The 144,179-nt window shown below is 39.1% G+C and overlaps 5 protein-coding genes and 2 long non-coding RNA genes across 8 annotated transcripts in view; 6 read left to right on the top strand and 1 right to left on the bottom strand.

The window, feature by feature from the left end:
* LOC131240657 (dihydroxy-acid dehydratase, chloroplastic) overlaps positions 1 to 3,203 on the top strand; it is a 9,224-nt gene extending 6,021 nt beyond the window's left edge. The window contains exons 11-14 of the mRNA XM_058239038.1: positions 95 to 196; positions 1,545 to 1,625; positions 2,574 to 2,732; positions 2,828 to 3,203. Of these exons, the coding sequence (XP_058095021.1) occupies positions 95 to 196; positions 1,545 to 1,625; positions 2,574 to 2,732; positions 2,828 to 2,878 (393 nt within the window). The 3' untranslated portion in view covers positions 2,879 to 3,203. The remainder of the gene's footprint in view (positions 1 to 94; positions 197 to 1,544; positions 1,626 to 2,573; positions 2,733 to 2,827) is intronic.
* Positions 3,204 to 28,290: 25,087 nt separating this feature from the next.
* LOC131240656 (chalcone synthase 1) lies at positions 28,291 to 31,337 on the top strand. Its single transcript, XM_058239036.1, has 2 exons — positions 28,291 to 28,557; positions 30,111 to 31,337. Exons 1-2 carry the CDS (start codon positions 28,380 to 28,382, stop codon positions 31,103 to 31,105), a joined length of 1,173 nt encoding a protein of 390 aa, XP_058095019.1. The 5' UTR covers positions 28,291 to 28,379; the 3' UTR covers positions 31,106 to 31,337.
* Positions 31,338 to 39,774: 8,437 nt separating this feature from the next.
* LOC131240655 (histone-lysine N-methyltransferase family member SUVH9-like) lies at positions 39,775 to 42,137 on the bottom strand. The gene has a single exon (XM_058239035.1). The coding sequence runs from the start codon at positions 42,003 to 42,005 to the stop codon at positions 40,125 to 40,127; it is 1,881 nt and encodes a 626-aa protein (XP_058095018.1). The 5' UTR covers positions 42,006 to 42,137; the 3' UTR covers positions 39,775 to 40,124.
* An 18,919-nt stretch (positions 42,138 to 61,056) lies between these two features.
* Positions 61,057 to 66,462, top strand: LOC131239067 (SEC12-like protein 2). Its single transcript, XM_058236627.1, has 10 exons — positions 61,057 to 61,173; positions 61,999 to 62,072; positions 62,606 to 62,722; positions 64,339 to 64,410; positions 65,055 to 65,290; positions 65,385 to 65,409; positions 65,589 to 65,679; positions 65,918 to 66,017; positions 66,257 to 66,332; positions 66,413 to 66,462. The coding sequence occupies exons 5-10, from the start codon at positions 65,261 to 65,263 to the stop codon at positions 66,460 to 66,462; spliced, it is 372 nt and encodes a 123-aa protein (XP_058092610.1). The 5' UTR covers positions 61,057 to 61,173; positions 61,999 to 62,072; positions 62,606 to 62,722; positions 64,339 to 64,410; positions 65,055 to 65,260.
* Positions 66,463 to 66,546: 84 nt separating this feature from the next.
* On the top strand, positions 66,547 to 106,392 carry LOC131240654 (uncharacterized). The gene is made up of 2 exons (XR_009168835.1): positions 66,547 to 66,832; positions 106,045 to 106,392. It is a non-coding gene; the product is annotated as an uncharacterized LOC131240654 (long non-coding RNA).
* On the top strand, positions 67,458 to 104,658 carry LOC131240652 (uncharacterized). The gene is made up of 6 exons (XR_009168834.1): positions 67,458 to 67,729; positions 67,810 to 67,848; positions 67,979 to 68,032; positions 68,379 to 68,468; positions 104,187 to 104,341; positions 104,437 to 104,658. It is a non-coding gene; the product is annotated as an uncharacterized LOC131240652 (long non-coding RNA).
* Positions 106,393 to 108,564: 2,172 nt separating the features above from the next.
* On the top strand, positions 108,565 to 121,143 carry LOC131240651 (protein PAM71-homolog, chloroplastic). Of its 2 annotated transcripts, XM_058239033.1 has the most exons (10): positions 108,565 to 108,912; positions 111,245 to 111,404; positions 114,167 to 114,350; positions 117,697 to 117,744; positions 118,695 to 118,791; positions 119,242 to 119,402; positions 119,899 to 119,964; positions 120,345 to 120,395; positions 120,493 to 120,597; positions 120,739 to 121,143. In XM_058239033.1, the coding sequence occupies exons 1-10, from the start codon at positions 108,594 to 108,596 to the stop codon at positions 120,802 to 120,804; spliced, it is 1,257 nt and encodes a 418-aa protein (XP_058095016.1). In that variant the 5' UTR covers positions 108,565 to 108,593; the 3' UTR covers positions 120,805 to 121,143. The 2 variants fall into 2 exon arrangements, with proteins under 2 accessions (XP_058095016.1, XP_058095017.1); XM_058239034.1 differs by lacking the exon at positions 117,697 to 117,744.
* The last annotated feature ends 23,036 nt before the right edge of the window (positions 121,144 to 144,179 follow it).

The following is a 144,179-nucleotide window of genomic DNA, read 5'->3' as shown; positions in this document are numbered from 1 at the left end:
GTGGTTGGCGTTTGTGTTATTGAAGGAGCTGGATCTTGGATATTGGAATATTTTCTGATCTTACTTGTTTACATTGTTTATGGCCGCATTCCAGGGAAGAGTTGTTGTTATTAGAGGAGAGGGACCAAAGGGGGGACCTGGGATGCCTGAAATGCTGACTCCCACAAGTGCTATAATGGGGGCAGGTCTTGGGAAGGTATCTTCATATTCAATTTGTAGTTAGGAACTTTTTCCTTTTTCTTTTTTAATGTATTTCCAATCACTAGTATATCTAATGACAATTGAATACAGTTACATCGCTTTTGATTTACCTAGATCTGATGTTTACAGCTTACGACTTGTTATAATGCCAAAATTTGGTATTACAATATAGACAGATTAAATGATACTTGACCAAAATAAACAGCACTTTTTGTCTTTCTCACTTTTCAGTGATCCAGACTAACATCTGGTGGGACGCCCAACAAGAATTTTATTTTTATTTATTATTATTATTTTTAAATAGATATAAAAAAAATAATCCATTGCCCGATGAAAGGTTTTCCAATTGGAGTAAATTTTTGGGCATGACCCATCTCCTGGATCCCACCAAATGAACAGTCTGGGTTACAGAAGGCTGGTGACACCTTTGCAACTGATGGCTGAATGAGAAGTGCCACTGCTATCTTCATTTTGTTGAAGAATAGTACACATTCCCAAGAATTTCTAATGCGAGGGCATTTTCACACCAGGCTTGAGCGGGGTGGCTTGTGGAATGCGGGGGCACACTCGGGGTGGGCGGCCCGCGGAACCCATGTGATTTGGGGCCCGTATGAGGCAGGTGACTTGTGTGATGCGGAAACCATAGATTTGGGGTCCACGAGGGGGCAGGACTCATGAATTTGGGGGCCCACGATGAGGGTTCGGCCAAGGACCTAACCCATAGATGTGGGGCCTAGGCTATGAGATAAAAAAGATTAATTCGTCATGCTTAATCAATTCAAGCTTTTAGAGCAAGTGGTTAATTGTCCTGCATCAAATTGGTATCAAAATGGGAGATCTCGTGTCTCCTCACCCTGGGTGATTAATGCATAGGTATTTTCACACAGGGATCGAGTGGGGTAGCCCGTAAGATGCAGGGCACACTCGGGGTGGGTGGCCCACAGAACCCATGTGATTTGGGGCCTGTGTGAGGCGGAACCCATGGATTTGGGGCCCACGAGGAGGGTTCGGCTGAAGACCTAACTTATGGATGTGGGGCCTGGGCTATGAGATAAAGGGATTAATTCGCCATGCTCTATCAGTTCGAGCTTTTAGAGCAAGTGGTTAATTGTCCTGCATCAATTTCTTTTGCATGAACAGTCTGATGGTACTCATGTCTACCATCTCCAAACTCAGTAGTTCTTAATGTTCGTATTGCATGTGAAATACTGATGTGAAACCAGTGTGGCTGCTTGACAACACAGAGCACTGGATTGTGTTTTGTTGTCTGAGTTAATTAATTCAGATTTTTGTTTACACAAAGCAGAAATCTTGTTATTGATGATTTCATTTAAATACTGCAGGAGGTTGCATTGTTGACTGATGGTAGATTCTCAGGTGGCTCTCATGGGTTTGTCGTGGGTCATGTATGCCCTGAAGCGCAGGTAATTTAACATTTTGATTTCTGGTTGTGATTAGTTTTTGTTTGGTTCTGGATGTGTTTGGTTTCTTGGGTGCTCAAGCCAATTGAATTGCGAACAACAGGAAATGATTAATGAGGTTTCCCATCTTCATAATAAGTACTAGAATTGCAGTTGCATTCCTCTCCATGACCTTCTTGAAAATGACCCAATTGCAACTTGGAACCCCGGACCGTAAAAATGCAAATGCTCAAGCAGGAAAATGCAATTTCGTTGTTTCAACTTTGTTTGACTGATAACTGCAGTTCAATCCAACAGTGAATGGAACCAACTGATAATTTCCATCCTTTCATATGTGTGCGATATCCAACAGGTGGAGAAAGTTGAACCCACCACGAGGATCATCATATGCAAAATCATCCTGAACCATTCATTGAGTGGGCCATGCTTCTTCTTTTTGCTGCATCGGTGGCCACCCATTATTTTCCATGGTGTGGCCCACCTCATGAGTGGAGTGACTAATTTTTTCACAAGGTGATCCTCATAATGGGGCCGACCAATCATCTAAGGATGGATGCTGCAAACACGACAGGTTGTAACTTGTGCATTAGTTTGATGATAACTCATTGTCCAATTGGATGAGCATGATCACATTTCTCAGTAGAAAGATATTGCATTTGTAGAAAGCATGGCAGATGTAAGGAATTGATATTTACATCCACTCTGATTGATTTGCATCCACCCATTTCCCATTTCTGGAATTGAATCAATACAAAAGAGCACTGTCAGTTAGTTCCCAAAATGGAGAAGGGGTGTATTTCAAATCAATCAGGCTGCTGTAAATAGTGGCTTACCGCACAGGACAGTGCATGCACAAATACTGCAGAAGATCCCATCTAAGAAAGCCGTGATCCGTGAGCTCACAATTTCACATGAATGTAAATAATCTGAATGGAAAAACCAATTATGTAGGTTGGTGGGCCAATTGGTTTGATTCAGAATGGGGATGTAATCACGATCGATGTTCAGAAGAGAAGAATGGACGTTCATTTGACGGATGCAGAGTTGGCAGAGAGAAGAAAGAAATGGACCCCACCCGCGTACAAGGCCACCAAAGGGGTCCTATACAAGGTCTGTTGAAATTCATAGAAATCACTTTGTTGGCCACAAGTTCAAGTTGAGTTTTTCTCTAACTAACAAGAATCTTCACATTTGGTTGTCTCCAGTACATCAAGAATGTGCAATCTGCTTCAAGAGGATGCGTGACTGATGAGTGAGAAGCGGTTGCATCCTTAATCATCTGCTCATGCATTTTTTTAAAAATAATCCATCATGCAAACCTCTCATTGCCCCGCATCTCGGGCTATTTCTGAAATGATGATGAGCAGCAGAAACCTTCTGCGGGAGGATATTATGCTTTAGTGAGGTAATTGGGTTTTGATTTTATTTTTATTTCTCATTGTTTTGTTTTGAGTTAGTTTTAACTTGTACGTTAATCACGGAATGATTTGTTTGTTTTTTAGTTTTAACTTGTGCGTTAGGGCTGTAAGAGTTTGCTATGGCTGGTTTCACTGTCCAATCAAGAATTAAGGGTTATGAGAAGTTGGGCCCCACTCAATTCCACTAACACTTGAATCGAAGTAGGACCCACTCACGTCTCCTTTTGTCCAATATTCATCAGGTGGTGATGATGTTCACCAATGTGAATTTTGGCATTGTGTTATATGTGCTGCCGAGAGATGTGAATGGTAGTTCAACATCTGGAGACACCATTGGGCTCACCCATGCACATTTATCTGGCTCATGCTCGTGGGATCCAAGTCATCTGTTGGGCTGGACCCACCATCTGCTCTGGCTCAAAAGTTGGGTTGGCTCGCTCATCAGGTGAGCTAGGCAGCTCACATGTATGTTGTCTGCGCAACATTCCCTTTTTTTTTTTTTTTTTTCTAAGTTCATTTTATCATCCATTCCACCCTCCAATGCTGGGGTGCCTGATGCTGGATGGTCCACTGAAAATTAAGGCAGTGACTGTCAGCCATTGATGGATTGTCAGTTCTCAACTCACTGGATGGAAAGCCAATATCTATTGCAGTAAGATTTGACCCTGAAGGAGGCGATTTATGGTGAAATCAGTCTCCGTCCTGTCTAGGAGCCAAATCCCAAACAACCCTTCCTATTATTGTCAAAAGCAATTTTCCCTTATGCATTGTGGAATATTTGGATAGCAAGGAATGCACATGTATTTTAAGCTTTCAAATATCCCCTAGCTCATATTATTCAGGGCCTGTTTGGAATGTTGGGTTAGGCGGGATGGGATTGCATTTGGGTCCAATGTAAATTCTGTTTGGAATTGATGAGAATATTATATCATCCAGTCACAGCAGGAGATACGGCATGATTTCTGATGGAATTTGAAATTCAGTACATCTGTGGGCCCACATGTTGATGCATGTGTTTTGTCCCAGCTATATATGCGCCCTTTCCACGTTGGCACTCCAGCTGCATATGCATATAGGTGACCGGCATTAGTTGAGAAATCTGGTCTGATGATTACAATTCCATGGTCTGCCAAACCTTGGTAGAGATGAACTAGCAGATGGCAAGAATCATACAGAAATGCAAGATCTGATCTGGAGATATGTGTTTCAGGTAGTCATGAACTGGCAGAAACACCCTGGGTATGTGTTTCAGGAAGTGAATACTGCTGCAGATATTTTTTCTAAATCAGCGGTTATTAGTTACCAGGAATGGTGGGACCCCAAACGATCTTTTGTTAGGCTCTTCTGCTTATGTTTCTGCTCGTTTCTGTTCTTAAGACAACTGGAAAAGAAGAAAGAAAGAAAAGAAGCAGGCCTTTACTTTTGGGGCCATGGAAAATACGCCGTGGGATGTGCCATTGACATGGATCGCATACGCGAGTAACGGTGGGTATCCGTTACAGTTCTTGTGTGGAAGGTTATACACGTGTTACAGCACGTACCATGTAATGAAGTGGGCCAGAGACCATAAAATATATTGGAACCGAGGAAATTGCACGCGTGCATTTCCTTGGAGAAATGGTTAAGAGCAACTCCAGCGAGCGCGCAGCTTTCGTACTCGTACAAGATCCAAGCCGTAGATTACCTGGGTCAGATAGTTCAGTTATCACATCTGGTGGACCACACGTCGGTTGAGTTCAAGCTACTCAGTGGGTTTTTTTTTTTTTTTTTCGGCTGTTGAGTTGCTTGAATCTCATAGGTGTGAGATTCGCTTAACATATCAGATTGTGATCACGCATGCAGTTGAATTTGGGTCGTGAAGTCGATTCTCCTAAATTATCCTAACCGCCGTTTCTTTATTATTATTATTATTATTATTACTACTGCTACTAAGTACTACCACTACCATTACTGCTACCATGACCACTACCACCACCGCTACTGCTACTAGGACTACCATTACCACTACCACCACGACTACTACTACTATGACCACTACTACCACCACGACTATCACCATGACCACTACCACCACCACTACCACTACTACTACCACTACCACCACCATTACCACTACTACCACCACCACTAATACTACTACGACTACTGCTACCACCACCACCACCACTACTACTACTAAGGTATCTACTGGATGAGAGGCTTGGATTGCTCGTCTATTTCCATGTTGCCACGTCTAGGACGTGAGGCCCTGAGGGAGCATTTGGATGCTAAGTTAGATAAGCTAGCTACTTGTGCCTCAAGTAGCTTATCTTGGTTTCTACTTATTAAGTAGATGAATATACTTCAACATCACATAAGCACTAATCCTTCAAGTTTGTCTGGTCCACCTTAATATCCACCATCCATTATGTGGGCCCAACCTTTGATGTGGTTCATCCATTGCGTGGGGCCCACATTCAATGTGAGCCATCCATCGTGCGAGGCCCATTTTAGATGTGGGTCATTCGTCATCAGGAGCCTATCTTTGATATGGACAACTCATTAGTAGGCTCACCTTAATGTGGGTCATCAATAATATATGGCCCACCTTGATGTAGACGGTCTAACATGTGGGCCCATCTTTGATGTGCACTGCCCGTCATGTGGGGCCAACTTTGATACGGACAATCCATCACATGGAGAGAGAAGTAGAAAAGTTATAAGTTGAAAAGCAAAATACAAGACGAGACAAGTAACTTTCGTTACATAACTGGTACAGTGTTTCTTACCAAACTTAATTTAAGTTGAAGAAGTAACTTATTAACTTATATAAATTACAAAGTTTATTTATTATCAAAACGGGCCCCACATATCGCACTTGGGCGAATGGGAAACGCTACAATGGCTAACCTAAGCTGGACCCGATTAGTTGCTATGTGCAAGGCAAGTTCTGCATAGACTGACGTGGCGAAGATACCATATCATATGGTACAGCCAACTCTCCACAGAACACGTGGCAGGGTGAGGTATCAATCAGGACCGTCCATCTATTTGCAGTACAGGGGATGACAAGATATTAAAAGATACACATCTATCAGATGATCTTAGCCGTCTGATCAGTGGCCTCCGAATGGATGGTGGTAAATAAAAATAGTTTGCGGCCAACGTTCAGAGTGGAAAAATGAGGTAAGTGATGGATAAGACTGTTTCCTTATTGTGAATTTTCAAACATAGTTCGTCCATGGCTGGTATCCCAATATTCACCGAGGAAAAGTGTGGATAGGATTGTTTTTTGTGTATGGTTTTTCAAAGGTAGGTATACCCAGATGCACGGTTCTGATTGATGCATCACTCTTCCACACCTCTTCTTCTACTGGCTGTACTGAAGTGTCCTCTCCACCACAAACCGTCCATATCAAGGTCCACATTGAACAGAAAAAGAGCAAAGATTCAATGGCTCGATGTTCCTACCTGCTATTTAAGAAGATGGTCCATCCATGGTGGAGCCCACGATATGAACGGTCTCAATCAACGACCGTGAGCATTGATTTATACAATAAATTATGTTTCCTTGAACTGTAGCCATTGACGATTTAGATTTCAAAGAACCCAAATCATGGGTCTCAATGTTGATGGACAATGGCCCAAAATCACACGGTTGGACAATCCTAACCATCCAATTAGTTACACCAAATGGACGTTTAATAGGAAATGGACAGAGGGAAAAGGACGAATAAGATCATCCAAATGGTGCGATCGTGAGGTTGTGGTCCACCCACGTTGAGGACCATAGTGCAGTATGGTGGTTCCCGGGACCTTCTTTTATAGGTAGAAACGAACTGCAATTGAAAGTTTGTACTGTACTGTTTGGGATGCCAGTTTGTACGTGTGGTGGGTCCATGGTTTAGAGAACCGAACTATTGATCTTATGGGCCCACTAAATCTCCCAGATGCATAATCCTAGCCCTGCCAACAAATAAACGACTCTCAGGTCTTGGCTAGGAATGTAAGCTTCCCTTGTTTTTAGTCTCGCTTTTTTGTTTCTATACTGACTGAGATGTGGGTGCTCGTTCTTTTTTTTCTTTTATCTTAGTTGGGTTAAGCACACGAGAAAAAGATAGTTGTCCTTTACAAATAAGAAAAATTATAATATTAAAAAAGAAATTTAAAATTATATCATTCAATAATTTTTTGGAATGCTTGTTCATTTTATTTATATGAAAGACATCTAAATTAAGCTTATTGAAAGATTGCTAATATGATTAGTAATAATTTCTTTAAAAATTATTAAAAATAATAAAATTTTCTTTAAATTATAATTTTGAACTAGAGGATGCGTTTTCTCATGAAATGGATGGATGTAACTCGCTACTGGTCAGTTGACCCTAAATGGCCCACTACGTGAAGATCGATAAGTGAAAATACTCGGATGAAAAGTTACGTTGAATAACAATTTCTTTATATTTAAAAATAATTTCTTTCGTTTATAGGATTAATTTTCACCTTACACGAGGCATGCATATAGCGTAGAACCCATCTTTTGGATAGGCTGCAGGTTATCAATCGCAGCCGTTGGATGTACCCTAACCGTCAGTCGGGAGACGGGTCGTGCTCCCAAGTCAAAAGGCGGACAGACTGGCAACCGCCACAGGGATATTCCAGTGGCAGGACGTGGCCCAAGCTGTAATAACTCGAATTTTTGTGTGCCAGTTTACCCTTTTACACTCATTCAATTTTACACTTGTAGTTCCATTAATTTTCTCTTTTACACTCATTCAATTTTACACTTGTAGTTCCATTAATTTTAACAATTTATCTGTAGCTTAACTTGAATCTAAACCATAAGAAGTAAATTTCATGGGCAACTAACTATTAATAGGACAAACTCCTGAATATCTTAGTATTCTCACCCGTTCATCAAACCGACCGTTAAATCAACTATTTACCGCTAGATGAGGGATATCTAACCGACTGCTTTAAATTTAGACCACTTGATCAAAGTAAAGTAACTACTAGATCTTCATATCCACTCATACACATGTCAAATTAATATTCTGATTGGTTCATCTTATTTGTCAATTATGAATATGCTTAATTTACCATCAAAATTATGATCTACACATTTTACACTTGTGAACCAATAACTTGAATCTAACATTATACATTTCTAACATATATCGCATTCAAAAACTACTTTATACGTATCCATTTACAAAAATAACCGTACAATAACTCATAAATATGATTAACATTTTAATCATCTACTTATTTAAAATTTAGACTATCAATTGATCATCATCACAGTCTGATCTACCAACTGGGCGATCCAAATGTCTAAATGAACCATTCATTAGGGAGATCATAGGGTATACATCAAAACTATTGGTTAAATTTTACATAGGATGTCGTTAAACATTATTTTGAGTTACAAATAGGCTTGATCCATTAAATAACCATCTTGGTCATCCTTAAGAGATCAAGTCCCAAACTTAGTCTGTTTATAGAGCACTCAAAATGGTGATCTTTAGTAAAGTTTCGCACTAAATAGACGGTTTGAATAAAAAATATTCATATTTGAAGATTTTTATTAAAAATGTGAGACGAGAATAAAAGCAAGGAAAGAAAACTGCTTACTAACGTCCACAACCCACGTCTCTCAAAGACTCCACGAATCCAGCAACTACACTCTCTATTACTATGTTCCATCTATTAAAACGTAAACCTAACCGTCACTTTCCACCTTCTGTGAAGCCAACACATCTGTGATCTAGGTCATTCACCTGCTAGTCAAGAAACTGTCAACCATCCATATTTAATCTTCTCAATTTCCTATCCTATCAAGTAAATCATGCAGATAATTGATCTGCTCCATTTCTTAAACTCTATCCTAACAAGACTCAACAAATAATATGAACATATATGATTTCACCAAAAACCAACACGCTAGACCCCATATGATCAAACAACTCTAGGCAACTGGCCGCACCAATTGCGTTCTATATAAAGTTCCATATTCCCTTACCAAAATGGAAATATTCATTCCTACTACTCCATCGGGATTCTTCCTTGAATCATAGAGAAGATTTTTTTTATGATCCCAACCATTCACGCTGATCTCAGCTAGGGATCAAGATTCACGTGGGGAGAATGACCGCACGTAACATTATCTCCTTCCGCTTTTCATGTACAAACTAAAATTTGAAACTAAAGATCATGAATCACCATTCCATATTCTTCCTGTAACCTTCAGATAATTCGCAAATCCAAACCACACTATATCAGAAAAACAGATCTTTTGCGAACCCACCAAGCCAACCATCACTGACCTTTGATTTATGGACCCACAAGCACGATGGGACCTATCCTAAACATCCACAAGAAACAACTCAAAGAAATATGTCCCTGAACAAAATCTGCCATTAAAACCAACTCATCTTCCTCACAAACACTACCAGCCACTGATTCTTAAAAACATTCTATCTTGCCATTCAAACCGTCCATGAAACGGGCCACTCGAGTACTAGTTTTACTTCATTTTTGGACCCATATGCTAACATGACAAGGCAAAGTAAATGGGTGGAGTGGATTTCTCATAGTATGCTAGTTTATGTCATCAATTGAAAGACACAAGTATGCATGAAAGAATTCCTTGAAACAATTCTCTAAAAATTAGTTTTATCCAGCACAAGCAAAGTTTGAAACCGAAACTACCTATTTTCCTTCCCTATTCAAGATCAACTCTTCTTTATCTTTGGAAAATACTCCTGTTGTTTAATCTGAGTCATTCATTAGTTAATCATAACTTTCTATTGGGTTAAACTCATCCATCAAATCTCAACTATTCATATGGGATGTTCTCCATCACATCCTTAGGCAGTCTTTACGTATGTTTTCTAGTTGATGGGTTGTTTCGAGCGAGAACTTGGAATCGTACTTGGAAGAGTTGAATCCTAACCACTCGATATCATCAAATCCATGCCATATCTTTGGTTGTTAGTGAAACTTCCAAAATTGGATCCTAAGCTTTTAAAAACCTCCCCTTTTCAAAATGCTTATTAGCAGAAAGACAAGAGAGAAATGAAGAAACTTTAAGTCGTCTTTGATACAGGTTAGTGATAGATATTTTAATTTTATTTTCTCATAATTTAGAATTATTCTTTAAGATCTATGCAATGAACGAGTTGGATTGACCACACATTCATCGCATCGGCCTATTGATACATATGATGAAAATAGTAAATCTTAGGCGAAATCTCTTGCTATAGAGATTGGTGTGGGATCGCATAGTTTAATTAGATTAGATCTACATTGACCATATGATTTCTAAGGCTAAGATATATCAAAGCCTCAAATTTTAGAGTGATCAAACCATTGAACGGGCAACATCGATCTGAATAAATGATAAATAATAAATCATATATTTTATTCATTATGTGTAATCGTAAGATTAAAGAAAAATCTTATTTATGTGATTTTAGAAAGTCCTAATTCAATTCAAATTGTTAATTCAAGGAATCATCTCCGCCACATCAAGGTGAGTGATCCCGATGTATTTCCCATCCATCAAGTTAAAATAGATGGATTCTTTGATGTGTTGTATTATTACCATGATTTAATTATCATGATTTAATTGTCATGTACTCTTAGTTGATTTAAAGGACTGTGATTTCTATATTAATAATGATATGATTTGATTAATGTGTTAGACTATATTGATTTAAATATGATAATCGAAATAACCTATACAATACATGATTCATGATTACATGGTGCATCTATCAATTGCATGCACAACATGTGTTGGATTCCTTAGGGACCTCCCTGGATGGTATATTCTGGTAGAATCGTTACCAGAAGCCCACTATACTGGTGGAAGCCTACTTAAGGAGTAGATGCGGGCCTTGCCTATACCTACCAGATGGTAGAAGCCTGCCAAGGGGCAGATGCGGGTTGACGGGTTTCCAAATCAAGCAAGTGGACGGATTCCCACTTGATGCATTAATGCATTGCATTTGCATTTCTTTTTAAATTTATATTGTGTATGATTATTAGCATTCTATTATAATTTGATGTAAAGAACCATGTTCGGAATTCTCACTAGGCCTGGCCAGCTTATCCTTTTTATTGATGGAAAAACCATACAGATGTGAATGAGGATGAATTGGTGGCTCAAGTATAGGAATACGTGGTCGAGCCGGAAAGGACTTAAGGGACACGTGGCTCTACTTGATAGAGGAAGAAGTTGCTGCCTTAAACTAATCATAATATTTTTACTTTAATTATATTTGGTTTCTTAGATTGTTAATCAATTCTTTAAATTGTTGGACATACTTATTTCACTCATAAGACCCCGAATAGGAGGGTCCTTAGTTATCTTTATGATTGATTATTGGAATAAATGATCGTTTCTTAATTTTTTGAGATGTTGTTGAGTATGAATGGAATGTAGATTTATGGTAGAGCTACTAGGTAGATGAATAATTGTATAATTGAATGAAATTAGTACACTCAGTGTACGTGTCATAGGCCGAAACTCGGGTCTGAGGTTGCACACTCTGTACTCGAATTTCGGAGCGTGTTAGAATGGAATCAGAGAGAGGCTTTCTTAAAACCTAAAGTGACCTATAGGTTATGCACCCCACTACAGTTTATAAATTGTAGACCATTAGAATTAGAAACCTGACATTAGAATTTCTTTCTTGATTGATGTATGAAATAATGATCATAAATGTCACGCCCCAAAATTCGGGTACCCGAATAGGGTGTCCAGGACCTGAATTCTAGACCCGTGACCTATATTAAAAAAATAAAAATAAAAAGATAAAGTATGACAATTTCATATGCATTTCATTTTTTCCCACCATAACCCAAAACTTTAAAATCCAAACACAAACTAAGATAACTAATTACATAATTTGTTATTATATCGATGCATAATTATTTAACTTAACTTCAAATAAGAAAATTAATGATCATCAAATGAAGAGGCTTAACCTATTTTGCGATTATTGAGGTGGTTTCAGATAAGCTTGAGGCTGTAAAATGATCGTAGTGGTCCTTGATTCCCTGGATATTTATGACGAGGTGGTAGAAGACAATGGCAGGCAGGATGGCCCACGTTTCCGCAGTTATGGCAAGTCCCAGTGAATTGCGTTGAAAGTTACATAGTGGCATGCCTAGGTACTGATGTTGGCATCATCTTCTGCCGCTTAGTTATTTCATGTTGTGTGAGAGATGAATGGGGTGTGGTCCTGGCTCCACTCCTCATGTCCTTCCTCATCTCGCGGTTCTTCCAATGCTCATCAAAGTCCTTTTCTATTGCGCTAGCGCGTTCCAGTGCTTCTGCATACGTTTTAATAAGAAATGGTGTCAGTCGAGTATGGATAGAAGGTTTCAGTCCCTCAACAAACTTCTGCCCTTTACGAAGCTCATCCGGTATGAGAAATGTCACAAATCGTGCCAACTTTATAAACTTTGCATCGTATTGATGCACTGTCATATCTCATTGTTCTAATTTCATGAATTCTATAACCTTTTGAGCACGCACATAAGCTGGAAAGTATTTATTTTCAAATTTTGTGCAGAATTGGTCTCATGTCCACCTTTCTATTCTCGGGTTCTTCCTGGTCGTAGATTCTCATCAATGATCGGCTTCTCCTTCCAACATATATATTGCTAATTCAGCCTTTCGTTACTTGTTACATCTCATAGCTGAGAAAATTTTCTCTATCTGCCTTTTCCAACCCTTAGCTTCACTTGGGTTAGGCCTACCTTTAAACGTTGACGGTCTCTGCCTCTTAAACTTTTCCAACAAGGACCCCGTCCCTTCAAGGACTACATGTGTCGCTTGAGTCTTCTCCTGAGATTGAGTTATAAGCACTTGTGTTTCCATAAATGAAGCAAATCCTTCCATCGCCTAGAGGATCTTGTCAATAATTGCTCCTTGCCTGGCTGCATCGGGTACTTGAGTCTCTAATGCGGCCCCGAGGTTCATACTTTGATCCGTCATAGCTTAGGATAAAAAAGGGAATTATGAATTTTACTGAATAATTTTAAGATTATAAGAAATTAGATGGTTCAATATAGGCATACATAAAGATATAGAGAAGTTGAACTAAGATGTAATTTAGAACTATGTGTAGAAATTTCTGGTCATGAGGGTGTTATTCTAATTGATATTTTGATATTTTTAGATATTATTCTAACTTGAAAATTTATATATATATATATATATATATATATATATATATATATATATATATAAGTCTACTATACCGTTATAAAATTTTATAATATTTTGAAGCCTATAAAATTTTTAAAAATTCAGAAAGTACACGTTGTCCAGATTTGGACGATTTCTGTATAGGTTTTTCTTAACCTCAAATACATACATGAAGCGTCAGTATTTTTAATTTTTAACTATTTTTTTATAAAATTATACTTATCAAGCTTCAATTAAGTTTTTTAATCACCTCAATCAGAGTTATACTTAAATAGTTATGATTTTTCAAAGTCAGACATTTTATATTGATTATTGCTGCCCAACCTAAGAAATAGTTAGAAAATTCTCAGAAAATTCCTAATGTCCAGATTTGATTTTGTATGTTAATATATAGCCTAAATGGGATCTAAGTATTATATCACAATAGATTAAAATATCCTACGTATATATTCTAAATTTCTCATCTCCTATTTAAGGCCATTTAGGAAGACTTAGAGTTAAATCTCTATTTTAGGTCTAATGTTTAAGATCAACTTGGCTCTGATACCAACTTTGTCATGCCCCAAAATTTGGGTACCCGAATAGGGTGTCCAGGACCTGAATTCTAGACCCGTGACCTATATAAAAAAATTTTTAAAAAGAAGATAAAGTATGACAATTTCATATGCATTTCATTTTTTTCCCACCATAGCCCAAAACTTTAAAATCCAAACATAAACTAACATAACTAATTACATAATCTGTTATTACATCGATGCATAATTATTTAACTTAACTTGAAATAAGAAAATCAAGTTAAACATTACTACATTCAGAGTTCTAAAATAAAATAAATTTTATCCTATATAGAATGACATGTCACGTGCATCCAACCACATTCCATGCTCCACTACTAATAGTAGTACCCTACATCTTCAAAATATTCATAACCTGAAACGGTTAAAACATAATGAGTTGATAACTCAATAGGATCACATCAATCCCGAGTTAAAAGTCTCACAAATATTACCAAATTTAACCTCAACATATTAATCAAAATAAGGCGAACATTGGATGCAAAATCATAGTTAATAATTTGACATTCATGAATATGAAATGAATAAATTATTTATCATGGCTTTTCTAAAAATACTAAGATTTGGAGTGGGCAAAACACTCATGTGTGTTGATCCTTTTAGGAGATGACCCACGGCAGAGCACTGGTGTTGATCCTTTCAGGGTATGACCCTCGGCAGAGCACCGGTATAACCTTTTAAGGACAAAAGTCCAGGGCAGTACACCCATGTGTACTGATCCTTTTAGGGAATCACCCAGGGTAGAGCACCTGTGCTGATCCTTTTGGGAATGACCCTGAGCAGAGCACCCGTGTCGTACTGATCATTTCAGGAATGACCCTGGGCAGAGCACCCGTAAGAATCATTGCATTAAAAAAATAGTTCACATAAAATGCATCTAACTTATAAGGAAATATGATAGATATAGTGTCTATGTTCACATAATGAATATTCATTATCACCGCTAGATAATATAAAATGGAAAAAAAAAATATTTACATTGGTTCAGTCAAATAAAGAATATCTCAATGTCTATATTATATAAGGCAATTACTTATGAATTTTTCAATAAGAAATGATCACTTACCTGATATGAAAATATATATTTTATGTAGGTCCGATTTCTACATAAAATAGTTTTGGGCTCTTGCTAGATTCCAACTCAAGAGTCGTTTGATATAGTTAGCCACTAGGTTGATATCTGACACACGGTATTTGATTCCCTCCAATGGCAGACTATTGTCTAGCAAGGATTTGAGGGCTTCAATTCTTCCAACTGATGGAGATCAATACTAGGGAGCTTGGTGCAATGAAAGATCGAAGTTCTCAATGTGTTTTGCTAGTGGGTTTCAAAAAATTTGGGTCTTGACTTTTGGCGGCTAGTAAAGACAAGAAAACGGAGGAGAAAGCGAGGAGATTGGAGCTTTTTTATTAGCTCTCTGAGGTGGGGAGGTGTTGGAGAGTTGTGGAGCGTTAAATAAGGGAAGAATAACGGCCACAATTCAAGGGGAGAGCATTACACGAATTTCCTAGTGCCGAGACGTGTGCGGCAATGAGGTGGGGTCCACGGATGCATTAGATGTAAAAATCTACAATGTCTATTGGTTTTATAGCAATAAGATAAGACATGAAGTTTAAAATCAGTTTGACTGAAAGAGTTTTTCATTTTAGTAATTACCTTTAGTTTTTAAAAAATAAAATTTCCCTTACTAAATTTTAAAATTTCTTCCAAAGAGGAATATGGGCTTCATAATTCGTGAAAAAAAAAATTAAATACCTTAGTGACCAATCTAGTGTTTAGATCTATCAGTTACATCGGCATGACCAACGCCATTAAAAGAAGAAAAATTTTAAGATACTAGTTTTCAAATCTTGAGGACGAGATTTTATTTAATGGGGGAAGAATGTAACAACCTGGATTTTTGTGTGCGAGTTTACCCTTACGTAAGAATGAACGGTTACACTCATTCAACTCTACACTTGTAGTTCCATTAATTTTAACAATCTATCTGTAGTTTAACTTGAATCTAAACCATAGGAAGTAAATTTCACCCCTAGATTAGGGCAACTGACTATTAATTAATAGGACAAACCCCTGAATACCTTAGTATTCTCACCCGTTCATCAAACCGACCGTTAAATCAACTATTTACCGCTAGATGAGGATATCTAACCGACTGCTTTAAATTTGGACCACTTGATTAAAGTAAAGTAAATACTAGATCTTCATATCCACTCGTACACATGTCAAATTAACATTCCGATCCGTTCATCTTATTTTCCAATTATGAATATACTTAATTTTCCGTTAAAATCATGATCTACACATTTTACACCTGTGAGCCAATAACTTGAATCTAACATTATACATTTCTAACATAGATCGCATCCAAAAACTACTTTATACACATCCATTTACAAAAATGACCGTACAATAACCCATAAATATGATTAACATTTTAACCATCTACTTATTTAAAATTTAGACTATCAATTGATCATCCATCACAGTCCGATCTACCAACTGCGCCATCCAAATGTCTAAATGATCTATTCATTAGGGAGATCATAGGGTATACATCAAAACTATCAATTAATTTTTACATAGAATGTCGTTAAACATTGTTTTGAGTTACAAATAGGTCTAAACCATTAAATAGGCATCTTGGTCATCCTTAAGAGATCAAGTCCCAAACTTAGTCTGTTTATAGAGCACGCAAAATAGTGATCTTTGGTAAAGTTTCGCTCTAAATAGACAGTCTAAATAAAAAAATATTCACATTTGAAGATTTTTATTAAAAATGTGAGATGAGAGTCATCCCTCTCCATGAGATAATGTGAGGTAATTTATATATTAAAAAAAAAAACCAAAGAAAGAAAACTACTTGCAAACGTCCAGCAACCCACATCTCTCAAAGACTCCAGCAACTGCACTCTATTGCCATGTTCCATCTAGTAAAACGAAAACCTATCCATCACTGTCCACCGTCTGTGAAGCCAACACATACATCATCTGGGCCATTCACCTGCTAGCCAAGAAACCACCAATAATCCATATTTAATCTTCTCGATTTCCTATCCTATCAAGTAGATCATGCAGATAATTGATCTGCTCCATTTCTTAAACTCTATCCTAACAAGACTCAACAAATCACATGGACATATATGATTTCACCAAAAACCACCACGCTGGACCCCGCATGATCAAACAACTCGAGGCAACGGGCCGCACCAATTGCGTTCTAAACAAAGTTCCATATTCCCTCACCAAAATGGAAATATTCATTCCTAGTACTCCATTGGGATTCTTCCTTGAATCATAGAGAAGATTTTTTCTATGATCCCAACCATTCACGCTGATCTCAGCAAGGGATTAAGATTCACGTGGGGAGAACGACCGCACGTAACATTATCTCCTTATGCTTTTCATGTACAAACTGAAATTTGAAACTAAAGATCATGAATCACCATTTCATATTCTTCCTGCAACCTCCAGATAATTCGCAAATCCAAACCGCACTATATCAGGAAAACAGATCTTTTGCAAACCCACCAAGCCAACCATCACTGACCTTTGATTTATGGACCCACAAGCACGATGGGACCTATCCTAAACATCCACAAGAAACAACTCAAAGAAATATGTCCCTGAACAAAATTTGTCATTAAAACCAACTCATCTTCCTAACTAACACTACTAGCCACTGATTCTTAAAAACATTCTATCTTACCATCCAAACCGTTCATGAAACGGGTCACTCAAGTATTAGTTTTACTTCATTTTTGGACCCATATGCTAACATGACAAGGCAAAGTAAATGGGCGGAGTGGATTTCTCATAACATGCTAGTTTATGTCATCAATTGAAAGGCACATGTATGCATGAAAGAATTCCTTGAAATAATTCCCTAAAAAAATAGTTTTATCCAGCACAAGCAAAGTTTGAAACGGAAACTACCTATTTTCCCTCTCTATTCAAGACCGACTCTCTTTTATCTTTAGGAAATAGTTCCGTTATTTAATCTGAGTCATTCATTAGTTAATCATAACTTTCTATTGGGTTAAACTCATCCATCAAATCTCAACCATCCATATGGGATGTTCTCCATCGTCTTTTGACCATAATTAAATCAAAATACATCCTTAAGCAGTCTTTACGTATGTTTTCTAGTTGATGGGTTGTTTCGAGCGAGAACTTGGAATCGTACTTGGAAGAGTTGAATCCTAACCACTCGATATCATCAAATCAATGTCATATTTTTAGTTGTTAATGAAACTTGCATAATTGGATTCGAAGCTTTTTAAAAACTTTCCCTTTTCAAAATGCTTCTTAGCGGAAAGATAAGAGAAAAATGAAGAAACTTTAAGTCACATTTGATACAGGTTAGTGATGAATATTTTAATTTTATTTTCTCATAATTTAGAATTATTCTTTAAGATCTATTAAATGAACGAGTTGGATTGACCACACGTTCATCGCATCGACGTATTGATACATATGATGAAAATAGTAAATTTTAAGCGAAATCTCTTGCTATAGAGATTGGTGTGGGATCGCCTAGTTTAATTAGATTAGATCCACGTTGACCATATGATTTCTAGGACTAAGATATATCAATATCTCAAAATTTGGAGTGATCATACCATTGGATGGGGAACATCGATCTGAATAAATGATAAATAATAAATCATACGTTTTATTCATTATGTGTAATCGTAAGATTAAAGAAAATTCTTATTTATGTGATTTTAGAAAGTTCTAATTCAATTCAAACTGTTAGTTCATGGAATCATCTCCACCACATCAAGGTGAGTGATCCCGATGTGTTTCACATCCATCAAGTTAAAATAGATGGATTCTTTGATATGTTGTATTATTATCCTGATTTAATTGCCATGATTTAATTATCATGATTTAATTGTCATGTACTCTTAATTGATTTAAAGGACTGTGATTTCTGTATTAATAATGATATGATTTGATTAATGTATTAGATTATGTTAATTTAAATATGATAATCGAAATACCCTATGCAATACATGATTCATGATTACATGGTGTACTATCAATTGCATGCACAACACATGTTGGATTCCTGGGGGACCTCCCTGGATGGTATATCCTAGTAGAATCATTACCAGAAGCCCACTATACTAGTGGAAGCCTACTTAAGGAGTAGATACGAGTCTTGCCTATGCTTACCAGATGGTAGAATCCTGCCAAGGGACAGATGCGAGTTGACGGGTTTCCAACTCAAGCAAGTGGACGGATTCCCACTTGATGCATTGCATTTGCATTTCTTTTTAAATTTATATTGTGTATGATTATTGACATTCTATTATAATTTGATGTAAAGAACCATGTCAGGAATTCTCACTAGGCCTGGCCAGCTTATCTTTTTTATTAATGGAAAAACCGTACAGATGAGAATGAGAAGGTGAGCCGGTGGCTCAAGAATAAGAATACGTGGTTGAGCTGGAAAGAACTTAAGGGACACGTGACTCTACTTGATAGAGGAAAAAGTTACTGCCTTAGACTAATCATGGTATTTTTACATTAATTATATTTGGTTTCTTAGATTGTTAATCAATTCTTTAAGTTGTTGGACATACTTATTTCACTCATAAGACTTTGAATAGGAGTGCACTCCTTAGTTATGTTTACGATTGATTATTTGAATAAATGATTTTATTTTTTTTTTTAAGATGTTGTTGAGCATGAATGGAATGAAATTTGCTTATCACGATTCACATACTCGACAAGCACACGTAGTAATCTCTGACTGTTGATTTGGTGGACCATCACCTTGATGAGTCATATTCTATAAATAAATAAATAAATAAGTGATTAAAATATTACATCATGTCAATCATTGGCTTACAAGAGGAACGGTCGACATTCAACCAGCAGTACTCACAATGACAGGATGGTGAGAATTGTGTACCAACTGCGATGTCTCGCCTACATCCCAACACGCAATGGCCCACCGTATCAAGAGCCCCGATCACCATACCTTTTTACCACGTGTACTGCGTAGAGGGAGCGGCGTAGAAGTACTACAGCGGGAGCTGCCAATCCTCCTCGTTCCTCCTGCCCGCAAGTCGCAGCCAATCAACCATTCGATGGTAGGTACGGAAGCGGATTGGCTAGTGTACCACACACCACCGAACTGGCTGTGTGTTTACGTAACCAAGTTACGTGGGTCTCACAATGACTCAGGGGGTGTTTGGAGCATTTAAGTGGGATGAATTACAAAAATGTAATGATTAGTCTACGTCAGGAATTGTCATCTAAGAAAAATTAGGGACTGTGGACCCCACCTTTTATCCAGCAGGTTTTATGAAGTAATACAAACTTCGTTTAGGAACTTAGACCTGCTCGTACGGACAGCGAATTTGAGGATGAAAATACCCCTCCTTTCACGGAAACGGACTGGGTGCTCCCCTGCCACCCCCCAATGGTGGATGGTTGGTGGTCTGTGGGCCCCACCATGATGTATGCTTTTCATCCATGCGGTCCATATATTTTTACACATCATTTTATGGTATGAGACCAAAAATGAGGTATATCCAAATCTCAAGTGTACCACATTACAGGAAACAGTGTTGCATGAGCGTCGACCATTAAAAATTTTTTGGGGGCCCACTATGATGTTTGTGAGAAATCCTCCCTTCTAAGTTCATTCATAGGGTCACAAAGACCTCGATGAAGAGGAAAAATAAATTTCATATTGATCCAAAACTTCTATAATCCCTAGAAGGGTTTCAACGATAGACGTTCAATTACCCATTGCCTTTTACAGTGTGGTCTACTTGGTAGTTAGATCTATCCTATTTTTCGTCTGAAGCCTTAATATGAGCTCTCCAAATAGATGGGTGGTTTGGATATAACACAAACCTCATGATGGGACCCACAAAAGCAACGAAAATTCCACAAAAAAAAAAAAAAAAACACCAGACCGCTGCAGCTGGGATACAGCTATAGCTACGGTTATAATCCGTAACCATAGCCCTTTTGTTTGAATCGGCAATGAATCGCAGATTCCACAATTCCACCGCAGCTCGCCGTAGGATTTGGGGATGGATCGCGGAATCTGCGATTCATCGCCGATTTTAAAAAAAGGCTTATGGCTACGGATTATAACTATAGCTATAGTCGTATCCTGTGCACTTCTTCTTCTTTTTCTTTCTTTAAAATTTTTTAATTTTTATTATTATTATTTTTTTTACTTGGAGAATTTTATTCTACCTACATTTTTCTCTAACACATATAAATATGTATACATAAGCATATAAAAAAAATTTCTCTCCTTTTTTCATTTCTTTCTTTATTCGTATAACAAGAGTATCTTCTAAACCAAAATTAGTTACGTGACGTACCATATTTGATTTTAGGGCTGAAAGTTGGGTAGGTTCAACCCGGCCAACCTGTGACCCACCCAACATTGGGTTGGACTTGGGCATGATGTATCGGGTTTGGTCTTGGGGTTGGGCCATACAAACACCAACTCGATAAAACTTGGGTTGGGCTCGGGTTGAGGTCTTAGGAATCGCCGGGAAATGTATGGATATGATCGTGAAATGCATGGAAATGACTGTGAAATGAAGGGAAATGACCGTGAAATGCATGGAAATGGCCGTGAAATGAAACGAAATCGTCGGGATTGACCGTGAAATGCATGGAAATGACCATGAAGTGAAGCGAATTGACTGTGAAATGCATGGAAATGACCATGAAATGAAACGAAATTATCGGAATTGACCGTGAAATGCATGGAAATGACCATGAAGTGAAGCGAATTGACCGTGAAATGCATGAAAATGACCGTGAAATGAAACGGAATCGCCGGAATTGTGAAATGCATGAAAATGACCGTGAAGTGAAGTGAATTGAACATGAAATGCGTGGAAATGACTGTGAAGTGAAGGGAATTGACCGTGAAGTGCATCAAAATGACCATGAATCTAAACCGAATCGCTGGAAATGACCGTGAAATGCGTGGAAATGATCGTGAAGTTAAGTGAATTGACTGCGAAATGCATGGAAATGACCGTGAAGTGAAGGGAATTGACCGTTTAGTTTCACAGTCATCTCCATTTTGATTCACGGTCATTTCGATGCAATTCATGGTCAATTCCCTTCACTTCACGGTCATTTCCACGCATTTCACGGTCAATTCCGACAATTCCGTTTAGATTCACGATCATTTCGATGCACTTCACGGTCAAATCCCTTCACTTCACGGTCATTTCCATGCATTTCACGGTCAATTCACTTATCTAAATTTTTCTCTAATGTATATTTATATAAATATGTATATATAAGCATATAAAAAAAATTCCTCTCTCTTTTTTCATTTCTTTATTTATTCATGTAACAAGAATATCTTTTAAACCAAAATTAGTTACTTGACGTACCCATATGATTTTGGGGTAGGAGAAGCTACTTTAGCCAACCAACCTGGCTATTTTCAAAGATTTCATCAGGTCGATGGTCGAAAATCAGCGAGGCAAAGTAGAAATTGAGCGGGGCAAACATGAAATTGAGTGGGGCCAACGAGAAACTGAGCAGGGCAAACTAAAAATTGAGCGGGGCAAACTAGAAATTCAGTGGGGCAAACATAAAATTAAGCGGGGCAAACTAGAAATTCAGTGGAGCAAACATGAAATTGAGAGGGGGCAAACATGAAATTCAACGGAGCAAACATGAAATTGAGCAGGGCAAATATGAAATTGAGCGGGGCCAACGAGAAATTCAGCGGGGCAAACATGGAATTCAGCGGGACAAACATGTAATTGAGCGGGGCAAACTAGAAATTCAGCGGGGCAAACATGAAATTCAGCGGAGCAAACATGAAATTCAGCGGGGCAAACATGAATTTCAATGGGGCAAACATGAAATTAAGGGGGGCAAACACGAAATTGAAGGGGGCAAACTTGAAATTAAGTGGGGCAAATTATAAATTCAACGGGGCAAACATGAAATTGAACGGGGCAAACATGAAATTGAGCGGGGCCAACGAGAAATTCAGCGGGACAAACATGAAATTCAGCGGGGCAAACTAGAAATTTAGTGGGGCAAACATAAATTTTAATGGGGCAAACATGAAATTAAGTAGGGCAAACACGAAATTCAGCGGGGCAAACTAGAAATTCAGTAGGGTAAACATGAAATTGAGCGGGACAAACTAGAAATTCAGCGGGGCAAACATGAGGTCTGTCTTAGGGACCGAATACATTTTATATAGGGGAGTGGCTATGGGAGAGAATTCTGTGGGTCTTATCATAGGGTATGTGTTATATCCAGATCGTACATCCATTTGGGGAGCTTGTCTTAAGGCTTGAGATGAAAAATAAGACAGATCTACTATCAAGTGGACCACACTGCAAAAACCAGTAGAGGATTGAACGTCTACCATTGAAACCCTTTTTGGGGTCACAGAAGTTTTGGATCAATATGAAATTTGTTTTTACTCTTTATTCAGGTGTTTATGACCTTATGAAAAGTTTGGATGTAAAATAAACATTACGGTGGACCCTACAAATTGTTTAACGGTGAAAATCATTATTGCTGCTACTATTTATGGTGTGGTTCAGATGATCTTTGGATATGATTCAATTTTTGGATAATGCTCTAAAATAATCTAAATATAATAAATACATCACTGTGTGGCTATGTAACTTTGATCTCCTTTGAACCGTTCGTACAACTTGGAGATCGAGGAGCATCAGTGCTCCTCTTCCAACGACACGTACTTACAACAACTATACACCAGCCAATCAGCTTCCCTCTCCAGCACAACACGCGATCATTTGAGGCGCTAACATGTTAAGAAAGCCTAACGGTGGATTAGGTACTGCCCTGCCAGTTCTGAGCTCCAGACAGACTAGTGCTCCTAGGCCTAACATGTTTATTTGTCATCTAACTGGTTCATAAGGTCTCTTAAATATTAATGAAGGGAAAACACAAATATATTTTGTTTCCCACCGTTTGCCCCGCTCAATTTCATGTTTGCACCGCTCAATTTCATGTTTGCCCCACTCAATTTCTAGTTTGCACAGCTCAATTTCATGTTTGTCTTGCTGAATTTCGTGTTTGCCCCGCTCAATTTCATTTTTGCCCCACTGAAATTCATGTTTGCCCCGCTCAATTTCATGTTTGCTTGGCTGAATTTCTACTTTGCCCCGCTCAATTTCTAGTTTGCCCCGCTCAATTTCGTGTTTACTTCGCTTAATTTCATGTTTGCCCTCACTGAAATTCATGTTTGCCCCGCTCAATTTCTAGTTTGCCCCGTTCAATTTCATGTTTGCCCCGCTCAATTTCTCGTTGGCCTCGCTCAATTTCATGTTTGCCCCGTTGAATTTGTAGTTTGCTCCGCTCAATTTAATGTTTGCTCCGCTCAGTTTCTAGTTTGCCCCACTCAATTTTATGTTTGCCCTGCTCAGTTTCTAGTTTGCCCCACTCAATTTCATGTTTGCCCCGCTCAATATCATTTTTGCCCCATTGAATTTTCAGTTTGACTGCGAAGTGATTGAAATTGACCACGAAGTGAATAAAATGGATTTTTGACCATCGACCCGATGGAATCTTGGAAAATAACTAGGTTTGTTGGCTAAATTAGCTTCTCCTACCCCAAAATCATATATGGTACATTAAGTAAAACATTCTAGTTTAGGAGATATGCTTGTTAAATAAATAGACAAAGAAATGAATTAAAAGAGAGTAAAAAAGTTTTATATGCTTATATATACATATTTATATAAATATGTATTAGAGAAAAATGTAGCTAGAGTAAAGTTCTCCATGTAAAAAAAAATTTAAAATAAATGCATGTATAGGAACGGAGTACAGTTATGGCTACGGTTATAATCCGTAGCTATAGAAAACAGTAGCCATCAACTCTTAGTTTTATTTTATTTTATTTTTTTATTATTTTATTTTTTTTGCTGTTGTAATCCTCACCACCTTTTGTGGGTCCCACATGATGTCTATGTTATATCCAAATTGTCCATCTATTTGACGAGCTTATATTAAGCTTGAAACGACAGATCTAACTATCAAGTGGACCACACCGTAAAAGGCAGTAGGGAATTGAACGTCTACCATTGAAACCCTTTTAGGGGTTACAGAAGTTTTGGATCATTATGATTTTTTTTTTGGTGGGCCTACAAAATTTTTAACGGTGAAAATCAGTTTTCCCGCTGCTGTTTGTGGTGTGGTCCAGTTGATCTTTGGATATAAATTATTTTTTTTTTGGATAATGCTACAAAATGATCTCGAAATATGGATGAACGTTATGGATATAATAAATACATAGCTGTGGGGCCATGTAACTCTGATCTCTTTTGAGCCGTTCGTACAACTCTCGGGTGGAGGAGCGTCAGCGCTCGTCTTCGAAAGGAAGGAGGGGTATTTTCGTCCTCAAACTCGCTGTCCGTACGATAAGGCCTAAGATCCATAACCAAGTTTGTATCGTCTCATAAAAACAGCTGGATAAAAGGTGGGGTCCACAGTCCCAAATTTCTCGTCATCTAATCCCATTGCGGCTTTAGAGGATATTCCGCTTATGTCTACCGGTCGGTGCTCTGTGGGCCCCATTACCATTCTTACATGTCATTTTATACTATGAGCTCAAAAATGAGTTTGATCCAAATCTCAAGTGAACCGCACAGTTGGCCGTAGGAGCTTTTTAATAGTGTAATTCAATCACTTCTGTTTTCCATGGTGTGGTCTACTTGAGATTTATATCTACTCATTTTTTGGATCAAGCCTTAAAATTATATTTCAAAATAGATGGACAGAGTGGATAAAACACATATATCATGGAGGGATCTACATATCACTGACCACTAACCCCACAAAACCTAAAATAGGATTGGATGGAAAATAAACGTGATGGTAGGCCCTGCGAATGCTTTAATGATGAGAATCATTCTCCCCACTGCTATTTTTGGTGTAGTCCACTTGAGATTCCCATATGACTCATTTTTGGGATCATGCTCTAAAATGATCCTGCAAAATGGATGAACGGTGTGGATATAATGAATACATTGCATTCAGGCCCATCATATAACTTTGTTCTCCTTTGAACCGTTCGTACAGCTCGGAGCTCGTTACACCAGCCAATCCGCTTCCGGTAAGTACAGAAGGGGCTGCATGTACGGGAGCGGCTAGGTTCGGCCGCTGCCGCACCAGAAACAGTGCAGCACTTACTGTGTGGCTCACCTTGATGTATGTATTCAATATCTACACTGTCCACCGTTTTTCTAGATCATTTTACTCTATCAGACAAAACAAGAAGTAGATCCAAATTTCAGGTGAACCATACTACAGAAAAAAGTGGTGATTGTACACCACACAATTAAAAACTTCCCAGGGGCTACAGTAATGTTTCCTTAACATTTATTTTCCATTCAACCTGTTGATAATGTCACGTAACCCGGGATAAAAGTGAAAAAAGCAAATATTAGATTGATGTAGTAGTTTTTAATGGCCAATCACCACTGTTTCCTATGGAATGGTCCACCTGAGATTTGGATCTGTTTTTATTTTTGTGCTCATGCCATAAAATGATCCTGCAAAAGCATATGGACGGCATGGATAAAGAATACAGTGGGCACAAAGGTAAGGGAGCCGTCTTGTGTGATTCCGGGCTGCACCTAATCCGCTCCCTGCATCTACATGTTGGCTACTTTTTTTTTCTTTTTTCTTCTGGGTTAGCTTGTTTTCACACACCCATGTCAGTACACTGTACACACACTCCATGTTAGCCACCACCGCTGGGGATCTATACCAAGACCTTCAGTGTTGAAACGAGGTATCTCAACTCAGTCTGCCAGCTGAGCTATGGATCTGGGTGTATTTTCTGGCAGAGCTATGGATCTGGGTGTATGTTGGGTACTTGCACCTACTAACATTGTCTGATTGTTGGACATGCCACGTGTACGGCGGAGATCCAATTAGATGTACAAGTATACAATAATTGGATTTGTCCTAACCACTTCGTTTTAACCATCCACCATCCACCACTGATTTGATTGCTTCGCTAGATCTAAATGTACCGCACAATTTAGACGGTCCAGATTTGACGCATACGTACACATGTAGCACAAGCGCGGAGTTAGGGAAGCGGATTGGCTGGTGTATATATAGCTGCTGTATTGACGTCAGCAAATTCTGTGAATCTGATTACGATGTATGTCTCATATCCAAACTGTCCATCCATTTTTCGAGCTCTTCTTAAGGCTTGAGACCAAAATTAAGACAGATCTAATTATCGAATGGACCACACTGCAAAAAGCAGTGGGGGAGTGAACGTCTACCATTAAAATCCTTTTAAGTTTTGGATCAATATGAAATTTGTTTTTCCTCTTCATTCATTTAGGTCTTCGTGACCTTACAAAAAGATCGGATGGAAAATAAACATTATGGTGGGCCCTATAAATTTTTTAACGGTGAAAATCATTATCTCCGCTGCTATTTATGGTGTGGTCCAGATGATCTTTGGATATGATTCGTTTTTTGGAAAATGCTATAAAATTATCTCTAAAAATAGATGAACGGTGTAGATATAATAAATACATCACTGTGAGGCCCATAAAACTTTGATCTCCTTTGAACCGTTCGTACAACTCGGAGTTGGAGGACCGTCTACGCACGACACGTACCTACAGCAGCTATATAGCTGGTATGTGGTACACCAGCCAATCCGCTTCCGGAGTTCAGTACGAAAGGTCAGAAATGCCCAGCATACTGTCGGGAACGGATTGGCTACTCTCCCCGACACCAGCCAATGGCTGGTGGTCGGTGCTATGTGGGCCCAAGCATGATGTATGTGTTTCATCCATGCCATCCATCTGTTTTTACAGATCATTTTACAGTATGATTCCAAAATTGAGTTATATTCAAATCTCAAATGGACCACATTACAGGAAAAAGTGCTGAATGTGGGTCAACCATTAAAACATTTTAGGGGCCATAAAAGTTTTGGATCAAGCTGATATTTGTTTTTTCTCTTCATCTGGGCCTGTATGACCTAATCAACAGATTAGATGTCAAATAAACAGTATAGTGGGCCTTAGGAGAATTTTAATGGTTGATATCCAATCACTATTGTTTTCATGTGGTGTGGTCCACCTGAGATTTATATCCCTATAATTTTTGGTAACGAGAAATAAAATGATCTGTACAAATGGATGAATGGAATGGATGAAACCCGTACATCATGGTGGGCCCCACAGAGCACCGACCATCAGCCACGGAGCTGGTGTCAGGGGGAGTAGCCAATCCGTTTCCCATACTGTCTGGTAAGGCACCTTTTGACCATTCGATGCGTAGGTGTAGATACATGCACTGCACGCAAGTTATATGGCAGCGAACTCATTTGTCACGTGCGACTGATCACACGAAGTAGTTGCGCTTGATGTGAGGTTGGTTGTGCACGTGATACTCAGCTACCCATTCCCCTCTATAAGAAACGTCCCGTATCCATGCGTCATACACCATTCATTACCACTCCCCACCACACAAACACAGGCACGTGCATCCAACACTACCACGTGTAAGATCCAGCAATCGGCCGAGATGGTGAGTTTGGACGTCATCCGTAAGGCGCAGAGAGCCGAAGGCCCGGCCACCGTGATGGCGATCGGCACGGCGACTCCACCCAACGCGGTGGACCAAAACACGTATCCGGACTACTACTTTCGCATCACCAACAGCGAGCACAAAACAGAGCTGAAGGAGAAGTTCAAGCGCATGTGTAAGTCCTCTATTCCGTGCCGGAGAGCATGGTGTACTTACACCCCCCCTCACCCCCTTTGGTGCATGTTAGCATTCACGTGGGGAGTGTGACCCCCTCCTAATCAAGCTAGGCTTGTGGGATTGTGGGTGCGTGTTCTTCGGGTTTACAGTGGTTCGTTGCGATGAATCAGCTGTTGGTTAATCCGCTTTGTGGCGGGTGAATCCAGGCTGTCAATTCGAGAGGTCCAATGGTGGTTGGTAGATGGCAGAGAAACCACACTGATCTGACCGTTCTATCTGTGGCCGGCAATTGGATTGACAAAATCACAAGCTGTAACTTACCACATTCAATTGATTGGAAGGCAACAGTTGTTCAACCAGTGTGGTTGATGAACTGTGGATGCACTCTACAGAATGGGTCACCAAATGGATGGTGTGGATTTACTGGCCGTACAACCACTGATTAGTTGTAACGAACCGAGACTGGTTCATTCAAATGGACCAGACCGAAATCTGGGCCCGAGACCGGTGTTTACAAGCCCAAAAACCCAGTCACAGCGCTAGAAACAATTTTAAACGCCGGCAGCTTTTACAAGGTCGTGGCAACTTATCAGACCGTAGAAATCGTGTAATCATTCATAAATCCCAGAACCGAAATCCAAGTTCTGCAGAGTTATATGAGAGAGAGAGAGAGAGAGAGAGAGAGAGAGAGAGAGAGAGAGAGCTCCTACTTGCATCAGCACACTTGAACAGTCCAGTCAATCGATCTGGACTGTCCATTAGGTACAGCACAGACTTTATGGAATACATTGGGAAAATCCAGCCAGCTAGCTGGTGTCAATTCTCGGTGGGCCCCGCTATGATGTATATGTTTTATCCACGCCGTCCATCCATTTTGTCAGCTCATTTTACGGCATGAGCCAAAAATAAGGCAGATCCAAATCTTAGGTGGACCACACTCTAGTAAACAGTGGGGATTGAATGCTTACCGTTGAAAACTTTCTGGGGGCTCTCAAAAGTTTTGGATCAAGCCATATTTTGGTTTCCCTTCATCCAGGTCTATTGACCTCATCAACAGATTGGATGGCAAATAAACATTACTGCGGGTGCTAGGAAGTTTTCAATGGTGGATATTTCTCTGTGGTGTGGTCCAACTGAGATTTTCATTAACTTCATTTTTGGGCTCACGCACTAAAATGAGCTGGAAAAATGGATGGACGGCGTGGATAAAACACATACACCATGGTGAAGCCCATGGAGCTTTTACACTCGCTAGCTGGTTGACGTTGGGGTCACTAGCCAAACCGCGCCCGGGAAAATAACTCTGATTAAATGATCTGATCCATCTGTAAGTTGGACTTTCTGTTTCAACCATCCATTTCTCAAGCCATGAATGGGATGGTTTGATTTTTATATAGCAGCCCATGAAATGCATTCTTCAGCTGACGGACAGTTCAGATCGATCGATTGGACTGTCCAAAAGTGCCCCACTACAACTAGAATCACTTATAACAACATGGGCAGCAAAAAATATACTCCTTTATACGAAGATGATGACAGACACGTGTGCAGGTGAAAAGTCTATGATCAAGAAAAGGTACATGTACTTAACGGAGGAGATCTTGACGGAGAACCCAAACGTGTGTGCTTATATGGCCCCTTCCTTGGACGCTAGACAGGACATGGTTGTGGTTGAAGTACCCAAGCTAGGCAAGGAAGCTGCAGCCAGGGCTATCAAGGAGTGGGGCCAGCCCAAGTCCAAGATCACCCACCTCGTGTTCTGCACCACCAGCGGCGTCGACATGCCAGGCGCTGACTACCAGCTCACCAAGCTCCTCGGCCTCCGTCCATCTGTCAAGCGCTTCATGATGTACCAGCAGGGATGCTTCGCTGGTGGGACCGTCCTCCGCCTCGCCAAAGATCTAGCTGAGAACAACAAGGGTGCACGTGTCCTGGTCGTCTGCTCCGAAATCACTGCCGTCACCTTCCGTGGGCCCAGCGACACCCACCTCGATAGCCTGGTCGGCCAAGCGCTCTTCGGAGACGGCGCAGCTGCTGTGATTGTCGGTGCGGATCCCATACCTGGTGTAGAGTCACCACTCTTTGAGTTGGTCAGTGCAGCCCAGACAATCCTACCGGACAGCGATGGGGCTATCGACGGTCACCTCAGGGAAGTGGGTCTGACCTTCCACCTCCTCAAAGACGTCCCGGGCCTCATATCGAAGAACATAGAGAAAAGCCTGGTTGAGGCCTTCGATCCTTTGGGGATCTCAGACTGGAACTCTCTGTTCTGGATTGCGCACCCTGGCGGACCCGCGATCCTAGACCAGGTGGAACTTAAGCTGGGCCTTAAGGCCGAGAAGCTGCGAGCGACGAGGCACGTCCTGAGCGAGTTCGGCAACATGTCGAGCGCATGCGTGCTCTTCATACTGGATGAGATGCGGCGGAAGTCGGCCGAGGATGGGTTGGTGACCACCGGCGAGGGGCTGGAGTGGGGCGTGCTCTTTGGTTTCGGACCTGGGCTCACTGTCGAGACCGTCGTACTCCACAGTGTGGCTGCTAAGTAAGAGTATTAGATTGCACGTGTGAAAGAAGGGCTGGCTGCATGCATCCATGCATTGGCTCGATTGCTGGCGGTGTTTTGCTGTTTCCATACGTGTGGGTGTTGAAATGTGAAATGGAGACTTGGACGGTGGTTGTGTTGGCTTGTGGTTTTGGTTGACTTGGACCACACATTGGCCTGGAAGCCATATCTACGTTTATCTCTTATTATGATCTAAATAATAGTATTATTATTTTCCAAGTGGGCCTTGATGGTTAATAGACTCAACGATTCAGATCGACTTGTCCGGTCCTGATTTGAGTCTGGACTAAACCGAGTCAACCTGACATGGGGTATTGAACCAATTTGTGTTCTACCGAGTCTGACTCGATCGACTCTAACGAGTCGCATGGGATTCATCCAAATCTGCTGGCCTTGGGCTTCTGGACACTCTATGACATGACCAGAACATCCATTGTACACAGGGCTCTACACGAACCGAGTTAGCTCGGTTAGCTTGCTCGACTCGACTCAAAAAAGCTTGATTCAACTCAGTTGGAAACTGAGTTCGAGCTCGACTCGAATCGAACCCAACTCAAATCAAACTTGGATTGAAATGACTCAACGAAGTGTTGGCTGGTGGCAAGGAAGGTATGTTTCATCAAACAAATACCATTTTTTCTTGATTTTGACATTGCCTGCAGGGTGTTTGATGAAGCACCTGTAAAACCATTATCGATGTTTTACGTATAGTGAGAATTTGAAGATGCAATCTATGTGTTTGTAAAAATGCTGCATAAGAGAACTTGGCTTGAACTCGGCTTGAACTAGCCGAAGCTGCTAACCAAGCCGAGCTGAGCTGGCCAGTCAGGCTCGAGGAGAGAGTCGATCCGAATTTGAGCTGAGGCCAGCTAGTGGCCGATCGGAGTCAAGCTGTGCCAAGCTCAGTTCAACTCATGTATACCTCTGATTGTAGTAACCCAGCTAATGAAGGGGACCCGCTGCATTGGAATTCAGGCCCTTTTTAATTCGTACTATCAAGGTTAATTAGGAAATCGGATTGCGTACTGAGTTACTGAGTATGCTCTTATCTGAGTAAACTCAGTTGGGCCCACCTTGAATGCATATGGAATATCCATGCCATCCATCCGTTTTTCATCTAATTTAGGGGGTTGATCCCAAAATTGAAGCATATCCAAAGATCAAGTGTATCATACCATAAGAAAATAAGAAACAATGGGTATAATGATTTCCACCGTTGTAGTAACCCGGCTAATGATTTCCATCTAATTTAATAGATTGACCCCCACAGTGATGCTTATTTGTCATCCAACCTGTTCATGAGATCATAAAGACATAGATGAAAGGTAAAACAAATATAAGCTTGATCCAGAACTTCTATAGCCCATAAGAAATTTTCAACTGTAGACGTTCAAAACAAATATTTCCTGAGTGTAGTCCATTAGAACATTTTATATGATTCATTTTTGGGCTCAAGCACTAAAATTATCTGGGAAAATGGATGGATGGAGCGGATAAAATAAATAAATCAAGGTGGACCTCACGGACGCCGCCTTTCACAGGAAATTCCTGCATGGAAACTTAAGTGGGGCCACCGTGATGTTTTTGAGAAATCCAACCTGTACATCCGTTTTTTGAAGTCATTTTAGGACATAAGGCGAAAAGTTAGCAGGATCCAAGACTGAAGGCCGCCTCACCACGAATATTTCAACTGTGAGCATTCAATACTCACGTTTTTGACCCACTTGAGCATTGGATCCGGGTCATTTTTGGCGTCATGTCCTGAGAAAACGAATGGACGGGGTGGATTTCTCACTAACATCACGGTGGCCCACTTAACTTTCCAGCGCAGGAACTTCCTGCCAAAGGCTTGGCAGGAAATCCTCGTCCGGAAACGGATTGGCTACTGACCCTGCCACTAGCCAATGGCTGATGGCCGGTGCTCTGTGGGCGCCACCATGATGTATGTGTTTCATCTATGCCGTCCATTCATTCTTCCAGGTCATTTTATGGTATGAACCCGAAAATGAAGTTGATCCAAATCACAAGTGGACCGCACAGTGTTGATTGAACACCCACCATTAAAAACCTTTTGGGGCCACAAAAGTTTTGGATCAAGCTGATATATATTTTTTCCCTTCATCCAAGTTTGTATGACCTAATCAACAAGTTAGATGTCAAATAACCATTAGTGGGTCCTAGGAGGTTTTTAATGGTGGACATTCAATTACTATTGTTTTCCCATGGTGTGGCCCGAATGAGATTTATATCAACCTCATTTTTGGGATAAAGCCCTAAAATTATCTTTCAAAATGGATGGACGGCCTGGATAAAACATATACATCATGGTGGGGTCCGCATAGCACCGACCACTAGCCACTTGGCTGATGGCAGCGTCACTAGCCAAACCGCATCCTAATAACTGGGCCATCGCTTTATCTGTTCAAGCAGTGATGAATTTGCTGATGTTGTTGACGTTTTTTACCTGTAGGGAACCAAACATCAATGGTGTCCCTACATCGCCTCGGTGGACGTCTACCCTCCATAAGTGGCCAATATTGTAAACTCTTCATGCATCATTGAGATAATGATTTATAAATACATGAACCAAAAACTCATTAGGAGATACTTGAAATATGTGGCCTAGAAAGAATTTCAATCCCTTTTGTAATGTTGTTTGGACGCCCTAATAAATTGAATTTCAATTTTTAGTAAATGAAGTAGAAATAATCAATTTGCAATTCCTTATGGCCTGTTTGGTTGCCACTTGAAATAAGTTCATCTCATTTTATTTATTTGTAATTATGATTTAGAGACCTTTTTATTATTATCAGGGATTGAAATATATAAATGACAATTTAAATAGACTATGATCTCAAATACATAATGGACAGTAACTAAGATAAGATGAACTCATTTTTAAGTGGCAAACAAATGGGCCCTTAGCCTTCATTATAAAGTTCTTGTCTCCAAATTACAATTGTGTAGCTTTCAAGTCAGGCTTGGAAGGAAGAAAAAAAAGGCTTGAAAGAGTTTGTGGTTCCGGCTTTCAAAAACACCTAGATAAAAAGAAACTAGCTATAAAATATAGCCTCTCTCGCTCTTCCTTAAGACAGACACACCCAACGCAGGCCGTAGTGGGTTTTCACCACCTATGGGTAAACCGAAGACCTCGTGTTGAAACTCCTCAGAGTCTCCCACTGAGGTGAGGACTTGAACCTGCGTATGGGCCATCTGCAGACACTTTGAATTACTTAACCATGGCCCAATTTGTACAAAATCAAAGCACCAATGACACCTTATAAACTTTGGGTCGAGTATTGAACTGACACTTTTCAATTCAATTCACTTGTGTACTAAATGCATGAATAAATCAAATTAAAATTTCATGTAAGTTACAATTGAGAATTATACATAAATAAATCAAATCAGAATTTCATGTACGATTACAATTGAGGATGTAAAAGAATGGGAAGGTCTTTTATGAAAGCCTGCCTAGAGGAACTAAGTGCCCGCCTGGAATACAGGCATGAGATCAAAGCCGTCCATCAGGTGGGTCCCATTATTTTGGTGCTCTGGCACAAAAATCAGGCCAGTCCGATAAGACGTGGGCGTTGGGCTTGTTTCCCAAGTTGTCCACCTATTTCTGAGCGGACTTGCCTGATTTCCATTCGAAAGGATCTGCATGGTGAGACCCACCTGATGGGAGGCTTGGATATCATGCCTGTATGCCATGCTGGCACATGAAGTGGCACCTACATGAACAATCTTGGGCCTAACTAACAACATCCATACAATCTAAATGGCCAGAAGAAAAACAATAACGAAGAACAAGCAAACTATCCCAAGTATTGGAATAGACCATAAAGCATTTTTAGTCTTCATCTTCTTATCCTCCTCCTTCACCAACTTGCTCTTCAGAAAAAGAGGCCCACGTCTCTTCCTATCTCTATTGTAGGAAGATGGGAAGTATAAACATGCTCCCGGATCTCTCATGCTCACTTGACTACCCAGCAGAATGGAGTTGTTTACGCCTTGGACGTTGTTGTTCACATAAATGTTGATGTGATAACAGCCATTCGAATCATGCGCATTGCTTGGATGAATGATCATGTTTGCCCCCACATTGGTTCCATTCAAGGTGACACAACCGTCCGTTTCGCTGCTTTGAAGGTCCTTGAATTTCTCATTGAGACTGAGAAAGAGATTTGAAATGGCTTCTCTGACATCCTTCCCTGGAGAAGCTTCCATGGCTCTTCTTTCTTCCTTCCTTCCGCTGTCTATCAAATCATCTAGGCCTTCCTGGATATGCAAGGAAAGCACATATTCCTTGGAATCCCTTTGGGCCCAGGCTTCCTAGTTTGGAATCTATGTTGCTTGCTTATGTGAATTTCAAATTTGTAAGGATCTCTTGATTAATGCGGATCTTCCAGATGTGGCACATCCATGGTAGGGCCTACTACATATGGCCATTCACTGGAGGAGAAAGTAAGGACAGTGAATGGCTGTACATAAAACCCCAAGCCACACATCAGTATCAGTCAATGCGGCTGCAGCTGGGCACATCGAAACTGGCAACTGTGTTGAGCATCTGAGCCATACATCAGATGGGCTTGGCATTTCGATGACCCATCCCACAATTAGGCTGATCAACACATTAGTTGGGACAAATGTACTAAAACAATGAAGAAATCTAAAAAAGAAAGAACAATTCCAATTATCCACATCCAACATACAATGCAATCCGTTCGATGAGCAGCCTGGATTGAATTTTTGGGCCATAACATGCACATGATGGAGCCCAAACACTGCGAAGCTAAGATATCTCACATGCATACAAAGTTGCCTCATGCAGAGGTACATGTCAATGTCATGCATTTAGACAAAACCTGGTGAACATGAAGAGCCAAACCGGGTGCAGAATTCCAGTGGTGGAAGCGTTGGGACCCACTTGTATTCTATTGGACCACACAAAACCTGAGGTTTCAATCATTTTTTGGCAAGATGAAACTGTTTCCATCCATTTTAAAGAGAGGACCTGTAAAATATTTAAAAAGCATGAAAAGGCAACTGTTTTTGTCAACCCACCCATTGATAAATGATTGCAAGCATAACATGCTATTTCTGATGCATCTATGTATTTATGGATGTGTACATGCTTCCATGTCATCCATGCATACCAAAACACACAGCTCAAAGCATCCCCGTCTGATGAACAGGGTGTCATGAGCTTTTGTTTGCAAACTCCCAAACCACTCCCACACAATCCCACATTTGTCAGCTGGATTATCTGTTACAGAATTATCAGTCATGTGCGACTTCAAAAGCTCTTCCATCATCGTGCACATGTAAGCTTTGAAAGCATGTATGTAAGAGCAGCAGCAATGAAAGCAATGGATCATGCCTCTCCCTTGCTCCCCCCAAAATCATAGTTGCTCATGGAATTCTACTCATACTGAGCTGAAGATTACAACATCCGCAGTTCCGACTACCCCAAAATATCTTTCCAGACAGTGTTCAAGAAATGCTGAAGGTATTCTTTTTGGATAGTATGGAAATCGCATCCGCAGATTCTGCACAGAATAGTTCAGATACCTGTGGAATGGGTATGGGACAAAAGCATGGGACTATCATCAATATGCAAGACATAAAGCAGAGCTTTAAGAGTTCACTTCCCCTCCATATGAAGGCAGAGAGACAGGCCAAGGCACCAGCAGCTAATGAGTTATTACCCAATGCTACCCTTGCCATTTATAACGCAACACCAGCATTATAAAGAGTAAAAAAAAATATATGGAATAAGACTGCATGTTGAAATATTTTTAATAGTTTTAAGGATGTGTTCCCTCTCATGGAGCCCAGTTATCTACAGATCCCTGGAGGGGCTGGTTGCATCTTTTTGTCCTTGAGACCTTTTTAATAAATTCTCTTATTAGTCTGACAAAATAAATAAATAAATAAAGATCTTGAATCAACATGCAGGAAGGAGAAGTGCAGCATCTAAGCATTATGTCATATACCACGCTTCTCATAAACTCAATGTGCAGCATGTAAACATCGTATAGTTATTCAGCCTAGCAAATCAGTTCGCTTCAAACAATGCCGAGGTAAGGACCCTAGCTAGTTTAAAAGCATTGTTTTAATTGAACATAAGGATATTATCCTGTGGATTCCATCTCATTTGGGGTGAAGTAATGCCACCTGTTACAAAATTAGGTCCCATCAGTTACGTCTTCAAGCATCTTGGGTGTTTACAATTCCAAGTGGAGTTTGAGGGCAATAAATGCAGGTGGAAATTTCTTGACAGGGAGAAGTTTGATATTTCTAAAGAAGGCTAATGGTAATTGTCCAGACTCTTTTAAGTTACAAGAAATGCTTCATTCAGAAAGATTTTTTAGAAAGGAATCAGATGAAAAGTCTTCTAAACTGTAACTTGAAGAGGCTTAAAAGTACTACCACTAAAAGACTTAGAGAAGGATCTCCATAGTTTAAGAAGGTGGCTTGGCTTGTCTTAATATTTCCACATTAAGGTAGAGGAGTTCCTTGTTCTCAAAAGATTCCCTAAAAGAAATTAATGGCGTGAAAATTCCACTCAAGGTTTTTTTTTTTTTTTTTGCCAGTTACTTCGATAGATACTTGGAAAGTAGGGTTATAACAACTTGGGCTCTTTGCACTTCAAGAATGCAGCTCTTTACAACCTCAAATTAAAAGGGAACCAAATATTGAAGCCATTAGATTAATCAAAATTATTTTAGAAACCTGAGCCTATGTGATTGTTGAGACTAAATTAGGCTACATTTGGTGTCTTGAGAATGCAGTCAAATAGAATTGATTTCCACCCAAAACTAATAGGCTGCTCATTTCATTTCCCCATTAGAACAATAGGAACATCAATTTCAGATGCAAAAGAGATAACCCACCTATTTCTTTTTTCTTTTTCTTTTTTGTGCCTTCCCAAGCACCAAACTATTTCAACTGGGGGGCCTCAAAAGGTTTCTGCAGGAAATTTGTATTGTGTGTACTTCAAAATGCATTCTTAACACTTCAACTTGCTCATGACCAGTTTTCCCTCAATGCTGGGGAAGCCTGGCTTCACCATCAAGTGATCAAATTATTGCATAATCTATGAAGTTGTAGTGTAGTTACATTACTTGGATTTATCATAGTTTCTTTGTTAACAGTACACATACCCAACCTCACCTCATAGTCATGATATTTGCAACCAGAATAGCTTCATAGATCAAGACCTGAGAGTCTACCTACAATACAGGCACTTACACTTAAAAGGGGCTACGAATTATGCTTACAATGTCAAACATGAAGAGGCAGAAGAACAAGCTAAAGCATATAAAGTATGCAAACAATTCAAGGCAACAAATTCAGTAGATTGAAAATTTATATGAAACAAATGTTGGACACTCCAATGAGAATATGAACTCTCATTAGCACGATCTGGCTTATTTTATCTCAACCACCAGACAAAAGAACTCAGATGTGTTTATGTAGACATAGTAGAAGCAAGATGACAAAGGTACTGATGCAGGGATGAACGTGATGAGGTCAATCACTGTCTTCCTCAAGGATAACTACTTCGAATCCACGAAGCTTCTCTGGACTCCTCACAGAGACTTCTCGAATCCACGAGAAAAATAGAAACTAAAAATAATTTTAGAAGGTCGAAATAAATTTATTGAAGATTGATAGATGAAATAAACGATTCTACAACCCTTTAAATAGGGATACCAAGCCTTGGAAAAAGTTTAGGTATTAAACTACTACTAAAACTCCCTAAAATTCGTAACTTACTATAAATAGTACTATTTATAGTAAGTGTCTTATGTGGCTTAACCACGTTATTCTCCTAATTTTTCTAAACACATTTCATGTTGGACACAACTCCTAAAGCCCAACGGATGAAGAGTTACAATCAAAACAAAACTTACTAAAAATAGTAAATACGGAAATAAACAGGAAATTCGACCATCAATCTGATGGAATCTCGCAAATTCAGCATGGGCAACCCGGAAGAGCCGGGTTGGTTGGCTAAAGTAGCTCGTCCTATCCCAAAATCATATGGTACGTCGAGTAACTCATTCCGGTTTGCAAGATATGTTTGTTTTAAGGTCCTGACAGTCTTGATGGCTTCCACCTCCAATCGGGCCTTCTCCGATCCATCTTAGTCATGAAACTGTCCGCAACCCACTCTACATCGGGCACCCACTTTACGATGCAACATAAGCTATGAATAAAACATAACAAAAGCACTTTCATTACACAGCGAAGTGTGAAGTTTTTACGGCTAACAATCATTTCAAACAGACAATAAGGAAATTTAAAATTCCATTTCCTCTCGACAGATCTTCAGAAAGTGAACACTAAGACACACGAGTACAAAACATTCCATTGTAGTTTCCTTGTTGTCAGGGTATCAATGTTTATTCTTTGAATTGTTTGGCTCAAGGAGGATTTCTAGATGATAGCATCAGGATATTGCATGCTGATACAGTTCAACTGCACACTTTCCCAGTTTTCCAAAGATCTACTGTCACTCCTTTTAACATCTTCCCAGTGTTCCAATCCACAAAAACATCAATTCCGGTTTTTAACCTATGCACTTTCAGATGTATTTGTTTTTAATGTTTTTCCGCTGCCAGAAGATGTGGAGACTAAGTATTCATACAAGTAGTGAGACATTTCTATTTACTGAATTGAAGCAGATGACAGATGCTTTACTTTAGGTTATATTTCACTTGGATGATGACCCCAGTGGGATGAAAAGGAACTGAAGTAACCTCATGAATAGATAGACGATGAAAGTTTGGCAAGGCTTGCTAATTAACAACAACTGAAGCATCCAAAAAAGATAAGGGGAAAATGAATGCTTAGACATAAATATGAGGGAGGACATACAGAGAGTGAGTACAGCTGGCGCCTCAAACTGCAAAAATGAGTCTGAGTGCAGCACGCTGTCAAAAACAGTGCACCACATCCACATCCAGGTACCACCAGCAGGAAGTATTTGGCTATGGAGATAGCTTTCCTGCCCATTCATCTGCCACCCCATAATCAATGCTCAGCTCTCTCAAAGGTGGGATGTTCTCCATCGCGAAGAGCATAAGATGAGGATATGATAGATCATAGTGATCAAACAATACAAACTGCACCAGCACATTGGGACTACAGCTGTGACTGAAATAGCAAGCAACATTCCTCATACTCGACACGTCCATTGCGAAACCCAGTGGAGGCAACAATGGGGATGCAGGTCGTTCGTATCTAGGGAAAATGTTGGACAAATCCCCCCATTCCACCCACCGTTCAGGAAACCGACTCGGATGAATCAAACTGTCACCATTCATGGCAACCACTTCTGCCTGTTTACTTGTGAGTATAATCCCCGAGTACTCACAGATAAAAGCCCCAGCCCGAATGGAATCCAAGGACCTAACCCCCCAACCTGTTTCTCTCGATCTAAACACTTCCAAACGGTGCTTTACCCCTTTCTGGCTAACTCGATTCCGGCAACTCAGAGGGCAGCGGCATGAGCTACCACATTCATATATCAATGGCTTCCCTTTCAAAAGAATCCCATCTTCATCATATGCCAATTTGCCCCCGTTTCTTTCAACACAGTAACAACCATCCGAACAAGGCGAAATACAATCACACCCAACGCCACCACCCACCTGCTGAAATGCAAATGGAGGGTATATGGGGCGAACAAGGTAATCAAATAGCATCGGTTCGCAATCACTATCAATGTCATTAAACAGATAAACAGGTAAATTCTCTTTCCCTCTTGAAATATCAAGACTCATGTAGCCAGCAGGTAGACCCAATAGGGGATTTTTCCTCAAATTCTCTGTGAATTTTATAACCGCACTGCCCATTTCTGGCTGCCCCACCATCCTCAAAAGCTTATACTTGTAAACGCTGAAACCTGATCTACCGACGTCCAACCAATAATCAACAACCCGATACAGACCATCATAGACATAAACCTTACCAGTGGGGCTACTCTCATACTTCAACCCCCGAATCACACGGATCTCAATTCCGTAATGCCGGCTCCGCTCCAGTGCAAGATTGCCCCCCCGGAGCCTCTGGTGAACATTGTGCCGCATTTGCTGCCGCGCCCTACCACCATGACCTGTGTAGATTATCATGTTACCCTTGTCTTCATCATCTTCATACCCACCAGAGACAATGATGCTGGTTGCAATCGGCTCCCCATTGGAAGACCGGATCCCCGGCACATAATCGATCCCCGCCTGAACCTGGCCGTGCAATCCGATCACGCACATTTCCATCCGGAAAAAGAACAGATCGCCAACGTCAACGCCCGGGATCGAACCGATGATGCGCTTGTCCCTGTTCAACCACAGCTCTCGGTCCATCATCGCCGCCGCAGCCTTTAAATCCGCTCGCGTCCGTCTGCCGGTGACAGGGCTCGGGCATTCCTCCCGTAGCAAGAAAAGCCGGAGCGATTCATAGGTGATTCGAGTCTTGCGGACTGAATCGCGGAAGTGCTGCTGGTCATGGACGGTGAGAGAAGAGACGCGGACCATCTCGGTGGAGCGTTGTCTCTTCCGTTTTGTCACGGGGACAATAGCGGAAGAGATCGACGGTGGAGGATTGGTAGGGACGATGGGGAGGGCGCCAGGGCTGAGGACAGCGAGGTCGCGGCCGAGCTTTCCGGCGAAGGCAGAGTGAAAGAGGCGGGAGATTCGGAGGAATTCCGCATATATGTCAGATTCCGACGAGGAGACTTCTTCTTTGAGAGAGTTAGGGTTTGGGAGAGGGGTATGTTCTTCTTCATCTGGGGGTTCGAGCTTCGGTTCTTGTTTGGGGGAAATGAAAGAATGGGGATTGCCTTCATTAAGTGGTGTGATTGAAGAATCCATGAGAGAGAGAAGAGAAGGGTATTTTAGGAAAGAAGAAGATCGAGTGGGGTTTTAGAGAGGGTTTTGAACTTCGACGGGGCTGAAATGGGCATACGACAGCTGCGCGAGCGATGAAAGCGTGCCATTCGGACGGCAGTGTCCCTGGAACTGCTGAAAGAGAGTTCGTTTTGCCTCTGCCGCGACTTAGAATCCAGCGTATGTCGCCGCCCCTGGGGCCCACGTGTTGAGATGTTCCGATGATTTGAACCGTCCATTTTCTCTCTACTACCACAAATAATCTACTAAAAATTACTAAATTCTCCATGATCAAACTAGCCTTTGATTTTTAGGGTTGAATATGAGACAGTAAAAAATCCCTCATTTTTTTCTAAATTCATCTCACAGATAGTAGTGGTCTCACTTAGCCGTTCCGAGAAGTTTTCTTAATATGTCACGTATACCATGAATTCCAAAACATGGACGGTCCGATCATCGGACTACTCAGCATGTGGGGTTCCAATCGGCAGAGACAGACAATGGATCCTGCATCGCGACAGAGGCAAAAGCGAACTTATTGGTAAATACGATGACGTGCGAGGTGCTTTTGGCGAAAGAGAGTCAGTACATCCGAATGCAGGGGATGGAAATTTCGCGACTCCATATCATAAAATTCTGTTACAATTTGGACCATCCAAACCATGTCCTCCTTTATTAAATGGCTACTAACTAAATTTTGTCTCAAAACGCTATTATACCATTCAATAAATGAACATTATCTCACCGAATTCTATCAGTATATTTCATTTTTCATTCTGTGTCCATTTCATCCCAATGCTATCGTTCGATTTTTTTAAATTTTAGAGAATTTCTAATAGGATCTACTTAACTAACGGTTCTGATCTTGCTCATTTATGCAAAGTTTGTAGAAATTACATAGAGGCTCGACACTTCCCATGCCTCCAAAGTTCGCGGATCAGCTGCCCCTGCCCCTGCCCGTGCCCGACTTGTCACCTGTCTGTGGAGAAAATGGCAGGTGGGCCGAAGGTGTACAAGGAGATTGTAGATCGCGGGACTTTCAGCTGTACGTGGCAGTCTTTGGCGATCGGAACCGTCAAACAGCGGGCCCACCATGGATGGACCGTGATCACATGGTAAAACGTAAACAAAAAGATCTTACCAAGCCGACAATCCTTTGAGCTCGAGCAAATGGGGCAAAGGGACGCGGATTGCATACTGACACCAGGTCGCTGCTGCACGTAGCCCACCACCATGGTATTTACTTTATCCACGCCGTTCATTCATTTTTTTCAATTATTTCAGTACATGATCCCAAAAATAAGGCAGATCAAAATCTTAAGTGAACCACACCATTGGCGTAGATAAAGCACACATATCATGTTGGGCCCCACAGTGCAACCTCAGGTGTCAGTTTGCAATCCGCATCCGGGGATTGCGTAAACTCCGTGGGGTCCTATGATTTACATATTATATCCACTCCGTCCATCCATTTTAACAGGTAATTTTAAGTCTCTAGCCCAAAAACGAAGTATATCCAATCTCTAGCGGACCTCGCCAGGGAAACAGTATGAATTGAAATTCCACCGTAGAAAATATCTTGGGGGCCACAGAAGTTTTGGATCAGTCTGTTATTTGTGTTTTCCCTTCATCCATGTCTATGTGATCTTATGAACAGGTTGGATGAAAATTGAACATCACTGCAGGCCCCACTAAGGTTTCAACGGTGGAAGCCAATTTTCTCACTGTTTCCTGTGGTGTGGTCACTTGAGTATTGGGAATGCTTAAATTTTCGGCTCAACCGCTGAAATTAGGTAAAAAAACGGATGGACGGCGTGGATAACCCACAAACATTCACAATAGTTCCAACTGAGTTTACTCAGTACGTTAGAAGCGTGATGAGTGACTCAGTACGCAATCCGATTTCCCGGGGCAAAGGCACTTTTTCAATATTCTCTCACAGCAAGCGGGCCCCACCAGCAAGTTTTTTAATAAAAACAAAATTAATAAACTTGGATACTTCCAAGGTGGGTGGGAAGGTTTTACAATGCGACAGGGATCGAACTCTGGGCCACTCGCACACTCCACCAGCTCAACTAACGAGCCGGAGATGGCCCCCATCGAGTAGGTTACATGAGTAATGTACGAATGGCAACAACGACCCCATTCAAAGTATATGTATGGTCCACCAAATGAAGAGACCTGCTTCATCTTTACCCATGGCATGTACACAACGGGATCACTTGATGATCTGACAATGGGATCACTTGATGAACGGATTGGATCTCGCCAGATTAGTGGGCCCAATGTACAACGAGGTTCGGTGGACTACGACTAATAGTAATCTCGCGGACCATAAGCAGGTCCTGTGGATTGGGCCTTTTGGGACTGCGTGCTGCACGGGAACTTTGCCCTTAGAAGGGTTTTTTTTCTTTTTTTCTTTTTTTCTTTTTGTCACTCCTCACCTCCTGGCGGCATGAACTCCAAAAGGAGCAATCCCAGGGGGTTTTGCTTGTATACACCCAGCTGTATTGCAAGACGAGACGTCAGATGTTAGCCGTCGGATTTGGATTCGCTTCATTGACATGAACCGTTTATCTGATAGGGGTACCTTTGGACGGGAGATGCCCAATAACTTATATATTGAAATATTTTAATACTTTAATTATACAGATGTTTAGTTGGCCGTCCATATTCAAACCCTAAAATAACAAAGTATTAAATGGTTGAAATGATCCCGTTTTACAAGATTTTAATTTATTGGTATTAACTACAAAATAAGACTCATCTTATTAACGGTTTGGATCATAGGAAGATAACCAGATTCAACGGTTATAATCCTGATGTTATCTATAGAAATAAGTCCAGCGGTGGGATGGTGGATAGCTGGTAGGCTTAATCTGTACACGTGGGCATAGGTAATGGACTGGGAGGTCGGTGGATCCCTGACTGTGGGGCCTACCTTGATGTATATGTCTTATATCCACGCCGTCCATCCGTTTCACTAGATAATTTTAGAATACAATCCCAAAAATACTACATATCCAAATCTCAGGTGAACCACACCACAGGAACAGTGGTGATTGAACACTCAACTTTAAAAACTTCTTAAGGGCCGCCGGAATGTTTATTTTCCATCCAACCTGTTGATAAGGTCACAAAGAGCTGGATGAAAGGACTACACAATTATCAGCTTCATCCACAACTTTTGTGGCCCTCGAGAAGCTTTTAATGGTCATTTGCCACTGTTTCTTGTGGTGTGGCCCACCTGAGATTTGGATTTACCATATTTCTATTAAATACCTAAAATCATCTGTAAAAACGGATGGATGGCGTGGATGTAAGACATATGCATCATGGTGGGCCCCGCATTCAAGGATCCGCCAAAGCCGCGTCTGCCTAATTGTGCGATCTGCGGATACTCGTCAGCTGAAATATATGTGAGTTGACTGCTTTTTACCTCCATTCGTTGAATAAACAGTGGAAAATCGACTGACTTAATCAAATGGGTAGGAATCGTTCAATCATCCCTCTAAAGTGAGAGTAACAACTTGGACGGGTCTGAGCTAAGTTTACTAATGAGAGTGGCACGTGCAAGGCATGTGGACATAGTAATGAAGAGAAAAATCCTGGGGAGGTTTTCAGAAAAAAAAAAAAAAAGGAGAGAAAAGATGCTTTTGGATTTACCTCTTGTTTGGGTCGAACATCGTAGCATGAGGCAGCCGCGTAGATGTACGAATGGATGTTATGCAGTTCTCACTGGCAAATCCATCCGCATATAATCATGTGGATTTTCTAAATTCCATAAATATCCGAGATCTATACTGAAAATCTCATTTTATTATGTCAAAAATCTCAAAAGCGGTTACTTTCCTAAAATTGATTGCACAGCCAAAAAAAATATCTATTTACTTCTCGGTTAAGTTATATATGGTTGAGCCTTATCCATACATTAGACAGTGCAAGGGGACACATGGTAGATCCCTTTATACAATGATCTCTATACCGTGGATGGCTTATTGTGGATGCCCTAGAACATCAATTAATGTAATTTGACTTTGACATGATTAGTTTAATAATACATTCATTCTTTAGTATCATTAATGAGCATGGAATATCGAAATTATATCATGTGAATGGACTAATAGTGGGATTTCTTTGGTAGTCTTTAGGAATCTAAGATTGGATACAACTACTACTATTTAAGGGAGAGTTATGAGGACACCTTGATCCATATCTCAAGTGGTAGACTGAGTGAAAGATACCTTGTTTCAACATTGAGGGCTTGGCATCGATTCCTAGTGGGTGCACTAAAATTTTTTTTTTTTTACGGAAAAATAAAAAGAAAAAAAGGGAGAGCTGCGGGCTATAGATCTCAACATCTTTTTGATTAACTACTTGGCAACCCCACATAAGAGTGTAATATGCCACAGATATAAGCTCTTTGGTATTAGACTTAGGGCATTTATATTAGAGGATTACTTTAAATCTCTTAAACCAAGAGGCCCATCATGCCTCCCTAAATCAACTTGTGAATAATCCCTAAAATTGAGGATGTGCGAGGAGTTCATTGATGAGATGTGCTTTGGCTTGCTTTTAAGTATTATCTTATGACTAAAAAAAGGGGTCTGGCTGGGGGAATGGATTGGCTAATCCCCCGCCACCAGCCTAGTGGCTAGTGGTCGTTGCTCTATGGGCCCCACCATGATGTGTGTGTTTTATCATGCTGTTCATCCATTTTTTCAGATCATTTTATGGCTTGATCCCAAAAATAATAAGGATATAAATCTCAGGTGGACCACACTATAGGAAAATAATAGTGATTGGATGTCCTGCATTAAAATCCTCACAAGGCCCACTGTACTTTTTATTTGACATCCAATTTGTTGATTAGGTCATACAGACCTAGATGAAGGGAAAAAAAACAAAGATCATCTTAATCCAAAACTTTTATGGCCCCCAAAAAGTTTTTAATGGTCGACGCTCATTCAACATTGTTTCCTGTAATGTGGTCCACTTGAGATTGGGATATATCTAATTTTTGGTCTCATAGCTTAAAATTATCTATAAAAATCAATGGACGGCATGGATGAAACATATACATCATGGTGTGGCCTGCAGAGCACCGACCACCAGCCATTAGCTGGTTACAGGGGGAGTAGCCAATATGTTTCCCTTGCTGGGAGCATACATCAAATTCCAATTAATGCTCACATGATTTAACAAATGATCCGCTTGGTTATCCAATGGACCAATCTTATGGTTTGGATTATTCATCAATTATTTAAAAGGTTGGCCAACGCTTCAAAAGTTTTTTATTAGTTAACTGAGGTTTTTCAACCATTAGCTTTTAGTTCTAACCATACATTTGTTTTAAATTGAGTTTGATGAGCATCTAATGATTAAGATCTAATGATCCATGCCTTAGAAATGAGTGGGTTATTGGCTAAGGATAGTAGTCACGATGAGTGGAGAAATTTGATCAATTTGGGTACTACATGGTTAAGGCGAGATCACAAACTTTAAATTTAGTGAGGCATTACTAAAGTTTGTAGGGTGGCAAAGTAACCGGTGTTTACCCTTACAACACTAATTATCTCTTTATAAATAAACTATATCCAAAAGGGAGAGGGTTGAGATAGCCTTGGACGTTTACGAGCCTCCTTGGCATCACCTTATGTGAGAGAGAGAGAGAGAGAACATCTTCTCTTCCTCATTCCTTCACATTGCACATTCCACATGTATGGTCCACCCTGGACAGCTTACGTGAGTCTCCTTAGCCCTACTCTGAGCTAAAATGTGGCTTTCATCATTCTCCTCTATTTAGATTAGATTAGGAAGATACTTTTTAGCTACAAGGATCAACATGGATACACTTCAGAAGGAGTGCACTCCCAAAACTACATCAATCTAGACTGTCCAAATCATGGGCCTATTTCAGAAGGAGTGCACTCCGAAAATTACACTGATCTAATGAACTAAACTACTGAGTTTTTCCTTTCAACAATCCATTTGATGGCCACTAGTTGGATGGTTAGGATTGTACTATGAATGTGCTCCAGGCACTTTAGGAGATCTGGATGGTCTTGACTAACATACATAAATGCTAAATGCATCATTTAAGAAACAATGGATAGCATATGTACAACTATGCTATTTTGAAGGATTGCAAACGTCACATCCTTTTTCTTTTTCTTTTCTTTTTTTTTTTTTTAAATTTGAATGCAATAGTTGTGATTTTTTACATTCACTTGATTGAATCTGAAGTGGATTTTTATGTTTTAATTTTATTATGATTTTTATTTGTTCTTGCATTAATGAATGGAATGTTGCTTTTCAGATTCTTTTCATTGAATCTGGATTGTTTTTTGAAAAAAATAAAAATAAAAAATAAATTGTTGAGTTTATTTATTTTGGGTTAAATGAGAGAATAGCTTGATTGATTGGCTGGGAGTGTTCATTGGGCCAAACAAATGGGTCAAGAAACAATTGCCTTGGATAATATTTACTGAATTTTCCTCCGCTTTAGTATAGTAATTTACACGAGTTTAACTGCCTACAAACTGGAATTTTCTTAAATTTTGAGATGAGACCATTTAATTGAATTCTTAAACTAACTCTAGCTAGAAGCTAAATTTATTCCATTTAAGAATTAGCTGCCCAAACAGCCCTGCTGCCTTTTGGGTACAAATCCAAATTAGTCATTGATGGTATCAGCCTGAATGTGTATGGTCTTGTTCTGCATTTAGGTAGATGAAGAGTGACTGTATATCGCTTGATTGTCACGATCCTTGAAATTTGAAATCTCATCAGGTTTCTTTCCTACAATCTCCGTGGAATTTATCAACCATTATTTTTTTATGCAGTATACCACGTTAAATTCATCTTCTAAACCATACATTTTGGCCTTATTTGGTTGGACTTGGACCATTGATTAACAGGGTGGTGGTTGGAAAGTCGTTGCAACTTTTTAGGGAATTTTTCCAAATAGGATCAAGCAGCTTCCATTAGATAGACATTTCGATATCAATAGTGTCAAACAGGTTATCTGTCCTGTCTGTTTTCTCCTTTCTGATGCTTCTGTGCCTTTTTTTTTTTTTGCAACTTATCCTTCTGTAACTATATATTGCACTCTAGATTGTGTTGGAAGTAAATGGTTACTGACTATATTTTATAGATGCTTAGCTGGATGAACTAGGAGTATAAGCAAAAGTGCAAACAAGGAACATTATTATTATTTTTCTTTTCCTGCTAGGCAACAAGAAAAAATTTCATTTTATAGCAAAACAAAAGAAAGTGCATAGGAGCTCAGTGGCGAGAGTAAATGTATTATGTTTGAAATCCAATGCTTATTTGTGATTACTTAAAAAATGGGATGTGAATCTATCTTCTGTTTCTTTCCTCTTTAATGGAATGTGAATCTATCTTCTGACCTGGGCATTTATATATTTATTTATGGATGTAAAACCCGGCTTGTTGCTGAATTTGCTAATGATTTGAGTGGGATTTAATTTGTTTCTTCTTCTTCTTTTTTTTCCTTGCCAGAATCTTAGATTGTGAGTGATTGATCTTTTTTCCCTGAATGACTGATTCTGGTTATCATTTCTTTTCTTTTCTTTTTCTTAATCCTCTCTCTTATTGTATAATGTTATCTCACCATTGGTTTCTTTGTCGTTTTGGAGCAGAGTGGAGGAATACTTCAAACGCGCCGCTCGAGTCCAACCGCTCGACGTAGAGTCACTGGGTCGGTACACGAGTTTCCTGTGGCTGCCTCGGAAGGACATCACCACTGTGGAGGAAACGTACTTTGAAGCCATCGTAGCTGATCCCACACTACACCAAAATTCCAGATTTGGAACAGCCATATCATAGATGGACAGTAAATCTTGCCTCAGATCTATCCATTTTGGGACAACAAGATTTGCCTTAAAACTGTACATGTTGGACAACTCCAGTGAGACGCAAATCTGTACACTTTTGGACCTTTGATTGAGCACAAAACTGTCCATGTTGGCTCAAAAGGTGTGCTCTCTTGTGCTTTTGAGATTTCGGATTTAAAAAATTAAGCATCTGCTTATTGTTGAATGTGTAATTTGTTTGTTATTGTCCAATTATGTTGGCACTTCAGGTGTTTAAAAGTTTATATCAGAATCCATATAGAAGAACATGAGACTGAGATGGCTGAGAACAAAAAATGGACATCAACGGCATGTTTGGATATCCAAAAACGGTGAAGTATTTCAGCCAATGAGACTGAGATGGCTGAGACCCGACTGAACATTGAGGCTTAGATCCCCACACCACCTGAATTTTAAACTATTTAATTCAATATACATTGATTCCTATATCAAACAAGTTTCTACCCCTTTCCTATTTGCTTTGAATTGTGTTTGAACCATTGGATTCTTTAAATACATCTATTTAACCTTATTTTCATTTGTTGTTGTAGAACGTACAAAGGTACAAGAGGATGCAGAGCAAAAGAAATCGGAAGAAATGCAGAAGATGGGTGCTTTGGAGCCACATGACACTGCATTTTCACTCCAATTGGAAGAAAATGTATTAACCCGAGAAAGTTTGGAGACCTGTATTGATGGAGAGAGCAGAATAGCATGTGGTGCACTGATTCCTCTGCTTGAGAAACAGTGTTTCACGAGCCCTTCAAAGAAAGGTTTGCCTTCTCTACCAATTTTGTGTTAGAAACAAACAAGATGGCAGTCAATTTAACCACATCAATCACCCTGTAACTTGACCCCAATGGATAAGCTCTTGCTGAAAATTACATCAATGTCTAAAAAGGGAAGAGATGACATTAGCACACAGAAATATTAAAACAAGTTCCAGCCATACGGGACTATTAATCATGCATTATGATACATTTCAAGTGATTTCTTCTTCTTCTTTGAATTTTGTATTCTAAAGTTGTAATTTTTTTATTTTATAGATGTTGAATTCCTGTAGAATGGGGATTGTTTCTTGTGTGGATGGCCTGATGAATAGTCTGGAAGATTGGACCTCATCTGTTGGTCAATAGTTATATGGATGGAATATTCCATTCAGTGTTTTAAATAGCGGTAGTGTGATGCCTAGCGCCCATCCCTCTATAGCATACAGCGTAAATACGTAGCTACACGATACTTCTATTTTTTAATTTAAAAATAAGGCAAATATAATAAATAGTGAAAAAATATATATATAAAAGCCTAAAAGATGATTCATTTATCAATTATAAGCATGTTAAAAAAAGTTGTTAGTTATCATTTATCAAAAGCCAACCCACATATATAAGCCAAATCAAGTAATTATCGCATCAACAACTTTTTAAGTAAACCACTTTAATTAATAATGTCTAATTGAAATCACAGGTCACAATTATGAAAAGATATAAAAATCTCATAGGTTAAAAGTATCAAGTATAATACAAGTGTCACATTCCTCAATATTAGAAGCAAAGAAAATGTGAAAAAAATAAAAATAATAAAAATAAAATAGTAAAAAAATACATCATAGCTTATGCTACGGACGCTACGCGCTACGTTAGCTGTAGCATACGCTACGACCCCTATAGTGTACGCTACAGGGATTTATGCTATTTGGGACGCTACGTAGCGCTACAGCCACGCTACGCTACGTAGCATATACTACTGCTACGCTACGGGCGCTATTTGAAACATTGATTCCATTGTAGGGACTGCCTAATGAATAATATGGAAGATTGAATCTCATCCACAAAAAATAGATCCCTAGCTTGATTATGCCAGAGGAATGTGAGCAAGCAAAAGATGATTAAAAGTTTGTATCTATAAGCATATATAGAATTCGTAAAGAGGAATATTTTCGTGTATGATCTGTGATTTGGTCATTTACTGCTGATAAATGAACACTAAAAATTAATGATGAAAAGCATATGCTCCTGGAAAAACTCATAACCATTATCTAAGCCTCATCCCAATTAATTCATTAGTTTGATGGTCATGGTTGATAGTAAGATTATATATTTTTCTATTTTCTTTCCAAGCATGGTTTGCAATTTCTTTGAAATATCTTTGGTGGTTAGTAAATTGTTACTGGGAAAGGTTACAATTGCTCAAAATTTATTGAATCCAATGATGTTGTGAATTACTTGAATGGAAATCTGATTTTGTGAAAATTGTAAAATTATAAGTTGTATAAAAAAAACTTCGTTCAATGGTTGGAATTGGATAATCAAATAATGTTTTCATGTTTTATTTGTGAATCAGATCATCCTCATCTATCCTACCCCTTTTTATCTTTTAATCAAGTATGGAATAGTCAATTGCTCTTATTATTTTTCTATTTTCTACAAATTTTTGGTTCTCTCTCTTGTTTAACTTCTTAACATGTTTCTTCTCTTAAACTTGCATATAGAAACTTCAGCAGTGACCATTATAGATGGGTACTAACATTGCTTGGTTGAAATGATGTGGACAGAGGCTAGAGATAATTGTATCGGCCAAGCTAGAAGTGGACCACATGGATGAATTTTTTAATATATTCAGACAATATTCAACTTATTGTTGTAAATATTATATATATGGTATTGTAAAGTCATACAATATTTTTCAAATATCCATTTTTAATTGTACTACAACATTCGTTGGGTTTCAAATATTAAAAAAAAAAGAAAAAAAAAAAAAGAAAACATGGGTTCCAATTAAAAAAAAAATTTACTGGCTTTTGCCAGTAGTTGCATGCTTTTACTGGCCCTTCCTAAATATCGAAGGGTTCAAAATGATTTATACATAAGAAAAAATATAAAGAAAATTTAGAAAGGTGCTGAAATTGAAATTTTGTGACGGTTTTCAACCGTCCTTAATTTTATGTGACACTATTTTAGGAAAAAAATTTGCAACGGTTTTCAACCGTTCCTAATATTTTGTGACGCTATCTTTCAAAAACGGTATTAAACTATTTATAAATGGGAAATTTGTTATAGTGGCATGTTCAATGTATACCTTGCCTAGTAAATGGCATGGATCTCTTACCCACGTGCCTTCCAAGGGTGGAAACCATGTGTTGGAGTTCTGCCCTATAATGCTAATGTGAATCTTATTCACTGATGATATGGATGGTATCCAATAATAATAATGAACTTGACTATAAACTTGATGACCATGGGTCCCAAATGAACAAGTTACAGTACTATAATTTATACGTGGGAGTATCATAAACGTATGTGATAATAGTTAAATGAGATAAATTCCATTGGTTGTCTTTAGAAACTTGGGGACAGAGATTGCTAAGGGAGAGTTGTGGTCCACGGATCTCAATACTTTGTTATGCCATGACTGCCAAGTAATAAGACAAACTTATGCTTACTAATCATTATTATGTGATAATCCTTCGTGAGGGGACATGAGTTAGGATGGAAGGTCTCCAACATCATGTAATGTCTCGGAAAAATTCGTACAAGACTTGAGTACCACCTCAGACAAAAATCGCTAAGGACCGAATCCTTTAAAAATTAGACGAAGAGTAATTAAGTACTAAACTAAATTAATCGGTAGATTAGCTCGAATCACTTTCTATACGAACTGCAAGACTCAAAACCAATGGAATTACTAACTCTACATTACTTGAAAATCTAAAATCAATCTCCAAACCTAGTTGCTCTCGGGAGCATCTTGAAAATCCATATCGGACCTGGACCGTGCGTCGAAAGTCCAATTACCCGAAACTATACGGTTATGACCGCCTTACTGGGCTTGACAACCATCTCGAAAATCAAGTCCAAATAGTATCCAGAAATGCACAACTTAAGCCCGGAGCAAAGTGCGTGAAAAACGTGAATATCTTTACAAAACAGACTCAAACTTAAGTGAATTGGGCCGTTCACTTGCAGGGCAACGTTAAGGCTTCAGACCGTCAGATTTTGACCCAACTACACCCTCGGATCAGAGAAATTTTCCAACACAAGTTAGTATACTTGTGGCCCTGATCGAGTGGCAATGACCATTGAACTGAAACTGGTCCTCCGCGGTCGATTTACAAATCCGATCGGACCGAAACTTTAACCTGATATAGATCCATTGTCAGGAGACTTCCTCTGGACTGTATGCAGAAAATAAGCCTCCAAATGAGCCCCGTTGGACCAAAACAACTACTTTTTAGCTATAACCTAAGTATACCATGGCCCTGGGGCCATGTACATCAGTTCTGGGCCTATATAAGGGCCTTAATCCACCCCTCTCTTATTCCATACGAATTTCCTAAACCCTAGGAGAGAGAAGAGAGAAAAGAGAAGGAAATAGTGAGGAGAAGTGAGAGAAAGTGAGAAAGAGCTGCTGGGATTCATTCCCACCGCTCTACGTGTTGAATCGCCTATTCCCGTGCCGTTACATCGGCGATTCCGATTCCGTTGTTAGGTAAGAAATCCTAAACCTAACCTGTTTTAGGTATCCAGATAGAGTAAATGGCGAAATAGCTAACCTATTTCGTGATTCAGGTAGCCGTTGTGTCGTAGACGAAAGCATAGTGTTCAAACTGAGTTCGATTCTAGTTTACCGACAAAAGGTGCGGACTATAAATGTTTAGGTTATGGTTTTCAAGGCTTTCAATGTCAGTTAATGATTTATAACTGACTTGATTGCTATCACATGTGCTAAGATACAATGTCTTCCATATATTACACATATATATGAACTATGTGAAAAATAATGCATTCCATGTGTTTGTTTAAATGTTTATATAAGTATGGAATTATGATTTGTGCTTGCCATGATTGTTGTTTGGGCATACATGATTGTTGTACGTGTGGCAACTCCTATGTGGAAGGATTTGCTATAATATGTGTTTTAACTAAATTATTACATGTATGTGATATGTGTAGTTTAAGTGTTTGATAAAATGTCTGAAAGAGAGAATGCTTGTTGAAATGTGTTTAATGAGGGTGTTGAGATAGGATTTTCAATTCCCTTATTTATAGTTATAGTTTCCTTTATGTAACTTATCTTACTACAATGTGATTTATGGATAGAATGCCTATATATGATAATATGTGTACTATTTATTTGTTGAAATGCTCAAATGAGGTTTATATTTAGATTGGTTGTCACATGCTGTACTTGACTATCATATGTGAATGCTATTGTTTTGGAATATGATTGGGGCTACGATGTAGTCTAGGCAATCGGTAACGGTTTACGATCGACGGCCGAACTGTTTAGCCACAACGGATACGTTCGATGGATCCGAATCGTACGGTAATTATCAACAGTGGTTAGGCCACGATAAGTGTGTATGCGCTCCATATTGATTAATTCAACATACGCTCATACCAGTCGAGCTTGTCAAGTAACCCAATTGACCTAACGTATGTTCACCATGTATGGACGCTACTGTTTGAATTTAAGGTACCACTTACCAGCGTAAAATCCGTTTAACCTTGGTACCACTATCCACTGAGACTCATGAGCTGGACATGGTAGTATGGGATACCGTGGTCGAGCTATCAGCCTACATGAGGTGACGAGTCTCCCTGTAGTGATTAGTGAGCAACCCAAACTCGTGAGCCGAATACGGTGGTATGGGACACTGTATTCGAGCTGTCGGCCTACGATCAGATGACGAGCCTCTCGTAGTGACCTCGAGTATACATAGGGACTACATTAAGGTGACGAGCCTTTCTGTAGTGACATTAAGTATAAAACAGGCTTGCACTGAGGTGACGAATCTCTCTGTAGCGAACTGGAACTGTCATTGTATGTGATTAACTAGGATTGACGACCCTAGATAGATCATTGCTTGAGTCAATGATATAAAGGGAGGTACCTTAGCTTCCCAAACCTATGTATGAATGAGTCTAATAAAGGACTGGGCTAATACGATCATGCACCGCATTGCATGTGCCTTTGGCGTAGGAGTTGAGCACAGTGAAAGGGATGCATGCCGAGATCGTGAGATGATGTCGCGAAGGGAGTGTAGGCGAGGGTATGCATCATTAACACATATCATTATTGCATTAACCAGAGTACCTAAGAATGCTTGTTGTATTACTTTATCATTACTACTTGACTGAATTGATAACATGTTAACCTTTGCCTTATAGCTCCACTGAGTTGATCACTCATTCCCACCCTGGGACGGTGTTTTAAAACACCAACCAGACTCTGTTGTAGTTACGGATGATGACGATGCCGATGAAGCGGAGCCTAACTTTTATGATGATGAGGAGGAGTTCTCCTATATGTAACCTCGGGCAGGTCTACGTAGACCTGGAGTTGCGCCATCGGGGCTACAGGGATATGGACTAGATGACATTACACTTGATCATTTTGTAAATTTTGGTATAGTACATGTAACTATTTAACCTGGTAACATTCATACTCTAGGGACTTACAATAACTTATATGCTTATATGTACTTATCACAGTTTTTCGCTTGCGTAATTTAACTGTCTCTGGGGTATGATAGGTTGATTTGGTATAATTTCACTCATGTTTAATGCACTAATACGGACACCATTTAATCATCATTATCTATATTGCATAAGTGATGTGTTGGAACTTGGGAGTTGGGCTCCTGCTCGACCCCCAATTTTCAGGGCGTTACACATTAGGCATGACAAATGAGTTGGTGTGTCTTTTCTATACCCCACATAGGAGTGAGTGCACCATGGATATAGGCTCATAGGTTTGGACCCATTGGATACTTACACTGATGGATCAAGGTTAAGCTTCTAGATTGGAAGGCGTATCAAGCCTGAATTGTGATCGACTTGAAGATATACCAGATTTGATTAATCCTTAGACTCAATCAATGATATGTGAGAAGTTCAAGGTCTTAATTACATTTTCTTTAACCTATTTTACGAAGTTATCATATTTCCAACAGAGTGGGCATAGCCAGGGCATCTATCAAATTCCTTCATTTTCTTATTTATTTATTTTATTAAATTCCTTCCAAGCTTAATACGTGGAAAGAAAAAATCTTTAATGAAAACATATGCCTTGAAAAAGCTCCCAGCATATCGTAAATGGTAAACGAGTGTCGGAATCTAAAAGTCTCTTTACATATCCTATCTTAGAAACCATACCATCCAACTCATTTTCCAAGAGTCATGTGCTAGACAATTTATGACCATCTAATAGTCCATTTTGCAGTGCACAGGTGGCCCACCCAATAGATGGAGTTACCATAATTTATGGCTGATAAACATTCACTAGTCACCATGGGAATCACATCTTGCGTCGAATCTCACGCATGAATCACTTGAAGATGGGGCTATGTAGATACCATTCCTCTTCCCGCCAATAGAAAAGCACTCCAATGTCCCACATAACATATCTAAGGATATTTAGATCCGGTTCACCAAATCATATGTAAGGATTATGCTTTTGGTAACCTACCAAAAGAGTTTGGTGGCATTTGAATTTGGAAGAGTACAACACTCTTTGAAAGAATTTTGGGAATGTATGTGTCAAATCAAATAAGACCGTCCAAGTCGCATGACCCAATAGAAATGCATAATATTAATCTTGTTGGGATTTTTAGGGAAAATTTTCATCCACATGCTATTGATTTTATCAAACAATGGCTCCACATTTTTTAAGTTAGCCTTATTATTATTATTATCATTAAAATGCTCTCTCTCTCTCTCTCTCTTAAAAAATTTATTATTCTTTAAAAGGTGTTAAAGTCCATGCATTGTGGCTCAGGTGAGGTATGTGTACAACATCCAACCCATCCAGTTAGTACATCCACATTCATGATCATACAATCAAAAAATGAGGGCAATCTAACTGTAAGGTCAGGGACACCATAGGTAACAATATAGACAATCCAAAACCCCTCAAATCTATGGGTGACCTAGTTAATGATTGGATCAGGCTTACATCATTGTGGGACAAATCTGCTGATGGGTTGTACCTCTTTAGCACAACACGTCCGCCCGCGAGGAGTGGTTTAGGTGCGGCCCTTGATGTGGGCCAACCTTGACGTATTTATTCTATATCCAGGCTGTTCATTTGTTTTGCCAGATCATTTTGCAACGTGAGGCCAGGTCCAAATCACAGGTGAACCATATCATAGAAACCATGGTGATTGATTATCAATAGAGGTGTACACGAGTTGAAGCGAGTCGAGCTTGGCACAGCTTGACTTGGCTCGGCCACTAGCTGACCCCAACTCGAACTTAGCTCGACTCGCCTCGAGCCTGGTTGGCCAGCTCGGCTCAATTCGGTCAGCAGCTCGGGCCAGTTTGAGCCGAGTTCAAGCCAAGATCGAGTTGAGTTTGCCCGTGCATCATTTTCACAAACACACGGATTGTACCTTCAAATTCTCACTGTAGGTAAAAAAACAACAACGATTTTATAGGTATTTCATCAAACACCTTGTTGGCAACATCAAAATCAAGAAAAAATGGTATTTGTTTTATATACATACCTTCTTTGCCACCAGCCGACACTTTGTTGAGTCATTTCATCAAACACTTGGTAAGCAACATTAATATCAAAGTAACCGAGTCACCGAACTGGTTCGATTCGAGTTGGGGTTCGATCCGAGTTGAGTCAAGCTTGAACTCGGTTCGAAATTTTTTCGAGCTCAAAAAATCAGCTTGACTTGGCTTGAACTTAGTTTCAAACCGAGTCAAATCGAGCTTTTTTGAGTTGAGTCAAGCGAGCTAACTGAGCTAACTCGGTTCGTGTACAACCCTAATTATTAATGGGCTACAAAAGTTATCGATCAAGCTGTTTTTTTCTTTTTCTTTTACCCTTAAGCCAAGTTCATGTGACCTTATCATTGGTTGGATGACAAATAAACATTATACAAACATTGTGGTGAGTTGTAGTAAATTTTTAATGCTAACGGGTCCAATCATCACTATTTCTTGTAGTACGGTCTGCCTAAGATTTGGATCTTCTTTGTTTTTGGGCTCATGCCCTAAAATGATCTAGCAAAACAAATGGACAACATGGATATAAAATATAAATACATCAAGAAGGGCAAGATGGGCCTCATGAAACTGTCTTGGGTGAGGTTGGGGCCACACCTAATATCCTCCTCTGCAATTAGGGTTGTCAATGGGCGAGACTTAAGGTTAGTTTTAGCCTAGATTTTGAGCTGCTTCAGGTTGGCCTAATTCTAATTTTGCAGGCATGAGCCCATCCCATTGACACCTGCCATCCGTGATGCTAAACTTTACTATTTTATTTTAAAAACTAATAAAGAATTGCCAAGCTAGGGTAAACACCGACTTTGGTTACAACATAGGCCATACCCTGAGGTATATGTTGTATATCCATGTCAACTTTTAGGGCATGAACCAAAAAATTACATTAGATCCAAGTCTTTGGTGGACCATACCACAGGAAACAATAATAATTGAATACCTACCATTAAGAACATCTCAGGGCTCACCTGAGAATTTTGTTCGTGGTCCAATCTTTTGTCGACTTCGATGAACGGAAAATACAAATGTCAGTATGATCAAAAGTTAAAGCCTATAAGGAATTATTTTAATGTTGTACGGTTAATCAGTTAATCAGTATAGTTCCTTGTGATGTTGCGCAGAGATTTGAATCTACTTAATTTTAGGCCTATGCCAAATATGCCCCGATGTCATGGCCTCACCCAATGCAGAGTTTCCGGCAAGTGGATTAGGTGAGACCTGGGACAGCCAAGATGGTGCAGCCCTTACCATGGCCCACTTTAACATACATGTCCTATACCCACCTTCTCCGTCTGTTTTTTTCATATTATTTTAGGGCATTATTAGGAAAAAATAAAAGCCAAATGTAGGTGTACTGTACTCTGAACAGGTGTGATTGAATACCAAGAATGTTTCTGTGGTGTTTATATGCTATTCAATTAGTTGGTAAGGTCACATAAGCCTTCATAGGAGAAAATAAATATCAGCTTGATCCAAAACTTTTGTGGCCTATTAATGGTTAATCACCACTGTTTCCTATGTTATAGTACACCTGATTGTTGGATCCGCTTCATTTTTTGGGATAATGCCCTAAAATAATCTGAAAAACGGATGGACGGCGTGGATACAGAATACATAATATCAAGGTGGGCCATACAGCAAGGGCCGCACCGTCTCGTGTGAGTGCGGGGTCTCACCTAATCCGCTCCCTTTACCCCGCCTCAGCGAATCCGCTCTCTTTAAGGCGCACGTGTAATGAAATCAAAATGGACAAGTCTAACAAGAGTCTTTCAATCCCCGCCCCAAACTGTCGAAATCTTCTAACACGATTCGAAATCTTTTAATCATAACACGACACGTGTGAATAAAGTGCAACGGCAGGTACGTATCACTTATCGGATTTGGAAGCAGATTGGCTGGTGTTGCGCACACCAGCGTGTGTTGACGTCACCAAGTTATGTGGGTCCCATCATGAGGTATGTATTATATCCCAACCGTTCTTTAATTTGGAGAGATCGTCCTAAGGCTTCAATCAAAAAATAAGACAGATCCAATGATCAAGTGCACCACACTACAAAAAGCTGTAGGGGATTGAACGTCTACCATTGAAATCCTTTTGGGGGTAACAGAAGTTTTGGATCGATATGATATTTGTTTACCCCTTCATCCAGGTCCTTTTGACCTTATGAACAGATTGGATGGAAAATAAACGCTATGGTGGGCCCTACAAATGTTTTAACGGTGAGAATCATTGTCCCACTGCTATTTCTGGTGTGGTCCATTTAAGATTTTTATATGAATAATTTTTGGTATCATGCACTAAAATGATCTCAAAAAATGTATTAACGGTGTGGATATAATAAATACATAATTATGTGGGCCATGTAACTTTGATCTCCTATGGACCGTTCGTACAACTCGGAGCTGCAACGCTCGTCTTTGCACGACACGTACCCACACCAGCCATGTCGCTGCGAATCCGCTTCCCTCCGAATTACTCAAATTTTCTTAAATTACCAAATAGCCCTTCAACGGTTGAGGTCTGCATTTATATACGAGTGGAGCTCTTTCTTCCTTGCCAAGAAAGCCATCTCTCTCTATTTCTCCTCTGAAAACCTGTCCCTTCTTCCTCTCTCTCTCTCTCTCTCAGAAAGCCTCTCTCTCTCTCTCTCCCTCAGACAGCCTCTTTCCCTCTCTCATAGTCATCGCCATTGATGCAAGCGTACCGTAGGTGCGTAGCGCACCAGTCTCTGTTGAAGTCTTCGTGCGTTCTCGCCTCTCTCGGTTTATCTCTCTCCCTCTCTTTCTCTGTCTTCTAGGGTTCTAGAAATTTCTCCAGATTATTGCATCTTTGCTTCCTCAGCTGCTTCTGATTTCCAATTTGGAAACTAAGGGATGATGTGGGGAGATATAAGGAAGTGATATCTGGGGGTTTGACAGTTTCTGGTTGTGACAATTTCTGGTTGTCAACCTGGACACAGTTTCTTACTGAATCTGGTTGTCACAATCTGATTTTGAATTCCTCACGTAAGCACTGTTTGGCAGATGCCTAATGATGGTTGATCTCAATTATTCTGTAATACATAATGAGTTCGTTTTAACAGTAGTTGCGTATAATTATCCTTCAAGAGGAGAAAAAAGTCTAAGCCTACATGAATCTTGTTCAGCCATTCTGCTTAAACAAGTGCTATAATTTTTGTTAGGCTACAATTTCTCGGCTTGGGAATATCTAGGGAGGCTTGGGAATTTCTAGGGAGAGTTTTAGATTTGGACATTTTTCTCATGATATTGAAAACAAGTGGATGGGTTAGAAAACTTCTGCCATGCTTTTCATATCTGTTCATTTATTCACAAACTCTGGCCCACATGAGTAGTGGGTCAACCTGATTCTTGGGCCAGGTTATCAATATAGTGTTTCCATTTAGATGGATGGATTGGATCTTGTACCAATTGTGCCATGCTGACACTTGTACGTGAGCTTTACTACACACGTGTGGCTTAGCAAATCTATGTTTTTTTTTTTGGCTTAGAATGACATGTTCAAAAACCTCAGTGTAGTAGTATCTATGCCTGTAACTGAGCCATTTTCTCTTTATGTGCTTTGCTCAGGTATTTGCACTTGACATTCTTACCTCCTACTGCACATGGTATCATAAAGGCCGAGGCCCCTCACTTACATTAAGGTGTTTGAGTCTTTAGCAATGGTGCTTTCCGAGTTGGATGTCTTGCTCAGTGTTTGAGTCTTTGGCAAATTTTCCCCCTAACTTTAACATTGCACATGTGCTGCATTGGATTGTCTTTTTGAAATTAATGTGAAGTTCCACTAATAATTGCAATTTAACTTGATAGTTCATCCAAATGCATTTTGTAAATCCAAAATCATGATATACAAATTAAATGATTTTAATTACAGGGCATAACAAGTGCCTACATGTGTTTGCAAGTACTTATCTTTGAATTATGCAATCTGTTCTTATCTTCATTTTATCAGGATTTACTGCCTATTTCATGGCCTTTGTGTATGTCTGCATTTGTTTCAAGTTGTCCCTGGCTTATTGGCGAATGTTACCATCTGATCATCCTGTTCTATGTCAGAATGTTACTGTTTGGATGATTTGGTTTATGGATTTTCTTTTATCAGTGGCACTTTTTGAGCCTTTCTTTGATGTTTTATCTGAACTTCAAACTTACAGTCCAATGGCATGATTTGGAGCAGGTTATTGACTATTTTAACAAGGCGCTACAAGGCTTGGGTATAGATCTGTCACAAGTCAGTATCTCTGCGTAGATTGATCTTGGGAAACAGGCAATTACATGACTGTCCACTGCTAAGGTAATTTTTTCTTATTCCCTAGTTTTTAGCTGTTTTTTTTTTCTCTTGGGATTGCCAGCTTGGGAGAATACCTGACCATGGATTGTATGGCCTACCTGGAACTATCATTTACAATGAGAAAATTTACAAAGATACCACACCTGGAACTATCATTTTGTGTTGTTTATGCAATAGACCTTTCAAGGTTTATTTTTTATTTTTCGAAAGATGAGAAAATTTACAAAGGCCTTTGGAGTCTATGCTTTGGTTTTTATGGTTTGATCCTTTTTTGGTTTCAGGAGATAAACTTTCACTATTAGGTGGATTTCTGTAGAAATGTTTGCCTTTGTGATTTTTGATGCTCATTTAATGGTTTTGGTTTTGAATCCTAGTATGATCATTTTATTTCCATTATTTTTTATGCCAAGTGCTTAAAGACATTAGGAATGGACTCTTAAAAAAAAAAAAAACGACAACAGGAATGAAGACTTGTAATGATTCCACCTTTGGTATGGGTAGCAGTTGCGTGCTTGGAGGGAGGATTTTCTGATCTAAAAGCTTTGTGCAGCAGTTGTGCTTGAAGGGAGGTCTTACACTTCTGTTTATGCATAATTGCCACTACCATGCTCTGATTACAGTCAAGATGGATTCTCAGCCAAAGGTTATTAAAGGCTTGATTCTTACAGAGGCTTGATTTTGAAGGCTTAATTAGAACTTCTTTTCTAATTAACAGTTCTTTTTAATTTCTATTTATACATTACAAGCCAGAAAATGCTTGTTTATTTTGAAACTTCAGCTAAGATACATTATTTGAACTACTCCATTTTAAAAAAAAAAAGAAAAAGAAAAAAAGAAGTAGCTAATAACTAAGAAAATTACTTGGGTTATTTCAGTAGATGAGTTATCCAATTCATGACCTGATGATATGCACAACATGCTCGGGTTTTCAGTTTATACAAGTGGAGAGATGCTTGATTGGCTGGGCCGCAACAATGGATGGTCATACACTTCATTCTGGGATATCCCAGTCACTAGTGCTTTATTGCTTTTCTCCAACCATTTATTTGCAAGCAACAAATGGAAATGTTTTTTTTTTTTTTTTTTGAAACAAACAAATTGAAATGTTATGCTGACTTCTTTGGGAATGGTCCATCTGTGATGGTGCACAGTGTACTGATGGTCTACATCATAGCCGAAAAACTGGTTGAGACGACTCCAAACAAATGGAAATGCTTTTTTTTTTTTTTTGAAATGTACAAATTGAAATGTTATGCTGACCTATGGAGAAAATTCTTTGGGAATGGTCCATCTACGATGGTGCACAACGTACTGATGGTCTACATCATAGCTGAAAAAATGGTTGAGCTGACTCCAAATTTGGTTGAGCTGAAATGGTTGTCTACATCCTAGTCACAACGTACTCCTTGAATCAATCAACTTGATGGATTTTCGAGTTAGAGTCCTGTTTTTGGGTTTTCGAACCATGGTCAGATTAGATAACATGGGCCCACTTGTATATAAAATGAAAAATAGTATTCTGTGCATGTCCTCTGGTTGAGTTTCATATAAATCCTCATTGCATTGTATCTTTTGTCAAGTATGACTAATTTGCCTTCTCAAATTGTTTCTTTCAACAGCATTTTGCTGCAGTCATAATGCGGATAAGGGAGCTGAAAACAACAGCTTTAATATTTGTGTCCGGTAAAATGGTGAGTTGATACTTGATGGGTAATGGGTTATGAGAGACTTCTAATCGTAGAAGGAAGATCTTGTGGCTGATTAGATTGTAACTCTTTGAAGAGAATAAGTGCTATGGACCTTTTCATGATAATGCCATAGAACTTAAATACCAGAATATGTTGAGGCCCTAAACCGTAGACTCACTGCTAGATCATTTACTCTTAAGCAAAAGGAATATACATTCATAAAAATTGAATTGAATCAAAAGCATTGTGGGTAGTTTGTTTCATTGGACAAACATCCCAAGTTTTGAAATAACCAGATTGTAATTTGCTTCAAATATTCTTATTTAGGGTTGGCTTCAAAATGCTATTATGTCAATCTCAAGTTGGACTCAAGAAGAACTTAATTGCTAATTGGAGGCTGCTTGCTTGTTATGAATACAATGAAACATCATTCACTCTTGTCATTTCCTCTTTATTGAAATGACCAAAACAAGTTAGTCTAACTCTATTTATATTTAGGAAGTAACCCTCCCAATTGCAATCACTATTTGAACCTGAAATACATGGAATTTTGATTTGTGTTTGGTCAGTGTATGGACCACACATCTAAATGCATTTGTGTTTCAGAGAAACTCATTCAAACTTTACTCTTCTTTTTCTTTGTATAGGGAATTCCAGCTAGTGTCCAGATTTTTTTCCTGTGACAAGGATGCACAGGCTCAGCCTGTTGCTTGGCGAAGTTTTTTCTGGTGCTCCACGGTGCAACTGCACTGGAACTATGGTGCAACAGGACTTCTGACAGTGGCACAATCGGATGTTGATAAAACCAACCAGAGTTACTATGGTGAATCGAAGCTGAATTACTTGACAATTGATGGGAGCCATGAAGGACTTGTGCCTCTACGTATGATTTTCAAGTTAATTGGCTGACCTTATTAATCTACCATTCTTTGTTTGCATTTGCAAGTGAAATTGCTGATTTTATAGATGGGTTGCAGGTAAAGAAGGGCCTGTCCGTGATAAGTGGGTCTTTGGCAAGTTTACTTTTATGTCCAATCTTGCATTTAAGCATGTAGCAAGTTGGTTGTGTGCATGTGTATGCAAAATCATCATGCCATTAGTTTTAGTCTAAATGCATAGATTAAGTTGAATGTGATCAATCTTCAAGGTGGTATGTTACACTTCAGCTTTGTTGAATGTAGGATGGCCATTTAAGAGTTTTCAAGTGGCTAGTATGGAAGTCTTTCTTGATCAGCCTGATGCCCATGCCTCTGTGAAAGATTTGGATTTCAGGTACATGGAAATATTTGTATATGTCTGGAAAATGTTTGGACTTTGTACTATAGTTAAATAGCATAGTAGTTAGCATTTACAAACGTTGTCAGTTGGCTTGAGAGTGCTAGAAACCCAAGTTATATATATATATATATATATATATATATATATAAAATTCAGATCCCTTTGTTCTGATTTTATTTGTTATATTGAATATCTTGATTGTTTTTCAGACTTCTCAAACTTTCTCATGCAGTTCTGGTGGAAAAATTGTGGCATCCTTGGGAAGTAGTGGTCCTTGTCGGGTTTGGGACCTAACGTCATTGATGGTTGTAGCCAATTTACCAGGAGAAAATGTGAGCAGCTTGTTTTACTTGCCTTTTTTCTTTTGATAGGCAATCTAGGCTTGAACCCGTTACCTCTGTTGAAACACACCTTGTCTACCATTGAGCTGTGGGCTCGAGCCCATTTTACTGATTCCCTAAGTACATTTTTGGAATTCCTCCTTTTTTTTTTTTTTTTTTCCTTTCTTGTATCTTTGAATTTTTCTTTCTTGTATCTTTGAATCTAAGCTGGATATGTCTGTCAAATTCAGGGTGAGGTTTTCGGGTTCTGCCGTTTTTCTCATAATAGTGATGATAATCAAACCCTATATTTGACTGCAATGCAAGGTGGAATTTCTGATTCGAATAACAGGTTCTCCTTGATTGCTATTGTTTCATATGTTGCTGATTTTGAAGCATTTTCACAGGCCAGCATGGAATCATTGTCTCTTGGAACACTATAAAAGGTTCTCCTTGATTGCTATTGTTTCAAATTATCTCGACTGTTTTAACATTATCTCTTGGAAATGACTCAAACAACAAATGATGCCTAGCGATTTTTTTTTTTTTTTTGCATAAACCAGCAAGGTTGAATGCTGTATTTTATAAATGCAATTGGAAGTATGATGGCTCTTTCAGAAAAAAACTGTTTCAAGTGGATTTTGGATAGAAGATTTGAAACAAAAAAATCCAAGTACATGATCACTCTGTAGATTTTGTAACAAGATCCTCTTTGGGTGATTTTGTGCATGTTGCAGGTTGTTGATGCTAGAAGTTGCTTATTATGAAGACTAGGTGGAAATGGTGATCGAGAAGATGCTTCATTAAGTACACATGGTCGGAGAGGGGTATGTTTTTAAATTTGGTTTTGTTTTTTTCCCCTCTTTTCTTCTTCTTCTTCTTTTTTTTTTTTTGGTCTACTTTATTTCCATGAATAGTCCTTAGACTTAAAAAAAAAAAAAAAAAATTTTAAACAGACAAACTCGACACACACAACCACGCACGCCGTAGTGGGATTTCACCACCTATGGGTATCGAACCCAAGACCTCGTGTTGAAACTCCTCAGAGTCTACCACTGAGGTAAGGACTCGAAGGTCATGCTTGGAACACAAACTTTTTGGTGATCGAAACCATTCATGTCTGGGGGGTAGTCCTGTGTCTGTATGAATAGTTCTAGAAATCCTATTTGTTTCAACGACTTGGCCGACTTTTAAGACGAAACTTTGCATTTGGTTAAGTATATTTCAAGTCGAAAAGGGGTAACCCGGCCTCTACTCAATTGTCCAAATCATTAACATGAGGGGCTACTTATTTGTTATATTGAATATCTTGATTGTTTATCAGACTTCTCAGACTTTCTCTTGCAGTTCTGATGGAAAATTTGTAGCATCCTTGGGAAGTAGTGGTCCTTGTCGGGTTTGGGACCTAACGTCATTGATGTTGTAGCCAATTTACCAGGAGAAAATGTGAGCAGCTTGTTTTACTTGCCTTTTTTCTTTTGATAGGCAATCTAGGCTTGAACCCGTTACCTCTGTTGAAACACACCTTGTCTACCATTGAGCTGTGGGCTTGAGCCCATTTTACTGATTCCTTAAGTACATTTTTGGAATTCCTTTTTTTTTTTCCTTCTATCTTTGAATCTAAGCTGGATACGTCTGTCAAATTCAGGGTGAGGTTTTCGGGTTCTGCCGTTTTTCTCATAATAGTGATGATAATCAAACCCTATATTTGACTGCAATGCAAGGTGGAATTTCTGATTCGAATAACAGGTTCTCCTTGATTGCTATTGTTTCATATTGTGCTGATTTTGAAGCATTTTCACAGGCCAGCATGGAATCATTGTCTCTTGGAACACTATAAAAGGTTCTCCTTGATTGCTATTGTTTCAAATTATCTCAACTGTTTTAACCTTCCTTTGTGATTAATATTGTGCATATGAATTGGTTGGACGGGGATTGTGTATGTTTCTCATTAGCATGTTTCATTATTTCAGATTATGGGCAGGCGATTGGGACCAAGGCTTCTTGGTAGGGCTGATGATTCTATGGTAAATATCTGCTTCTTATTTGCATTTGAAATTTTGACATAAACGATATAAGCTATTGTAAGTAGATAGTTTCTTGTTTTTTGGTGGAATATGTGCATATATGCATAAAAAAAGGAAATGACTCAAACATCGAATGATGCCTAGCGATTTTTTTTTTTTTTGCCTAAACCAGCAAGGTTGAATGCTGTATTTTATAAATGCAATTGGAAGTATGATGGCTCTTTCAGAAAACAACTGTTTCAAGTGGATTTTGGATAGAAGATTTAAAACAGAAAAATCCAAGTACATGATCACTCTGTAGATTTTGTAACAGGATCCTCTTTGGGTGATTTTGTGCATGTTGCAGGTTGTTGATGCTAGAAGATGCTTATTATGAAGACTAGGTGGAAATGGTGATCGAGAAGATGCTTCATTAAGTACACATGGTCGGACGGGGGTACGTTTTTAAATTTGGTTTTGCTTTTTTTTTTTTTTTTTTTTTAAATTTTCCACTCTTTTCTTGAGATATTGCCACATTCTTTATTATTATTATTTTTTTTAACACACACACCCAACACACACACCCATGCACGCTATAGTGGGATTTCACCACCTATGGGTATCAAACCCAAGACCTCGTGTTAAAACTCCTCAGAGTCTACCACTGAGGTAAGGACTTGAAGGTCATGCTTGAAACACAATCTTTTTGGTGATCCAAACCATTCCTGTTTGGGGGGGTAGTCCTGTATTTGTATGAATAGTTCTAGAAATCCTATTTATTTCAATGACTTGGCCGACTTTTAAGACGAAACTTTGCATTTGGCTAAGTAAATTTCAAGTCAAAAAGGGGTAACCCGGCCTCTACTCAATTGTCCAAATCATTAGCATGGAGGGCTACTTTTTAGTGATCCATTCGACTAGTTCCGTATGTGTGTGGCTAATTTTAAAAATCATACCTGTTTCAATGACTTATCAGATTTCATGACAGAGGGCTAATTTTTAGTGATCGAAACCATTCATATGTCTGGGGGAAGGCCCGTATGTGTATGACTAGTTCTGAAAATTCTATTTGTTTCAACGACTAAGTCGATTTTTAAGACCAAATTTTGCATTTGTCTAAGTAAATTTCAAGTCGAAAAGGGGTAACCCGACCTCTACTCAATTGTCCAAATCTTTAATATGGGGGGCTACTTTTCAGTGATCCATTGGACTAGACCCATATGTGTGTGACTAATCCTTAAAATCATACCTGTTTCAATGACTTGTCCAATTTCAAGTCAGAGGGCTACTTTTTAGTGATCCAAACCATTCATATGTCTGGGGGGATGGCCTGTATCTGTATGAATAGTTCTAGAAATACTATTTATTTCAACAAATTAGCCGGCTTTTAAGACCAAATTTTGCATTTCAGTCAGTAAATTTATATTTGAAAAGGGGTTGCCCGGCCTCTACTCAATTGTCGAAACATTAATATGGAGGGCTACTTTCTAGTGATCCATTCGGATAGTTCCGTATATTCTGGCTAATTGTATAAATCATACCTGTTTCAATGACTTGTCCGATTTCAAGTTAGAGGGGTAATTTTTAGTGATCCAAATCATTCATATGTTTGTGGGGAAGGCCCATATGTGTATGACTAGTTCTGAAAATCCTATTTGTTTCAATGACTTGGGCGACTTTTAAGACCAAAATTTGCGTTTCTCTCAGTAAATTTAAAGTTGAAAGCGGGTAACCCGACCTCTACTCAATTGTCCAAATTCTTAATATAGCGCGCTACTTTCCAATGATCCATTCGACTAGGCCCGTATATGTGTGACTAACTCGAAAAATCATACATGTTTCCATGACTTGTTCGATTTCAAGTCAAAGGGCTACTTTGTAGTGATCCAAACCAATCATATGTCTGGGGGAAGGCCTATATCTGTAGAAATCCTATTTGATTCAACAACTTATCTGATTTTTAAGACCAAACTTTGCATTTGGCTAAGTAAATTTCAAGTCGAAATGGGATAACCCGACCTCTACTCAATTGTCCAAATCTTTAATATCACGGGCTACTCTCTAGTGATCTATTCGACTATGCCCATATTTGTTACTAATTCTGAAAATCATTCCTGTTTGAATGACTTGTTTGATTTGAAGTCAGAGGGCTACTTTTTAGTTATCCAAACCATTCTCATGTTTAAGGGGAAGGCCCGTCTGTGTTTGATTAATTCTAAAAATTATACCCGTTTTAGTGACTTGTCTGATTTTAAGTCAGAGGGCTACATTTTAGTGATCCAAACCATTCATATGTCTGGAGGGAAGGCCCGTATGTGTGTGACTAGTTCTAAAAATTCTATTTGTTTCAACGACTTAGCCGACTTTTAAGATCAAATTTTGAATTTGGCTAAGTGAATTTCAAGTCGATAAGGGGTAACTCGGCCTCTACTCGACTGTCCAAATTCTTAAAATGGCGTGCTATTTTCCAGTGATCCATCCGACTACGCCCGTATGTTTGTGACTAATTCCTAAAATCATACCTGTTTTAATAACTTGTCCGATTTCAAGTCAGAGGGCTACTTTTTAGTAATCCAAACCATTCATATGTTTGGGGGGAAGCCCATATGTGTGTGACTATTTCTAGAAATCTTATTTGTTTCAACGACTTAGCCGACTTTTAACACCAAACTCTGCATTTGCATAAGTAAATTACAAGTCGAAAAGGGGTAACCCGATCTCTACTCAGTTGTCCAAGTCATTAACATGGAGGGCTACTTTCCAGTGAGTAAGAAAATTTGAAGTCGAAAAGGGGTAGCCCGGCCTCTACTCAATTGTCGAAATCATTAACATGGGGGGCTACTTTCTAGTGATCCATTTGACTAGTTCCGTATGTGTGTGGCTAATTTTAAAAATCATACTTGTTTCTACGACTTGTCTGATTTCAAGCTAGAGGGCTAATTTTTAGTTATCCAAATCGTTCATATGTCTGGGGGATAGGCCCGTATGTGTATGAGTAGTTCTAAAAATCCTATTTGTTTCAACGACTTATCCGACTTTTAAAACCAAATTTTGCATTTGGCTAAGTAAATTTCAAGTCGAAAAGGGGTAACCCGGCCTCTACTCAATTGTTGAAATCTTTAATATGGTGGGTTACTTTCCAGTGATCCATTCGATTAGGCTCGTATCTGTGTGACTAATACTAAAAATCATACCTGTTGCAATGACTTGTCCGATTTCAATTTAGAGGGCTACTTTTTACTGATCCAAACCATTCATATGTCTGGGGGATGGCCTGTATCTGTATGAATAGTTTTAGAAATACTATTTATTTCAATGAATTAGCCGGCTTTTAAGACCAAATTTTGCATTTCGCTCCGTAAATTTATATTCGAAAAGGGGTAGCCGGCCTCTACTCAATTGTCGAAATCATTAACATGGAGGGCTACTTTCTAGTGATCCATTCGAATAGTTTCGTATGTGTGTGGCTAATTGTATAAATCATACCTATTTCAATAACTTGTCCGATTTCAAGTCAGAGAGCTAATTTTTAGTGATCCAAACCATTCATATGTTTGTGGGGAAGGCCCGTATGTGTATGACTAGTTCTGAAAATCCTATTTGTTTCAATGATAGGCGACTTTTAAGACCAAATTTTGCATTTCTCTCAGTAAATTTGAAGTTGAAAATGGGTAACCCGACCTCTACTCAATTGTCCAAATCCTTAGTATAGCGGGCTACTTTCCAGTGATCCATTTGACTAGGCCCGTATATGTGTGACTAACTCTAAAAATCATGCATGTTTCAATGACTTGTCCGATTTCAAGTCAGAGGGCTACTTTTTAGTGTATTACTAGTTCTAAAAATCCAATTTGTTTCAACGACTTATTCGACTTTTAAGACCAAATTTGGCATTTGGCTAAGTAAATTTCGAGTAAAAAACGGGTAACCCGACCTCTAATCAATTGTCCAAATCCTTAATAGGGCGGGCTACTGTTTAGTGATCCATTCGACTAAGCCTGTATGTCTGTGACTAATTCTTAGAATCATACTTGTTTCAATGACTTGTCCGATTTCAAGTTAGAGGGCTACTTTTTAGTAATCCAAACCATTCATATGTCTGCGGGAAGGCCTATATCTGTATGAGTAGTTCTATTAATCCTATTTGATTCAACGACTTATCCTACTTTTAAGACGAAACTTTGCATTTGGCTAAGTAAATTCCAAGTTGAAAAGTAGTAACCCGGCCTCTACTTAATTGTCGAAATCCTTAATACGGCGGGTTACTATCCAGTGATCCATTCAACTATGCCTGTATGTGTGTGACTAATTCTTAGAATCATACTTGTTTCAATGACTTGTCCAATTTCAAGGCAGAGGGTTACTTTCTAGTGATCCAAACCATTCATATGTTTGGGGAAAAGGCCTGTATGTGTATGACTAGTTCTAAAAATCCTAGTTGTTTCAACGACCTAGCCGACTTTTAAGACCAAAATTTGCATTTGGCTAAGTGAATTTCAAGTCCGTAAGGGGTAACCCGGCCTCTACTTAATTGTCTAAATTCCTAATATGGCAGGCTACTCTCCAGTGATCCATTCGACTAGGCCCATGTGTGTGTGACTAATTCGAAAAATTATACCCGTTATAGTGATTTGTCTGATTTCAAGTCAGAGGGGTGCATTTTAGTGATCCAAACCATTCATATGTCTGGAGGGAAGGCCCGTATGTGTGTGAGTAGTTCTAAAAATCCTATTTGTTTCAACGACCTAGTCGACTTTTAAGACTAAATTTTGCATTTGGCTAAGTGAATTTCAAGTCGATAAGGTGTAACTCGGCCTCTACTCAATTGTCCAAATGCTTAAAATGGCGGGCTACTTTCTAGTGATCCATTGGACTAGTCCCATATGTTTGTGATTAATTCTTAAAATTATAATTGTTTCAATGACTTGTCCGATTTCAAGTCAGAGGACCGCTTTTTAGTGATCCAAACCATTCATATGTCTGGGTGGAAGGCCCGTATATATATGACTAGTTCTAGAAATCTTATTTGTTTCAACGACTTAGCCAACTTTTAACACCAAACTTTGCATTTGCCTAAGTAAATTGCAAGTAGAAAAGGGGTAACCCGGCCTCTACTCAGTTGTCCACATCATTATCATGGAGTACTACTTTCCAGTGACTAAGAAAATTTCAAGTCGAAAGGGGTAGCCCGGCCTCTACTCAATTGTCGAAATCGTTAAAATGGAGGGCTACTTTCTAGTGATCCATTCAACTAGTTCCGTATGTGTGGCTAATTCTATAAATCATACCTGTTTCAATGACTTGTCCGATTCCAAGTCAGAGGGCTAATTTTTACTTATCCAAACCGTTCATATGTCTTGGGGAAAGGCCCGTATGTGTATGACTAGTTTTTAAAATCCTATCTGCTTCAACGATGTAGCTGACCTTTAAAACGAAATTTTGCATTTGGCTAATTTAATTTCAAGTTGAAAAGGGTTACCCTGCCTCTACTCAGTTGTTCAAATCTTTAATATGACGGGTTACTTTCCAGTGATTCATTCGACCAGGCCCGTTTCTTTGTGATTAATTCTAAAAATCATATTTGTTGCAATGATTTGTTCAATTTCAATTCAAAGGGGTACTTTTAAGTGATCCAAACCATTTGTATGTTTGGGGGGAAGGCCTGTATATGTCTGAATAGTTGTAGAAATCCTATTTGTTTCGTCAAATAAGCCGGCTTTTAAGACCAAAATTTTCATCTGGCTAAGTAAATTTCAAGTTGAAAAGGGGTTGCCGGCCTCTACTCAATTATCGAAATCATTAACACGGAGGGATACTTTCTAGTGATCCATTCGACTAGCTTTGTATGTGGGTGGCTAATTCTATAAATCATACCTGTTTCAATGACTTGTCTGATTTTAAGTTAGTGGGCTAATTTTTAGCGATCCAAACCATTCATATGTTTGGGGGGAAGGCCCGTATGTGTATGACTATTTCTGAAAATCCTATTTGTTTCAATGACTTGGACGACTTTTAAACCAAAATTTGCATTTATCGATGTAAATTTTAAGTTGGAAAAGGGGTAACCTGACTTTTACTCAATAGTCATTCACATATGGGAAGGCTCGTATGTGTATGACTACTTCTGAAAATCCTATTTGTTTCAATGACTTGGACGACTTTTAAGACCAAAATTTGCATTTATCGAAGTAAATTTTAAGTTGGAAAAGGGGTAACCTGACCTTTACTCAATTGTCCAAATCCTTAACATAGCGGGCTACTTTCCAGTCATCCATTCGACTAGGCCGGAATGTGTGTGACTAATTTGAAAAATCATACATATTTGAATTAATTGTCCGATTTCAAGTCAAAGGGCTACTTTCTAGTGATCTAAACCATTCATATGTATGGGGAAAAAGCTCGTATGAGTATGACCAATTCGAAAACTCCTATTTGTTTCAACGACTTATCTGACTTTCAAGACTAATTTGGCATTGGCTAAGTAAATTTCAAGTCGAAAAGGGGTAACCCGACCTCTACTCAATTGTCCAAATTTCTTAATATGGCAGGCTACTCTCCAGTGATCCATTCGACTAGGCCCGTATGTGTGTGACTAATTCTTAGAATTATACCCGTTTTAGTGACTTGTCTGATTTCAAGTCAGAGGGACACATTTTAGTGATCCAAACGATTCATATGTTTGGGTGGAAGGCCCGTATGTGTGTGACTAGTTCTAAAAATACTATTTGTTTCAACGACTTAGCCGACTTTTACGACCAAATTTTGCATTTTGGCTTAGTGAATTTCAAGTCAATAAGGGGTAACCTGACCTCTACTCAATTGTCCAAATCCTTAAAATGGTGGGGTAGTTTTGCAGTGATCTAATGGACTAGGCCCGTATGTTTGTAACTAATTCTTAAAATCATACCCATTTCAATGACTTGTCCGATTTAAAGTCAGAGAGCTACTTTTTAGTGATCAAAACCATTCATATGTCTTGGGGGAAGGCCCGTATGTGTGTGACTAGTTCTAAAAATCTTATTTGTTTCAACGACTTAGCCGACTTTTAAGACCAAACTTTGCATTTGCATAAGTAAATTACAAGTCGAAAAGGGGTAACCCGATCTCTACTCAGTTGTCCAAGTCATTAACATGGAGGGCTACTTTCCAGTGAGTAAGAAAATTTGAAGTCGAAAAGGGGTAGCCCGGCCTCTACTCAATTGTCGAAATCATTAACATGGGGGGCTACTTTCTAGTGATCCATTTGACTAGTTCCGTATGTGTGTGGCTAATTTTAAAAATCATACTTGTTTCAACGACTTGTCTGATTTCAAGCTAGAGGGCTAATTTTTAGTTATCCAAACCGTTCATATGTCTGGGGGATAGGCCCGTATGTGTATGAGTAGTTCTATAAATCCTATTTGTTTCAACGACTTATTCGACTTTTAAAACCAAATTTTGCATTTGGCTAAGTAAATTTCAAGTCGAAAAGGGGGCTACTTTTTACTGATCCAAACCATTCATATGTCTGGGGGATGGCCTGTATCTGTATGAATAGTTTTAGAAATACTATTTATTTCAACAAATTAGCCGGCTTCTAAGACCAAATTTTGCATTTCGCTCAGTAAATTTATATTCGAAAAGGGGTAGCCCGGCCTCTACTCAATTGTCGAAATCATTAACAGGGAGGGCTACTTTCTAGTGATCCACTCGAATAGTTCCATATGTGTGTGGCTAATTGTATAAATCATACCTGTTTCAATGACTTGTCCGATTTTAAGTCCGAGGGCTACATTTTATTAATCCAAACCATTCTTGTGTCTGATGGGAAAGCCCGTATGTGTATGACTAGTTCTGAAAATCCTATTTGTTTCAATGACTTGGGCGACTTTTAAGACCAAAATTTGCGTTCTTTAATATGGCGGGCTACTCTCTAGTGATCCATTTGACTAGGCCCATTTGTGTGTTACTAATTCTTCAAGTCATACCTATTTGAATGACTTGTCCGATTTGCAGTCAGAGGGCTACTTTTTAGTTATCCAAACCCTTCTTATGTCTGAGGGGAAGGCCTGTTTCTGTATGAAAGTTGTAAAAATCCTATTTGTTTCAACCACTTAGCCGACTTTTAAGACCAAATTTTGCATTTGGCTAAGTGAATTTCAAGTCGGTAAGGAGTAAACCTGGCCTCTACTCAATTGTCCAAATCTTTAATATGGCGGGTTACTCTCCAGTGATCCATTCGACTAAGACGGTATGTGTGTGACTAATTCTAGAAATCATACCCGTTTTAGTGAGTTGTTCGATTTGAAGTCAGAGGGCTACATTTTAGTGATCCAAACCATTCATATGTCTGGAGGGAAGGCCCGTATGTGTGTGACTTGTTCTAAAAATCCTATTTGTTTCAACGACTTAGCCAACTTTTAAGACCAAATTTTGCATTTGGCTAAGTGAATTTCAAGTCGATGAAGGGGTAACCTAGCTTCTACTCAATTGTCCAAATCTTTAAAATGGCAGGCTAGTTTCTTGTGATCCATTTGACTATGCCCGTATATGTGTGAGTAATTCTAAAAATCATATGTTTCAATGACTTGTCCGATTTCAAGTCGAGGGTTACTTTTTAGTGATCCATAGTGGTCAATTTCAGGGCAGATTTCGATTTTTCATTTTTATTTTTTTTTTCAAAGTTACAAGACAGATAAAGGTTTGAAAGGAATCTAAGTGTTAAGATCTTTTCGGCACTTGGACTAACATGAGATTTTGTTGAAGAAGAGTGAAGGGACTTTGTCAATTTGGTGCATGGAGGTGGAGATATAGACTTTTGACGGTATCAGCTACATAGTGAAGTTTGTAGGGATGAGGAGCATCATAGCTGATACTCTAGTTTGAAACCCAGACTTTTTATCATGGAGGACTACTTTCCAGTGACAAAGCAAATTTTAAGTCGAAAATGGGAGGCTTGCAAATCTTTAATATGGCGGGCTACTCTCCAGTGATCGATTCGACTAGGCTCGTATGTGTGTGACTAATTCTTACATCATTCCTGTTTGAATGACTTGTCCGATTTCAAGTCAGAGGGCTACTTTTTAGTGATCCAATCCATTCTTATGTCTTAGGGGAAGTCCTGTATTTGTATGAAATAGTTCTAAAAATCCTATTTGTTTCAACGAATTTTAAGACCAAAATTTTCATTTGGCTAAGTGAATTTCAGGTCGATAAGGGGTAACCCGTCCTCTACTCAATTGTCCAACTCCTTAATATGGCGGGCTACTCTCCAGTGATCCATTGGACTAGTCCCGTATGTTTGCGACTGATTCTTAAAATCATAATTGTTTCAATGACTTGTCTGATTTGAAGTCAGAGGACCACTTTTTAGTGATCCAAACCATTCATATGTCTGGGTGGAAGGACCGTATATATATGACTAGTTCTAGAAATCTTATTTGTTTCAACGGCTTAGTCGACTTTTAACACCAAACTTTGCATTTGCCTAAGTAAATTGCAAGTAGAAAAGGGGTAACCCGGCCTCTACTCAGTTGTCCACATCATTATCATGGAGTACTACTTTCCAGTGACTAAGAAAATTTCAAGTCGAAAGGGGTAGCCCGGCCTCTACTCAATTGTCGAAATCGTTAAAATGGAGGGCTACTTTCTAGTGATCCATTCGACTAGTTCCGTATGTGTGGCTAATTCTATAAATCATACCTGTTTCAATGACTTGTCCGATTTCAAGTCAGAGGGCTAATTTTTACTTATCCAAACCGTTCATATGTCTTGGGGAAAGGCCCGTATGTGTATGACTAGTTTTTAAAATCCCATCTGCTTCAACGATGTAGCTGACCTTTAAAACGAAATTTTGCATTTGGCTAATTTAATTTCAAGTTGAAAAGGGTTACCCTGCCTCTACTCAATTGTTCAAATCTTTAATATGACGGGTTACTTTCCAGTGATTCATTCGACCAGGCCCGTTTCTTTGTGATTAATTCTAAAAATCATATTTGTTGCAATGATTTGTTCAATTTCAATTCAAAGGGGTACTTTTAAGTGATCCAAACCATTTGTATGTTTGGGGGGAAGGCCTGTATATGTCTGAATAGTTGTAGAAATCCTATTTGTTTCGTCAAATAAGCCGGCTTTTAAGACCAAAATTTTCATCTGGCTAAGTAAATTTCAAGTTGAAAAGGGGTTGCCGGCCTCTACTCAATTATCGAAATCATTAACACGGAGGGATACTTTCTAGTGATCCATTCGACTAGCTTTGTATGTGGGTGGCTAATTCTATAAATCATACCTGTTTCAATGACTTGTCTGATTTTAAGTTAGTGGGCTAATTTTTAGCGATCCAAACCATTCATATGTTTGGGGGAAAGGCCCGTATGTGTATGACTATTTCTGAAAATCCTATTTGTTTCAATGACTTGGACGACTTTTAAACCAAAATTTGCATTTATCGATGTAAATTTTAAGTTGGAAAAGGGGTAACCCGACCTTTACTCAATAGTCATTCACATACGGGAAGGCCCGTATGTGTATGACTACTTCTGAAAATCCTATTTGTTTCAATGACTTGGACGACTTTTAAGACCAAAATTTGCATTTATTGAAGTAAATTTTAAGTTGGAAAAGGGGTAACCTGACCTTTACTCAATTGTCCAAATCCTTAACATAGCGGGCTACTTTCCAGTCATCCATTCGACTAGGCCGGAATGTGTGTGACTAATTTTAAAAATCATACATATTTGAATTAATTGTCCGATTTCAAGTCAAAGGGCTACTTTCTAGTGATCTAAACCATTCATATGTATGGAGAAAAGGCTCGTATGAGTATGACCAATTCGAAAACTCCTATTTGTTTCAACGACTTATCTGACTTTCAAGACTAATTTGGCATTTGGCTAAGTAAATTTCAAGTCGAAAAGGGGTAACCCGACCTCTACTCAATTGTCCAAATTTCTTAATATGGCAGGCTACTCTCCAGTGATCCATTCGACTAGGCCCGTATGTGTGTGACTAATTCTTAGAATTATACCCGTTTTAGTGACTTGTCTGATTTCAAGTCAGAGGGACACATTTTAGTGATCCAAACGATTCATATGTCTGGGTGGAAGGCCCGTATGTGTGTGACTAGTTCTAAAAATCGAAGAATTGCTTTGATCTCTTCTCAATTATGAAATCATTATGAGGTCTATAGTAGGCCCATTAGAAGTGATTAGTATGCGTGTCTATTTTAAAAATCATACCGTTTGATGACTTGTCTAAAGCTTCAGTAGGTGGGCTATTATCTCGTGATCGATGCATTCCTTATGTAAATTGAAAGTCCATATGTGTATGGCTAGTTCTAAAATCCAATTTGTTCAACGAAATAGCCGCATTTTAAGGCCAAACTTTGAATTCATTTCTGCAAGTAAATTTCACGTCATAAAGTACTTGGGCCTACTGTTCTATTGTAGGGTCTTTAATATGGCGGGCTGCTCTCATTGATCATTATTTAGGCAGTATGTGTGTGACTAATTCTTAAAATCATTCCTGTTTAAATGACTTGTCCGATTTGAAGTCAGAGGGCTACCTTTTAGTGATCCAAACCATTCTTCTGTCTGAGAGAAAGTCCTGTATCTGTATGAATAGTTCTAAAAATCCAATTCGTTTCAACAAAATAGCCGACTTTTAAGACCAAACTTTGAATTTAGCTAAGTAAATTTCATATCGTAAAGGGGTAACCCGACCTCTATTCTATTGTCCAAATCTTTAATATGGCGGGCTACTCTCCAGTGATCCATTCGACTAGGCCCGTATGTGTGTGACTAATTGCTAAAATCATTACTGTTTAAATGACTTGTCCGATTTGATGTCAGAGGGCTACCTTTTAGTGATCCAAACCATTCTTATGTCTGAGGGGAAGTCCCGTATCTATATGAATAGTTATAAAATCCCATTTGTTTTAACGACTTAGTCGACTTTTAAGACCGAATTTTGCATTTGGCCAAGTGAATTTCAAGTCGATAAGGGGTAATCCGGCCTCTACTCAATTGTCCAAATCCTTAATATTGCAGGCTACTCTCCAGTGATCTATTCGACAAAGTCTGTATGTTTGTAGCTAGTTCATAAAATCATACCCGTTTCAATGACTTGTCCGATATCAAGTCAGATGGCTACTTTTTATTGATCCAAATCATTCATATGTCTGGGCGGAAAGCCCGTATGTGTATGGCCAGTTCTAGAAATCTTATTTGTTTCAACGACTTAGACAACTTTTCAGGCCACACTTTGCATTTGCCTAGGTAAATATCAAGTCGAAAAGGGGTAACCCGGCCTCTACTCAATTGTCCAAATCATTATCATAGAGGACTACTTTCCAGTGAGTAAGAAAATTTGAAGTCGAAAAGGGGTATCTCGGCATCTACTAAATTGTCGAAATCATTAATATGGAGGGCTACTTTCTAGTGATCCATTCGACTGGTTCCCTATGTGTGTGACTAATTCTAAAAATCATACATGTTTCAATGACTTGTCCGATTTCAAGTCAGAGGGTTACTTTTTAGTGATCCAAACCATTCATATGTCTGGGGAAAGGCCTATATCTGTATGAATAGTTCTAGAAATCCTATTTGATTTAACGACCTAGCCGACTCTTAAGACCAAATTTTGCATTTGGCTAAGTAAATTTCATGTTGAAATGGGGTAACTCTGCCTGTGCTCAATTATCCAAATCCTTAATATAGGGGCTACTTTCCAGTGATCCATTCGACTAAGACTGTATGTGTGTGACAAATTCTAAAAATCATACATGTTTCAATGACTTGTCCAATTTCAAGTCAGAGGGCTACTTTTTAGTGATCCAAACCATTCATATGTCTAGGGGAAGGCCTATATTTGTATTAATAGTTCTCAAAATCCTATTTGATTCAACGGCATGGCCGACTTTTAAGACCAAATATCGCATTTGGCTAAGTAAATTTTATGTCAAAATGGGGTATCCCGACCTCTATTCTATTGTCCAAATCTTTAATATGGCGGGCTACTCTCCAGTGATCCATTCGACTAGGCCCGTATGTGTATGACTAATTCTTAAAATCGTTCTCGTTTGAATGACTTGTCCGATTTGAAGTCGGAGGGCTAGCTTTTAGTGATCCAAACCATTCTTATGTCTGAGGGGAAGGCCCGTATCTGTATGAGTAGTTCTAAAAATCCTATTTGTTTAAACGACTTAGCCGACTTTTAAGACCAAATTTTGCATTTGGCAAAGTGAATTTCAAATCGATAAGGGGTAACCCGGCCTCTACTCAATTGTCCAAATCCTTAATATGGCGGGCTACTCTCCAATGATCCATACGACAAAGTTCCTATGTTTGTAACTAATTCTTAAAATCATACCCATATGTGTATGACCAGTTCTAGAAATCTTATTTGTTTCAACGACTTAGTTGACTTTTAAGACCAAACTTTGCATTTGGCTAAGTAAATATCAAGTCGAAAAGGGGTTTCCCGGCCTCTACTCAATTGTCCAAATCATTATCATAGGGGACTACTTTCCTGTGATTAAGAACATTTGAAGTCGAAAAGGGGTAGCCCGACCTCTACTCAATTGTCGAAATCAATAACAGGGAGGGCTACTTTCTAGTTATCCATTCGACTGGCTCCGTATGTGTGTGGCTGATTCGAAAAATCATACCTGTTTTATTGACTTGTCCGATTTCAAGTTGGAGGGCTACTTTCTAGTGATCCAAATCATTCATATGTCTGGTGGAAAGCCCCGTATGTGTATGACTAGTTCTGAAAATCCAATATGTTTCAATGAAATAGCCGACTTTTAAGACCAAACTTTGCATTTGGCTAAGTAAATTTCAAGTCGAAAAGGGGTGACCCGACCTCTATTTTATTGTCCAAATCTTTAATATGGCGGGCTACTCTCCAGTGATCCATTCGACTAGGCCCGTATGTGTGTGAGTAATTCTTAAAATCCTTGTTGTTTAAATGATATGTCTGATTTAAAGTTAGAGGGCTACCTTTTAGTGATCCAAACCATTCTTATGTCTGAGGGGAAGTCCCATATCTGTTTGAATAGTTTTAAAAATCCTATGCGTTTCAACGACTTAGTTGACTTTTAAAACCAAATTTTGCATTTTGCTAAGTGAATTTCAACTCAAAAAGGGATAACCCAGCCTCTATTCAATTGTCCAAATCCTTAATATAGGGGCTACTTTCCAGTGATCCATTCGACTATCCCCGTATATGTGTGACTAATTCTAATAGTCATACATGTTTGAATGACTTGTCCGATTTCAAGTCAAAGTGCTACTTTCTAGAAATCTTATTGTTTCGATGACTTAGTCGACTTTTAAGACCAAACTTTGCATTTGGCTAAGTAAATATCAAGTCGAAAATGGGTAACCCGGCCTCTACTCAATTGTCCAAATCGTTATCATAGAGGACTACTTTCCAGTGACTAAGAAAATTTGAAATCGAAAAGTGATAGCTCGGCCTCTACTCAATTGTCAAAATCATTAACATGGAGGGCTACTTTCTAGGGATCCATTTGACTTGTTCTATATGCGTGTGACTAATTCTAAAAATCATACTTGTTTCGATGACTTGTCATATTTCAAGTAGGGGGGCTACTTTCTAGTGATCCAAACCATTCATGTCTGGTGGAAAGTCCCGTATGTGTATGACTAGTTCTAAAAATCCTATTTTTTTCAACGATATAGCCGACTTTTAAGACCAAACTTTGCATTTGGCTAAGTAAATTTCAGGTCGAAAAGGGGTAACCCTACCTCTATTCTATTGTCCAAATCTTTAATACGGCGGGCTACTCTCCATTGATTCATACGACTAGGCCCGTATGTGTGTGACTAATTCTTAAAATCATTTCTGTTCGAATGACTTGTCCAATTTGAAGTCAGAGGGCTTCTTTTTAGTGATCCAAACCATTCTTATATATGAGGTGAAGTCCCGTATCTACATGAATAGTTCTAAAAATCCTATTTGTTTCATCGTCTTAGCCGACTTTTAAGACCAAAATTTTCATTTTGCTAAGTAAATTTCAAGTTGACAAGGGGTAACCCGACCTCTACTCAATTGTCCAAATACTTAATATAGCGGGCTACTCTCCAATGATCCATTCGACAAAGTCCGTATGTTTGTAACTAATTCTTTAAATCATACCTGTTTCAATGACTTGTCCGATTTCAAGTTAGAGGGCTACTTTTTTTTGATCCAAACCATTCAAATGTCTGGGGGGAAGGCCCATATGTTTGTGGCCAGTTCTAGAAATCATATTTGTTTCTCAATGACTTAGGCGACTTTTAAGCCAAACTTTGCATTTGGCTAAGTAAATATCAAGTCGAAATGGGGTAAGCTAGCCTCTACTCAATTGTCCAAATCATTATCATAGAGGTCTACTTTCTATTGACTAAGAAAATTTGAAGTCGAAAAGTGGTAGCCCAGCCTTTAGTCAATTATCGAAATCATTAACATGGTGGGCTGCTTTCTAGTGATCCATTCAACTGGTTCCGTATGCGTGTAGCTAATTCTAAAAATCATACATGTTTCAATTACTTGTCCGATTTCAAGTCAGAGGGCTACTTTTTAGCGATCTAAACCATTCATATGTCTGGGGGAAGGCCTATATTTGTATGAATAATTCTAGATATCTTATATGATTCATGGACTTAGCCGACTTTTAAAACCAAACTTTGCATTTGGCTAAGTAATTTTCAAAGGGAAAAGGTGTAACCCAGCATCAACTCAATTGTCCAAATCTTTAATATGGCGGGCTACTCTCCAATGATCTATTCGACTTGGCCCATATGTGTGTTACTAATTCTTAAAATCATACCTATTTAAATGAATATTCCGATTTGAAGCCGGAGGGCTACTTTTTTAGTTATCCAAACCCTTCTTATGTCTATGGGGAAGGCCCGTATGAATAGTTCTAAAAATCCTATTTGTTTCAAAGACTTAGACGACTTTTAAGACCAAATTTTGCATTTGGCTAAGTGAATTTCAAGTCGATAAGTTCGACTAGGCCCGTATGTGTGTGAGTAATTCTTAAAATCATATCTATTTCAATGACTTGTCTAATTTGAAATTAGAGGGCTACTTTTTAGTGATCGAAACCATTCATATGTCTGGGGGAAGGCCCGTATGTGTGTGACCAGTTCTTGAAATCTTACTTGTTTCAACAACTTAGCCGACTTTTAAAACCAAACATTGCATTTGGCTAAGTAAATAGCAAGTTGAAGAGGGGTAACCCGGCCTCTACTCAATTGTCCAAATCATTATCATAGAGGACTACTTTCCAGTGACTAACTAAATTTGATGTCGAAACGCGGTAGCTCAGCCTCTACTCAATTGTTGAAATCATTAACATGGAGGGCTACTTTTAGTGATCCATTCGACTGGTTCTGTATGCGTGTGGCTAATTCTAAAAATCACACCTCTTTCAATGACTTGTCTGATCTCAAGTCAAAGGGCTACTTTCTAGTGATCCAAACCATTCATATGTCTGGTGGAAAGGCCCGTATGTGTGTGACTAGTTCTAAAAATCCAATTTGTTTCAACGACTTAGCCGACTTTTAGGACCAAATTTTGCATTTGGCTAAATAAATTTCTTGTTGTAAAGAAATAACTCGGCCTCTACTCAATTGCTTAAATCCTTAATATGGCGGGCTACTATCCAGAGATCCATTCGACTATGACTGTATGTGTGTGACTAATTCTAAAAATCATACATGTTTCAATGATTTGTCCGATTTCAAGTCAATGGGTTGCTTTTTAGTGATCCGATCCATTCATATATCTAGGGAAAGGCCTAGATCTGTATGAATAGTTTTAGAAATCGTATTTGATTCAACGACTTAGCCCACTCTTAAGACCAAATTTTGCATTTGGCTAAGTAAATTTCAAGTCAAAAATGGGTAACTAGGCGTTTGTTCAATTATCCAAATCCTTAATATAGCGGTCTACTTTCCGGTGATCCATTCGACTAGGCCCGTATATGTGTGACTAATTCTAAAAATCATACATGTTTCAATGACTTGTCGGATTTCAAGTCTGAGGGCTACTTTTTAGTGATCCAAACCGTTCATATGTCTTGGGGAAGGCCAATATCTGTATGAATAGTTCTAGAAATCCTATTTGATTCAACGACATGGCCGACTTTTAAGACCAAACTTTGCATTTGGCTAAGTAAATTTCAAGTCGAAAAGGGGTAACCCGACCTCTATTCTATTGTCCAAATCTTTAATATGGCGGGCTACTCTCCAGTGATCCATTCGACTAGGCCCGTATGTGTGTGACTAATTCTTAAAATTATTCCTGTTTGAATGACTTGTGCGATTTGAAGACGAAGGGCTCCCTTTTAGTGATCCAAACCATTCTTATGTCCGAGGGGAAGGCCCGTATCTGTATGAATTGTTGTAAAAATCATATTTGTTTCAACGACTTCGTCGACTTTTAAGCCCAAATTTCGCATTTGGCTAATTTTATTTCAAGTCGATAAGAGGTATCCCAGCCTATACTCAATTGTCCAAATCCTTAATATGGTGGGCTACTCTCCAGTAATCCATTCGACGAAGCCTCTATGTTTGTAACTAATTCTTAAAATCATACCTGTTTCAATGACTTGTCTGATTTCAAGTCAGATGGCTACTTTTTAGTGATCCAAACCATTCATATGTCTGGGGAAAGGCCTATATCTGTTGGAATAGTTCTAGAAATCCTATTTAATTCAACGACTTAACCGATTTTTAAGACCAAATTTTGCATTTGGCTAAGTAAATTTCAAGTTGAAAAGGGGTAACTCGGCCTCTACTCAATTGTCCAAATCCTTAATATGGCGGGCTACTTTCCAGTGATCCATTCGACTAGGCCCGTATATGAGTGACTAATTCTAAAAATCATACGTGTTTCAATGACTTGTCCGATTTCAAGTCTGAGGGCTACTTTCTAGTGATCCAAACCATTCATATGTTTTGGGGAAAGGCCCCTATGTGTGTGAGTAGTTCTAAAAATCTAATTGGTTTCAACGACTTAGCTGACTTGTTAGCCCAAAATTTGCCTTTGACTAAGTAAATTTCTAGTCGAAAAGGGATAACCCGGCCTCTACTCAATTGTCTAAATCCTTTTTCTGGAGGGCTACTATCCAATGATCCTTTTGACTATGACTGTATGTGTGTGACTAATTCTAAAAATCTTACATGTTTCTATGCGTTGTCCGATTTCAAGTCAGAGAGCTACTTTTTAGTGATCCAAACCATTCATATGTCTCAGGAAAGGCCTATATCTCTATGAATAGTTCTACAAATCCTATTTGATTCAACAACTTAGCCGACTTTTAAGTCCAAATTTTGCATTTGGCTATGTAAATTTCTGGTCAAAAAGGGATAACCCGGCCTCTACTCAATCGTCCAATTCCTTAATATGTCGGGCAACTATCTAGTGATCCATTTGACTAAGATTATATGTGTGTGACTAATTCTAAAAATCATACATGTTTTAATGACTTCTCCAATTTCAAGTCAAAGGGCTATTTTCTTGTGATCCAAACCATTCATATTCTGGGGGAAGGGCCCGTATTTGTATGACTAGTTCTAAGAATCCAATTTGTTTCAACGACTTAGCCGACTTTTAAGACCAAATTTTGCATTTGGCTAAGTAAATTTCTAGTCGAAAAGGGATAACCCGGCCTCTAATCAATTATCCAAATCCTTAATATGGCGGGCTACTATTCAGTGATTCTTTCGACTAAGACTGTATTTGTGTGACTAATTCTAAAAATCATACACGTTTCAATGACTTGTCCGATTTCAAGTCAGAGGGCTACTTTTTAGTGGTCCAAACCATTCATATGTCTGGGGAAAGGCCTATATCTGTATGAATAGTTCTAGAAATCCTATTTGATTCAACGACTTAGCCGACTTTTAAGACCAAATTTTGGATTTGGCTAAGTAAATTTGAAGTCAAAAATGGGTAACCCGGCCTCTGCTCAATTGTCAAAATCCTTAATATAGCGGGCTACTTTCCAGTGATCCATTCGACTAGGCTCGTATACGAGTGACTAATTCTCAAAATCATAAATGCTTCAATGACTTGTTCGATTTCAAGTCAGAGAGCTACTTTCATGTGTTCCAAAGCATTCATAAGTCTGGGGAAAGGCCCGTATGTGTATAACTAGTTATGAGAATCCAATTTGTTTCAATGACTTGGCCGACTTTTAAGACCAAAATTTGCATTTGGCTAAATAAATTTCTAGTCGAAACGGGATAACCTGTCCTCAACTCAATTGTTCAAATCCAAAATATGGCGGGCTACTATCCAGTCATCCATTCGATTAAGACTGTATGTGCGTTACTAATTCTAAAAATCATACATGTTTCATTGACCTGTCCGATTTCAAGTCAGAGTGCTACTTTTTAGCGATCCAAACCATTCATATGTCTGGGGTGAATGCCCGTATGTGTATGACTAGTTCTAAAAATCTTATTTGTTTCAATGACTTCGCCGACTTTTAAGAATGAATATTGCATTTGGCAATGTAAATTTCAAGTCGAAAAGGGGTAACCCCTCATCTAATCAATTGTTCAAATCCTTAATATAGCAGGCTACTTTCCAGTGATCCATTCGACTAGGCCCGTATATGTGTGACTAATTCTAAAAATCGTACCTGTTTTAATAACTTGTCGGATTTCAGGGCAGAGGGCTTGTTTCTAGCGATCCAAACCATTATATGTCTAGGGAAAGGCCCGTATGTTTAAAAATCCTATTTGTTTCATTGACTTAATCGACTTTTAAGGCCAAATTTTGCATTTGGCTTAGTAAATTTCATGTCGAAAAGGGGTAACATGGCCTCTAATAAATTGTGCAAATCCTTAATATGGCGTGCTACTTTCCTGTGATCCATTCGACTAAGCTCGTATGTGTGTTACTAATTCTAAAAATCATACATGTTTCAATGACTTGTCCAATTTCAAGTCGGAGGGCTATTTTTGACTGATCCAAACCATTCATATGTCTGTGGGAAGGCTTATATTTGTATGAATAGTTCTAGAAATCCTATTTGATTCAACGACTTACCTAACTTTTAAGACCAAACATTGCATTTGGCTAAGTAAATTTCAAGTCGAAAAGGGGTAACCCAACCTCTACTCAATTGTCCGAATCTTTAATATGGTTTGCTTTTCTCCAGTAATCTGTTGAAATATGCACGTATTTGTGTTCTAATTCTTGAAATTATACCTGTATGAATGACCTGTCCGATTTGAAGTCAGAGGGCTACTTTTTAGTGATCCAAACCATTCTTATGTCTGAGGGGAAGGCCCGTATTTGTATGAATAGTTCTAAAAATCGGATTTGTTTCAACGACTTAGCCATCTTTTAAGACTAAATTTTGCATTTGGCTAAGTGAATTTCAAGTCGACTAGATCCGTATGTGTGTGGCTAATTCCAGTGATCCATTCGACTAGTTTCGTATTTGTGTGGCTAACTCTAAAAATATTACCTGTTTCAATGACTTCTCCGATTTCAATTCAGAGGGCCAATTTTTAGTTATCCAAACCATTTATATGTCTGGTGGAAAGGCCCGTATGTGTATGACTGGTTCTAAAATCCCTATTTGTTTCAACGACTTATGCAACTTTTATGACCAATTTTTGCATTTGGATAAGTAAATTTCAAGTCGGAAAGGTGTAACCCGGCCTCTACTCAATTGTTCAAATCTTTAATATGGCGGGTTACTTTCCAGTGATCCATTCAACTAGGCCCCGTATGTGTGTCACTAATTCTAAAAATCATACCTGTCTCAATGACTTTTCCGATTTCAAGTCAGATGACTACTTTTTAGTGATCCAAACCATTCCTATGTCTAGGGGGAAGGCCTGTATCTATATAAATAGTTGTAGAAGTCCTTTATGTTTGGACGACTTAGCCGGCTTTTTAGACCAAATTTTGCATATGGCTAAGTAAATTTCAAGTCGAAAAGGGGTAGCCCGGCCTCTACTCAATTACCAAAATCCAATTTGTTTCGAGTGATTCATTCGACTAGTTCCGTATGTGTGTGGATAATTCTATAAATCATACCTATTTAAATGACTTGTCTGATTTGAAGTCAGGGGGCTAATTTTTAGTGATCCAAACCATTCATATGTCTGGGGGGGGGGGGGGGGGGAAGGCCCGTATGTGTAAGACTAGTTCTGAAAATCCAATTTGTTTCAATGACTTAGGCGACTTTTATGACCAAAATTTGCATTTGTCAAAGTAAATTTTAAGTTGAAAAGGGGTAACCCGACCTCTGCTCAATTGTCCAAATCCTTAAAATTGCAAGCTACTTTCTAGTGATCCATTCGACGAGGCCCATATATGTGTGACTAATTCTAAAAATCATACCTGTTTCAATGACTTGTTCGATTTAAAGTCAGAGGGCTACTTTTTATTGATCCAAACCATTCATATGTCTAAGTGGAAGTCCTGTATCTGTATGAATTGTTCTAGAAATCTTATTTGTTTCAACGAATTAGCCGGCTTTTAAGACCAAATTTTGCATTTGGGTAAGTAAATTTCAAGTCAAAAAGGGGTAGCCCATCCTCTACTCAATTGTCGAAATCACCAACATGGAGGGCTACTTTCTAGTGATCCATACGACTAGTTCCGTATGTGTGTGGCTATTTCTATAAATCATACCTGTTTCAATGACTTCTCCGATTTCAAGTCAGAGTGCTAAATTTTAGTTGTCCAAACCATTCATATGTCTAGGGGAAGGCCTATATCTGTATGACTCATTCTAAAAATCCTATTTTATTCAACGACTTAGCCGACTTTTAAAACCAAATTTTGCATTTGGCTAAGTAAATTTCGAGTCGAAAAGGGTTAACATGTCATCTACTCAATTGTTCAAATCTTTAATATGGTGGTTTACTTTCCAGTGATCCATTTAACTAGGCTTGTATGTGTGACTAATTCTATAAATTATACCCGTTATAGTGACTTGTCTGATTTCAAGTTAGAGAGCTACATTTTAGTGATTCAAACCAATCATATGTCTGGAGGTAAGGCATGTATGTGTGTGATTAGTTCTAAAAATCCTATTTCTTTCAACAACTTACCCGACTTTAAGACCAAATTTTACATTTGGCTAAGTGAATTTCAAGTTGATAAGGGGTACCCCGGCCTCTACTCAATTGTCCAAATCCTCAAAATGGCGGGCTACTTTCTAGTGATCCATTCAACTAGCTCCTTATGTTTTTGACCAAATCTTAAAATTATTCCCGTTTTTGTGACTTGTCCGATTTCAAGTCGGAGGGCTACATTTTAGTGATCCAAACCAATCATTTGTCTGGAGCAAGGAATTCAATATCGGTTACGTATCGGCCGTATCAGCTGATACGTAATGGTAACGGTCCAGTCCGTTATGCGATATGGGGTCAAAACGGGCACTCCCCCGATTCTGTATGTGTAATGGCCCCATAACGACTGTTACTGCCCTGTAACGGTCAAGGCATAACGGTTCAAGAACGGTTAGTTTTTTTTCTTCTTTTTAAGGTCTGACTTTTTACTTTTTTTTGTACTTCTTTCTTTCAAACTGTTTCTAAATCATTCTATTGCAATTTTCGACCACTCTTAGCTTGAAATTACAGATAAAAACAACTTATATTAAGGATTTTCTTGATTCGAAGCTCCATGGGTCATTTTCCATAAATTCTTCAAAAATAGGTATTTATACTTTTTATTCGATGTGTTTCTGTTTTAATGGTAGAATATGATGTGTTAATCATAATAGAACATATTAATGTCCATTTTACAGATCGTTGTTGTGATTTTATATTTTTTTATAATTTTTTTCTATTTACGCACTATTTTCGGCCTTTTTTAAAAAAAAATTGAAAAATTAATTTTTATTCAATGTGTTGCTGTTTTAATGGCAGAATATGTTGTGTTAATCATAGTAGAATATATTAATGTACATTTTAAAGATTCTTATTGTGATTTTATATTTTTTTCTAATTTTTTTATATTTACGCAATATTTTCGGCCATTTTTTTTAAATTCGAAAAATCATTTTTTATTTAATGTGTTGCTGTTTTTATGGTAGAATATGATGTGTTAATCATAGTAGAACATGTTAATGTCCATTTTACAAATTCTTATTGTGATTTTATATTTTTTTTATAATTTTTTTCTATTTACGTATTATTTTCGGCCCTTTTTTTTTAAATTCGAAAAATCATTTTTTATTTAATATGTTGTTGTTTTTATGGTAGAATATGATGTGTTAATCATAGTAGAACATATAAATGTCAATTTTACAGATTCTTATTGTGATTTTATATTTTTTTATAATTTTTTTCTTTTTATGCACTATTTTCGCCCCTTTTTTTAAAATTTGAAAAATCATTTTTTGTTTAATGTGTTACTGTTTTAATGGTAGAATATAATGTGTTAATCACAGTAAAACATATTAATGCCCATTTTACAGATTCTTATGGTGATTTTATATTTTTCTATAATTTTTTCTATTTACGCACTATTTTCGGCCCTAGTTTTTTAAATTCGAAAAATCATTTTTTATTTATTGTCTTGCTGTTATAATGGTAGATTATGATGTGTTAATCATAGTAGAACATATTAATGTCCATTTTATAGATTCTTATTGTGATTTTATATTTTTTTATAATTTTTTTCTATTTACGCACTATTTTCAACCTTTTTTTAAAAAAAATCAAAAAATCATTTTTTATTTTTTGTGTTGCTGTTTTTTTGGTAGAATATAATGTGTTACTCATAGTAGAACATATTAATGTCCATTTTACATATTCTTATTGTGATTTTATATTTTTTTTATATTTTCGAATTAGTGACTTTATGTTTATATTTTCTTATATTGGACAAGTTTTGGAGCTTCTTAGGGTTTAGAACATAAAATCATCTTTATTGATTAGATTCTGAAAACTGTATATAAATTTAGAATAATGAGTAGACTCACAATCTCACATAGACATAGGTCATATCTAATCTATATCTAGTATATACCTGAAATGTCTGGGTCTGGCCAACAAGTAAGTGAGGATATTGGATGACAACATTTTTAGAGGGTTGGTGGTACTAGGCACTAAATGAAGTGCAACTATTGTGATATACTAGTTAGTGGTGGAATTATGGGTCTGAAACAACATTTGCTGGACAAGTCGAAGGGTAAACGTGTTGCTGGACAAAAGAAGAAATATGAAATTTTGGATGCGGCTCAACAGGAGGTGTTTGGTCTTGAATATATGGGCATTCGTGATGAAGATATTATTGATTCTGACAAACATTCAGATTGGGAATTAACTATTGCTAGGAGAGATAGCTTGCGACTAGCTCGTGAAGAGGAAGGACGTCGTCGCATGTTTGGCGCGAGTGGGCCAATACGTGATACTGCTTGCTGCATGTGGGGGTGGGTAGGTTTGGAGGGTTACGACGTATGTTTGGGAGCCGACGAGAGACATCTTCACGTGATAACCCTATAAATTTGGATGAAGAAGTAAATAAGCCTACGAGACCCTCATTGATCCAATCCTGTTTAGGTAAGAACTAAAAAGAAGATAAAACAAATTGGGGGGGGAGGGGGGGTGCAGGTTTGGCCGGTTACGATGTATGTTTGGGAGCCGACAAGAGACATCTTCACGTGATGCCCCTATACATTTGGATGAAGAAGTAAATAAGCCTAAGAGACCCTTTATTGATCCAATTCTGTTTAGGAAAGAACTAACTAAACAAAAGTTGATAAAACAAAATGGGGGGGGGGGGAGGGGCAGGTTTGGTGGGTTACGACGTATGTTTGGGAGCCGACGAGAGACATCTTCACGTGATGCCCCTATACATTTGGATGAAGAAGTAAATAAGCCTAAGAGACCCTTTATTGATCCAATCCTGTTTAGGTAAGAATCAACTAAACAAAAGAAGATAAAACAAATGTGGAGTAGAACTTCCGTTGAGAAGCTAGGTAGGGCAGCAACAAAGTTATTTATACATGCCAACATACCTCCTAAAGCAGCCAAATTCTCCATATTGGCAGGTGGTAATTGATGCAGCAGCATAAGCAGGTGAAAGAATTAAAGCTCCCACGGTTAGGGATATTAAGGGGAAATAGACAGATGCAGAGTATGCAGATGTGAAAGCATACGTGCCTGCCTTTAAACCTGTATGGCAGGCCAGAGGATGCACGATCATGTGTGATGGTTGGACCGGCCCAACTAGACGCAGCATAATCAACTTCATGGTGTATTGTCACACTACAAGTCAATTGATGCCTCAAACGTAACAAAATATTCTAATTATATTATTAGACTAATGGATAAAGTTGTGGATAAGATTGGATAGGAGAATGTAGTGCAGATTGTGACTGATAATGAAGCATCATATAAGCTTGTAGGACGTAAGTTGATGAAAAAGAAACCACATCTTTTTTGGTTACCATGTGCTGCCCATTGTATTGATCTTATATTAGAAGATATTGGAAAGAAGAAGAATGTTAAGGAAGAGAAGTGACAATGTTTATTTACAAGGGCAAGAGAAGTGACAATGTTTATTTACAACCATAACCAAGTAGTCGCAATAATGAGGAAGTTCACGAAAGGACGAGAGTTGTTGAGGCCAGCATAGGGGAGAGTTGAGTGAGATGTTCACTTCCCGAGATTAGCTTAACACAAAACATGGGCAGAAGACATCAGGGACACCGGTTTAAGTTGGGAACACCATACGAGACAATAAATATTGGAAGAGGGTCAAGTCGATCCTAAAGGTGATGGAGCCACTAATGAGGGTACTCCGTCTTGTTGAAACCGACGAAGTACCTACCATGGGCTTCCTATACGATGCTATGGATAAGGCAAAGTTGGCAATTCAACGTGATTGTAGAAGCTAAGAGTCTTATTGGAGGATGATCGACAAGAGATGGACAAGATAACTCCATAACGATCTTCATGCAGTAGGTTACTACCAAAATCCTAGGTACAGATATACCCAATCATTTGTTGCAGATAATGAAATTCGTGTCGAGCTAAAGAATGTGATAAAGAGATTAGAGCCTGACTTAGATATGCAAATAAAGGCATTGAATGAATTAGATACATTTGGAAATCGCCTGGGTAGCTTTGGAGATGCTCTTGCACAACATGTAGTATCTAGGTTGCAACCGGCCGAATGGTGGATGAATTTCTGAGAGAGTATGAAGGCTCTTTAAAACATTGCAGTAAAAGTTTTGAGCCAGACAACTTCTTCTAGCTGCAAAAGGATTTGGAGTTGTTTTGCACTTATTCATTCAAAGAATAGGAATAGATTGCAGACTAGGACATTGGATAGACTTGTATTCATGCACTACAATATGAACTAAGAATGCAACGACATCATAGGAGCATTACAGCCACCGATGTCACAAACTATTATCCAATAAACTTGGACAAGATCTATGATGAGGATGACCTGCTTCTACCTTGGTTGGAAACAAGGGAAAAACAAATTGAAGAGGATAGCAAAGAGTTGGAAATTGATGACCCACTAATACGCACTGCGCAACAAGAGAGTCTTGCAGATGTGTTGGACCCAGTAAGAGGGGCAACTCTTATGCCAAGTACGGCTCAAGATCAACAAAAGAGTATGAGCAGTGGTAGCGTGACGATGTCGGATGATGGTGATGATGACGCCCCTGCCCCTGGTGGTGGCACTTCTAGTGTTGCTCAGTACACCATACAGCCATCTACAGATCGTGATGCCGATGAACATCGACAAGATAGTACACAAGGTCGAACTTATGACTGTACCGAGTCACGATACAACCAGCAGGAGGAGGGTAGGTCTAGTGGTGCACCGGGTCCGGGAGGTCTGGAATATCAGCAGGCTCATGGTCCTGCTTATTATGATGGATATTCATCCTATCCAATTGGATTATGATTATAGTTATACTGAGCCTGTTCCATCACGTTCATGTTAGAGTAGTCCTCCCAATCTATATTCATATGATTATAGATATCCAGATCCAAATCCAAGTTACTCATCACAGACACACTCTCAATCTCAAGATTCTCAACAGCCTGAGTACGGGCACCAGTATGGCTTTTCGACGGGCACTGGTGGATATCCTTACTCGGGGTCGGAGTCATTGCCTAGTCAGAATCAGTTATCCTCTGGTTTCGTTGATCTAGTATTTCCTTCTGGCACTGGATATTATAGATATGCAGCACCTCCACCTATTGGACTAGTCTCAGCCTGATGATGACGATGACGATGATGTGGAAGTCGAGCAACCACAAAAAGGCAGATTTTCATTTTGGTGGTGACTTGTGATTGTAAGTATATTTTTGTATAAGGTAAGTATTTGCAGCATACATCAGTATTAGTGCAAGCAGCCAAGCACACACTTGAAACTGCCGAACTTGTATTTAAAATAGCTCCCTTGACAACCAATCAAGTAATCCTTAATGAAGTTGTTGGGGAGTATATCAGAGACAACTAATTTTATTTTTTTTTAATACTCTTGACTTGAGGATTGCAGGTCACAGGACAGGAATCACCGTCACAGCCACGGGTATGTTTAATTCTTAATAAATGAATATAGAATAAATTATGAAAAATAATTGCAAACACCTACACATGTAAGATATTTTCATATTACATTCATTCTAATATTCCTATCATTGATAGTAGATAGGTAGAAAATTAAATGTATGAGTTTTGCAGTCAAATCCAGGTTGTCTGGTTCATGAATTCATCAGACAGTCCGATACAACTTCTCACCAAATAGTGGATCGTTACACCACCATAAACATGTTCCAATTTACAAATGAATGCATATTTGGAATGCTTAGAATATTCCGGATTTAATCCATATTTTTTTGGCAAAAAACAAAAAAAATAAATAAATAACTAAATAAAAAATGCACCGTTATGGGCCGTTACGCCCTCGTATCCGTATAGGTAATGGTGGGCACCATTACGCCCACCGATACTGATACGGAATACCATGGTTTGGAGGTAAGGCCGGTATGTGTGTGATTAGTTCTAAAAATCCTATTTATTTCAACGACTTAGCCAACTTTTAGGACCAAATTTTGCATTTGGCTAAATGAATTTCAAGTCGATAAGGGGTAACCCGGCCTCTACTCAATTTTCCAAATCCTCAAAATGGCAGGCTACTTTCTAGTGATCCATTCAACTAGGCCTGTATGTTTGTGACTAATTCTTAAAATCATAATTGTTTCAATGACTTGTCCGATTTCAAGTCAGAGGACCACTTTTTAGTGATCCAAACCATTCATGTCTGGGTGGAAGGCCCGTATATGTATAACTAGTTCTAGAAATCTTATTTGTTTCAACGACTTAGCCGACTTTTAACACCAAACTTTGCATTTGCCTAAGTAAATTGCAAGTTGAAAAGGGGTAACCCGGCCTCTACTCAGTTGTCCAAATCATTATCATGGAGGACTACTTTCCAGTGACTAAGAAAATTTCAAGTTGAAAAGGGGTAGCCTAGTCTCTACTCAATTGTCGAAATCATTAACATGGAAGGCTACTTTCTAGTGATCTATTCGACTAGTTCCATATGTGTAGCTAATTCTATAAATCATACATGTTTCAATGACTTGTCCGATTTCAAGTCAGAGGGTTAATTTTTTAGTTATCCAAACCATGCATATGTCTAGGGGAAAGGCCTGTATGTGTATAAGTAGTTCTAAAAATCCTATTTGTTTCAACGACTTAGCTGACTTTTAAGATGAAATTATGCATTTGGCTGATTAAATTTCAAGTCGAAAAGGGGCAACCTAGCCTCTACTCAATTGTTCAAATCCTTAATATGGCGGGATACTTTCCAGTGATCCATTTAACTAGGCCCGTATGTGTGTAACTAATTTTAAAAATCATAATTATTTCAATGATTTGTCCGATTTCAAATCAGATGGCTACTTTTTAGTGATCCAAACCATTCAAATGTCTAGGGGGAAGGCCGATATATGTATGACTAGTTCTAAAAATCATATTTGTTTCACCGACATACCCAACTTTTAAGACTAAATTTTGCATGTGGCTAATTAAATTTCAAGCCAAAAGGGGGTAATCAGGCCTTTACTTGATTGTCCTAATCATTAACATGGAGGACTACTTTCCAGTTACTAAGAAAATTTCAAGTCGAAAAGGGGTAGCCTGGCCTCCACTCAGTTGTCCAAATCATTAACTTGGAGGGCTACTTTTTAATAATCCATTCAACTAGTTCCGTATGTGTGTGGCTAATTCTAAGAATCATACCTGTTTTAATGGCTTGTTCGATTCTAAAAAAAACCCTCGGAGATGATAACTCCACTCAATTGTCCAAATCATTAACTTGGAGGGCTACTTTTTAATAATCCGTTCGACTAGTTCCGTATGTGTGTGGCTAATTCTAAGAATCATACCTGTTTTAATGACTTGTTCGATTCTAAAAAAAAAACCCTCGAAGATGATAACATCCTGCTCTTAGAGCAGGTTCTAAGGATACTAGCTGATTTAACCAACTTTTCTTTAATTTGGGTTTTTAATTGTTTTCTTTTCGTTTCATTTCTTCTTATTCTTCTTCTTTTCTTTTTTGGGTTTTTTTTTTTTTACCTTTGTGATGGGTTTTTTTTTTTTTGGTTATTACTATAGAAAATTATGATGCTTAAAATGCTGACCAAATTTTTTTTTGTTGTGCGTCTTGCACAATTTCAATAAAAAATAATTTCCACTTGTTCCTTGTTTCTTTTTGGGTTTTTTTTCCCCTTGTGATGGGCTTTTTTTCTTGTTGCTGTAGAAAATTATGATGCTTAAAATGCTAACCAAAAATTTGCTTTTTGGGCGTCTTGCACAATTTCCACTTGTTCCTTAGACAATTTGGTTCTTAGACATTGGATTAAGTTAGAAAGTAGTATCAAAACAGTAGGAAAAACAAGGAAATTGTTTTTCTATATACGTTTTCAAAAAATAAAAGAAAATGGCGTTGAAGAGCTTTGACGCTTGGTGTTTTTCCTTTAAATTGATGGGAATTAGTTGCACAGACTTTCTAACTAGGTGTTGCTTATGCTTGCACTCCCGCTTCCACTTCCTACATGTTTATACATTCTAACATTTTGAAATTGATGCTTCCTTGATCCCATGCCCAAACCTGTTGCTGATTCAGTTCCCAATTCCCACTTTGGGCAACTATATGAGGATACCCCATATTGTTCTTACAAGTTTTGTGCATGTAAAAAAGGTTTGTTATATCTTCTTCTTCTTTTGTAGAATTTACTTTTTGAATTTTAATTAGTTGAATCTTCTAAACAAATTGACTAGATTGTACTTGTTTTTGGTGAAGTAATAAACCTTGTTTAGATGAATTTTACATGGACATAAGATTGCTTGATTCGCCTTGTATTATTGTATCTAGCACTAACACTTATTTGTTCCCTAACTTGAGATTTAAGCAAATATCCATGAGAAAGTAAAAGTTTTCATTATGTCGCGAAACCAAAATGGAATTAATAATTGGGATAGCCTGAGATTTGCCTCCTCCTTTGTCATGCAGCCCACAGTATCCATTGTGTACTTATCCAGGTGCTTGGGATCTACGCTTTGAGTTGGTTGAGAAAAATAATTGCATTCATATGGTTGGGTGATTACATCGCACACATGTGCCACTTTGGCACATGCTTGGTGTGTTAATAAGTAGAATCTCCCACACACCAAGCATGTTTTAATGGAATCTCTCACAGGGTCTGGCTCCATGGCTAAGTGTTAGATAGACTCTGTTTTAGCACTGAGATTATGGGATCAAGGGGTGTGGGGTATGTGTGTAGTGTGGGTGTCTTTTAAAAAAGAAATGCAATCTCTCACATGTATGTCACTTACAAAGCCATATTGTATTGCTAAAATCATCAATGCATATTAAATAAATATAACCAGACCCAACCTAGCTTGACTTTAATAGGGTCTATCACCTGTACCCGTCCCAAAAGGTGAGACCTCAACCCTACTAGATTTTCCTAACATGTCTAAGAGATGGGACCTGGACCCATTAAAACTAGATCGGGTCTATTATGTGGTACATATGTCCGGGTAGCCATCAACAACACCACATAGAATTAGTTGGATTTTTGAGATTTTAGTCATCCTCTGGTAGTCATCCAATCTAATAGATAGATGTTATGATTTCAATGGGTTGTGCTACCCTTGGCTTCCTTTCAAAAAAGTCATGGGTTTTTTCTAGTAATTTAGTCTAGCAGCATTCTGTTTGTGGTCGTGAGGGTGTTAAAATTCCTTGATACACGAATCTGTAACGGCTCAAGTTTTTAGGACAAGTGGTTGTTTGACATGGTATAGAGTAGAAGGTTATTTTCCCACAATATACCCCATTCTCTAATGGTTCATGCCATATGATGATCCCTTTTGCCATTTCCCTTTCACGGTCAAGATTGACAATTTCTGTTGTTTGTTTCTCGAAAATTTAAGGGCCAACTATTGCCATTTGCCCTTAACGAGTTAGGACCATGCTGTCGAGGTAATGCAATTTCTAAGTGCCTGCTTACCATCAATCACACTCTGCCATAGTGAAGTTTTTCTCCTTTCCTTACACATGCATGGCACACACGACTAGCAAGTAGGTATTTTGTTGGGTAAGGCATGTTCTTGGTGGTCCCCACTTCGATTCATCGGTCCCCACCTGGTGTACACAGCCGAAGAGGCACATCTACGACATTTGAGCCATCCAAGAGGTGGCCCCCAACCTTGAAGATCATGTAGCTCCAAGAATAGGCCAAATACGTTCACCGATGAGTGGATTGGCTTGATTTTTTTTTCATTGTACCAAGTGCATTAGATCTATACCATTCATTTAAGTGGATTGGCTTGATTTTTATTTTTATTTTTTTATGCCAGTTAATTTTAAGGCATGAGCTAAAAATGAGGCAATACAAATCTCAAGTAAACCACACCAAAAGAAATAGTGGTGATTGAACGCCCACCATTGAAAACTTCATAAGGCCACCGTAATGTTTATTTGCCATCCAACCTGTTGACCAGGTCACATACCCTTGGACAAAGAGAAAACACTAATAATCCAAAACTTTTATAGCCCCCCAGAAGCTTTCAATGGTGGGTGTTCAATCACCACTATTTCTTGTGATGTGGCCCTCCTAAGATTTTAGAATCTGCCTCATTTTGGGCTCATGCCCTAAAATTAGCAAACCCTCATTTTGGGCTTGTCCTAAAATGAGTTGGCAAAATGGATGAATGGCATGGATAAAACACATGCATCATGAAGGGCCCACAAAGCACCCACCAGCATTGCCTAGGATCACCTTGGTACTGGAGGCACTACAAGAAAATGCCCTTTTACTGAAATTGCGTCGGATGGGACGCAATGCGTCTAAGTACGAAAGTATGGTAAAGTGATAGAATGTAAGCTATGTCCTAGATGGGGGACAATTAGGACCAATTAAAAATTATGCCAATTAAAAACAAATTGCCTAGTTTAAATTAAATTCCATTTAAACTATACTAAGCCAATAGAGTGTTCAATCCAATAGAGTGTTCAATCCCATAGGATACACTTGATATGCAAGTAAAGCAACTAGCCTATAAAGATAGTGTATATGAGTATGTGGGATGTGATTCCTATCAATCTTAGACATTCATCTAATCATGCATCATAATTAAGCATTCAAAACACATAAGTATAATTAAATAAATGCGCAAAGACAATCCCAAACACGATCATATATAGTGGTTCGGGTACGTGCCTACTCCACTCCCGGCGGACTTACTCGCTCCTAGAGTGTACCGGATTTCACTATCGGAAGTTTTAAATCAGGTTCACCTCAAACCTTTATAGCTCTACACAAGGACTCTAAACATTTATGCCCTACAGAAGAGCAAGGATCCTACATAAGAACCCGACGCTTTAGGCCCTACAGAAGAGTCAAGGTCGTACACAAGAACCTAGATTTATGTCGTACATAAGGACAAGGGTCCTAATCCCGAACTCAACAATTTAGACCACACAGGCCAAGGTCCTATACAAGAACCTATAGTTTATGCCCTACACAAGAGCAAAGGTTCTACTCCTGAACCTAACAATTTAGGCCACACAGGCCAAGGTCCCAATCTCGAACCCGAGATTTATGCCCTACACAAGAGAAAGGGACCTGCTCCTGAACCCAGCATGTTTACTAAAGTTGGAGGCCTACGAAAGAACTTTAGTTGGTCTTTCTTTCAGCTAACCAACAACCTAGGTCTCACGCAAGAACCACAGATTTAGTCCACACAGGCCAAGGTCCTACACAAGAACCTAGGTGAGTTTGGGGATACAAACTCTTGCACTCCAACCTACACAAGGTCAAAGTACAAAACCGGATTCTTACACATGACACTTGTTGGATTGAGTCCCTTTTGTCGCTCCGTCTTGAGTCGCTTAATCTCCGCTCTCTCGTGCTTCATTCAACTCCTTGATGCTCCCTCGATCATGTTGCCGCCGCTTTGCCAAGGCTTCAGCTGCATGATCATTCTCCTTGTATATTATTCTTCTTCAAGATGACCAAGCTGATGGCAGTGGGTTGAATCTCCTACAACTAATGGGTAGTTGGTTTCCTAGGGGATTCAACAAGATGTGTCTCCTAGAAGACTTGGACAATGGTTTACGAAGATGCTTAAGTCCAATCTCTAGGAAATGGAGGAGTTCAAGCAAATCTCCAATGGTGAGGTTAGAATCCTCATTAGAGTTGAAATCTCAAGGGAGATGCTTGGAACTCATTGGAATGGTGGCAATGAATGAGGGATATGCATATGGGATCACCTTACCTCCGATTGCTCTAAAAACCCATCATTAAGCCCAAGAGCCAAATACCCTTTATAAATTGTTCGAGCTCCAATGGTAAAAAAATAAAAAAATAAAAAAATAAAAAAAATAAAAAAAAAAGTTGCAGAAAATGGCTTGTTCGGTGTCATCGAAGATTTCCTCGATGTCATCGAAAAATCCAGACAATATGATGGTTTCTTGCTGGACATATCTGGATCATTTATCAATTTCATCGACTGTCTTCGATTTAATCAAACATCAAGCCTTCGATGTCATCAAAGGGGTTTGATGTCATCGAGAAAATCAAGGGGAAAATCCACAAACCTTGGTGGACAATCTCTGGATCTCAATCGATGTCATCGAGGGGTCTTCAATGTCATCGAGAATTCTAGGGAGAAATCCAGTTTGATTGCTGGACATTTTCTGACTTTCAATCGATGTCATCGAAAACATAAGTTTCGATGTCATTGAAGGGACCTCTATGCCATCGAGAATTTCAGAGAAAAATCCAGTTGATTGTTGGACATCCCTGACTCTCAATCGATGTCATCGAGCAAGCCTTCGATGTCATCGAAAAGGAGCTTCAATTGCATCTCGATGCCATCGAAGTCTCACCGAAAACTGCTATTTTGGGCTATCTTTTGCACAACAGTTTCGCGCCTCTTCTAGCCTTGTTTATCATGTTTTTCTTGATTTTCTAAGGCTAATGGATGATCAATTAATTATTCCTATTAGGTCAAGATCATCTAGACGTGTAGGGTTTGTTTTGGGTTAGGGTGAGGGTCTCTAAGGCCACATGTTTGCCTATTCTTGCCGCCTTGATGCTTCTGCTTAGTTGTGTTTTTGATCTTCACTTTCCAAAGGCTCAACCAACTTTACGATGGAATGACTCTCATAATTGACAAACCAAGGTGCAAAAATGAGTGCACTAACATTACTAGCGCATTTTTTACTGGCGGCCATCTCTAAATGCCGATGATAATTGGAATCACCGGCAGCCATAAAAAAGTGCCCCCGATTTAGATAGGTGGGTCCTAGTAAAAGGGTTTTACTTATATATATAAAAAAAAAAGGGCGCCCTTTCAATATTTCACTCTCTTTCCATCTCTTCTCGCTCTCCCATCCTTGATCTCTCCACACGCCCTTCATTTCCCTCTCTCTTTCCCTCTCTTCTCGCTCTTCCTTCCTTGATCTCTCTCCCGTCTTGCTTCTCCCTCCGCCTTGCTCGATTTCTCTCCCATCTCGCTTCTCCCTCTCCCTTCCTCGATCTCTCTCCCTCATACTCTCTCGATGTCTCCCTCGTACTCTCTCAATCTCTCTCCCTTCCTCTCCCTTCCCCTCTCGATCACCCTGATTTCCCTCCCTCTCTCTTGATGTCTCTCTCCCTCGTTCTCTTCGATGCGCAGTTTCATCGATCTCTCTCCAACAGTTGAAGAGAATAGAAGAAATCAGAGGAGAAAGTCGAAGGTACTCTCTCTCTCTCTCTCTCTCTCTCTCTCTCTCTCTCTCTCTCATTTCCTCTTTTGATGGCCAGAAATTGGGCAGCAGCCATATCCGCTACTGTCCATGGCCGCCTACACATGTATTTTAACTGTTTGAAGAAATGCTTCAACCAAGAATCTTCTTGGAAAAAAGCATGCTACTGGTCATTTGGTATGGATCTCATTTCTCCCACTTGTAAATCAGGGATGGGTGTGGTTCTCTGCATAGAGAAGGCATCGTCTCAATCCGGTGTAGCTGGTGTTGTGGAAGCCGTTATGATTTTACAGATTTATGGACTGAGTTTTGGATCTGCCTGATTTTTGGACTGTTGTCCTAATGTGAGCATGAGAAATAGATGGACGAAGCATGCATAAGGGGAGTGTTAGAAGAATGGTTGCCTCTCCTCAGCTAATGCTTGTTTGCTTGTATCTTCTCACATACAAACGAGGATGTTCATCTACCTTGAGGGGCTCCATCTGCTTGTGTGCATGTATTAGGGGAGGATGATGTTTATAAGAAAGAAACTAAATCTTACAAACTCGTGGACTCCAGTAAGTCTTGCAGTGTGGGGCAAGAACTAGGAAGAGTGACTGTTGAACATATATTTCTCCTTGTGGGATGACATTTCTTGATGCTAAATGCTTGGAATTATTCCTTGAGGCAAACTTCACTTCTGAAACTTTTTAGAATTGGTTGATCTTTAACAGGTGTTGGTGGTCCTGGGTGAGTCGTAAACTATTGGGTGCAAAAGTAGGGTGATGAATAGTGTAGACGTGAAAAGTCTGGGAAAGAGACCATTCTTTTTCTAGGAGTTTTCAACTGATTATGGTAGTGCTTCATCATATTTCCAACAAATTCACTGTCTTCTTCTTCTTGATCTGACATGAACTTGGGGTTTTGTCTTTTTAGTCTTTGAATGCCCATTATTGCTAGCTAATTATAGAGGTTCTGGGTTCTTGGTATGGTGTTATTCTTGATGCATGTTTCATGGCTTGTTTCTACTGTAAGATCAATGCCTCTCCATACCACGGGTTCTTACCAAGTCGTTGACGGGAAGAAACGTGGTAAATTTTCATTACTTACCAATATAATCTTGTGTGCCAGTTAATTTGTTATATACCCGATAAAATGGTTTTAATTGTGTTTAATGTTTTGGCAGGCTACAATTTGGCCTTTATGATCTTTTTGGATGCATGCTTGGGTTTCTTTGAGACACAGTTTTTACAAATTAAAATTGTGAAAAGCTCTCTTTGGGCAGCTTCAACAGCTAAGTGGAATTTTAAATGCATCATATGGAACACCACGGTCCAGCTTTGATGATTTTGGTTGGGGGAAGGGTATCTGTTCTCTATATAAAATGTTGCAGGTTGTTTTGCAAGCTTTTGCAGGTTCGGCAGCTATTTGGGGTAGCTCTCTTGTTGCGGAGAAGACTAAGAGCGTCTTCTTACGGTAGCTGCATGTGATAAAATGATTTATGGCAGCAACTTCATGCTTCCCAGTTGCCTTTGTGGGCGTCTTGTGGCTAAACTTCTCTGATGGTCAAATTGCAGTTCCTTTTGTATCTGTTCTCCTAATCACCTTAAGGATTGAATTTAAAATGACAGAGAAACCCTTGTGGCGGATAACCTCTCCCTTTTGGACATTGGTCACCTTGGAACTTGTATTATGGTTCTTCATCGTCTGTATGAGTTACAGATTTCACAGCTAGTGGGTCCTAAAACTTTCTATCACTGAAGTGGTCTCTCTTTTTTCCTCCTTGTTCCTGGAAACCGAGGTGTATTTGATATGTGAGAGAATTGCCGTGGGGTTCTTGGTTGGCCTTATATATATATATATATATATATATTTGGTTCTTGTTATGTATTGGACTTACGTCTGTTTGGCTGATTTTGCTTCATGCATGTATCTATGTTATCAATGTCTGTTATGCAAACCTCTCTCTCTCATCTTTGTTATTTTCTTCTTCAAATGATTGGATTTTGTGGTGTTTTGTCCGTGTCGTTCCCGAATCTTTGATGCATTTGAAGTGCTGATTATTATTTTTTTAATATAAAACATCAGTTTTAAACATCACCATTCTATTGCATGTGTAATTCCACTTATGTTGAGAAAAAGAAGGGTTTGTTGTGCCTGGTTATTAGATTAGAGTATTCTAGTATGAGATTGTAATTCAATTCATTTTGATTAGTTTGACTTTATACAGCGATCTATGTTTATCTATGGTCAGTTATTCAACTCATTTTTTTTTTCTTTTCCATTTCAAGCTTCGTTTGTTTTCCTTGTATCCCTGGCCTGGGGAAGTTAATTCATGCACAACCTCATTTTTGCTGTTGGTTGCTTCCCTTCCTCTACTATATGATGGTTGCTCTGCTCTCTTTATTAAACTGCTTTGGTTTGTACTTGAAAAGCAAGCTGCTTTTATTCTTGTCATGGATGATTTGTTTGGATACACATAGATTACAAAAATCTCATCTCTTGATTGAGCTGAATATTTACAATCATTTCTTGTGTGTGTGGAAAGCATTTGATATATGGACGTTCAGTTGAACATAATTGCAATAATTCAATCTGTTGGGTCATCCATATAGTCGAAAATTGCCGTGAGTCTACTACTCTAAATTGCAATAATTGCATTCTTCATCTACTTTGCTGGTTAGAATCTTTTCCTCCCAACTGTTCCTACTGCATGCCACATGTGTGTTGCTTTATTCCGAGGGAGCTGCATGTTAGTGTTCATCTTATTTATCCGCTGCAATTACCATTCCAGCCGGAGATTCATATTTGGATAGTGAGGACTTCATTGCAGAGCTTTATATCATGGCCCAAGTCCTTTCCTTTAGGCCGTGCATCAGTAGAGATCATGCTGCCCGGTTGTGGATGAGTTGGCTAGCCGCCCAATTGCTAGCAAGCTTAACTAGAGGAGAGCACAGTAGTCTTTGCTGGTGTTTTGCTTGACTGGTAAACCATCTTCTATTGATTTAACTTTTCCTTTTTTGTTGTTATTGTCTAGAATCTGGACAATCTGGACATTGTTTCCAGAGCTGGATGTAAAATAAACATCAGTCAAATTTTCTCATTCTCTTAAGAAAACCATCTGCAGCCTTTTTATATCACATTACTTTTTTAGTACTGTTTTAGGTCTACTTCATATGGTATTAATTTGCTTTCATCCTATTGCTAGTTGGCTTCACGGAATAGAAAACTTCTTTTTTACAATATAGAAAACTCATCGAGAAGCTAATGCATTTGAGTTTCTTTGAAGTTGGCCCATCATTTAAAGCCAATATTCGATGAAAAAATTATTTCATATCCCAAAATTAAAATTTTGTTCATGTTAGTAATATTTCCACCAAATCTAAATAGGAATTCTTTGTCAGGTGTGGCAAGGACATGATGTGGCCGCGTTGGATTGAGCCTGCCGGGTGGATGTTGTCGACTACTTGTTTAACAGACCCACTTTCAAGCATCCTTTCCATAGCCTCATCTATGATAAAGGCACATGGCCCAATCCAACTTCACCAGGTCAAGGTCTGCATTTTTTGGATCATACCCTGAAATGAGCTGTCAAAACTGAGGACGGCATAAGGGTGCTGACTCCGGGCTGGATACCCGTTCATCTGACGCTGGATCTCTGTAGGGTCCACAGTGATGTTTGTGAGAAATCCACCCGTCCATCATTTTTATTGTACCGAGTATGAATTGGCCACCTGCGTCAAAAGAATCCAGCAGTCGACCAACATTTCACATTGGACATACACGCGCCGCATCCGATGAACGAAGAGATGGTAGAGCCATCTCTTCACACCTGGATGGGATACCCACATCATGGGTAGCTCTTGTTTCCAAAGTCACAGCAGTTAGAAATCCTGTCCGTCGTCTTTCTCTGATTACCATTGATGAATGATTGGCCATCAATTATTTTCTTTTAAGACCGTCTCTTTTAAGTAGGAGAAAATAGATGGACGGACCAGATTGATTCGCTAGCCTGTCACTTTTAATGTGAACAGTTGACTCTACTATATTACCGTTCCACCATCTCTACCGTGTTATCACCTAATACGGACGCGGATTGCGTCCTACCCCCTGGCGGGACTGTAATCCGTCCGGGCAGGGTTCTATAGGGGCCACCGTTATGTAAGTGTTTTATCCACTCCGTTCATCATTTTTCTCATATCATTTTAAGGTATGATTAAAAAACTTAGGTAGGTCAAGTCTCTAAGTGGACAATAAAGTGGGGATTGAACGTCCACCGTTAAAAACTTCTGGAGAGCCGGAGAAGTTTAGGATCAAGCTGATATTTGTGTTTTCACTTCATCCACGTCTAAATGACCATATGAATAGGTTGGATGGTAAAAACAACATCACGGTGGCCCTTAGAAATGTTTCAACGGTGAATGTCATTATCACTGCAGCTTCCTTTTGTGTGGTCCACGGGAGATTTGTACCTGCCTCAGTTTTAGGATCATACTTTAAAATGATACGAGAAAAGCTATGAACGGAGTGGATAAAACACTTACATCACGTCGGGCCTCACAGAGCCCTGCCCGGATGGAGGGGGCAGGACGCAATCCGCGCCCCACCTAACACTCCTAATGGCCCAAAGGTACGGAGTTTTTGTGTTTGGACTTTGTGGTGTGGTCCAGTTTATCTTTGGATATGGTTTTATTTTTTGGATAATGCTCCTAAATGATTTCGAAATGTAGATGAACGTTGTGGATGTAATAAATACATAACTGTGGGGCCCATGTAACGTTGTTCTCTTTTGAACCGTTCGTACAACTCGGAGTTCGAGGAGCCGATACGCTTCAAGGTAAAAGCGGGGGCATTTTTGACCTTGGGCAAGTCGTCCGTACAACTGGGGCTTACTCTTTATGACAACCTTTGATTCCCTAGCAGAGTTTGATGTTTGGTACTCTTTAATTTATAATCGTTCAAGTGACGTATCTTTAATTCTAAAGAAACCGTTCAAATTGTGGGTCCTCCCTCAGATAAATCAAAACCGAAAATAACACTAAATAAATATCTCAAATGAAGGACTGGTGGATATCCATTGGACAGTTAATACTAAAAGTATTCATTGATCTGATTTCTACGAATATATTTCTATTAATCAGTGGCGAAGATTTCATGAGAAAACTAACTTTAGGTCCTCTGACCTATTTTCAGAGATTTTAAGTATTCGGACGCTTCATATTGAGTTACTAAAATGCGTTGTGTGCGTGCGTATGAGCCACCACACCCCACCAGAGTATAAATAAGCCCTCTCATCTGGGGGGCTCACGCACCCGAGTCTCCGACCGAGCCATCGACTCCTGGATGCAAAAGAATGCCCGGGAAAACCCCTTTATCCCAACACGTACACGTGGCAGGCCGAGAAAGACCCGCCTCCTTCAGACCTCCCATACAGGAAATTTCATATTATCTTCTTCTATCCGCAGTAGCAGTTTGCTCTGTTTGCAGGAGTTCTGTCAAAAACGAGGGTTGTTGTGTGAAGAGTATGTGGTTATAAAGTTAGGAAAGATGCAGGCCTGCAATTTCCACTCCCGCACCCTTTCAAAAGCGAAAATCCCATTGCTCTCCTTCTTCCATTCCTCTCCATGCCTTAGCAGCAGAGATTGGAAAAATCCACGCTCCTGTAAGTCCGACTCCCACCTTCTCATTTCGTTCCTGTTTCAATTAGCTCGCGTTTGGATTCTATATCTGATTGAATTGCAATTACTAGCCATCAGTTTTCTTTTATATATGTGGAAGTAGTCAATTTGCAGGGTGTGCATTTTATATCTTGAAATCCTGTTCTTGAAATGAGTTGAATTTCTCAGTTAGAATGGCTATATATATATATATATATATATATATTGATTAGAAGCTTGAGGTGAAAGAGCCCAAAAATTCAGGCACTTGAAGTAGCGGTTGTTTGTAAGGAGAATTTGGAATTTGTAGTTGACCTCTGAGGAATTATAGGTGTCCTGAGCTTTATTGGATTGCATGTTCTGCTTAAGGGGTGGGATTGTGTACATATGGAGCCCGTGGTGTTTGGTGATCTGATGGGTCCCATGTGGTTGGGGAATGCCTGACAAAATATCCCAGATTGGTGGATGTTTACCCCTTGATCAATGGCCTGCAAATAGATAATTAAGAGAAATGTAAATCAGCAATCCTCATTCAACATAAGCTAGGCCAAATAATTGGTGGGGCACATGAGATCAACAGTCTGGATCGCTGAACCATACAGAATCCCGTGCTCTAGATACCATCCATTTGCTGGGACTCAGGACCCATAATGGCTCTTTATCTTCCTGAACTTTAGAGGTTTTGCTTGAAACTCCAACAGAAGCTATGATCCTTTTGAAGCTGTCACAAATGACAAATCCTGCCAAAGAACCAAACCAACACTAGCTCGAGTCCGCATGGTTTTGACAACGTGGAGGAGCAATTGAGTTCATCGCTTCGGCATTCAGTCCAAGAGTCCACGGTCATGGATGTCATATATGTCCTGAACTTTAGAGGTTTTGTGATGGAGCTCATGAAAACTGCTTGCTTGGATCCTTGATTGGTTTGTCAAAATTTTGATGGAGCAATTATTCTTCCAGCATACACATGGCCATTAAAACTGACAAACCAACCAAGGATCCAATCAAGCATTTTTTTTTTTCTCAGGACCCAATGGTATACTGATAGAGGTTTGGAAGTGTATGGGAGATATTTGGTTATTTTTGGTTGACAAAGTTGTTCAACAAGAAGTGGTAGAAGTTGAAGGCTCTAAAAGGGCAAGGGGAAGGCCCAAAAGGACTTGGGTGGAGTACTTAAAAAAACACTTGATGACCTGTTGTCTAGCTGAAGTTATGGCCTTTGATAGAGTGGAATGTCAGAAAAGGATTCATGTAGCCATACCCAGTCAGTTGGGATAAGGCTTAGATGATGATGATAAACATGTCCAAAACAAGCCATATAATCAATCTTGTGTTCATATCTATTAAAAAAGCCAATCTCTTGATAATGACCTTAAAATTAAAATTAATTTTCCTGAGAAGTAACTGAAATTTTGTTGAAAACAAAACATTACAGTAGGGGAAGCATGTTCCCAATACAAAGGGATGGATGGGAGACATCCTCCTCTGCCAATGCGTCATCAACTGAACTAGTCTCTCTCCCAGCTTGGGTAAACGGAATTTTTAGCATACAAGTGAGAGTTCTGATCTCATTGCATGCTAAAGCCACATCCCAAGGCTCAAGAGTATCTCCTTTTGCCCAACCATTTACATTTACGAGTTCCCATCACTATAATTTTATCACTAAAATTATTCCAAAGTGAAAGGGCCTCCACCTTGCACGCCATTCCTGGAGTTATGGATCCAAGAAAATCATGTGAATGTAACCTTTGCACCTCTATGCAGTACCCTTAAGCCCGAGGAACCATGATTTCCAATGGATGCCTGTCAAATTCAGTTTCAACCCACCACCTGGAAGTGGAACCCATCTAGCCACAAGCCAAACAGATACAGTAGAACTCACCGCAACTGACAGCCAATCCCTCTGGAGGTCTTAGATGGAGGTTCCCCTGAAGATTGGAGATGAGATGGATCAAATAGTGATATTGTCTTTCCTCCTCTCTGGTAATGCCACCACTGACTTTAATTCATTCTTACAGGAAATTATGACCGAATCCCCATATTTGTTTGTTGGATGCTAGACCTTCCCATGCTTTTCTACCTACTAAAATGGTTCTCCATCCTATCCCTTTAAAAGAAAAAGGTTTTCCATCCTGGTTGTTGCAAGGTATGCATTTACTAGCTGAATGATAGTGTATAGTATCAATGCATATGTAATAAAGAGGAAGTTATATAAACATTAAAAGCTATGGTTTGCATCTTACTTTATGTTTCTTCAACCATATGGCGATGTCATATTTGTTGGTGCTTATGGTTGTAAAGTGACGACTAACACTTTACTTTTCAAAAATTTTATAGTGAGATTTAGAGACATATCAAGGTCCAATTCATTGCGGGTTAAAGTCAAAGCACAAGCATCCAATGTTAATATTGGAGCTGGGGGCTATGAAGGAGGCGAGGAAAATGAAAGCAGCAAGACTTCTGTCCACAATTCTGACTCTAAAAATTTATCTGAGTCGTAAGTTAAAGAGTATGGTTGTGGTGATTTCAGAAGTCATTCCTTTCCTACGTACTATAACTGTTAGATCTGCATAGGTTTCAAAATTGCAATACTTGAATTTGGCTAGTGAAACAGATTCTATATGTGTTCTTTTGTCCTCCGTGGATGCATTTCATGGTTCAAGGTGTCCTTTAATCTTCTTGTGTTGCAATGACAAAATGTCTGAGTTGGAGCTAAAAGTTTCACATGGTTGATAGTTCTTCCTTATCCCATTTGTAGCAAACTGCTTTTTTATTAGTAAAATACTAGTGTTCTTAAATTTTGACTTAGACCTAGTTTATCCTTGTAACATAGGGAATGACTCGACTTTCATGCATGGCAAAATGACTCATCAAAATGCCCAGCCTTAATAATAAAGATAAATGTCAGAGGTTGGTAACCATTTGTTGGATATGAGAAGGGATTTTATTTTTTATTTTTGGTAATTTTTCTCATCAGGTACCATAAATACACTAATGTGGACCTTTAAGGATAAATTGAAATAATTGAGTCTGGATAGTTAGAGTATTATTAAAACCAACAAGTTGGTCATGTTATTTTATAGTTGCAAAATCATAGATTAAAGAGAGATGAAGATGTGGAAAAGAGAGAGAAGATAAAGTTGGGAGACGGGAGGAAAAAGAGTTAGGGCTAGACGTCCCCACTCTTCCCCTTTATATTAATAATAAAAAGCAAAAAGTACAAAAATTCCTTCATTAATAATGTTCATATTCCAAACAAGTCCCAATCCAATATAAATACTAAATATAAAAGAGAGAAGATAGTTGGGTCGTACAATGGACGACTCATCTACATCTATTAGGTGGGCCATACAACTATACATTCCACATCCTTAGGCGTTAACATTTCTCCTCAAGCTAGAGCATAGATGTTGTTGATGCTAAGCTTGGAGTATATGCATGTAAATTGACTGTGAGGAAAGGCCTTGGTGAACACATCAACTAGTTGATCCTGAGAGATCGGACATATGATGTAGAGATTTCACCACTGAAAACCTTATCATGTATAAAGTGAGAGTTGACTTCAATATCTTTAGTTCTTTCATGATAGACCAGATCGTTTGCAATGTGGGATACTGCTTAATTATCATAAAACAACTACATAGGTAGATTCACCGCAAACCCCATTTCCTGCAAAAGTTTCTTGCTACACATTAACTCAAGAGGTATGAACCATTGCTTTGTATTCAACTTTAGCGCTTAATCAGGCCACGATATTCTACTTCCTACTATTCCATGTGACTAGATTTCCTCCTAGATGTGCAGAATCCGAACAATTGCATCCATGTGAAATACCCTTGGAGAGCTCATAAACTAGCTCACCCCACTCACAGCATACGATATATCTGGTTGAGTGACAAGTTCCCTAAATAATCTTCTACACCTTGGATCTTCAACCATATCTCCTTGATCGCCAACAGGTTTGTGATTCAAATCCATTGGTGTATCAACTAGCTTAGTACTGAGAAGACATCTCCGTGAGCAAATCCAGAATGTATTGTCATTCAAATGGATTAATTTCTTCTTTAGATCTGATGACTTCTATAACAAGAAAGTATCAAAGATGATTGAGATCTTTTGTGAGAAAGCCTTTTAAGGTACTTCTTAGGATCCTCAATCCCTCCTATTGTCACTTCCTGCAACAAGAATATCATCAACATATATTGCTAAAATAATAAGACCCGAGGTGTCTTTCCATGCATAGATGGAATGGTCAGAATGACTTCGAATAAAGAAATAGTTTAACACAACTTCAATAAATTTGTCAAACCATACACATGGTGATTGCTTCAACCCACAAATAGTCTTGCACACTTTACACACCTTGTTTGAATCTCCCCAAGCAACGAATCCAGGTGGTTGCTCGATACAGACCTCCTTAGTGAGATCACATTAAGAAAGGCATTAGGATGGGCCAACCATAATTAATGGCCATGGGGAGGATAACATGAATGGAGTTCAACTTGGCAATAGGAGAGAAGGTCTCAGTATAATCAACGTCAAGAGTCTGAGTATATTCCTTAGCAAACCAAATGAGCCTTTAAACGTTCAATCGTACCATTAGGATAAAACTTAATGGTGTACACCCATTTCCTTATGTTCAGTATCTTTCTAATTTAATCCCAAATCAGATACTTGTGTGAAAGGAGGTCGTAACTGCTATCTATATAAAGGAGCTCAAGTCATCTTGTCTAGTGTGAAGGGCTTGTATGTAATGTAGCACCTTGTTCACATGGGAGCTCTAATCTAGTAAGAGTGCCCCAACCCTTCTTTTAAAATAAATATTGTCATTTACGAACTCTTCTAATACGATGCAAGCTAGATAAAGGCTGGCACATATGTCGGCAAATATAGGATCCAAATATTACTGCAAAGAGCATCAAAACTGTAGCTGAGAACACACCAAAAATTACCCAAGTAATTCCTCTTGGAGCTCTCTTACATGCTGGACAAAGACGTCATGCAGCTCTTGCTGAAGAGTTGAAAACTCTTCCAGGGAATGACACTATCACCACTTTGGCGGTTCAGCTTGATGCTTTTCTAGCTTGAATCTTGAGGATGCCATTGTCTGCTTTTAGTCATTGATTCTTTTAGCCAAATGATACTACAACTGGTGCTCTCTCAATGCTTCCATTGTATAAGTTTAAATTTTGCATGCCAATTGAAATCAAATAAATCTCGTAATCAATATAACCAAATATATATCTCATGAATTGGCAGTGCAAAACCTCTTACAAGAGTTCCCTTTCCACCATCCGTAGCTGGTGTGCTACTTGGATGCGCTTTAGCATTTTCCTTGGCTGCTTTTATGACGGGAGGCCCTTCTGCACTCTTAGCAGCAATTGCTAAGTCAGGCTTCACTGCTGCATTCACTTTGATATTTGTTTCTGAGATTGGGGACAAGGTAACTAAACTTCATTTCTTGGATGATTATAGTTTTGTTTTTCTTTTCCTTCTCTTGTTTTTTGTATTCTCGAAAATGGGGGTAAACTCAGGTGACAATCAAAGCATAGTTTCGTAAGTCTTTTCTTTTATCTCTTTTGCTCTCTTAACCTATGATACGACTTGAGAAGTGTGATCCACATGTAAGCTGTGTACTTAATCTGGAATCCTTAGCATGGCATGGACGTAGTCAATTTATAAATGTCCATAATACCTCAAACTTATTCAAATATCGAATCCTCAAATCCGCCTTGCTCGAGTCTAAAATTTTTTGAAATTTTAATGACCTATATGCACAATATCCACCAGTACTCATAAAATGTACAAACATTGTGGTGTTAGAGGGCCATAACTTCAGTTAGACCATAGGTCATCAAGTTTTTTCCTTCTACCTCCACCCACGTTTTTTTTTTGTGCCTTCCCCTAGCCTTTTTAGAGCCTTCAACTTGACACAAATGTCCTTGTATTTTAATAAATTGAATTTATCGAAAAGAAAATTTGTGGATGGCTGGATTCTCTGCCTGTTTTGATTAAAGGGTGTCAAATGTCCTTGTATTTTAATAAATTGTCATTATCGAAAAGAAAATTTGTGGATGGCTGGATTCTCTGCCTGTTTTGATTAAAGGGGACTATTATTGTTATTCGATTTCTGAAAGACCCCTTCATAGCAGTTTTGGTAAAGTTTTGTGAGGTAGCTCAGATTCTTTCATATTTCGTAGTAAGATGGGTTTCCCATATTTATAATGACAATTAGAGAGTGAACAAGTGAGTAACTCAAGTGGTAGGAACCTTGAAGTAGGATTTCTCTGATCACAGATCCATAAACGTCAATGAGGGAAAAATTGCCCTGTGGAATAGTGATCTGATTTCGGTGGTGGATGTCCACATGGGAGTCTATTCGCTCTCTTTGAAATGTCACCTGGTTGGGGAGGAATTCTTGTGGGTGTTAACAACAGTTTATGGGCCCAATGATCCTAGATTGAGAAGTGGATTCTGGAATGAGCTCTCTTTGGTTAAGCATACATGGAATTCTCATGGTGTTTAGGAGGGGACTTCAATACAATCTGATTCAGGTATGAGAAGTCGGGAGGAAGCAGAGTGACCACCTTTATGAGAAAGTTTGCTGCCTTTGTCAATAGCAATATCCTTGTTGATCTTCCTCTTGATGGGCATTGTTTCACTTGGTCTAACAATCAAGACAGGCTCATTACGTGTAAGCTCGATAGGTTCCTCATCTCTTATGAGTGGGAAAGTCATTTTCAGGTGTGATGCAATTAGATTTAGTTCTCCCACAGTCGACATCAGATATTGTTCCAATTGGTTTAGAAACTTCAGGCATATCAAGTGGCCTGTCTCCCTTTCACTTCCAGAACTGGTGGGTAAGGCATAATAGCTTTGTGGAAATGGTAGCAGGGTGGTGGAACGAGCAGGTGATTGAGGGATGGGTGGGATTTCGGATCATGAAGAAACTTCATTATGTTAAATCTTAAGCTGAAAGATTGGAAGCAGGTCCACTTTTGGGGCTGATGCTAGAAAAAGGAGGATCTTCAAAGTATGATTAATGATATTGATAGGGGGTCTTGAGGAAGATAGGATGTTGTTTAGGGAGGTCTCTAAGCTTGAATACCAAAAGATCCTAAAGAGGAGAGGAGGAGAGCTGTAGGCAAATGTCTAGAGTTATTTGGCTTAAAAAGAGAGAGAATAAAGAAAATATCTCAACTCTCAAGGCCTAAGTTGGATGCCGTTCCTTTTCAACAAGTCATGGAGGTGGAAGTCAATTAGCTTGAGAGGGATTTTTCTGAGGAGATTTGGAAGGCGGTGTGGGGGTTGGATAGAGATAAGGCCCCTGAGCTGGATGGCTTCTCCTTTGCTTTTCTCTAAGAATCTTGGGAGGTTATCATAGAAGATCATGTGTTTTGTGAGGGAATTTCATGATTGGCCATCTTAAGTAAGGGTCTTAATGCCTTCCTTTACAACCTTGAATCCTAAAATAGAAGATGCTTCTAATATTAAGGATCAACAGGCCGATAAGTTTGGTTAAGGGAGTTTATATGATTCTCACAAAGATGCTCTCTTTGAGATTGAGAGAGGTCCTTGGGTCGGTGATCTATCCCTTTTTAGGAACTTATGTGGAGGAGAGACAAATTTTAGACGGTATCTTCGTGGCTAACGAAGCTATTGGCTCCAGGAAAAGAAGCTTGGAAAAGGGGATTCTTTGCAAGCTAGATATGAGAAGAGTTACGATCACATTGATTGGGGGTTTATGCTATACACGTTCTTAAAAGGATGGATTTTGGAAATAAACGGCGATTGTGGATCAAGGAATGCATGAGCATGGCACCTTTCTCAATTCTAGTTATTGGCTCACTAGCGGGGTTATTTCAGAGATCAAGAGGGTTGCAGCAAGGGGTCCTGTTGCTTGTTTAATGATATGGTTATCTTCTCCTTGGGGCTACCAGATGACCCCCACAGTTCAATTCTTTTCTTTTCTTTTTTCAATTGAACATGGAAATTGTCCTTTTCATGGAAAATTAGTAATTAAGATTGAGAAATTTTATAACATACTTCCACTCAGCCTGGACTGAAACCAGTATGACCTGCCCCAGCTCATTGATCTCAGTCTGTTTTGGTCCCCTTTCAGTCCTGTTTTCAGTCTGGTGACTCGTTTTGCTGCACGCTGAAACTGAGATGACTCAGCTGAGTCAATTTGTTTTCGAACAATATTTAGAACCATCTGTGGCATAAGACTTTTGCCACACGATTGAGAAGCCAACAGAAATAGCTGGGACAAGGCTATGATGATGGTGGTGATGATTACCATCATGAAGACTCACAAATAAGTTATTGGCATGCATGCATAAACACAAACCAACTCATATATAGAGTTAAACAATATGTACACCCAGCACTAAACTGACATTACATTTGCAGATCCAAGTTCCTGAAATAGACAAATTTCTGCTATCATATAGATTTTCATTGGTGATGATAGTAGAATAGTACTTTGTTCATATACTTTTAAAGTGATACAAGTTTACTTTTGTGAATTGTTTGTTTGATGATAAGGATGGATCATGGCTTCTATCAATGATTGAATAATTTAGTCTGCTAAATTCTGAATGCTTTGATGTTGACACCGGCTGTGTGAATCCAAAATGAATGAACACCAGCAGAATTTTCTTGAAGCCTTTTTTTCTTGTAAAATTCATGAGCGCCTTGACAGTTTAGTTCTTAGATTCTATACTGATAAAGTCTCCCAAAAAAAAAAAAAGCTTCAATAATGCCTTCTCTTTTCTTTTCTTTGGCAGACATTTTTTATTGCTGCATTGTTGGCTATGCAATATGGAAAAGGACTGGTATTGCACTACTTCCATTTATTTATTTTTCTTGCACTCTTTTGAGCAGTTTTTATAGGATTACATTTTGCTAATTCTCAAATTATGCTGCATTTTCTTGCCCTTGTTTGTCCACTATTTCTCTATATCTTTGAGCTTGCAATGCACTTACTTGAAGAGGATCAAAAGGTGCTGATTGTTTATTGCTATTATTTGACTAAATGTTTATGTACTACTGGTGGCCTATATGGACCATCCATTACATGAAAGGTATTGAAGGGGCTGTTTTTAAGCTTATAATGCATTTATGTGCATACAGATACTGCAATAAGATGAGCCATTAGTTTAGATGGTTAGATGAGGATGGCGAGGGTGTACTGAGGACATGTTAACAGGAATGTCCATATTTCTTTACTTGGAGTTGGTTTTCCAAGGCACAGAGGGGATTGTAAGACCAGCAATGATGGCTGCACACGATGATACTTGAACACTCTCTGTCCAACAAATCTATGTTGTGTCATGTTTGATACTTGAATTTTAGTATAAAATCCATACTCCAGTATCCATTTTGTTAGCTATAAAAAAAAAGGAAAACATTAAAATATAAAATATGTAAAGCTTAGATGCTTTGGCAATTGTTTACAGAACTCTATGAAGTGGGTCAATTTTTCTATTAATATAAGATCATGTATTTCAATTCTGACTTACATCCATTATGTGAAGTTTAGAGCATACATTTACCACTGCTAAATAATGACAGAAAATAAGTCCTACAACTGAAGGGTTTGATAGTTGTTGTCAAGTCCACACTATTATACAACTTCTGATATCTAGCTTGACATAGGTCACATAAGATTACGTTCTTTTATCACATTTGTTCTAATCACCAACGCTTCGTGAAGATTTAATATTTACGAAGAACATATATTTCAAATCTATGACTGTTTTCATGTTTTGAATTAAATGAGCAGGTTTTAATGGGATCAATGGGTGCTCTTTCACTTATGACAGTCCTATCTGTGGTAATAGGACGGATATTTCGTTCAGTACCAGCACAGTTTCGAACAAGTAAGTGTGGGATTATTGGTAGGATCTATCACACTATGCTTATCTTTCCTTGACATGAAATGAATTCATATAATAAACAGGCACCTTAATCATTATTGTCCTTTTCTTTCCTCTTACCTCTTACATTCACTAGCATGATTATCTGTTAGCCTTCCAATGGGATGTTTTGGGTTTTGTATATGCATCAGAATTAGAGATAATTCAGACCATTCTTGCACTACTTCTGTGTTCTGCTTGAACCGGAGTCATATACTTGCCTGCTAATTTGGTAATCATGTTTTTCTAGTCAAAATCCAAAGCAAGCAATTTTTCTAACTGAATCCAGATCTTTCAGATCTTACTTGATAAAGTTTTGATTTGAAAAGGGCATGTTTTTCCATCCAAATTTTGCTATCTTTGAGTCCAAAATACACCACTTTTCCATATCTTGATGTATGGCCTCTCTCACAGCTGTGCCCATCGGAGAATATGCAGCAGTAGCTCTTCTTATGTTTTTTGGTTTGAAATCAATAAAAAATGCATGGGAACTTCCATCGGACATGGCTAAGAGCACTAAAGAGAGCCCTGAACTTGGAGAATTGGTTGAAGCTGAGGAGCTTCTGAAGGAAAAGGTCAGCCTTTCTAACTCTTCCTACCATCTGGTTTTACGGGATTATTTTTTTTTGGTGCACGCGTGCGCGTGTGGGTGTGTGTGTAGTGATACAAATATAATTATATGATAGAGATGTCCTTATGAATTGCTAGTTGTTACAAACACGAAGGTGATGCTGGTTGCTGTGGTAATTTTTGTATCTTTCTATTTGCCTTTCACTCTCTGTAATTGTTATGCTTTATCTTTTCTTCAGATGAAACAACTCCCAAGTCATAATCGACTCCGGAATATATTGATCTTTTGCAGAATGCATGGTTTTGTGTGTATGATGTTGTAAGATTATGGAAATACATGATCGTCGATGTTATTTGAACATGAAGAGATTTTATGATTTATAGAAGCCGTGGTTAGCTATACTGCCAATGCAATTGAAGCACTGCAATCTAACTGCAAGTGTCATTTTTGCAATAAATTCATGAGAATCATGACATGGGGAATGTGTTTGATGTTTCCAGGTAGCAAAGAGGCTAACAAATCCACTTGAAATCATCTGGAAGTCTTTCAGCCTCGTGTTCTTTGCTGTAAGCAACCTCTCAAGCAACTCTAGGAAGAAGAAAGTGAATAAGCAAAATCATTCTCTATATGCTATGTAACCATGACAAGGCAGTATGCAATGCTCGGGCCGGATCAGCCTGATATTCTTCAATTGGACCAGTATTCCATATAGGTCAGGCCCGCCATCCACTGGTCCAGTTGGTCTTCTGATGGGCAATGCTTCAAATTGGCAGTAGACGGAACAATCCCTGTCAGCCAATGGATGGACTTTTATCCATTGCATATAAACATATTCAGTCAAGCATTGCTGTTTCTTGTAATAACAAGAGCATTCAGGTCTGAAATATTGGAGGTTTTCTATTTTGATGGATACGACCCAGAAATAACAAGATCTCAAACACTTCAGGAATGGGGTGATCGCTCGATGCTGGCTACAATTGCTCTGGGTGCTGCGCAGGTGTGATTTTGTGAACTTCATGTGAGAAATAATATCGCCTTTTTGTTTAGTTACAACATCTATATCTGCAACTTCATACCCACTTGTTTCTCTGCAGTCCCCATGGGGTGTAGCTGGTGGCGCCATTGCCGGACACCTGGTTGCAACAACCGTTGCAATTCTAGGGGGTGCATTCCTTGCCAATTACATTTCGGAAAAACTGGTGGGGCCTGCAAGACCTATCCTGTTCCTCATTCATTACAGCTGAACTTACATCTCAATTCTTGCCTGCAATCAAGTATTAACTATGAATTTATGCATGCAATGTCTCATGCATATGTGAAATTCTTTTCTTCTCAACTAGGTTGGCTACTTGGGTGGTGTGCTCTTTCTCCTTTTTTCTGTAGCGACACTCCTAGGAGTTTTCTGAAAGTTCATCAGAGCCCCATTTGCAAGCAGCATCAGCGCGTTCTCCACCGCAAGATATCCAGAATTGATTGAGGTCCCAACAAAGCAATAAAAGGATTTCGAATTCCTTAAGTATGCTTGTCTTATGTGGAATGTTTTTACAGCTAGTTTTCATTTCCATAGATAGAACTAATTAAGATTTATTTATGTAAGAACAGAGTCACCAGTCATGGATGCAGAATGTATATCATCTTTGCTAGATTCTAGCAACATATTGTTGGACTCTATCATTTTTGTTATTGTGACACTCCCGGGTTTCTTCCCAATCCCAATTTTTCCTTAAATACAAGGATTTTGTTGCTACTGCGATTGCTTATCTGTTATTTGATTCTGCTCCCTCTCCAGTCACCAATCATGGGTGAGCTCTTCCTTTTGAAACCTTTAGGTTATGTTGGGATGCTTCTTTCAAAAATCTTGATTTGGCGAAATCAAGATTAATTTGGCGGTCCTTGCAAAAAATAGCAATCCAACTCTGTTGTGGCCTGTGCAGGGCAGCCATGTTTACTGTGTCCAAACAATAGCCTTTACGTTGATGTAAGCAACATGTGCACCACAAGCCAGTGCGATAAGTGAGAGGAATTGGCTGGGACATTCCAGCTTTCATGTTGTACATTTCTGTGCGAAGAATGAAAGGAATTGGCTGGGACATCCAGGCATTTGTGTGGTACAATTCTCCATCCACCGTGGATAGAGGTGGTAAATGTGCCAGCTGGGCCATCTCAAAGCTTGGTTTGATCTTGTGATTATCCTTACCTATTTATACATGAGGAATCCACGAGGAAATTGGTTTTCTATCGACAGTTGTCCTTTTGAATTGCAAAGAAAATCGTTGATTTATAGTGGTTTTTTATCGATGTTTGTGGCCTTTTGGATTGCGGAAAAAAAAAAAAAAACATTTATCTATAGTTGTAATTATTATACCTTTGAACATTTAGCTAAAGATATAAGATAACCATTGTCTTGAAAGAAAATGAGATTTACACTTGCTATAGTTGTCCACAATGAAATCCTTGTATCCAAACAGACGAGGTCTAGACACAACTCGAGTCAAAATTTTGAAAGTCCAATCCTAGACCAACCTGGAATGTGAATATGTGATGCTCTAACAACCCCTGCAACCAAGGTGGGCTGGTGATATTTTCCATTATCAGCCTTCCATTATTATTCATGTCCACGCCATGGATTCCTTGTGCCCAAACGGACCATATCCGGACAGCTCAAATCAAAATTTGCAAGTCCAGGCTTGCCCAATCTAGCCTGTGATGGTCTGACCACCCCTGCAACCAAGGTGGCATGGGACCCAGCGTTATTTTCCATTATCAGCCTTTCAAAGAGAGTCGGCAATTATATCAACAATTTTCTCGTGTTATTTTAGTGACAATATCCAGAGCATGATAAGGGCCATTGGCCCAAGTACATGCTGCTCAATGGCTAAGATTTCAGGTTAGTAATCACAACCCAGAGTATCTAGGCCTGAAGGCCCAATGGGCCCAGCCATATGACATATCTCCCAAAATGCCCTTTAAAGGGGTCGAAACAGGCATCTTCCCTTTTGGGCTTAAAATGTCCTAAATTCGTCCACCATACACGTGTATCAACCTGGACCATTCAAATTCTGGCCCATTGTAAATGGAGCATGGCTCAAAAATCATCTGGTCTTGTCTGTTGACTTTGGAACAATGGAAACCCAACCATTTCTTTTTTTCTTTTTTCTTTTTTGAATTATGCACTTAATGGTCACCAATTGGATGGTTAGGATTTCTGATTACTTGTGATTTGAGTCTGCTTCTTGCTCTGTCCACAACTAGACCCCTGATTCAGACGACTTGATTGATATGGATGTATGTCAGTCACCACAAATTAGAGATTTGTATCAGACGCGCCCATTTACCACACTCTAATAGACCCCTTTCCAGACAAAGCTACATACCATACTCGCCACTGGAGAATAACGCAATCTGCTGCTGTTTCAATTTCCACAAGTGGGGCCCACAATTCAGTGATCCTGACGATTGGTCTATTGGATTCCATCATGGATGGGCCAATCCCCAAATATCTTCCACATCACCAGATCATATCACCAGAGTTAGGCCTTTTTTAGTCCAAACTAGACCTTTGCTGTACATGTCTTTTCAAACATCTATCTTGGCGGGCCAGAAAATGAGATTTTCATCATGATCCACAAAGGAGATTTTTGGCACATGCACAAAGGGGTCCAACAGACCAATGACTCGGATCACTTAAAACAGGGGCCACACATGTTCAAACAGAAAACCCGAGTATAGCGTGCACGAAATTTCCTCTTCGTAAATAGCCTTTCAGCAGTCATGGTTCCCACCACAACTTTTTCAAGGTAGTACTTCGAGGTTCTTGGCTGGAAATGGACTATCGTTTCATCCCTCTTCTAGCCACATGTCTCCCATTCGGCATTGTCATGAAACTATCGACTGCCACGTGGTAGTTTTTCCGTTGACAGGTTGTACAATTCTGGCCGTCCATCTGTACCTGAGCAAACGAACTTATGAGGGCTCCATGTGTGAGTCGTATGCTCTGTAAAGACCGTACGGAAGGCTTTTGTTTGGCCCACATTCTGCCAGAGTATCACGGTCTTTCCCATGCAGAATTCGCTGAGTTATTTTGGATGCTGACGGTGTATGATAATCCATAGGCATGCACAGTACTATTATACATTTACATCGTGCATGAGGTACCTCATCTGAACCGTCCAAATTGGGACCTCTTCATGGGTGAGGCAGAAGCAAAAGCCTAATGATCCTAGTGCTGGCTGAAATGGAAAAAGAAGATTCAATGGTTCGGAAGACAACTTCCAAACGATCATAGATTAGTGTATAAAAAATCAATTTGATTTTGGGTCGTGAATCATATAAAATGGGCAGAGTTTGAACGGTTGGATCTGGTAAATAGATGGCAGGTGCATGGTAACAATGTTCATGAGCATGGACTCTCAAGGTCCGGCTGTATATCGATTGCTGTCTCCTAATAGGTAGGGTGGACAGGTAAGAGCCGTAGAGAGGACAAGCAAAACCGCCCATTCGGAAGTGGAAATGTGGGACGAAGGGTGAATCTCAGACGCTCGTTTGTCTCCATGCGCTTTTTAACCGCTGCGAGCCCGCGCGCACGTGAGAGAATCTGTCTTTATACGACCGGAGAGGACGCGGATTGCGTTCGACAGCATGAAGTTACTGTGGCTAGGTGGGGCCACTGTGATGTTTTCGAGAAATCCACCCCGTCCATCCTTTTTTTCAGATCATTTTAAGCATTGTAAAATGAAAGGAGGCAGATCCAACAATCAAGTGATCCACACAACAAGAAATACAAGAAATAGTGGATAGGGAAATGCCTATGGTTAAAACCTCCCGGGGTCCACATTGATGTTTATATGCCGTTCAAACCGCTCGTAAGATCATTCTACTAGGTTGAATTTAAAAAACAAAAATATTAGCCTCTCCCAAAACTTTTTTGTCCCAAAGAATGTTTCAACGGTGGACGGTAAATCACCGCTATTTTCTGTCATGTGACCCACTTTAGCTTTAGATCTGCCTCATTTTTTTGGCTAATATCCTAACATGAGCTGAAAAAACAGATGGACGGTGTGGATTTGACGAAAACATCACAGGGGCCCACCTAGTTTCGGACCGCAGTAACTTCTTGCGAAAATGTTGCAGAGCAAGGTGATAGTTCACCACCATTTTGCTATCCCCTCACTTATGTGATACACGTATCGAATCATCTGAATCACGCGAGCCAGGTTCTGCACGTAGACTGATGGAATGATTTCAGCCATCCGATCTTGCATGTTTAATTTTTGCAGCTGAAATTCTAGATTTCAACCGTCAATTTAATACTCGCCAATTGGATAGTTGGAAGGTTCCAACAGTATAGACTTTTAGGTCATGGTCCATCTAAAATGGGCCCTACTGTTTGGACTGCGTGGACTCAGATACGAACATGCCACGTGTACATAGTCCAGGCTACCACAACTTAAGAAAATGGAATGGAACTATCACTTTAGTCTACGCCCCGAGAAAGATTCCCCCTTCACCCGTGTGAGAGCGATGGAAGTGTACTAAAACTATATAAATTAAGATTAAATAAATGAAGGTTTTTGCACTAATTTAAGTTGAATTTGAATTTAATAAACCATGACGAAGATTCAGGCACTATCATATGCTAATCATGACATGCCCTTTTGTTTGCTAACACGTGGCGGTCATATTCTTACGTTGCAAAAGCTCCGGCGGGTTTTGAGATAAAACTACTGGGAGGATTCGACTTGTTAGGAACAGGGAACTTCCTTCTTGTGAAATGAGTTTGTACATTTGAGGCCCATTTTCGGTTTATCTAAGCCATTGATACGATGGGTCCCATCATGGATGGACTACAAGCAAGAAGTTTACTCAATTGGTCGAGTTTAACCTTTAGATTGTTAACATGTAAATACATGGTTACGAAGAGATGCAGCAACGATCCACATTCAAATGAGGAAAAACCAAAGGTTCAATGGCTGGGATTGGTTCTATAAGTCTCTGAATGTAACATTCAATGGATGAAGAAAACTGAAGAATCAATGGCTGGGATTGGACTGTATTGGTGTCTGAATGTAAATAAGAGCACTATAACTTATAAACCGTACAATTTATCAATGTAGGGCCGGCGTGAATGGTAGTTTTGCACTCACCGTAGGTCCCACCTTGATTTATGTGTTCTATATCCACCAACCATGGGTCTCACCTCAGTGAAGTTGTTCCATTTCCACAATATTCATCCATTTTGCCCAAACATCATATGGCATGAGCCCATATGAAGCCTATTCAATTCTAAGGTGGACCATGCCACATGATATTGTAGTGATTGGTGATTAATGAGTCATAAAAGTTTTGAATTAAGATAATATTTGTGTAGACTTATGAGAATTTTAGCACAAGGTCATAAGTTCCAATACACTTTGTTGTGAAATCCCACTGTGACGTGAGTGCATGTATATGTGGAGTGTGAGTGCACGTGTAACAAAAAAAAAATAAAACAGAGATGTGTGAGTGTGTGTCTGACAAAAAAATGAGGACAAGAAGGTGTATATTTATTTTTTCTTTTTATATAAGTTTATTTGATTTTATCACTTAAGTTGGATGGCAAATAAACTAAATGGAGACACTCGGATGGCCTATAAGAAATTTTAATGATGGGACATTCAATCACTATTGTTTCCTATAGTATGGTTTGCCCCATATTTAGATCTCATTCAATTATGGTTCATGCCCTAAAATAAACCAGAAAAATGGAGGGATATCATAGATATACAAAAGGGCCGCACCATCTTGGGTGAGGCAGGCCGCACTTAATCTGCTCCGCACCAAAATACTGACTTGATCTTACCATCTTATTTTCCATTTGAGCTGGGCCACTCACTACTTCCCTCTTAACCGTCCATTTGATATCTAAAATTACCATTCTTTAAGTTATACAAAACTCATACAGAACTCTTCCCCCATCAGTGTAAATATGTAATCCAAAATGACAAAATGACAAAAATACCCTCTCCATTACGCATTTCGATTTTCTTCTTCTTTATATCATATACATGGCGGTTGAAGCCATTTGATACACTGGCGGAGAATGATAGCCATACTCGTGAACTTTGCACTTGTACACTTCGGATATATGTAAATCAAACCAAACCGTCCAACTCATGGGACCCACTATATATGGCTTACAATCCCATTCGATTGAATGATCTTAACTTTTCGGCCAATTGAAAATTTATTTCTGTATAACATTTTGCATATGAAACCTACGAAGTGGGGAACGTGATGTGGACCGTTTAATTTATGTAACACCTATGCTGCCAAGCGTTCAATGCCTTTCCCTTGCATTTTTAAAAGAAGGGATTTTTTACATGAGCCGCCTGGCTTTCGGTCTATGGACTGAAAACTGCTACCTTTAAACTAATTTTCCAAGACCATAGTCTTTACACGCGGGTTCTTCATTTACTGTGAAACACGGGTCGATTTGGTGGACCCATGTTATGTTAGGTGGTGGATACAAAGTTGAGGTAGATCCCATTCTCTAGTTGGCCGAGTGCAAAAGTTCAATAAATTCTTCAGTGACCACCATTGATGAAATTTGAGAGAAATCTACCCCATTTACAAGTTTGTCTATGTGATTTTACATGGTGAATCAAAAGATAAGGTAGATCCAGCACTCAAGTGAGCACAGGGCATCGAATGGTTAATGTTAAAGGCCACCTTCCAACATTTTTCTGCTATAGAACCCACTAATGCATTGGATCAACTTCGACTTTGAACCCACACCTAAAATTAGATTGCCAAATTAGTGGATATGCTAGATTGGTTACGCTTGTAACGAAAGTGGCCCCATCAAGATTAAGGGTTGCATGATAATAACTTACATGTCTGTCCCATTTTTGACTCCATCTCAGATTTCATTGGAAGATGCTCGCTATGATCATGGCGCCTACAGTGATGTTTGAGAGAAATTCACCCTCTTCACAAGTATGCATGGCCATGTGATTTTACTTGATAGACTGAAAGATAAGGCAGATCAAGCACTCAAATGGCCACAAGCCAACAACCCATGGATCATTAATGGTTAAAAGCTATCGTCCAACATTTTCATGTTGTGGGACCCACTTGTGTATTTGATCAGCTTTGATTTTGAGCCCATATCCTAAAATTAGATGGCCAAGTTGGTGAACGAGTTTGATTTGTCGCAAGCATCGCAAAAGTGGGCCTCACTTAGATTCGATAACAACTAACGCATTATCTGATTTTCCTCCTATATATTTTAGGACTTGGGCCAAAAAATGATACACGCCACATGGCAAGTAACAGTGTATATTGAACGGAGGCCATTTAAACCATTGTAGGGTGACAGAGATTTTAGATCAAAGGTAAAATATGCTTGTTACATTCAATTCACCAGGAATGACTTTGAATGGTTGGTAATGTCATTTCAACAATTTGGATGGCCTACAAACATGAAAAATGGATTGTTGGTAGTTTCGATGGTGGTAAGCCATCGACCCATTTTTTCTTGTCCTAATCCCACGTGTGCATTGGATTTGCGAGAAGCATCAAGAAAGTGGGCCCACTGAGATTCAATAGATCATAACAGCAACCAACACCTATCACACACTCACTATGGATAGTTCTCGGGATCATGGGGCTCACCATGATGTTTGAGATAAATCCACCCTGTTCACAAGTATGGCCATTTGATTTTACCTGGTGGATCGAAAGATGAGGCACATCAAGCACTCAAATGGGCCACAAGCCAGCAAACAATAGACTATTAAAGGCCATTGTTCAATGTTTTCCAATTATGGGACCCACATATATGCATTGGATCAGCCTCAATTTTAGGTCACACCCTAAAAGTATATGCCAAACTGGTGAACGGGTTTGTAGACACTGGATCACAGATGAATCGCGCTCACGGGTGCCTTTTTAGGGTTTTTGTATGTGTTGGAGGCATAGGGATATGATATATTTGACTTGTAGTCACCTTTAGCCAATTACTCATATTTCCACATTCGACTAAACCTGTAAAAACCGTAGAGAAGGAATCATTAGATTTATTCTCCTAAAATGACTCCTTATCTGTGATCAAAATTTTGGGTAAGGGACCACGATTATAAAGAGAGGTGTAAAGCACCCTCTCTACCTGTACAAGTGTACAGTCTTAACTTCACATGACTAAAGAAAATATCAGGGATTGGGTTGGTTCTTACTTACTGATGATGCAAATGTGTGTAATGTTGTGTGGCGATGTTGAGCCTACAATAAATGATTCGAAGCCTAGTCAGTCCAAGTTTTTTATAGGCAAGATCTAGTATACCAGTGAGTTGTTGAACATACAATTTGACCGGCTAGACCAACAAGTGGGCTGGAATGAAGAGGATAATGCATGATGTTAATGCAAATATGGATGTAGTTAATCGAAATTGAAGAGATTATAGGTGGACAAGCTTGTCGCAAGGATTGACTTGAGTGGTTTGGATCGGTGTCTTGATGACTCAGGTGGTTAAGGATTTGGCTTGGTTAGGTTGGCACGGGCTAGAGCTCCTTTCCTTATGCTCTTTCTTTTCCTTAGTGGATAAGTGGAAGATGGAGAGTGGAGGATAGGGGATGACTGGATGTGTGGAAGATATAAGATATGAAGGATAGAAAGTGAATGGATGATTTGATATAAAAGTGAATGGGGTAATTATAATTTTTTTGTGGCATTTTAATTATTTTTGAGAAGCCAAGGGGTAAAAGAGGCTTCAAGGGCTAAGATTGGATGCCGCCACATAGTGCAATATGAGCGAGAGGCAAAGTACGTACTTTTGGATAAAGTGAAGGAAAGAAGGGTCTTTTTCCATTTCAGCGTGTTTACCAAGGAATTCAGCTGATGTCATCACCCCACCTAACCTTTCTTTGACAAATTAAAGTTGTCCATGTGGCAGTCGATGGAATGTGCGCTACCCATCACGTGAATTGCTCTCTTTTTTTAAAGGGAGCCTCCTAAGGTGGGGCATTTTCCCCTTGGTCCATATGATTTTGTCTATATTGTAGTCCTAAGTGCTAATGGGCCTAAGTTTGGGCTTGGTTCTGGGATGATTGGGGGTTTAAGTTTGGGCTTGGTTTTGGGCTGATTGGGTTTAGCTGAGTTAAGTGGGTTTGACTCGGTTGATGGCTTTGATTAAGCTGACTAATTTGATTGAGTTGGTTGGGTTTGATTGAGTTATGATCAGCTAGTCAGCCCTTGGGTGGGGTGTTTACAGGCTTTGATTTGTCATAAGCATCATAAAAAGTGGGACCCTATAACACCCCGATTTTTGAAACTCGAGTATAAAACTTCTCGAAAACCGAGGTGTTAACTTGGAATGCAAATATACATATTATGCAAACCTATATAAATCAGAGTGCAAGAGAGAAACTAAGCATGACATGTCATCAAATATCACATATCATCAAATCCTAGTCCACTCAGCCGGGGACTTAGTACAAAACCCATGTTTATAAAATCTTTTAATCTAAAACTAAGAAAGAAATAAAGTGCGATCTATTGGTTGAGCTCATAGAATTTTGCCACCTCCTAACAGGGCTCCTCCTTGAAGAACACCTCTCCCCACCCTAGTGGGGTCAGCATCCGGGTCTACTGCATAAGTGTCCTCGTCTAGAGCTAGGCTTGCATTATTTATACAGTTATATATTTAAAAGATGAGTAGCCAGCTCAGTGTGAACTCCCCTCAAGATTTCACACCATCGCATTTGTTAAGCATATTTTAAACAATAAAGCATATAAAACGATCCGTGATGCAATCTTATTTAAATGCATGGATACGTGAATGCACATCAACTGGGGATGATTATCCAGTTGGATAAATGAATGGACCTTTCGAACAGTTGATCCATTTATGCAAGAAGAATGAGTCTTTCAAACAGTTGACTTATTCAATTTGCAAGGAAATGAGTCTTTTAAATAGTCGACCCGTTCATGTAAGAGAATGAACCTTTCAAACAGTTGGTCCATTTATAAAATAGAATGAGTCTTTCAAATAGTATACTCATTCAAATTACAGCAGGGGTCATTCGAGCAGTACATTAATCTTTCAAACAGTTAACTAGGCACTTGATAATGCCATGTGCCAAGTGAATGGGTCTTTCAAATAGTTAGCCCATCCATACACGAGAATGAGTCTTTCAAACAGTCAACCCATTCAAAATGTAAAAAAGGGTTGTTGGAACAATATAATTGTAAGGCCCGTATCCTAGTCCGTACTGTTCCTTATACTTCCGCGATCCTCCCTGTAGAATTTCGGCAACCCGCGACCCATAATCGGCATTTGTGCGCGACCCTAAGTTGTATCCCGTATATCTGAGTCGACTCGACTCAAGACTTATACCATTGCGACTGCGCCGTCGTCGCATCTTACGTACGTTATGAATCCTGAGAGAATCTCTACCCAAACATCACATCAATCAATCAATTAATCAAGTACACATCCAATCATAACCCATACCTCTCTCTTCACCAAGTTAAATGAACCCATACCTAGCCATTCCTTTCTTACCAACAAGTCAAGGCAACCCATACCCCATGCCACCTCATGCCCCTAAAAGTCAAGAGAGCTCATACCCTCTATATCACCTTCTTTTACAACATCCCTCCTCTCTCTCATTCTCTACCCATTTCCCAAGCAACCTAAAAGAAGCAACCGTCAAAGGAAAAAAGAGCTAAGGAGAGCCTAGGTGTGGCCCACTTCCTACCCTCAAAACTCTCAATCCAACTCTTCAATTCTCATCTTCCACCATTAAAGGTTGAGCTTAGAAGCTAAGGAAGCCAAGGAACCAAGAAGATTAGCAATCAGTGGGTGTTTTGTAGAAGTAGATTTAGGTTTTCATGTTGGGCCAAGTGGGGCCTACCGATTGATGGTATGGATCTCACTTTGGACCCTAGGTGTGGCCGATGACCCACCATGATTTATATGTTCATTCCATGATGGGGCCATTCTCCATGGACCCCATCATGATGTTTATTTTTTAGTATGAAAAGGTCATTTATACCTTGCATTTTTTGTGGAGAAGGGATCTCCACCATTGATTTTGATTGGTGGGTCCATATGTAATGGGACACACTTGGTGTATGTCTTGTAATGCATGCAAGGGAGGGCTCATAGTGGCAGATCTCTCCATCGCACGTCTCTCTCTCTCTCTCTCTCTCTCTCTCTCTCTCTCTCTCTCTCTCTCCCCCTGTTTGATGGCCCACCTTAAAATAATGTATCATATCCGCGCCGTCCACTAGATGGGCCCACCTTGCTAGACTGTCTAGCGAACGGACTTGCTGCCTGTCCATCTGGACAGGCTGCATGAAGGAAAACACAAATATCAACTTGGTCGTGAGCTGGTGGGCCACTCACGTGGACCCCACCTTGATGGTGTATTATGTCCAGGCCGTCCAGCAGGCTTGAACGTTAGATCTTTCATAATAATAATAATAATAATAATATATAAATAATATAGTATATTATGTGGTGGGCCCCACGTGGGACCCACCTGATGTGAAACCGGATTGGCTGGTGTACCTCGCACTAACTATGTAGCTACTACATGACGTCAACAAGCTCTGTGGGTCCCACCAGTAGTATAGCTGCTGGAATGATGTTAGCAAGTTCTGTGGGTTTGATCAAAAGTATGTGTTATATCTACACTGTCCAGATGGCTGGACAGTGGGACCCACTGTTGATGTATATGTTCTATATCCACACCGTCCAGCCTACTGGATGGTGGGCCCTAGTAGCTATAGCTGCTGTTGACGTCAGCAAGTTTTGTGGATCTGAGCATGAGGTATGTGTTATATCATACCATCCATCCGTTTGGTGGGTGGGGCCCACCCCACACATGCTACACGTGTGGGTGGGTGGGGCCCACCTTGATGTATGTATTTTGTACCCGCACCGTCCATCCATGGACGGTGCTGTGAGGGGACAACCGTGGTGTATCTGTTATCCTGGCTGTCCGTCCATTTGGTGGGGTCCACCTTGATATATGTATTCTATAGCCACGTCGTCCATCTGCTAGGGACGGTGGGCCTTTGATGCATGTATTCTATATCCATCCGTCCATCTGTTTGTTGTGCGGGCTGACCGTGATGTATGGGTCTTATCCACGCCGTCCGTTTGCTAGATGGGTGGGGCCTACCTTGAAGTATGTATTGTTTATCCAGTCGTCCGTCCGTTTGCTGGATGGACGGGGCCCACCTTGAGATGTGTGTATATCCACACCGTCCACTTGGGACCCACCTTAAATATATATATGTATTTTACATCCACGTTGCCCATTGCTGGACGTGGGACTCCACCATGATGCATGTGTGTATTCACACCATCCATGGACCCCACGTGATGTACGTGTTTGATCCAAGTTGTCCATCTAGTAGGGGCCATTTGGAATGTGCAGGGCCCACTTTAATGTGATGCATTTATGGCTCATTATGATGTATATGTGACCTATGTTTGAGGCCCAAATGTGATGTACTTGAGGCCCAGATATGAGGCCCATTTGATGTATTTGAGGCCCATGGATGTGGCCATTGTGATGTACTTGAGGCCCATGAGATATGGCCCAATGTGATGTACATGTGAGGCCCATTGCATTGTGTATGAGGCCCTCGAGCGAGGCCCATTGAGATGTATGCGAGGCCCTTGTGGGAGGCCCAATGTGATGTATACGAGGCCCATTATAATGTGTGATTCCACCATGATGTATGTAATGATGTTTATGATGCCTATTTATCTTCCTAATTGGATCTAAATGGGCCATGCCTTAGGAGCAATGGTGGTTTAAAGTCCACATTATGAGGGTAATAGTGGTTAAATGTCCGCATTGTGGCCCTCCCTAAGGCTCATTGTTAAGCACATTCTCATTTTCCCTTAGTGGGCTAATTCAAACCGTTGGGCCCCCATAATTGTTAAGCCCATTCTTGATATGAGTAGGTCGTCTAGGCCCAACCTTGATATGAGGAGAGTACATCATCATCGTAGAGAATGCTTAGTATAGCTCTATGATTCATGCCCATGCGTATCATATGTATGCTTGATATAAGGAATGATTGATCATAGCATATGCCATCGGGTGAATTATTATCGGACTCCCTGATAAGAGGAGTTTCCCACATGAGCACGCGGTACGCGCAGGATTGCTACATGATTGGATATTGTGACTCATGCATCTCGTAATGTGTGACATGACTACTGCATGCCCTAGCGACATCAGGGCCGTAGCCTCCACAGTCATATCGTGGATGGCGGGATTGGACACTAGAAATCTTTCTCTACATGGGGTGCGATAGATGTCCCTGGGTGAAATTTTCTGAACCCTTATGGTACGAGGAGGTCGCTCCAATGTTTAGACCGAGTGGATGCTTTGAGCGCAGAATGTCAAATATCAGGAGGCCGTGTTTTCCACTGTGTCGTGGTCGGTTGGAAGGGGTGCGGCCTTACCCGCCCAAGAGGAGGGGGTAAAGCTAGGCTAAGTTTAACCAGCTCGAGGAATGGGTCCGCTATCAATGAGCCGAGCCCGATATTGGCAGGCGGATAGTGATGTCTCTTTCACTCACTTTGTTGCGCGCGATGTGACGGCAATCTGGTTTGTAGTGTATTAGACCCCGGTAATATTCTAGATATGAATTGTATTGATATATGGATTTCGATGAGAACTGACATGCTTGAGTTGCATTACATCTTGCATATGATATTCGACCAGGTAGGCCCTGCATCGCGTAGCCTTGGTACGGCTGCTAACATTCATAAGCATGCTAGCATGTTTTCGCATTACTCTGATATTGGATACTTGGCACTTACCTTGCACACACACTTACACCACCCTCTAAGCTTTTTATAAGCTTATGCACGATCGTTGCGTGCAGGTGACACTAGGACGCCGTAACAGCATTGAGCTTGGAGCGTATAGCCGACTTCTGGAGCTTTTGTCTATCTTTGAATTTCCCTTTTCGCATTATACTCAAAGTTTTAATATAGTGGATATGTGGTGATGTTGTTTTGTGATTTGGTTATGCTTGTGGTTATGCTCCATTATAAAAAATTTATATTGGAAATCCTCTTTGTCGGATCCCAGGAGAGGAGCCGAGAATGGGGTACTATGGAGGCTGTCGGCGCTGGATTCGTCAATCGGGAATTCTGAGCCCGGTTTCTGAGTTTGGGGCATGACAACAATGGTCTTTCAAATAGTCAACTAGGTACCCAATAATGCTCAAGTGGTACGAATGCATGATTAGCCCAACCATTATTATTGCAATTTGTAAACAACCAATTTAAGAAAGCTAAAAGGTTACTATGGGGGGCTCGTTGCCCAGCATAGGCTGATAGCTCGGGCATAGTGTCTAATACCACCATTCTCGGTTCATGAGTCTCCAACATTAGGATGTTTAAAGGTAACCTCCTCAACCAATGGCCAATCAAAGTTTACTAAGTGTGACTTACCATCGCATGGTTACACAAATGTATCCATCAAGCCACTTAGGAAAATATATGAAATTAAAGTCATGTGGGGCAATTATCGAGTCAAAGCCACATAAGGCAAATGGTCTATCAAGGAATGCAGTGAAGAAGGGGGTTATCCCCAAAAGTCACTAAGGCATAATGATCCACAGGAAGGTAAGATCACACAATATTCCATTTAATTCATTAGTCAAAATGGCCACTAAGTTGAAGGTTCATCATAATCACGATCAGTCATGTTACATTTAATTCAGCAGTGGGTTTGCTAATTCAGATCTTGATATTGATTTAGGACGATCTACATGATCTAACAGAGTGTTTTCTGAAGCTTTGTCGCAGTCTGGTCCTTAGAGGTAGGGTTCCTAAGGTTCAGCGTCTGGTGTGGAGTACACATACCGTGGGATGTTATAGATGATCGATGGCATATTTTCGCCCACGAGGATTTGATTTCATTGGTATTGTATGTTCATTTATGTATCAAGAGGAAGATCAAATGTGTAAATGAATCGGGTTTGCCCTTATACTAAATTAGGTCCTCATGATAACACCTGAGTATTGAAAGGTATGAGTTGTTACAGCCCCACTTAGATTCAACGACTTATCTCATTTCTCACTTCATGTTAAATTTCATTGGGAGATGGTCATTGTGATTATGGGCCCCACAATATTATTTAAGAAAAATCCAAGCCATCCACTATTCACCTCATATTATTTTAGGTCATAGGTCAGAAAATGATTCAAATTCAGAGTTTAGGTAAGCCTAATCGTATTAAACGCACGCCCTTCAAACTATTTTGAGGCTATATAAATTTTAAATAAGAGGCAAAATCTAGTTGTTATATTCAATCTACTAAGAATGACCTTCTGAATGGTTAGGAATGCCATTTCGACGGTTTGGATGACGTAGAAACATGAAAAATGGATCACTAGTAGTTTCAACGGTGATAAGCCACCAATCCAGTTTTTCCCTGTCATGGTCCAACCTGTGCATTGGATTCATCTAAATTTTGGGTCCATACCCCAGCATGAGATGGTAAAAATGGTGAAGGTCTGGATTTGTGACAAGCATCATGAAAGTACGCCTACTAAGATTCAATGGATCATAATAACAACTAACGCTTTGTGTCATGTCTTGTGAGACTGGAATATGGTTCTAATAATCGTGGGGCCCACCATAATGTTTGAGAGAAATATACCTCGTTCACAAGCATGGCCATGTGATTTTAACTAAAAAGATGAGGTAGATCAAGTGCTCAAATGGGCCAAAAGCCAACAAACAGCGGGCCGTTAATTAAAGGCCACCATCCAACATTTTCCTGCTATGGAACCCACTTATGCATTGGATCGGCCTCGATTTTGGACCCATGCCCTAAAAATTATATGCCGAACTAGTGAAAGAGTTTGATTTGTCACAAGCATTATGAAAGTGGGCTCCACCGAGATTCAATAACAACTGAGGCCTTATCCTATATCTAACAAGGTGTCAGAGGTATCATTGAGAGATGGTCGCAGTGATAGCGGGGCTCAAAATATTGTTTGAAAAAATCATAGCTGTTCACAATTTCATTCATATTATTTTAGGGCTTGGGCTAAAAAATAATCTAAATATGAAATTTAGGTAAGCCACATGGCAAATAACAGTGCATATTGAATGCAAGCCCTTTAAAACATTATAGAGCTATAAAAATTTTAAATTAAGGGCAAAATATGGTTACTATATTCAGTCCATTAGGAATAACCTTCTAAATGGCTGAGAATGGTATTTCAACGATTTGGATGGCCTACAGATATGAAAAATGGATCATCGGTAGTTTTAACGATGGTAAGCCATCAATTCATTTTTTCTGTCTCGGTCCCACCTGTATATTGGATCTACATGGGTTTTAGGCCCACGCCCTAAAATGAGATGATAAAAATGGTGAATGGTTTGGATTTGCAACAAGTATCATGAAAGTAGGCCTATCAAGGTTCAATGGACCATAATAACGACTGACACTTCCTGTCGTATCTCACTAACTCCTCATGTCAACTTCACTGCAGATGGTTTCTATGATTGTGGAGCCCACCACAATGTTTTAGAGAAATTCACCCCGTTCATTAGTTTGACCATGTGAATTTACCTAGTGGATTGAAGGAAGAGGAAAATTTAACACTCAAGTTGGCCACAAGCCAACAAAAAGTGGACCATTAAAGCTTGTCATCCAATGTTTTCCTACTCGAGGATCCACTTGTGAATTAGATCGGCTTTGATTTTGGACCCACACCTTAAAATTAGATGACCAAACTGGTGAATGGGTTTGATTTATCACAACCATTATAAAATGTGGGTGGCACTCTTGTTCGACAATGAGATCACTGTAATTGTGGGGCCCATGATATTGTTTAAGAAAAATATAAGCCATCCACCATTTCCCTTGTTCTATTGTAAGGGGTGTTTGTTTTTCAATTCCCCCTTGGTAAATGTATGTAAACGGATAATGATTAATTACCAATATAATTCCTGCACTTTTTTCTATGTTGACAATGACAATTTGCTTTTTTTACATTAAAATCGAGGTGGTGTGAATTTCATGTGGGGCCCATTGTGATATATGTGACTTATTCATGCCATCCATCCATTTTCATGAGTTGATTTTAGGGCAGGAATCCAAAATTGGGGTAGATCCAAAGCTCAAGTGGACTACTCCACACGAAACAGTGGGTTGAACGCCTACCATTAAAAACCTTTTACGACCACGATTTCATGTGGTGTGAACCACTTGAGCTTTGGATCTGCCTCATTTTTGGGCTCATGTCCTAAAATGTTCAGGTAAGACAATGGACAATTAGATATGTTACATACATCACACTAGACACCAAATATTTAAATAAGCCTTTTATGACCAAGTTTCAAGGTGGAAATACCCGTTGCTATCAACTGAACATAAATAACAATAATGAGTTAATTAATGGAATTTACTTATGCTTACCAGGAATTGAAAATTCAAACTCCAAATCAAAGTTAAGGCAGGCGAAAAGGGAGGTAATGGTGTATATTGATCGCATGCCCTTCATATCATCATGGGGCCATAAAAATTTTAAGTTAAGGCCGACAAAAATATGGTTGTCACATTTAGTTCATTGAGAATAATATTTCAAATGGTTGGGAATGTCATTTCAATAGATAATTTCAACTATGGTAAGCCACCAGTCTCACTATGGATCGTTCTCATGATCATGGGGCTCACCATGATGTTTGAGACAAATCCACCCTGCTCACAAGTATGGCCATTTGATTTTACTTAGTGGATCGAAAGCTGAGGCACATCAAGCACTCAAATGGGCCACAAGCTAGAAAATAATAGACTATTAAAGGCCATTGTTTAATGTTTTCCTATTATGGGACCCACCTATTCATTGGATCAGCCTCGATTTTGGGCCACACCCTAAATGTATAGGCCAAACTGGTGAACGGATTTGTGAATGCTAGATCATAGGCGAATCGCGCTCAAGGCCGATGCCTTTTTAGGGTTTTTGTATTTGTGTTTGAGGTTTAGGGGTATGGTATATTTGACTTGCAGTCACCTCTAGCCAATTACTCATATTCCCACATTCGACTGAACCTGTAAAAACCATAAAGAATTAATCATTATATTTTGTGTCCTAAAATGACTCCTCATCTGCGATCAAAATTTTGGGTGAGGGACTATGATTATAAAAAGAGGTGTTAGGCACCCTCTTTACTCGTAAAAGTGTACGGTCTTTACTTCACATGACTAAACAAAATATCAAGGATTGGGCTGGTTCTTCCTTATTGATGAAGCAAATGTGTGTAATGTTGTGTGCCGATGTTGAGCTTACAATAAATGATGCCCGGTTCAGACAAGTCTACCTTGACTTGCACACTTGAAGAAGCGATCGAAGCCTAATCAGTCCAAGTTTTTTATGAGCAAGATCTAGTATACCAGCGAGTCGTAGAACATACACTTGGACCAACTAGACTAATAAGTGGGCTAGAATGGAGAGGATGATGCATGATGTTAATGCAAACATGGATGTATTTAATCAAAATTGAAGAGATGATGGGTGGACGGGCTTGTCGCAAGTATTGACTTTGGTTTGGATCGGTGTCTTGATGACTCAGGTGGCTAAGGATTCGGCTTGGCTAGGTTAATATGGGCTAGAACTCCTTTCCTTATGCCCTTTCTTTTTCTCAGTGGATGAGTGGAAGATGGAGAGTGGAGGATATAAGATGTGAAGGATGGAAAGTGAATGGATGATTTAATATAAAAGTGAATGGGGTAATTATATTTTTTGTGGCATTTTAATTATTTTTTAAAAGCTAATGGGTAAAAGAGGCTCCAAGGGCTAATATTGACTGCTGCCACATAGCGCAATATGAGCGACTGGATCAAGAGGCAAAGTACGTACTTTTGGATAAAGTGAAGGGTAGAAGGGTCTCTTTCCATTTCCGTGTGTTTACCAAGGAACTCAACTAATGTCATCACCCCACCTAACCTTCCTGTGAAATATTAAAGTTGACCACATGGCAGGCAGTACAATGTGCGCCACCCATCACATGGATTGCTCCCTTTTTTACATGTAGCCTCCTGAGGTGGCATTTTCCCCTTGGTCCATATGATTTTATATTATTGTGGCCCTAAGTGCTAATGGCCTAGGTTTGGGCTTGGTTCTGGGCTGATGGGCTTTAGGTTTGGACTTAGTTTTGGGCTGACTGGGTTTGACCGAGTTAAGTGGGTTTGACTGAGCTAAGTGGGTTTGACTCAGTTAACTGCTTTGATTGAGCTGACTAATTTGACTGAGTTGATTGGGTTTGACTAAGTTGTGATCGGCTGGTCAACCCTCAGGTGGGGGTGTTTATAGGATTTGATTTGTCACAAGCATCATGAAAAGTGGGACCCTGATTTTCGAAACTCGAGTTTAACACTCCTTCTAGAAAATGGAGGTGTTAACTTGGAATGCAAATGTGCATATTATGCAAACCTGTATAAATCAGAGTACGGGAGAGAAACTAAGCATAACATGCCATCAAATATCACATATCAACAAATCCTAGTCCACTCAACCTATGTTCATAAAATGTTTTAATCCAAAACTAAGAAAGAAATAAAGTGCGATATACTGGTTGAGCTCGTAGAATTTCGCCACCTCCTGATAGGGCTCTACCTTAATCCACCTTGAAGAACTCTCCCCACCTTAGTGGGGTCAGCATCCGGGTTTGTTGCATAAGTGTTCTTATCCAGAGTTAGGCCTGCATTATTTGTACGGTTGTATATTAAAAGGATAAATGGCCAGCTCAGTGTGAACTCCCCTCAAGATTTCATACCATCGCATTAGTTAAGCATATTTTAAACAATAAAGCATCTAAAATGATCACAATGTAATCTTATTTAAATACATGGATGCGTGAATGCACATCAACTGGAGATGATCATCCAGTTGGATAAATGAATGGAATTTTCGAATAGTCGATCTATTTATGCTAGAACAATGAGTATTTCAAACAGTCGACTCATTCAATTTGCAAAGGAAAGAGTCTTTCAAACAGTCGACCCGTTCATGTAAGAGAATGAACCTTTCAAACAGTTGGTCCATTTATGAAATAGAATGAGTCTTTCAAATAGTAGACTCATTCAAATTGCAGTAGGGGTTGTTCGAGCAGTACATTAGTCTTTCAAACAGTCAATTAAGCACTTGATAATGCTCACGTGCCAAGTGAATGAGTCTTTCAAATAGCCAGCCCATTCATACATGAGAATGGGTCTTTCAAATAGTCAACCCATTCAAAATGTAGAAAAGGATCGTTGGAACGGTACAATGGTCTTTCAAATAGTCAACTAGGTACTCGATAATGTACAAGTGTTATGAATGCATGATTAGCCCAACCATTATTAATGTAATTTGCAAACAGTCAATTTAAGAAAGCTCAAAAGTCACTACGAGGGGCTCATTACCCAGCATAGGCCGATAGCTTGGGCACAGTGTCCAATACCACCATCCCCGGCTCATGAGGCTCCAACATTAGGATGTTTAAAGATAACCTCCTCAACCAATGGCCAATCAAAGTTTAGTAAGTGTGACGTACCATCACATGGTTACACAAATATATCCATCAAGCCACTTAGGGAAATATATGAAATTAAAGCCATATAGGGCAATTATCGAGTTAAAGCCACATAAGGCAAATGGTCTATCAAGGAATGCAGTGAAGAAGAGGGTCATCCCCAAAAGTCACTAAGGCATAATGATCCACAGGAAGGTAAGACCATACAATATTTCATTTAATTCATTAGTTAAAATGGCTACTAAGTTGAAGGTTTATCATAATCACGATTAGTCATGTTACATTTAATTCAGCGGTGGGTTTGCTAATTCAGATCTTGATATTGATTTAGGACGATCTACATGATCTAACAAAGTATTTTTTGAAGTTTTGTTGCGGTCTGGTCCTTAGAGGTAGGGTTCCTAAGGTTCAGCGTCTGGTGTGGAGCACACACACTGTGGGATGTTATAGATGATCGATGGCGTATTTCCGCCCACGAAGATTCGATTTCATTGGCATTGTATGTTCATTTATGTATTAGGAGGAAGATCAAATGTTTAAATGAATTGGGTTTGTCCTTATACTAAATTAGGTCCTCATGATAACAACTAAGTATTGAAAGGTACGGGACGTTATAGCTCCACTTAGATTCAACGACTTATCTCATTTCTCACTTCATGTTAAATTTCATTGGGAGATGGTCATTGTGATTATGGGCCCCACAATATTATTTAAGAAAAATCCAAGCCATCCACTATTCACCTCATATTATTTTAGGTCATGGGTCAGAAAATGATTCAAATTTAGAGTTTAGGTAGGCCTAATCATGCATATTGAACGCACGCCCTTCAAACTATTTTGAGGCCATATAAATTTTAAGTAAGAGGCAAAATCTAGTTGTTATATTCAATCTACTAAGAATGACCTACTGAATGGTTAGGAATGCCATTTCAATGGTTTGGATGACCTACAAACATGAAAAATGGATCACTAGTAGTTTCAACGGTGGTAAACCACCAATCCAGTTTTTCCCTGTCTTGGTCCAACCTGTGCATTGGATTCATACCCAAACATGAGATGGTAAAAATGGTGAAAGTCTGGATTTGCGACAAGCGTCATGAAAGTACGCCTACTGAGATTCAATGGATCATAATAACAACTAACGCTTTGTGTCATGTCTTGTGAGACTGGAATATGGTTCTAATAATCATGGGGTCCACCATAATGTTTGAGAGAAATCCACCTCGTTCACAAGCATGGCCATGTGATTTTAACTAAAAAGATGAGGTAGATCAAGTGCTCAAATGGGCCACAAGCCAACAAACAGTGGACCATTAAAGGCCACCGTCCAACATTTTCCTACCGTGGGACCCACTTATGCATTGGATTAGTCTCGATTTTGAACCCATGCCCTAAAAATTATATGCCAAACTAGTGAAAGAGTTTGATTTGTCACAAGCATTACGAAAGTGGGGTCACCCAGATTCGATAACAACTGAGGCCTTATCCTATCTCCGACAAGGTGTCAGAGGTTTCATTGGGAGATGGTCGCAGTGATAGAGGGTCGTACAATATTGTTTGAAAAAATTATAGCTGTTCACAATTTCATTCATATTATTTTAGGGCTTGGGCTAAAAAATAATCTAGATATGAAATTTAGGTAGGCCACATGGAAAGTAACAGTGCATATTGAATGCAAGCCCTTTAAACCGTTATAGAGCTATAGAAATTTTAAATCAAGGGCAAAATATGGTTACTACGTTCAATCCATTGGGAATAACCTTTTAAATGGCTGAGAATGGTATTTCAATGGTTTGGATGACCTACAACTATGAAAAATGGATCATTGGTAGTTTTAACGGTGGTAAGCCATCGATCCATTTTTTGTCTCTGTCCCACCCATATATTGGATCTGCTTGGGTTTTAGGCCCACGCCCTAAAATGAGATGGTAAAAATGGTGAATGGTTTGGATTTGCAACAAGTATCATGGAAGTAGGCCTATCAAGATTCAATGGACCATAATAACGACTGACACCTCCTCTCGTATCTCATCAGCTCTTCATGTCAGCTTCACTACAGATGGTATCTATGATTGTGGAGCCCACCACGATGTTTTAGAGGAATCCACCCTGTTCATTAGTTTGGCCATGTGAATTTACATGATGGATTGAAGAAAGAGGCATATGTAACAATCAAGTTAGCCACGAGCCAACAAAAAGTGGACCATTAAAGCCTGGAGTCCAATATTTTCCCACTGGGGATCCACTTGTGAATTAGATCAGCTTCGATTTTGGGCCCACAACCTAAAATTAGATGGCCAAACTGGTAGATGGGTTTGATTTATCACAAACATTATAAAATGTTGGTGGCACTCATGTTCGACAATGAGATCACTGTAATTGTGGGGCCCATGATATTGTTTGAGAAAAATATAAGCCATCCATCGTTTCCCTAGTACTATTATAAGGGGTGTTTGTTTTTCAATTCTTCCTTGGTAAATGTATGTAAATATGTAATAATTAATTACTAATATAATTCCTGCACTTTTTTCTATGTTGACAATGACAATTTTTTTTTTTTCATTAAAATCGAGGAGGATGTGAATTTCGTGTGGGGCCCATTGTGATATATGTGGCATATTCGTCTATCCATTTTCATGGGTTAATTTAAGGGCATGAATGCAAAATTGAGGTAGATCCAAAGCTCAAGTGGACCACTCCACACAAAACAGTGGGTTGAACGCCTAGCATTAAAAACCTTTTACAACCATGATTTCATATGGTGTGAGCCACTTAGCTTTGAATTTACCTCATTTTTGGGCTCATGTCCTAAAATGTTAAGGGAAGACAGATGGACAACTGAATATGTTACATACATATAATACTGGATGCTAGAAATTTAAATAAACTTTTTATGGACCAAGTTTCAAGGTGGAAATACCCATTGCCATCACACAACATAAATAACAATAATGAGTTATTTAATAGTATGCTTATCAGGAATTGAAAATTCAAATTCCAAATCAAAATTAAGGCAGGCGAGATGGTAGGTACTGGTGCGTATTGATCGCATGCCCTTCATATCATCGCAGGGCCATAAAAATTTTAAGTCAGGGCAAAAATATATTTGTCACGTTTAGTTCATTGAGGATAATATTTCAAATGATTGGAAATGTCATTTCAGCAGTTTGAATGTGTTACAAACATAAAAAATGGACCATCGATAATTTCAACGGTGGTAAGCCACCAACTC

Source organism: Magnolia sinica, chromosome 3, assembly GCF_029962835.1.
Source record: "Magnolia sinica isolate HGM2019 chromosome 3, MsV1, whole genome shotgun sequence".
In the NCBI taxonomy this organism is placed as follows: Eukaryota; Viridiplantae; Streptophyta; class Magnoliopsida; order Magnoliales; family Magnoliaceae; genus Magnolia; species Magnolia sinica.
Note: the sequence above shows the minus strand (reverse complement) of the source record. Positions and strands in the feature narration are given on the sequence as shown.

Bases quoted from the DNA above. Each gene is read 5' to 3' on its own strand.
- LOC131240656 (XM_058239036.1), top strand. From the start codon at position 28,380: ATGGTGAGTTTGGACGTCATCCGTAAGGCGCAGAGAGCCGAAGGCCCG. The intron at 28,558-30,110 runs GTAAGTCCTCTA...ACACGTGTGCAG, and splicing joins GGAGAAGTTCAAGCGCATGT to GTGAAAAGTCTATGATCAAG.
- LOC131240655 (XM_058239035.1), bottom strand. From the start codon at position 42,005: ATGGATTCTTCAATCACACCACTTAATGAAGGCAATCCCCATTCTTTC.
- LOC131239067 (XM_058236627.1), top strand. From the start codon at position 65,261: ATGGGAGCCATGAAGGACTTGTGCCTCTAC. The intron at 65,410-65,588 runs GTGGGTCTTTGG...TGTTGAATGTAG, and splicing joins GAAGGGCCTGTCCGTGATAA to GATGGCCATTTAAGAGTTTT. The intron at 66,018-66,256 runs GTGAGCAGCTTG...TGTCAAATTCAG, and splicing joins CCAATTTACCAGGAGAAAAT to GGTGAGGTTTTCGGGTTCTG.
- LOC131240651 (XM_058239033.1), top strand. From the start codon at position 108,594: ATGCAAAAGAATGCCCGGGAAAACCCCTTTATCCCAACACGTACACGT. The intron at 117,745-118,694 runs GTATTGCACTAC...TTAAATGAGCAG, and splicing joins TGCAATATGGAAAAGGACTG to GTTTTAATGGGATCAATGGG. The intron at 119,965-120,344 runs GTAAGCAACCTC...CAAACACTTCAG, and splicing joins TCAGCCTCGTGTTCTTTGCT to GAATGGGGTGATCGCTCGAT.